Source organism: Sciurus vulgaris (assembly GCF_902686455.1).
Source record: "Sciurus vulgaris genome assembly, chromosome: 12".
Classification (NCBI taxonomy): domain Eukaryota; kingdom Metazoa; phylum Chordata; class Mammalia; order Rodentia; family Sciuridae; genus Sciurus; species Sciurus vulgaris.
In genome coordinates, this window is record NC_136473.1 from 3,782,115 (window position 1) to 3,926,293 (window position 144,179).

Genomic DNA, 144,179 nt, shown 5'->3' on the forward strand with positions numbered 1-144,179 from the left:
CAGCCCTGAATCCCGTTCAGGTTTGCCTTACTTCCATTTTCTCCCCGATTCAGGAAGCAGGAAGTTGGGGTCACTGATTTGTACGTGCTCAGTGGGTTATCTGGAGCTGCAGAGCTGCATGGAATGCACTTGTGCAAACTGCATCCCCACTGTGTGCAAGCCAGGCTGCTGCCCAGGATGAAGGATTGGCTTGCCTGGCTCACCAGGATGCAAAGTCACCCTGGGCCAGGTCGGCCTGTCTCCCTAGGCCACATCTACCCACGTCCATCCCCTGCCCTGGCAGGTCTTCATTTGGAGTCTGCTGAGCAAATCACACCCAACCTGGTCCTCAGCCTTACCCATCCCACGACTGTGCAGCTCAGGTCCACTTTACTAGGTGGTGAGTCTCTGGAGGTCAAGGGGCTCATACTGCCTTGGTTTCCTCCCAGGTTGCCTGGTGCTTTGCCACACAAGGTCCTGCCTCCCACCCACAGGTGTTCCAACTGCCTTGCTCTGTGCCCTGCACTGAGTAAATCTTCAACAGGCACCGTGCTTGCAAGCAGCTACCGCCTGCCTAGTTGGCTCCTTGCTGGCCAGGCCTTTGCCATAACATCTCTCAGAACCTGCCATCGTCACTGACATGAGTTGCATTTAAGCAGGCAGTGAGGTCCGTGTGGCTCGCAGCCTGCAGTGGCTGGACCCTCAGGTCCCATCCCAGACTGCTCATGGAGGTGGCAGCTGCAGCTTGGCACCTACCCCTTTACGACTTACTATTGCAGGGTGGGTGGGGGTTGGAAGGATCCAGACCAAGGTCTGCCCTGTGCACAGCTCAAGCTAGGATGCCAGCGCCAAGCGGTCAGCGGGAGCAGGTCTTACTGAAGCAGAGCTGGGCTGGCTGTCACTGCTCCAGGGCTCACCATCCTTCCTGGACTGACCAGAGTCCGGGGCCTGGTTGCACATTAAAGGACAGCAGGCAGTGGGGAGTTGTCATGGTAAAGTCATTGACTCCAGGGGCCACTGTATGGCTGAGTGACCAGCAGAATCAACATGGTCTTATCCCAGCCTGGGAGCTGGTGACCACCTCCTGGCTCCTTGGGCAATGCTACCCAGGCGCCCAGAGCTGACACAGGGTTTCCTAGGCCAGCTCCACCCTCCCTAGCTGTGTGGCCATGCAAAGGCCCCTAACCTCTCTGAGTTCCTTTTAATTATTCACGAGTCGGAGGGAACAGGGAGGAAAAAACACTGCATGAGAGAGTGTTTTAAATCTAACATCTTAAAAACGTTGTTTTGGTTTGTTGGCATGTTGGCTTCCTCTAGCGCATTCCCACCCAGGGAACACAGGTCTGGCCCTGCTCACTCCACGTGCTCGAATTGTGATCCCTGGGGCCACTCGCGGCCCTGCTTGCTCTCCATCTTCCTGAACCCTCTGCTGTCCCATTTTTGGCTCTTTTTCTTGTCACTCTCCCACTTCCTGCTGTCCTTTGCGCTCTCCCTAGTTCCACACCTCCTTCTCCGTGCCTTCGAGGCGATTACCCATCTGAGAACCACATGTAGTAGCATAGAGGAGCCAGAGAGGAGGAGCCCGGCAGACCACATCCACCCAGCACGCTGGCATCCACCTGTCCACTAACACGGGTGGCTCTGGGTCACTGTCACCACCCCTAAGCTGCCTACCTCGGTCAGCCCTCTCACACACAGCTGTGGTGTGAGGAGGGAATCCTTCTCTCCACCCCACAGTGCTTCCCAGGACAACCCCTGTTAGCAAGTGAAAAGCGAACCAGTCTGACAGGCACAGCTCTAGGCCCCCGGGACCACACAGAAAAGGAATGGGGAACCAAGAAAGGAGGGTGGGCGCCAGCTGGACACCTGGAGTGGCCCAGGAGAATTGAATGAGCAAGGGAAAGCTCTGCTGCGGAACCCAGCTGGGGCTCCTCCGTGGAGACCGCTCTGACTTAGTCGACCTGGTCTTCCTGGAAGGGTGACCTGCTCTGTCTGTGGGGTTCATCCCAGGTCTGCAGTTACTCAAGTAGCCCTACACCACAGAGGTGCGCCCAGAGGGCCTGCTCTGGTCTACGGTGGGCACCTGCGTTGCGGACATGGGCTGAGCACGTTGTCCAGGACTTCATTTCTTCCTCACGTTGGCTCTCTGAGGTCCACTGCCAAGTCTGGACAGGAAGCAGGGTGGTGACCAGCCAGGGTTACCCCATGCAGGGAAGCCAGCATGTCCCACCCCAATGCACACAGAGTCCTCGGTCGCTCAGCACTCTGCCTGCCTGGGGTCCCACCTGGTTCCAGAAACTTCTCCAGCTCAAACATCTACACAGCTCGCTGACAGGGGAAGGAGCTGGCTGCTCACTGACCCTGCTGGTGGACTCTCACTGGGCTGCTGAAGATGCCCCCTGGGGCTTGCTTGTGGAGGGCGTCAGGGCAGAAAGCTGGCTGTGCTCCAGCGACGGGCTGTGCTGAGCAGCACGTGCTGGTCAGGCCACCGCTGCTGCGGCCACAGTGTGGCTCTGTGCTCTCACCGTGGGCAGAGAGGCAGCTGCTCAGTGTCCACGACTCCCTGAGTCGCCTCTAGTACCACCAGGGAAGAGCCTGGCTCCCCTCCTGCCCTGCTAACTCCTTTTGGTCAGTGTCCCGTTATAAGAGGCCAGCAGCAATCCTCCTGTAACTGCTGTCCCAGGCTGCTTTCCTATCGTGGGAGCAGGACTAGCACACTCCATTCAGGATCTGCCTCTGCCTGCTCCTGCACCAGGTCTCCATCTGTTCTAGAAGGTCATCGTCTGTTCCCGGGGAATCTGTCCACGCAGTGGCCTCTGCTAGTCAAATCTTCCAGCCCAGAACCCCAGGAGCCCAGTGGCTGCCCCCCGAGCCCTGGGGCTGGGCTTCCTCACCTGTTTTCTCCCCACTTGCCTTGGTCCTCAGGCAGGGGCACAGGAGGGCTAGCCTGCCAAGGGTGCTCACTGGCCTCTGGAGCTCATTCCCCACTTCCCAAGCCCAAAGCGGTCCCTGGGCTCTGCAGGCAGAGGAAGATGCCAAGGTGCTCTGGGTGGGCGAGTCCCTGGTGCCCAGCGCTGGCCTGCATTCCTCCCCGGGGGGCCTCCTTTCTCTGTCAGTGGATCTAAAGGGGAGCTAACATAAAGTAACTCACAGCTGGCCAGAACATGAACATGGCAACACATCTGGTAATGTCATGAATCCAAAGACTATTTAAGATGAATCGCTGGGTTTGGGGGTGTAACTCAGTGGCAGAGCACTTGCCTCCCATGCATGAGGACCTGGGTTCTATCGCCAATATCACAAAAAAAAAAAAAAAAGCAAAAAAACAAATCAATCCCTGCACAAGACTGGAGATGCCCTGAAATCCATGGATCATAACTGAAAACTCATTGAAATTTCCCTGAACTTGAAAATAACTCCAGAAAGCCACATGACTAACATGTTACAAAACTGAAAGGACCACTACTGAACTTCAGTGAGAACAAGGAAATGGGATGGATCATGCTAGAGAGAATAATTCTATTTCCTCCACGGAAAACCATACCGCAGAATCGATCTTCCGTGAACACCAGCGTGAACCCACAGAACCCAGGGAGCGGCTATGTAGAGATGCCTCGGGTAGGTAAAAATAGCACCTTGCTCTTCCAGATCTCCTGACAGTTGGAATCAATCAGCTTCTTAGCATGTGTACTTTGTTGTCTTAAATGAATAATTACTCGAGTACCCGATTTGGGGTTTGTGATTTCGTTTCTTTTCTTCAAGAGAATCTCCAGTGTTGAATAAGCTTTGGGACTCACAAACCTGGGGCTGTGCAGACTCCTGAACAGCTTTTGCCTCTCACCTCTGTCCCCTGTGCCCTGCAGCTGCAGGCGATCCTCCTGCGCGGTTCACTGGAGCCTGGAGACCTCACACTGCAGGTGGCCAAGCGTGCCGTGTGCAGGAGGACCTGGGTGCAACCACCACAGCTAATTCCCCTGCAGAGTGCAGATTTCACACCCTGCACAGACGGCGCCGCCATCTCTGGAGAGCCGCAAAGAACCTTGACAGTGCCAGGCAGCCCACACCCCTCCCAAGTGCGCCTGGTGAGGACCCAGTCTTCTCTGCACCAAAACTCGAATCACTTTCAATGACATCCCTAGAGCAGAGCGTGACGCTGACGTGCTTCCTGGGATCCATTTGTAGTCCATTCTGTCTTCAGACGGACAGGAAACAGTTCACGCTCTTGACCTCTGTGGATCCCAGCTTACACTAAGCCACCTCCTTCTTCAAATCCGAGATCCACTTAATACGAAGTTTCAGTGGAAGTGATGAATCATTAAAGGAGCATTTCAGAGCAGCTTCAGGAGAGCTCTGACATCTGCCTTCTTGCCTGGATTCTGGTTAAGGAATGTCCAAGATGTGGAGTTTACTAGAAAAATTCTACTTGAATCCAGACCTAAACCACTTATTACCAAAGGAATGCCAAGGGTCTAACAGCTTCATGACAGCAGTTGCACTTTAAAAAAAAAAATCAATGAATTGTGTGGATTTTGACTCAATTAAGTATTTTTTTTAAATCTGATGTGCTTAATAGTCTTTCACTTGAGGAGTTGCAAGCATGAGATTAAAATAATCTGTATGAAATTCATGTATATTTCACAAAAAGTCTAACTTATCATGAAAATAGGAACTTTTAAAACAAAAATTCTGGCCTTTACATGAGAATAAAGTTAGCCTGTGAAACACTCTTGTCATTTACATCATTTCACCTACTTCTGAATCCCAGCATGCCTAAAACTCAGCACCCGAATTCTAAGATTGCAATTTAGACCAAAAAGTCCACAAAAAGTGGAGGCTTTGTTTGGAAGCAGTACAGCAAAGCTACAGTCAGCCCATCAGCTGCTCATTCAGCAAGAGCCCAATACCCACGTGCTCTGACGACTGGAACCAAAGATCCCCTTTTTCTTTCCCTAGGTTTGGTGAAACAGGACACATCAGAGCCCAGAGCAGGGCGAATCTCTTTCCTGGTGGCATCTGGAGACCAGGAGTCACATGATACTAGGGCTTGGGCTTTTACAAGGTACAAAAAGTAATTCTGTGGCTGCTGTAAGCATTGAAGGTATTCTCATCTGACAACTCACATCTCTGAATGCAAGTCAGCTCTGCTGGTTGATGGAATCCCCTACTGTTAGGTAAAGGTTTTCATTGTTGAGGTGACCTGCCTGCCTCGTGGACTGAAACTCCTTCTAGTTAGTGGGCTCCTTCTAGAAGACTCTTAATATTCTAGACTGAGCAAGCTGTGTTTGGTTATGGACTTCCTAACCATAATTCATTTCTATAGCCAGAATCAACAGTACTAGAAAGTACAAAGTGTTTTTTCCCAAGAGAATATTGGCATGAGTTTGTTTATTGGAATGAGCTACTTGCTGCCTTGAGATTCTAGTCCCCTGAAGTGAAGCACAGGTAGGTGCTACGTAGGGACATACAGGTGCTAAGTACTAGGTGTACTAGGTAGGAGAGTGGGGGAGTTGGCAAAGACTTGGGACCCATGTCCTATGGTCGGTAGTCTGGAGCAGCTTTGCACAGGGTTTCTAGACACCTGAGTGCTCATTCAGGGTACAAGGTTCAAAGCTGGGCAAACTACCTGGTGGAGCTGGGTCTCAGAGACAAGCTGAGGAGCTAACCAGACCCCTTATTTATCCTGCCTTCTTCTCGCCTCTCAACCATTTAAAAAGAAGCATAAACAAATTCTGGGGATAGATAATTTCATGCAAAGGGCATATTCGTTGTCCAAAGTGTTAATGTTTCACTTTAAACTGCACACGTGAAACAATCCGAGAAGATCTATAACAGTATGGCAAGATATCTGCCCGGCCTTCCAGCACGGGAGCTCCCCCCACCCCATTTGGGGAATTCCCTATTTTATGAAGTGGCAGCTCCCACCACAGGAGCTCCAGGCTCCAGATCGTCAGCTTCCCAGACATTCCTGGTGCCAAGAGGTGGCACCTGTCCAGGCTTTGCCTATCAGAGTCTCCTGCCCCAGAAGCTGGAGATTCAAAGATGCACAGACTGTGTGCCTGATCTATGCTGAGGACTACTCATCCAGCATCCTTCACCCTGCCCCAACTCCAGAGGTCAGCCAGGTCAAGCGAGTCTCTCTAGGCTTCCTCCATAGAGGGGCGCTGGGTGGGGCATGGGGTGCATTTCTGGCCAAAGAGAGGCAGGCAGAAATTCAACTTGGGATTTCAGGTGATCCCTTGCCCTCCTGATTCAGAAACCCCTGCTTTGGCCTTCTCCCCGCTTCTGCCTTGAATGTGAATATAATGGCAGGGCCTGCAAGTCCCCATGAAGGAACAACCTAAAAATTAAAGTCACTATGCAATGGTCAAGAAGAAAGAGCCAATCAGAATCCCTGGGGAATTTTTTGGACAGTTGATACAATGTCTAAGTAAGTCAGAAAAAAAAACATATATTGATATTCTCTTATTAGCCAGATTTTTTGCTACCTGCAGCTGTCTTCTTCCCTAAATGCTGTGGGCTGTTCCCAGAGTCCAGCATCTGTACTGTCTGAAGCACAAACTACCAGCCAAGAGCCAGTGTTGGCCTGCAGAACCCCCTCTGCAGTGATACTCAGGAGCGTCCCTCTCAGCCTCCAAGCTCCTCCAGCCCACGGATTTTGTGAGTTCCATAGTGTGCCTTAAAAGAATTCTTTTTCTACTTAAATTAGCCAAATCTTATTCCTGTTGCTTGCAATCTAGGACCCTGGGAAATACAAAAGAATGATACCTGGAGTGTTGGCAGCAATACACCCTCAGAGAGTAGGGGGAACTGGATAGATTTCTGGTCTGGTTGGGTCTGAAGTCAATTCAGTTCAAGACACAAATGATCACTGTGGTCACCTGCAGCGAAGGTCATCCAGTGCTATGAAGATCCCACTGGAATTCAAACTTTGAGGAACAGGAGTTGCTGCCAGATAGCTGCATGAACAGCACAAGAATTCCCGCAAAGAACTGTGGGGAGAAGTGGCCAGTGAGTTGAGAAGTGAATAGTAAGGTCTTAAATTCTAGTTTAAGGCACAGATCCAAAGCCAAGGACTTTCAGTGACGATCTAAAAGAATTCCTTACGTTTCGCAACCATAGCCAAATCCAAAGGGACAGCCCATGGGTTTCTGATACAACATCTGCTAAATGCACAGCTTCCTCTTGTCTTTTCCTTGACTGGGGGATCGGTGGACAAGAGTGAGATTGGGAGCTGGACATGGGCAGGTGTGCTGAGACCTCAGAGTAGGCAGAGCTTCCCTTGTCACCGGAAGCGTCCCTTCTACCTCCTTACTTTTCTATTTGTTGTCTTCAGACACAAACAGAGTGATGCCGATGGATCCCCTGTGATACAAAGACGAACACTGATGGAGACACAGTCAAGTAACTGCAAGATTCTGAACTTGACGTTGGAAAAGGGAATGGATTCTGAGGGTGCTAAACCAGGAAAGGAGGGAAAGGACACTGGTTTTAGCAAGTGAGGCTACTGCAGGGTGCTTCCTGGAGCAGAGGAGTGTTCCGCTTGCCTGGTTGGTTGGTTGCGTGAAACCTGTACTTCCCGGCAGCCCATGCCACCTGAGAGAGGCCAAGATGCCTGACATTCTCCAGCATAGGAACCCAAGGAAGCAGGAATGCTGGTGTGGATACACCCTGTGCGACCCACTCACCAAGCCCCCAGCTGCTCCCCTGAGACACACCTGGAGACCTTCCCTTGTCAGTGTGGAGAGAAATGTCCCTGCATCTCAAAAGCCAAGGCTATTGGATAGACACATGGCACTGTTGAGGGTTGCTGTGGTCAATGGGCTCCTTCTTATTGCCAGAATCTCAATGGCATGGTCAACAGTAAGGGAGAGGCTGCTGTGGCAGCAGGCAACATGGCCATGGCTAAAACTAACTGACCATCGTCTCCTAAGACCAAAATAGATGGGCGGCCTCCATGGTCCTGTTTAATCTATATGGCAGCCAAAGGAAAACTCTTGAAGAGACACGATGCGTCTCAACAGTGTTGTACTCACACCCTGCTCTTGGACTTGAACTTGAGTGCTACAGTCACTTCCGCATTTAACTTTTTGGTTGGCATGGAAAATGGAGGGGCCTTAGAGAAGGAAAGCAGGGCATCAGAAGGCTCCTACAGGCTAACCCAACAGCCCACACAGCCCCGCCCCTGGAGGAAAACACTTTTCTTCTCTTTTCCCATAAGTGGAGAACTTCCAGAGCTGCCTTATCTCATTTGATAACATTCCTTTTTTCATCTCGCCCACAACCTAGGTCACCTCTGGCTCCATGCCACTGTTGAGACTGCAGCAATCTTAATGACCACAATGTTCCTCTTCAGGACACCAAGGTGCCTAGCACACCAGTGACATCATGCCACAGGGACCTGCAGAGCAGGGAGCGCAGCTATTCTGGATGTGAAAGTCGTGCACGTGGCCGTGAGGGAGTGGGTATCCGGAATCCACAGGGGCCTGCAGCTCACTCCAGCTCCCAAGGGAAGAGGCCCAATGCTTGCAGGCCTCATTGTGGACGCAGCACTTGTCACAGAGGGCGTGCTTCTCTGGCCCACTTATGGGGTAACTCAAAAGGGTGCTCATGTCGAGAAGGGGCCCAGAGGTCGAGGAGACTCTCCACCTCGTTCAGCGGCAATGCATCTGTTCGGTCATCTATGACTCATAGTGTCACGCTCCCCAGCCACCAAGCCCTGCAGCCAGCCCACCAGTCTCTGCTGAGAAGCAGCAGGGGAGCGAGAGGTGGCAGAGGGGCAGCGCAGGCTGCTATGTGGAGCCTGCTGTGAAGGTGCGGTGCGTAAGCTGGCCCGCCACCCGCAGCAGCCTGGCCTGCATACTAGGCGGATGCCCCTGTAGACCTGCCAGATGACCCACTGAGCATGCGCAATTCAGCGACTTCGCCCTCCGGCTTCCTGCTTCCCAAGCAGGGAGAAAATGGAAGTAAGGCGAACTGAGTGGGACTAATGGACTAATAAGGCTAATGGCATTATTCCTTTGTCAAACCCTAATTAGCATAAGTCTGGACAAATAGCAGTGACCCAAGTGTGACTAGCACACCCAGGTGGGGAAATTCCGGTGTTTAGTTCCCTCTCAAACTAAGAGTTCTGTTCCTGTTTCTATTTCTGATAAATCCTACTCATACTCACTCATTCTGGTCTATGTATTTCTTTTTTTTGAAATTTGGTTTAAAATTTAAATTTAATTTAATTAATTTAAAATTTAATTTTGGTTATAGATGGACACAATATCTTTATTTTATTTTATTGTGGTGCTGAGAATTGAACCCAGTGCCTCACACATGCTAGGGAGTGTGCACCCCCTGAGCCACAACCCCAGCCCTGGTCTGTGTATTTCACTTTTTGAATTGGTAAGACAAGAACCTTGAAAGAAGAAAAAATTGATGGTGAGCTGGTAGGTCTACCATTAAGAGCAGTAACTTTTCTTCACTGCAGAGGCCTAAAGCTTGTGCAGACTCCACTTGCTGGCAAAGCAGGGAGTCAAGTTTTTCTGGTTTCAATGGGGCCTACTGTTGCTCAAAATGTCAGACCAAAAGGAGGAGGAGGATGGGGCTTATGGAGAGCCCTGTGAAGAGAAGCACAGTGCCAACTACGGAATTTGAAGAAAATACACACCTTCTTTCTCAATCAACTACTTTTGAGAAAAAGGTCTGTCTTGTTACTGGATTATAGAAGAGACTGGAAGTCTGATCAAGGAACTTGAATGGCCAGGTAGCTGAGCTGCCCATCCTGAGATGGATGCTATTGTAACCCATCAAACCTCCAAGTCAGGTTTGCCAAAACACTGGACATTTTTCAACATTCAGGAAAATAGTGCAACCTGCCCTATGATTTAAGTCATTTTCTATTCCTAGCTAGCCCACTGTTCATCGAATGGGCTTGCAGACACAGTGAGTGCACAGGCAGGGACCGACTTGATCCATGTTCTGGACAATCCACCTCCCCTCTCAAAGTTGGCCTGCTGCTCACCAGCATCATCCAACAGTTTTGAGTCTTCCAAAATGTGCTGAAGTTAAGCGCGGTCCTAGATGACTGCCTGGAAGGAGGTTAAATGAGCCTCTTTGACTCGTGGCTATCAGACTTGTCCGCTGTGGTACCGTGCTTTTGAACTTGCATCGACTTTCCTTACCCACCAGGGCCTACCCTGGCATCCTCAGATTTGCCCAGTGAATGAGCACCTTATTCATCACAGAACTGCTCTGCCCAACGACCTCGTTTTACACCAAAAGGAGAACGATGGTGAGCTAATTTCTGTCCCTCAGTAGCAACTGGCTTTGCAGAATGACAGGGTGACCAGCTCTAGCCTCAGCCACAGTGCCTGGTGGAAGATGCTGCCAGGAAATGGAGTGTCACCAACCTACGGCCCGGACTCTTCTGAGCTGGAAGCTGACACAGAACACATGCCTGTAGGAACCAAGCAAGAGTGCCTGTCACTAACACACCCAACCACCTACTTGCAGATTTTTTGTTTCTGTTGCTTCTCCTCTGGGTTCTGGAGGTGTTGGTAACAAGAAGGAATCCTTCCACTTTGGGGATTTGAGCACAATTTCCATTGAAATGAAAATTGAGAAGCTGGCTATTTCAGACTCCTCCTGACAGTGGGTGGATTTCAAGTGCTGACTGTGGTGACAGGGTGGCTATGATGGTGGGGGTAGCTGTGACTTCAAGGGGCAGTAGGGTTGTCCTTTTATGATGGGCCAAAAGAGGGGAATGGATAAACTCCAGCCATAGCTGTGAGTCTTGCTACCAGCATGTCCAGCAGCAAATAATAAACTCCGATCCCTCAGAAATGAGGGCTGCTCCTAGCTAGGTGAGATGTCTGATAAAGGGGAAGGGAGATTATGTGATGTGCTTTAGGAGCCATAAAGACCAATTAGTTGCCTTTTGACCAGTCACAAAACAAGACTAACTTCTACTTTTCTTCCCTGTGTATCATGCACGTCTACACAAAACAATCGTCCTTTGCTGTTTGGTCCTTTTCTGTTTTATATAGGACAAACCAGTGATGGATATATTATTAGTTGACCCATGAGATACAAAATGTTGAGATGGGAGGTGACAGGTGAGGAGTGACCATCACTCAGAGCTGCCGAGTTTGGAATTGGACACAGAAAAGAAAGAACAAATGTGTGTTTCAATTGTTAAGAGATAGTGCATTATATTAAATGGCTGTATCTTTAGAATTGTAAGGATGGCAAGAAATACATTGACACTTGGTAGTCAAAGAAGAATACTGACGTAGACATCTGGCATTCTTTTTGTTCGCTTTGAAGGTGCAATAAAGATTGCTCATTCCTCCCCCAAATCCATTCTCCCTTCATGAATAAGAGCAGTACCTGGCCGTTAGCTGTGCATGGTACGGAATGGATAGAAACATCTCCTGATCTCTCTTGTAGCTAGCCTACTAACGTGTTTAAGCTCCATCAGTGAGCTGAAAGCGGATGCATTGTGTGCTACCTCTGGGAAGTCTCCACAAACAGAAGTCTCCCTGTAGTCCTCCTCTGTTTTCCCTAATGCCCAGAAATTTGGACACAGTAGCTGGAGAACCTGTGATCATCTCGGATCATGAGGTAGTCTTGTGAACAGAACCCAGGTGCAGTGCAGGAGAAATTTTAGAGTTGGACTTCTGATGGCAAACTATATTCTTTCCATATAATAAAATGTGGACAGATGTTTCTCCAATGTCCCAGGGGAAACACTGGTAAAGAAGGTAAGTGTTTGGGAGAAGAAAGTTCCCCAAGGAGACTTGCAAACAAGTCAGGTGACTAACAATTAGGTAAGGGTGGTCTGGAAGCATGGATGGTGCATGTGGCTGGTGTGGTCTGTATAGACCTTCTGGAGGAAGTGACACCTTGCAGAGGGAGAACACTGGGAGGAGGGTGTGGAAGGGTGGTCTTGCCTAGGCAGTGTCAGCCACACCAACACTGCTTGTCCCTTTTCAGGAGGTGAGTCAGGGGTGCGCTGGGGGCGGGGTTTAGCATTTATCCTCAGAGGAGGAGGAGCAGGTGAGGGGTTTTAAGCATGGAGTCACACGGGTAGGTGTATTCTTTAGAAAGCTCATCCCAGGTGCTCTGCAGAAAGGAACGAAGGGAGCAAGTTCAGAAGACGGGACTAACTCCCTTCTTCTCTTTCAGTAGTGACAGGATAGGAGAACTAGACAAGGAGCTCCACTCCAAAGGAGCACCCGGCCTTGTTCACTGGGGAGTGGCGGGGTGGGGTGGGGGGAACAACAGGTGTTTCCGAGGAACACCCGATCCTGGCTCCACCAGTCCCTCAAGACAAAGAACACACCATTGGTCAGGAAGTTGAGTTTCATTTAAGATGAAAAAAGGAATCACAAGAGATCGCTGGAGCCCTAGAAATTCTGGACTCTTTCTTCTGTTTACTCAACTGCTTGCCTAGCAAGCTTCCACCCTGCAGCCTGGCTTCTCTGCTCCGCCCAGAACATTCTTCAACTCCCAGTACTCCCAGCGTAATAGTAGTGCGGCGCCTGGGGGAGTAAACTGAGTCAACTTCTCCGTCTGGGAGGAGTGGACAGGCCACGCCACCGGGTGGGCTGGACCGACCTGGCAGGCTGCGCTCCCCAGCGCCGACACCCGGGCGCCTCGGCCACCAGCGGGTTCTGAGCCGAGAAGAGCCCAGCCACCGCGGCGGGCACCGGCCCTTTCCTCATCCGGAGGTGCAAGCGACCCCAGACACCAGCCCTGTCTTGGCATTCCTGAATTTAGAAATGACCATCACTCCAGACGCTGTCCAGTTCATAGCCCCAGAGTCCTTTCATTTCTAAAGGGCGTGGGGAAAGAGCCTGCAAAGTGTCTGCTTTAAAACGAAAAGAACTCTTGCAAGACCAGTTGTCCTCAGCAGACTGTGCGAGGCTCAGAGCGCGGCCCCCACCCCTGGCGGGGGGCGGGGCGGCGGGTCCCCCGGACGTGCGGTGCTACAGGTGGGCGGCGGGCTGGACCCTGCGCGCCGTGCGGTGCCCGGGAGGGACCCGGGCGCGCGGTGCGGTGGCCGGGATGGGCGGGCCGGGCGCGCCGTGCCGTGCGCGGGCGCGCGGTCCTGGGGGCGCGGCGCTGCCAATCGCAGACAAAGGCCGCCCAGGGAATCATGTGGTGCCGCGGGAGGAAGTGCCGCTTGTTTTCTTTCCTCCGGCCTCGGGGCTGCGGCGGAGCGCGATGCGCCCAGACCCCCGCGGGGGCGGGGGCGGCGAGCCCCGATGAGACCCGAGCGCCCCCGGCCGCGCCGCAGCGCCCCCGGCCCGATGGAGGCACCGCCCTGGGACCCGGCGCGCAACGACTCGCTGCCGCCCACGCTGACCCCGGCCGTGCCCCCCTACGTGAAGCTCGGCCTCACGGTGGTCTACACCGTGTTCTACGCGCTGCTCTTCGTGTTCATCTACGCGCAGCTCTGGCTGGTGCTGCGCTACCGCCACAAGCGGCTCAGCTACCAGAGCGTCTTCCTCTTCCTCTGCCTTTTCTGGGCCTCGCTGCGGACCGTCCTCTTCTCCTTCTACTTCAAAGACTTCGTGGCGGCCAACTCGCTCAGCCCCTTCGTCTTCTGGCTGCTCTACTGCTTCCCCGTGTGCCTGCAGTTCTTCACCCTCACGCTGATGAACCTGTACTTCACGCAGGTGAGCCGCGGGGCGCAGCCCCGGCGCCAGGCGCCTGCAGGGCTCTCACCTGGCGGAGCAGCCTGCACCCGGGGGCGGTCTCCGCCGCGGCGCAGACGGGAAAGGCGCTGGTTCTGGGGCCCTCAGAGCCGGTTCCACCTGCCTCCCTCCCTCCTTCTGAGTAACCCGCTTCGTTCCCGAAAGTGGCGAGGAGACGGAAGAGGAGGGCTGGGGCCGCCAGTCCCTCGCCCCCTTAGCTCAGCACCACTTGGTGGGTACGTGAGCGCCTCTGCGCACCGTGCGAGGCTGCATCTTCTGCATGCATCAGATTCGGTACCGATGGAGGGTACACACCAAGGAGGCTCGACCTCTACAGTACCCGCCTCATCCCTGTCTGCCTGTCTGAAGGCACCTGAGCCCGACCTGAGAAGGTCATCTACATATCGGCCCCACTTTGAGGCCGGACACCACCTTTTTTGAGTAATGGCAGGGTGGACCCGGCCTGGTTTTGATGAGGTGTTTTGAACCTCAGGCTTAGGAGCCCTATTGAAGTGTGACTTACCAACTCATTCCACAGGATTGCCTAACAGCAGTCTGGGGTCACACCCAGCTCCCCAGCTGTGGCAGGAGGTCAGGCTTGCTGTCTGAGCTCATCTGAGAGGCCCCAAGAAAAAAACCATAAAGGTTAACTGGGGCTCTTTTACAGGCACAGGATTCATTTTATGAGGCATATTGTTAAAAAGCTAATAGGTTGCATGTGAATTCATTTGGCTGCTGATTTACCTGTTGGCTTAATGAAAGTGCAGTAATTAATGTAAGCACTTTGCAAGTACAATGCAGAGCCTTGCACAGAGGTTTAACAGCCCTGCCACCACCATCATCATTATCTCTATTCCTATGAGCGTTCTAAGTATGAAAATGTCCATTCTTGCTAGGATTCTGCCCAAGGGAAAGGCTCCAACTGTGTCACCTGGCAAGGGTAATGTGAGAGCTGTCTCCTGGGCAGAGGCCCCACGCATGCAGGCATTCCATACCTTTTAACAGCTTGTCTTTCTCAAAATAAAATGTCATTGAGTAAAAAAGAAAGAAAGAAAAGTAATTGCTCTGGTGTAGTGAGAGTCACCAACTGAAAATTTGGAGGAAATACTTTTGGCTTAAGATGGCAGATGTGATGTTTAGTTGATGTTAACGTTCAGTGGGTCTAGCTGAGAGCCTTCTCATGCGTCTGGTGTATCAGCATATTTTCCAGTCCAGGAGTAATGGTATAGTCTGTCCAAATATTACTTTTAAACTTGCAAATGATTCAGGCAGTGAGCTACATTGCAGACACTGGGCTTTGTAATTGGATCCAAATTGGGTGGTTCCTGCCAGATGCAAAAAGTAAGTTGGTGTTCCCTCAAGAACTGATGATAGCAATATCACACATTGACATCTTGACTCCTGACCCTTTTGGGAAGGAGGAAGAATGTGAGGAACTGCCATGGGTCTCTGGTAATCACATGCAAATCCTGAACTTAGAGCCGGATCAGGGACTGGGCTGCACAGTTTTTGCACCGTCTGCTGGTTGGTGAGTAAATGCTGAGCAAGGGAAAAAGTGACTGGGCAGACAGAGCCACTCAGGCCAGGAGGCCCAAAGTCATGGCCCTTGTCTTCTTTTTGTCTCCCAGGCAGGCAGGTGTCGTAGCAAAGGGCGTTTTCCTGAAGGTCTAGGGAGGCTGGCAAGAGAAGGTGGCACTTAGGGCTGCATCTCAGACCCTGGCAGGCAGAGCCGATCCTGGCTCCCAGACAAGAATGCTGGAACTTCCGGGGGTGGTGGGTGGCTTTAAGGGGCTGACCCTGTGATGCTAGCCCAGCAGTGCCACTGCTCTCCTGCTGTTCCCACACACTTACTGTCCTATACAGCATTCTTAGCCATTGGCAGCACCTAAAATGGGGAGCTGCATCTCAGACCAAGGCAATCTGATTCGGGAGGGGGAGGGTGGCGTGCACTGTGCGCTAGGCACCGTTCTGAGCAGAGTGTCTTCGTGCTTCACAACAACCCTCTGAACAAACCCTGATATTGTCCATTCTACAGACAGGTTAGTGATTCAGCCAGGACTTACACCCACATCTGTGACATTGAATGTAAGGCTTGTCTTTATGGTGCATCGGAAATCTCTCAGAATGGGAAATGTACCCAGACTAAATGCTAACACATTGTTCTCCAGGACCTTAAGATTTGGGGAGATACAAAATATATCTATTACAATTAAGTAGGGGTACAGTTGCATTTAGGGCCATAGAGACTACATTTGGTGTAGTTAAGTGGTGGTTTGGAGGCAGCTGGGGTAATAAAAAGTATACATATGGCATTAACTCATGATTTAAGGGATGGCAGGAGTAGATTTTGAAGCCCTGGGGGACTGGAGCAGGCCCTGAGTCTTCACAGAGGTGGGTTCTGAGGCGGGAGGCCGGCTGGGAAGGGAGGGAGCAGTGTGGCCGAGGTTTGGAATTGGGAGCTTCCTGGAAGCAGGGTCCAGGAGGTGGAGGAAGCTTTTATCTGTTGTCACATCCTTGGGGCGGTACACTTCCTCATCCTAACCCCTCCAGTAGCCCATAGGAGGGCGCCCTTACCCTCCCCCTGGGACTGAAAGATGAGGCTCTGCAGCCCCCTGTGAGGTGGAGCCGTCCTCTTCTGCCACCCCCGTGATGCCTCTGTGCCTCACATACACACTGCACAGCTGTGGGCACCCACACCACCTGCCCGTGGCCCACACTGTGCAGCAGGCTGATTGTGGAGCAGGCTCCCCTTGCTTTACTTTCCCCCACATTCCTGTTTTGAAACTCTTCCCCGTTAAACCTCTTCTTCAGCCCCACTGAACTCTCGGGCAGACCTCAGGTTCCAGTCACACTTGGTTATTAAATTATTCTGTCCAGTTTAAATCTCCTTTCCACCCTCATCCAGGGCAGGCCTGGCTTCATGTCCCCCTCCATCTTCTGGGGCAGTTGTCTATGGCTTAGCCTGTCCACCCCCAGACAGGTCTTGCCCCGACTGTGTCTCCACTGGGCTGCAGCTGCGTCCTGGCCCCTCCCTCTCTCCCGTCCAGCACAGCCCCTTTCCTTTCCGACTCTGCCTTTCCCATGAAGTTGGGGGGCTACATGGGCCTCTCCTCCACTCAGCTGCACAGGTGACTGGTATTCACCAGGTCTCCTCCTGGGGCCACCCTCCCGCCCCCTTCCTTCCCTGCCTGGGAACCTGCTGAAATCCCAGGTGGAAGCAGGCGCCACCCTCCAGGCTCTGGTGCCCAGGCTCTGCGAGGCCTCCCTCTCTCACCCTTTGCTCTGATGCCCACGCCCGCTAGGCCTGCAGGTTCCAGGTCGGCAGGTGCTTGTCCAGGCTCCCTCGGTGACCTGGCCTGAGGTGCTCCTGCCGACAGGCTGACGAGTACCCTTTCCTGTCTCCACTCAACCTTCTAATGATCCCGGGTGGTGGGGAGGCGGCCAGTGGCAGCACCGGTTCTGCTGACTCTCTGCAGGCCCTCTGTGTGCAGCATGGGTGTCGGGCACACAAATTTCGAGCTCTTTCGGGACGTGGAGCATTAAGGACCTGTTGTTTCCAGCAGTGTGCCCTGGTGCCAACTCTGGGCACAGCTGAACCCAGGCCATCCTTCCCCTGGGGAAGTGGCGGACCCAGAAGCCTGAGGCCTTGTGCCGTGCTGCGCTGTGCCAGGATGTCGGATGGCCTTTCCCGTGGGGCCATTGGAGTGGGACAGCACGTTCAAAACCAGGGCGTGTGCGGGGTCTCTGCCCACGGGGCCTCATGCCCTCCATCACCAGGTCTTGGGGAGGCTCTCAGAAGCACACGCTGCAGCTGCTGGGCAGGCAGATAGTGAGCGGGCAGGTCTGCTTGCACGGCGGGGGGCAGAGGGGCGTGGAGTGGCCATGGGCTTCCCAGCACCTCTGTGGCTACGTGTCAGTTGGATGGAATGGGCCCAGCCTCGTTCAGTCCAGCCCCCTGACAAATTCCTGCCCTTGCTGGCCAGTGGTTTGAGGCACACAGTGGAGAGGTGAGGCCTCTCAGTGGCAGAGGTGTGCTGTGACCCCCTCACGCCTGTGGTCACTGTGTGTGCTCCTGGGTGTGTGCCTGTGCATCTGAGTGTACGTGGCTAGTGGTAGGACTGGTTCTGCCAACTCTGAAGTCTGTGTGTGAATGTGCACACATGCGCATGTGTGTGCACCTGTGCCTGTGTGCGTGTGCACCTGTGCCTGTGCATGCCTATGTGTGTACCTGTACCCGGGTGTGCCTGTGTGTGTACCTGTGCATGCCTGTGTGCGTGTGCACCTGTGCCTGTGCATGCCTGTGTGTGTGCACCTGTGCCTGCCTCTGTGTGTGTGTACCTGTACCTGTGTGTGCCTGTGTGTGTGTGTACCTGTACCTGTGTGTGTACCTGTGCCTGTGCATGCCTGTGTGTGTGTACCTGTACCTGTGCATGCTTATGTGTATGCACATACCTGTCGCATGCCTGTGTGTGTGTGTGTGGAGAGAGGCTGCGTGTGGTCTGCTCGCCCTGCACCTGCTCTGTGGAAGGAGCTTTGCGATTGTGCAGCACGGGTCCCCAGGCCTCTCTTCTGCACAGCTTCTTATTCTCTGCTGGTTGTCCGCTCGGGTGTCTCGGGACCATCCCCTGCCAGCTGAGAGGGGCTACTTTTCTTTAGTACACTCAGCATTCTGGGAAGGAGTCGACTTTACAGCCCATCAGAAACCCAGCCCTCGACCTCTGCTCCCAGCGGAGGCAGGACTCTGTCACCCCGGGACTCCCTGCAGTTGGTTCCGTTCACCTTAGCTCTTGCAGCGTTGGCTGTTTTTTTTCTCCTTTACCTTTCTGTGGTCAGACAAGCAGAGGCAGGGACAGACCACTGTCCTAAGGCCAGTACCATTGCCCAGGTGTCTTTAGGAGCCCAGCTCAGGCCATGGCTGACCACAGATGCTGTCCCCAGGCTATTCTTCCCAGCAGCTGCTGGGCTCTGAGTGAGGGGGAATTGAGGGCAGGGGTGGGGCAGCAAGGGAGGACTGACCAGAGAGGACTGTCACTGCGAGGCTCTTGGGGTTTGGGAACAACCCAGTCATGGCCTCCAAGGGCTGCTTCCGTCGGCCAGCCCCTGTGACCTGTGTTTCCGTAGGAGAAGGAAGCCTTTCTCTGACCGAACGCCTGTTGGTTCTGACCTTCCGGCGGCCGATTCTTTCAGGACAGGAATAGCCATGCACGCAATTCCAGCAGTACCTGGACATGGGCGTCACAGAGGTCTGCAGGGGCTCCTAAGTGTCGCTTTTCACTTGTCCTGCTGCTGAAGTTCAGCATCTTAACCTGTGAGGACAGACGAAGCCTGAGCGGGTCACTCTGCCAGAAGGTTGATGCCCTCCAGCCATGGGCGTGGGGCGGGTCATGCTGCAGGACACTGGCCAGCTCTGGGCCTGTGAGCCACCTGTGGTCTCTGCCTGTGTTTTTTTCCTTCTTTTTAAAATAAACTTTGAATGCTATTCTTAGCTCACATTTTGAAGATGGAGTTGCCCTGGGGCTGTCGTTTCCTGGCCCCTGGGGACCACAGACCTGTGTGTTTTTCCAAGATCCCACCCGCCTTTCCTCTGTAATCTTGCTGGGCAAGTGCTCTAAGCAAGTCAGAGGCAGGCTCTGGCTCCTCCCTGGGCCGAGGGGGCACCCATGCAGGGGTGCCTGCCCCCCTCCCCTCCCCGCTGGGAGCCGCAGCGTGGCTGGACCTGTCCTGGAGACTTCCCGTGGAAGGAAGCACTCAGCTCCTCTGTGCCTGGCTTCTCTCACTTAGCACATTGTTTTGAGGCCGAACTTTCCAAGGCCTCTTCTTCTGTGGCCAATGGACAGTGGGGTGGTTCCATTGCTGCCTCTGTAGCCATGCTGTGCACAAGCTCCAGTGCAGTTCGCACCTCCGAGGAACTTGGCTTTGGCCCTGGAGGACAGACTGTGTAGCTGGTTTCTCCTCGTGCAGCTGGCTGGTGTCCCTCAGCAACGGCCTCTTCGGATGTTGGGGGCTTTATTCCTTCACCTCCATGATTCCCCCTCAAGGACGCTTGTTTAAAACAACAGTGGCTTTGATGTTATTTAAGTATAAGTCAAATCCATGTGCAGTAAGTCTTGTTAGGATTAAAAAAACTGCAGGAAAATGAAATAAAAATATTTCCAAAACCCAGATATCCACCAAGAGAGGCTGGGGGACAGAGCTTGGTCAGAGCTGCTGCCTGTAGCTCAGGCCATTGCGAGTTCACCCCATCACCCTGGCCTTCCTGCTAGTGGCCATTTCTTGGATGCTGCTGGCATCGGCGTGTCTTCTGACAGAGCTGGGTGACCAGGTCACCTGCCTGCTGGTCTTGGGTCGTGGTGGACAGTGTGAGGCTGTTTCCTCCTGCACCTGCTACAGGTGGGCTGGAGCCTCGGCCCTACCCACGTTGGTTCGGGGCAGCTCCTGGGGTCCAGACCAAGGCAAGGGTGAAGAGTGGCGGGGCGGATGTCTGCTTCTCCCCCAGGGCCGAGCGCAGCACAGGAGGGCCCTCCTCTGTGACAGCCTGTCACATCCTCCCAAGTCCTCCCCGCTTGGGATCAGCCATCCGTACTTCCTTTCCTTGTTCCTGACAGGGTGAGGACTTGTCCTTCACCCTCCTGACTGCTGTCCCTTAAAGCCCTGCCTGCAGTGAGTTAGGGGCAGCACTGGGAGGAGCCGTGCTCTGCTGCACCATGCCACTCCCCCCACCAACCCAGGTTCCCATGGCCCTTCTCCCAGTGGAAGGACACGGGGAGCATCGTCTAATACCATGGCACGTCCGGCAAGGGCACAGGTGCCCTGGAAAGTCTTTCTTGGAAACCTCTCTCACTTCTGAAGCAGAACGTCGCTTGTGGGAACAGGGGGATCAGACATTTTTCACTGCTAACTTCTTTGGTAGAGTTTGCATAGTTTGTCCTCAGGGATCAGGGAGGCTACCGTCTCTACTGAACTGGTAGGGCCAGCATGGCACTGTCCCCTTGGAAGCCAGGTGCAGGGACACCTGTGGGGCTCCCCAGGGCAGTGGACTCAGGTCCTGGAACAGGACCCCGAAGCTCTCAGGAGGCCAGAGAAGGCTGAGGATATCCCGGGGAGCTCTGGGGTTCGAGTGCAGAGGATGTCACGGGCCCGTGATCACACATGGAGGAAGCTCCCCCAGGGGCGGTTGTGTGTTCTGAGTCAGCACAGGACCAGGAAGTGAGCAGGACCCACCCCTTGGGCTCAGGGGTGGGAGCTGACCCACGAAGACCCAGGACCGGGGCGGCCCCAACAGAGACGCAGCGCACTGTGGCTTTGGGCTGCCCCGCCCGGCATGCTCCTTTTCCTTTAATGGGGTCCGTGCCTCTGGGAACCCTGGGTCGTCTCTGGGTCCGTTCATCTTTAGGACGCTCTTTGAGGAAATCCCAGGAGAGTGGCTTCACACCAACTCCTGTGGGCACACGGACGATTCCAGTTGACGCGGCTGGTGGGATCCCAGCCCCCCGCCCCCGCGTCCCCTGTGCACAGCGCCAGCCTGTGGGAGAGGCGCTGGACCAGTGGTTGCATCTGGCCACGCGTAACTGGGCCGCCCAGACATGGGGAGCAAAGAGGGCGTTCGTTTTTCACCCAGTAAGAACCGAGGGTCCGGGGCGGGAGCAGCGCCCCCTTCCCTCAGGGTGGTGGTCCTCCTGGTGTCTCAGCTCACTGCAGTAGGGAGGCACTCCATCCCCATCGCCCCACATTCCAGACGGGGAAGGTGAGGGGGAAAGCAGAAGGCACGTTTCTGGAAGGCAGTGTCCTCAGAAATCCCTCATGGACCCCTGCTTGTGTCTCGCTCTGCCGAGAGGCGCCAAGTTGCAGCTGCTCACAGTGGGGGCGTCCCGAGAAGGCAGCACTTAGCCGGGTGGCCGGAGGCCCTGAACGCGTGGGGTTCTGGAATGGTAGGAAGGAGAGAAGGGCGGGGCCTCAGGAGGTCAAGCCAGAGTGTCTGCCACATGGCCACTAAGTACTGCCCAGTGAGCAAGACCCCACCTCCTAGACCTGCATGGAGGACCTGCGTGGGACACCTGGCCATCTGCTGGTGACCAGCGTCCCCATCACCGGTTGCATTCGGAGAAGAAAACAGGAGATCCCACACAGCCCTTGACTCCTTTCTTCCTTTGCGGCAGCTTCCTGGAGCTCTGGCCGCCGGCCCATGGCCAGTGGCGTCTGACTTTACTGGGGGCTTGTGTGAGTTGGTTGGTGTGACCCCCAGGTGGGTGGAGGGGAGGGAATATGGCTGTCCTCCGCTCCCAGCGCCAACTGCCCTGTAAGCCCCAGCTGGCTTCTCCTGCGGAGCTGTGTGCACCACAGGCCTGGCGGGCCAGTCGCTCCAGTGCCTAGGACCCTGGAGTGTGCGTGGGTGGTTCGCTTGACCAGTCCTTAGTCCCAGGACCCGCAGACCATATCTGACATTTGGAAGGACAGAGGAATAACTGACAGCAAGGAGGCAGTCTTGCCCTTGGCCTCTAGGAGAGACCACCTCCAGGCAGAGCCCTAGAACCCTAGGACTCTTCAGGGAGTCCTGCAGAAAGGGGTCCTGCATCTGGACTTCAGGGACACTGGCTGTCCTGCCCCCCTGCGCTGCTGACTCATGACTGACACTGGGGAGACCAGGCCTTGGGGCTTGCCCAATTCCCCAGTGTCTCAGGAAGTGGGCAGCCAGAGGAACCAGAGCAGGTGCTGAATGCACGTCTGTGTTCCTCACCTTTTTGAGCGTTAGAGTTCCTTTTATGGTCAAGAAAACCTCAGGCAAGAAGTTGCAAATTGAGAATCATGGTTGGGAACATGTGAGGACAGACAGTCCCAGCAGCCACGGCATTGGGACAGCAGACAGAGTACTTGTCAGGGTTGGGTGTTTGTCTAAGTGCTCTTCATAGTTAATTCTCCTCAATGTCTCAAAAGCCCACAGAGTGGCTGCTGTTATTAGTCTCCTTTACAGGGGAGGTAGGTACTTGTGGCACAGAGAGGTGTGGTGACTGTCTCAAGGCCACACAGCTGATAATTGGTGGAGCCAGGATTTGAGCCCATGTAAGGCAGCTCTGTTGGAGGTGGATAAGTGGCAGCGGCCTGTTTAGATGGTGGGACCTTTGTGAACATGCGGGAGCCAGAGCCATGTGTTTCCACAGAGACCTGTTCTGGGAGAGCCGGCAAGTTGCAGAGGGCTGTGGGGCTACTGGCACCTCTGTGAGCAGAGTAAAGCCCTGTGAGACGTCCTGTAGGTTGTCTGAGTCACACACCTAACAAAAGACAAGCCTGCTGGGTATAAAAACACCAAGGCCAGGAGGGTGGCCACTGTGATCACCCGGGGCAGCGTAGAGCCCAGCAGGGCTAGACCAGGTGGCTGTGCCATTTCTGTTAAAAACAAAGCAGGGGCACAAAGTGCAAAGCTCTGGGGTTGGTGAGGCTGTGGTGGGCACACCGGCTTAGCAATTTCTTTCTGTACATGATACATCCTGTAACGTTCAAGGGGCTGGGGTGCAGCTCAGCGGCAGAGCGCCTGTCTAGGGTGTGCCAGGCCCTGGGCTCCCTTCCAGTACCAAGAAAAAAAAAGTCCTATCATCAGTCTGTGGCATTTTCAAAGGTGTTTGCATTTAAAAACCATGTGAGAGAGGCTGTTTCTTTGGCCTTGAGTTTGCCTGGCACACTCCATTTCAGACCCCCTTGTTCCTGGAGGGTCTCCCCTGGGGGCCTCAGCCTGCAGGCAGGACCACGAGCCCATGGGTCAGGGGGTGAGAGTTCAGTGTCCCCCTGTCTGTCCTTTTCTGGGGGCAGCGTTTTAGGAGGTGGGTCTCCGACAAGGGCCTCTGAGGAGGTCACTGTGGGGTTTACAAAGCAGAATGGCCACGCAGAGGGACTCTGAGCCCAGCCTGGAAGCACAGAGCTTCATTCAGTCGGGCTGCCTCGGGACAGCAGAGGTCTCTTGTGCTGAGCTTCGCTGGACGCTCGTACCCACAAAGAGCAGCGTGGGACGGTGCTGCCAGAAGCAGCCGATGTGACCTCAGCGAACATAATTGTAAGACGACAAATGCCAGCTTGGAGTCACAGAAAACATGGGCGGCTGGAGTTCAGAGGGTGGGGAGAGGTCGGCCGGGCAGGGGACTGTGATTTACGGGGTCAGGAGGAAAGTTCAGCGGCTCGCGGGCCTCTCCGCGTCCGTAGGAACATACGTCAGCGGCCGTGCTCGGGACCCTGTGCTCCGCAGGGCTGGGTACAGGGCTCAGGGCTGCTGCTGGGGCACCGAGCCACCCGTGGCGGGGCTGAGGAGGCCACTGCGTCACCACACAGGGTCCCCAGGCTCCCTCCGAGGCAGGCCGGGGCCTCTTCCAGCAGCCACAGCAGAAGCCCAGTCAGGCTGCCGTCAGGGCCCCCGAGGGCCTGCGGGGCTCTAGCTGGGACTTCAAGGAGCAGGGGCCGTGGTGCCAAGACCAGAGGAACTTGCTGCGCAGCGGGACCTGGATTTGCAGGGCCGCCTTGGGAGCTCCTGCCCCTCCCCTGTCCCCTGCCCCTGTTACACCACAGGGGAGCCCCTGGAAAGACCTGTGCAGACTTCCTGGGAGGGGAAGGGGGGGAGGAGGTAGGACTCTGTTCTCACCACCCATTTCTAAGCCCCTGGGGACCTGCAGCGTGACCTCACCATCCCCGGTCCGTCCTCCCTGCTGCCTCAGTTTCCTGGCCTGCTGGGCCCTTGCTTCCCTCCTCCCTCCCCGGGTGCCTCCCTGGGCCCTGCCTCCACCTGCACCACCCTCCTTGGGTCACCCAGACTTAGGAACAAGGTTCCCGCACCCTTCAGTGACCTCTTGCCTGCCAAGCACTCAGTTTTGAAGAGGAGCTGCGCCTAGAGTCCACTGGCCGCTGCCACTTCCGGCGCCGCAGCCCACTTCCGGCGCCGCAGCCCACTGGCTGTGAACTTCCCCCAGGGCCTCCCTGGCTGCCCAGAGAGAGGCAGAGTGTTATCCTGCCTCACCTCCTGCAGGTCACCTCCACCCAGCAGAGGGGCCACCTCCTGGACTTCCTCCCAGTTCTTTTAATTTTAGCAGCTTTATTGAGCTGGAAGTCCTACTGACAGCTGTACTATATTCTCAGAGATTGCGGCCATCTCCACGGTCAGTTTTAGACATTTTTTACGGATTAGCAGTCACTGTCCACCTCCCCTAGCCCTGGGCCCAGGCTGCCTCCAATCTACCATGCCTCTGATTTGCTTTCAACACACACCTTCTCTGTCGGTCATGGTGCTGGCCATTTGCTCTGGCCCCACCCGACTCCTCTCTTTCTGTCGTGGTGTTAAGTTTTCTACTGAGGATCTTTAGCATCTCTTGCCAAGGGTGCGCACGTTCCTGGCCTGGCCTCAGGCTGCCTCCAGGCACCATGAGCCCTCTTGTACCATGCATTTCTCTTGGAGATTGACAACATACTCGCTTTTCAAAGAGAATTCCTGGAGGGAAAGTAAGTGCATCCCTGCTGGTGTCTAAGTCTGTTTGTTCACATGACATTATTTCCAGTAACATTTATTATTAATTTCTAGCTGTTGGAAAAGCTTGAGAAACAGTAAATTCTTACAAGTGGAATTAGGGCAAAGCCTGTGAATGTCTTACAGACTCAGAGTGGACCAAATCCCTGATGACCATCCCAGGAAACCCTGTCTTTCACTGAGATCTAGAAAGGGAGAGAGCTTCAGGGGCCAGGGACTGCGGGAAGCAGAGAAACGCTTTCTTTATAAAGGAGTGGGGAAGGGCTGGTGGTGGCAGGGCGGGGTGGGTGGCCTACACTGCCCACGGGACTGGCCGCCTGTTTTGTAGCTCTTGGCTGGGGATACCATTCTGCAGGTCCTAGGCAAGAGACACGGCATTGTCCAAGCGGTGGGAAGGAGCAGAGACCGCATAGGAGCTATGGATGAACCCTAGTCCACCCAGGTCCCCTCCTTTGTCCTCCTGTGACCAAGAGCTACATCTGCAGCAGGTGCCAAGATCAGTAAAGAGCTGATGTGGCCAACCCAAGGTTGAGCCCATGACCTGCAAGTCCAGCTGAAGCTGGAGCCCTTCGGCAACTGCTGCTGTGGTTCTGGGTGTCTGGGTCCTGCCTCTCCAGGAACGCCACGGGCCCCCTGAAGTCACGGGGTGAGACTTGTCACATCCTCTTCCTCATTCCTGAGGACACTTGGCACAGAGCCAAGTCCCCAGGACATTGTTCCCTAGCTGTCCCCTGGCTGGGGCTGCCACTCCCTTGGAGACCCTGGGTGATGCCCTGGGGTGACACAGTTGCAGTGCAGAGGTGTCAGGTAGAGTGGACGAGTTGGAATGAGTCCCCTGACTCTAATGAGCCCCACCATTGTGCAATCTGGAAATAAAACCCTATATCTCTCTGACAAGGTGGAATGAGTTTTTAAAAAGGGATAGTGTAGTTTCTTCTCCTGGCTTTGATATTTTGAAGAAGCCTGTTACTGAAAACAAGATCCCCTGTCCTGTCCAACAGACAGTCACATGTGAATCTGTTCCCTGCTCCTTAGTGAGGCTGTAACTTTCCTCCTCACTGTGGGTGGCAGGGACATACCTCAGGTGATGCCGCTGGCCCTCATCCCACAGCAGGCCATCAGGACGCGGGCAGGGACACTGACTCTGCCACTGTGGTGCCACTACCAGAGCCCCTAAGACCTTAGTGGATTTCTGGGTGAACCCCTAGTTCCTACCTACTTCCAAAGGGACTTAGGATGGCCACAAAGCTCACGTCAGAAACCCCATCGCTCCTCCAGGTGGCTGGCTGGCTCACCTGCAGAGCCCCGGGGAGGTGGAGAAGTGGGAGGTGCTTGCCTGAAACCTGTGGGAATACCTGCGACCCACCCTCAGTGCGGGTTTGGAGTCCTCAGTGGGGGCACCTGAGTGTGGGTGGGGTGTCTTCCCTGGGCCCCCTTCTCCCGCACCTGGTGACACCACTGACTGATGGCAGCTCATTCTCTGGGCCGGCATTCCCCAGGAGCTGTGGCCTGGCATGGTCGGGATCACCTGGAGAACTTACTGAACTCGAGATCCCTGGGCCTCTCCCCCCGCCTCCGGCCTGGGATCTCCAAAAGGGTGGCTGGGACTTGGTTTTTCACAAGTTCCCCAGGGGATTCGTCTCCTGAAATTCCGAGAACTGCTGAGAAGGTCATCAGAAGAGTGTTTTCTAGAATGGCTGTTCCCCATGTGTCAGCCCACAGTCTCTCTGAATCCGCGGGCACCTGGGATCCACTAAGGATTTCCTGGGGTTCCCCTCAGATACCCATCCAGCAAACCAGTTCCTCCTGCTTCCTCCTCAGAGGAGGGACAGCTGTACCTAACTGTGCCCACTGTGGTTTCAAGGGCTGCCTGTGCCCCGCACACACCAGAGCCCAAGCTTCTGCTGGGCGCTCTTTTATTTTGGCCCCAGGCGATATGCATCTGTCCCTTAGAAAAATACTTGCAGGGACTGAGCAGATCCTCAGAGGAGGCCAAATGCAGAGTGCTGAGCGGAGGGAGGCCCGGTGACTGGGGGATTCCTGGGGGAGAGGGGCCAGGAGGGTGATGCAGGTTTGTGGCCGGGGCTCTGGGGAACAGGGAACCTTGTGGCCTAGGGAGGTCCAGAGGCCAAGGGCAGGTTTAGAAGGTCCATGTGGAAGTTTGCTTAGCAGCAGGGAATGAGTCCTTTTTGCCCAGCTTTATTGAGATGTAATTGACAAAAGTGTACTTCGGGGTGTGCAATGTGAAGTTTCCGTGTGTGTGTGTGTGTGTGTGTGTAGTGAAGAATTCCCACCACCAATGATGGGCACTCTGTCATTGTACATGGTTACTCTCGTCTTCTGTGCTGAGAACGCTTAAGATCTACCTCTTAGCAGAGTTCCAGTACGTAATGTGGTACAGTTGACCGTCGCCACCATGCTGGGCTAGGTCTCCAGGACTTGCTGACCTGGGGGTGGAGGACGTCCACTGAGCGGAACAAGCACCACTGTCACCGCTATGTGGGACCTTGGAGCCGGACTCACGGAAGCAGGAGGAGGGCTCTTGGGCCGGGGGTGTTGGTCAGAGGGCCCAGCCCGCTGGGAGGTGGGTCTCCTGAGCCTCCGGGGATCACCTCTGAAGAGAGGGCCTTGCCCCTCACTCTTTCACCCCCCTTTCCCTCCCTTAAGCCCGGGGGTTCAGGGAGAGCCAACACAGGGGCCCATGTGATATTGCTCTGCCGGGCTCCCCAGGGGCCTGGTGAGACTGGTCCATGCATCTCCTCACTGCGGGGCGGTGGCAGCCGTGCCGCCTGGAGTGGGAGCCGCGGTGGGTTCCTGCTCTCTGCCGCCTCTCCACCTTCTGGAAGGTTCTGCCAGGCGAAGGCCACACCCGTGGGCTTCTGACGCTCCCGAGGGTACTGAACCGTCAGTACTCCCGCACGTCTGAGCTGCTTTGTTATCTCGACCGCAGATGTGGAGGTCTGGGTAGGTGGACGCACTTGAGTGATGCTACTTTGGTGCCCGTGGGAAGGGTGGACTCTTGATCCCAACCACACACGTAAAAGAAGGGAGGCGCCTGGCAGGAGCTCAGAGCTGCCTCCACTTTGGTTTTTTTTAAACCATTTTTAAATACCTCTACTTTAAAACCACACGCACAGCTTGAAAAGTGGTGCACATAACAGGAGTTCTCATGGAAGGCGGCATCTGTGTCGGGCACGGGCGCAGGCCTGGGTGTGAGGGAAGGCGGGCACCGGGCGGTGGTGGCATGGTGTCAGTGTCAGCCCACTGAGCGTCCTTGTTTCCTGTCATTGCAGGTGATCTTCAAAGCCAAGTCAAAATACTCTCCAGAATTACTCAAATACCGGTGAGTGCCTGGGACATTCCCTCCACGGCAGAAGGTGCATGCGCTGGCGCCTGACCCCAGTTCCCAACTGGGAAGCACATGTCACCCCTCTGTGAGCCCCCGGGGTGGTGATATTTGCCTGCGAGACCATCTGTCTTGCTCGTGAGAGTCGACTTCTGAGTTGGGACTTACTGGGTCTCTCGCAGTGGGTGTACGTGTTCAGCAAGAGCTGTCTTGGCTGAGCAAGGAGGAAGTAGACGGGAACCAGTCAAGCCCTCTGTCCACACTCAGTGGGCACTTGAGAGGTACAGGGCCTCCGCAGAAGAAGCGGGTTTCCTGTGGGCCAGGTCCCCTCCCTCCCCACCTTCCCTGGTCAGGTGCCACCGTGGCAGCGCCCCTCCCCTACGGCCCCATTGCTAGCTGCTGAACCCCTCCTTCCCTTGCCCTGCCGCTGTAGCCTCCTGCCAGCCTCCTGCCGGGGTGCGTGCACATCCAGCAGAGATCGGCTTTGACCCCTCAGTACTCAGAGGCGGGAGCGTGGATGAAAAGCATATGCTCTGCTTGTAAAGATGTCCCGAGCAGCACAAAACCTCGTGGAGCAGGACAGCAGCACATGCAACTTGCCCGTGGCGTGGCCCATCTCTGCCCCGGGCTGCTGTGGACTTGGGAGGCTCAGACATTTTTGGAAGAGTGGCTTCGGCTGAGATGCCCAGGAGAGGGTTAGGGGTCCCCTCCAGTGACATGCCCATCTTATGGGAAGAGGTGGCACCACCTGCTTTCCTGTGGGGAGGGCCTGTAGCTTTCCCCAGACTTTCAAAGATCTGCAACTCCCCAAAGCCAAGAGCCAGTGGCTTAAAGAATGGTCAGGCTTGGCTAGAGGGCAGTGAGGGAAAAGGCCTCTGCGGGGAAGGCTGAGTTTGGGGGCCCTGCCCAGAAGCCTGGTTCTGGAAGACAAGTCACCTTCCCTGGTCAAGATGAAAGATTGTTTTGTTACTTTAAACATAAGCTAAAGTGTACATGTTGTTTACTTAAATACAGTTGGTCCTCCATATCCATGGGCTCCATGTCCATGGATTCCACCAACTGTGGATCAAAAACATTCAGGAAGCCAGGCGGGGTGGCGCATGCCTGTAATCCCAGCGGCTCAGGAGGCTGAGGCAGGAGGATCTCGAGTTCAAAGCCAGCCTCAGCAAAAGCGAGGCGCTAAGCAACTCAGTGAGACCCTGTCTCTAAATAAAATAAATAATAGGGCTGGGGATGTGGCTCAGTGATCAAGTATCCCTGAGTTCATTCCCTGGTACAAAATAAAACCCAGGAAAATGGTTGCATTTGATCTGAACACATACAGACGTTCCCCTTAAACAACACAGTCTAACAACTATTTGCATAGTTTTTGCCACGCAGTAGGTGTCAGAAGTCCTCCAGAGATGATTTAAACCACATGGCAGAGGTGCAGGTTCTGGGCAGGTACTGTGCACTTGAGCAGCCATGGACTTTGGTACCTCAAGGGTCCTGGAACAAGCTGCCTGTGGACATGGAGGGATATATGTGTAATCTGAATTATGTTCATCAACACTTTAAAATTTTGAGTTTGGTGTCGCCCCCTCAGACAACATGCAAGGCAGTGACTTGACTTTCTCTGAGGTGCAGCAAGTTGCGTGGGGCCAGCGGGCGAGTCCAGGGACTGCTGGAGCTGCCTCAGCTTGTGGTCTTCCCATCTTGCTAGCTCCCTGCACTGCGTTTGGAGAGTCAGTTTGCATTTCCAGCAGTTCCGCTGGAACTTCAGAGCTCACTAGGTTGGTCCTGAGGAGGCTGAGCATCCCTAACCCAAAACCCCAAATGCCCTCAAAACTGAAGCTTTTTGAGCACTGTGAGGCCTCAGGTGGAAAATGCCACACGTGACCTCAAGAGAGGGGTCACCGTGAGAATACAGCCATGCTAAAATGCTGTAGATCACCTTCAAGCTATGTGTATAGGTGATATGAAGCATGAGTGAATTTCTTGTTTGTTTAGACTTGGGTTCCATCCCTAAGATATCGCATTAGGTACATGTGAATATTTGAGAATAGAGAAGTGTCCAAAACCTAAGACACTTCTGTCCCTTGCATTTCGGACAAGGAATACTCAACGTAGTGAGTTCAAGTAGGTGGTTCTCCCACTTCTGGTGACAAACCAGCCAGCCTTTCCTCCACCCCCTCGACCAGAAGTACAGATCAGCCGGGGGCCTGGAGCAAGGAATGAGCGAAATCTGGAGTGGGTGCAAATATTCCACCTGGATCGTGGAGCCGATTCCATCCTGGAAATGACCGGTTGAGGCTGGGCAATTAAGTGTCTCCCGGAAGTGGGTTATGAAAAACCAGTAAGAGAGGAAATTGCTAAAAAGCTTTCGGCCTCGTGTATGGGGCTGGGGTTGGGGGGCAGAGTACCTGCCAGAGGTCAGCTGTGCAGACCCCGGGGACTGTTCTCACTGTGAGGGGGACTCGCAGAGATGGAGGGAGAGGTGGGTGGGGGAGTGTGGTGGGATCCAGATGTTGAAAGTGAATGTTTGGGTCAGAGAAGGTAGAAATTGTCTTGAAGCAGCAGTGAGAGGCTCCAGTGGGAGAAGCCTGTTAACTCAGACCTAATAATTTAGTCGCCAAGGTAATGCGGTCCCGGGAGTCATTCATGCTGAGGCGCAGTCTTTGTATCCTCTGTTGAACTCCCCATTTCTCTTAAACTAGATGCCACTACAGACGTTTCAAGCCACTGTTTGTCCCCAAGATGTTTGGTCTGTGGCTTCTCCACAGGCTGGCTTCCCTAGTCAGTAATGACTCATCTGAGATGAAACATAAGCCATTAGTCTGGAACTCGCTTAAGCTTCCCATCCCAAGCCTTTTCTGCAGCAGGTCTGTGTTGGAAGATAATTTATGTCAACCCAGCCGAGAACCATTTTATTTTTTGACGAAGGGCCCCCTTTCCTAACACACGAGCTGGCTCAGGGTTTTGCTGGGGCTGGTGCCAGCCTGATTCAGTTCTCCTCTTTCTCAGTCTGTCTTTTCATCTCTTTGGCTCAGGAACCGCAGTGCAGGGCAGGGGAGTGTTCAGGAGCACTTTGATTTTTAAGGGTTTCAAGTGTTTTCTCTCCGCCTCTGATTTTTAACAAGTTCAAAATGTAATGAGCCTGGTTTCGCATTTCCCTGTCTTAGGAAATTTGTGACGTTTGGAGAGGAATTCAAACATCTGTAGTCCATTGATTTTTTCCACCCCCTCCTGGTAGCGGCGATGTCTGGGCCGCGCCGTACATGCCCGCCTCTCCGAGGCCAGCGGGCAGTGTCCTGAGTGGTCCCACACACCCCTCTTCTGGCTCATCAGCCACGCTGACCCTTCTGGTCTCACAGAATGATCCCTCCGGACGCTGGCTCATCTGATTCTCTTCTTTCATCTTTTCTCTCATTCTGCCGGGGTGGGCTGTTTATCCTGACTGGTTTGTGCTGATGAGAAGTAGTTTCGGGCAATGTCACAACTCCGTCCTCGTGGAACATGCTTTTGGACGGCTCCTCTAGCCTCCTGCCCCACACACTCCTTGCCCCAGGCCCTCTGCCACAGTGCAGCCCACAGGGAAGCTGAGATGTCCCAGGTTTTGTGAAAGTCAGGCATGCTCGTTAGAGAGACACTATCAAACAGAAAGTCTGCACACAGGTTGAATATCTCTTCAAGGGCTCAGGATCAGAAGTGTTTCAGATTTTGGACTGTTTGCATAGACTTCCCTGGTTGAGCATCCCTAATCCCAAATCAGAAATTGGAAATGCTTGAAAATCTGAAACGTTCTGAGATGTCACATTGGTGCTCACAAAATTTCTGATTTCAGAGGTGGGTGCATGGCTCGGTGGCGGGGCACGTGCTAGCACTTGAGAAGCCCTGGGTTCAATCCCAGCACTGCAGAGAGGGGAAAAAAAAGTTTCTGATTTCTCAGAGCCTTTGGGATTTCAGGTTTTTGGGTTAGAGATGCTCCAGCAGCATAAACATACAAAAAGAAAGAAAACAAATCTACAGGGCCCCAAGGCGAGCCCCCCACCCCAAGGGGACACTGATGCAGCCATCGCAGGTGTTTATACACAGTTCCCCAGACAGAGCTGCTGCTGTTCACCTGGTACCTGCCGTTCTGCATTCTGACTTTTTAACTTACGTGAGATCATACATATCTTTTTCCAAATTGTTTCCAATCTCCCAACACAGCCTCTTTCTTTAAGATGATAACAGACTTTTGTTTAGCAGGCTACAAAGCCTCCGAGGCTCAGGGAATAGGATTTGATAGGAATCAAGGGGGCGCGGCTGGCAAGCAGAAGTGGGGCTGCCCAGCGGGTTGGAGCTTGTCCACAGACCACCTGCCTTTGGTGCCTGGGCTAGGGTTAGGGTTGCTTAGGGCTCAAGTGAGTTAGAAAAGGACATGAGTTCTGGCCAGAGCCAGGAGGCAGTGTGGCAGCCGTGAGGCTGGCAGAGGAGGCTCAGATTGGAGAAGTGGGTGAAGAATCTGTTGACCTGGACCGTGGCTTGTACAGGGGGGTGGGAATCAGAGGCGACCTTTATGGCTCCGTGAAAAATCATGGCACGTCTCACAAAGGAAGAAACTCAGGCATATTAGGAACGTCAGGAGCTGAGTCTTGGACACGCTGGCATGAGGCATGGGGCCTCCTAGTGCAGCCATTGGGGCCTGAGTTTGCTTAGGGCAGAGGCAGGGGCCCGAGATGTGTTTCGAATTTGGTCGCAGAACAGTTGTGATGGAAGATGGAGAGAGTGCGCTTCCTCAGGCAGAGCCCGGGGCAGGACGCTGCCTTAGGAGGGAGGACAGCGGAGAGCAGGGCTGCAGGGGAGGGAGGGATCCCCAGCAAGGCTGGCAGGCCTCTGAATCTAGTGACCAGATGGCAGAGCTATTTGCATGCTTTGTCACGAGTGCCGGGAGCAGTGATAGCAGGAGGAGGTGAAGACTACAAGTTGTCAATCAAGCAAGGCAGACCGGGCCCATTGTGGAGTCCCTGAGAGTCGAGCAGGGACAGAAAGCAGGGAAGGGAGGCTCTGGTCCTGCTGAGTCCCCCAGGAAGCAAATCATCTTCCCTGCAGAGAGGAGGAGGAGACCGCAGACCAGAGTGGCCCAGAGACCCATGTCATGTCGCAGCTTGAACTTGGGTGATGTCCTGTTCCCCCGCCTACCACACCACGTCTTCTCCTTGCGCACAGGTGGAGGGAAGGGAGAGGGAAGGACGGGGTGGAGTGGAGGCTTGGGCCTGGCGTGGAAACCCGGGTGGGAAAGGGAGCGCTGAAAGCAGCTATGCCAGCAGTGGCGCCTCCTGCAGTGGTGCCCAGTGATGCTGGGTGGGGCCGTGTCTGCCCTCTACCCCGGGAGGTGCTTTCCACGGGTGCTTGACTTTTTTGATAAAAAGGGAATAAGAATTCACATCTGCAGTTTAATCATTTGAAACCACAACTCTGCGGAGTTGCCTGGAAAGGTCCACGGCCACTCTGCTGCCCCAGGGGCTGTGGCTACCACAGACGCACTGTGCGCGACCCTCTTGCTGCACCAGGGGGTTCTCCACTTTAGCAGTGCGTTCGTCACAGAAGCTCAGCAGAGTACAGTGAAGCCTGGAAAATGGGTTTCCAGGAGCCAGAATGCAGATGGGTGACTCCCAAGTGGCCCTGACGTCCCCTCCCAGGAAACACAGAGGAGAACAGACAGAATCTGCAACAGCTTCCTCTGAGCCTTTCAGAGATGGCCTTGAGCGCCTGCCTTGCTCCAGAGAGGAGTCGGGGGCTGGCCTGAGGTTCCGCATGCATTTCCTGGTTTCCTGACTCTGACCCAGGGCACATCACAGGCTTCAGGAAGGACAGAGGCTCCTTGTGGCGGGAGGATCCTGGTAGAGATCCTGAATGGAAAGCAGAGCCCTCGTGGGCGGGAGCGGGCGGAGCCGGGAGCATTCTGTGCAGTGGCTCAGTTGTGGTGTTTGGGCTGGGGACCCGGGAGGGGTCTGCCAGTCTCACTGGGGAGATGCTGGAGTGCAGAGGGAACAGCAGGCTGTGGCAGAGGGGAGAGCAGGTGGATTCAAAGGTCCTGATCAGTGACCGTGACCTGGAGAGGAGCTTGTCCTTGGCAGATCACGCAGTTCCCTTCTCCAAGGACTTCTTCAGGTTTCTACTGGAACAGCCTCGAGTGCATTGTGACCCACAGTGGAGTCCCTGGGACGTCACGAGCCCCCCACGCACAGCTCCAGGGGAGGCCTGCTGGGGTCGCAGCTCTCACCACGCCTGGGTCCAGGTCCCCGGGTCCTGACAGTGCTGCCTTCCTTGGCCAGGGATCCAGAGTACCCCAGAGTGAGCTGCATCTCTGGGAGCCACCCAGGCGCTGAGCGGTGCCACGCGGTGGCTTCCTGGGTCTCAGGCCCGGTCACCTTGGTGCTCCTCCGCTCCTCAGCCCTGTGTGTCCCCGCAGCTCCTGCCCCACCCTGTGCTCTTGCATCCCCGACTGGCTGCCTGTGCCTCTCAGCCCACGGGCCGCCACCTCGTCCCTGCCCGCCGGGCACACTCGGTCTGTGCCACCGCGCCTTCCCCAGCACCCAGCACAAGCCCGATGTGGTGCCTACCGCCCTTCCTCTCCTCCTGGAAAGACCCTCCCCCAGCAAGGGACCGTCCGGGAGCTGTGACGGTGTTTCCAGGAGACAGGGCGGACTGCGTTCAGATGCCCGGCATAAGGTGCTTTGTGAGCCTTTCTCTCACTCTGGGAACGTGTGCAGGGAGCCCCATCCCTCCTGTGCACGTGGAGGCGAGAGCAGTCTGAGCCTGGGTCTCGCGGAACCTGTCACCTAGGTGGAGGCAGGTGTGGGCAGGTGGTGGTGCCCCCTATTGTTAGGAGCTGTGTGAGTCTGGGAAGCTCAAGTTCAGGGACCAGGGAAGCAGTCAGAAGTCGTGGGTGCGCAGGTGTAGGGGGAGTTGGCACAGCTCCAGGGTGACGCTGCCAGGCCGAGGGCTGCAGCTGTGGGAGTCAGGCAGGCCCAGCACTGGGTAGGACCCAGGGTCCCAGTCCTGGGAGAGATTTGCTGGTAGGTATAAAGCATTCATTTCCCCTTCAGCTCGGCTTGAGTGAGTGGGGTTATTTCACATGGCAGCTGCAAGCAGGAAGCCCATGGCTGGGCGTTGGCCTCAGCCATTCTCCCTCTGTCCCCCGAGCTGCCCCATCATCAGTGAAGGCTGAAGCTGGGACTAGAATCTGGGTTTCCAGCGTCCTGGTCCGTGGTGGCTTTTGAAGACAACATCATCCCTCTCTAGCTTCAGAAATCTTTTGGTTGAAGCTTTTTGTTTTCTGACTTGACTTACGGACATACTCAAACCAGTCCTTCTGCACTCGAGAGGCTGATCCTCATCTGCACGCCTCCTGGGTGGGGCCCACCTGCAGTGCGTGCATGTGGTGGGGGCAATAGGCCCAGGGAAGTCTGAGGCTGCTGGTTTTAGCATCAGCTGTCCTGAGTCATACTGCACACAGGTCTCAGGCAGGGGGTGCGTCCAAGAAACTCCAGTTTGAAAGTAGCCAATGAAATAGTCGGTTATATCTGTGTAGCTGTGGCACATTGGCAGTCACATTAATGGACACCATTAATGACTTTTGGACTCCATTAATGACTTTTTAGAGGACAAAGTGCATTGTTCAAATAACAGCATCGCATAAGTAGCCATTCTTTGATATCAGTGGGACTGCTTCTGGGACCTCTCTGATACCCAAATCCATGGGCACTTGTCTCTCTTCCCACTAGTTTAAATCATCTCTGGATTACTTAAGATACCCAAGACAATGTAAATGCTATGTAAGTTGTCACACTGTATGATGGAGAGAGAGATTCTGCATGTGCTTAGTAGAGACACAAAATACTTGGACCTTCGTGTGGTTGAGTCTGAGACGCACACCCAGTGGATAAAGAGGACTGACGTCCTCACAACCAACCTGAGGTAGGAATCACGTGGCCTTATTTTCAGGTGAAGAAACAAGGCTAAAAGAGGTTACGTTTTACCCAATTTGCCCACAATTGGTCTAACGCTGCAAAATGGCCAGTGCTCACATCAGATCCTTGTCTCTGTGCCCGAGCTCTTTACTCCCCTGTCCCCATCCTTGTGCACAGTGTTCTGGGGCCATTCACGTGAGCCAGCCAGCACCTGCGAGCTCTCTCCAATCCTCCCAACCTCCTGGAGATGGCGGACATCATGAAGGACCCTTGGGGGCAAAATTTGGGGTCCATTTGTCATTCGTATCTGGGAATGTCTACTGCCCAAAGCCAAGCTCGTCAGTGTTACCTTTGGTGCCTCTATTTAGCCATCAGCCAAAACAGCACGACTTCCCTCCGACGCGCACCCAGCATGCGGAACTGGCACCTTCAGTGTCACTCTTGTTCTCTCCAGGTTGCCCCTCTACCTGGCCTCACTCTTCATTAGTCTCGTTTTCCTGTTGGTGAATTTAACCTGCGCTGTGCTGGTGAAGACGGGCAACTGGGAAAGGAAGGTCATCGTCTCTGTGCGAGTGGCCATTAATGACACACTCTTCGTGCTGTGTGCTGTCTCTCTCTCCATCTGTCTCTACAAAATCTCTAAGATGTCCTTAGCCAACATCTACTTGGAGTCTAAGGTAGGGTGAGACTGCGCTCAAGATTCCTCCGTGAAATCTATTCCAAAAGTCGTTTCCTGGTTTACAAACAGGACCCAACAAATCTTTTTCACGCCTGTCCTCTGGCAAATGACTAACCATGCAGTGGTCACCAGAACACAGGAGTGGGAGTTCCGTGAACGCTGTATGCAGGAAGCACTCCACTCCAGGTGGCTCAGTGTGTGGGGTGCAAGTCTGGTTTGCAGATAGAGAATTTGAGCCAGCATTTTAAAGGGCGGTCGGATGGACTGGACCAACAGCACTAACAGCAACGGTCAAGTGTACAAGCTCTGTGGAGCAGGCAAACTCTAATCTCTACTTTATGGATAAGAAAACTGAAGCAAGGAGGATTTAAGTAGCTGGCTACAGGCCACGCAGCTAGCAGGTACGCGGCTGAGATCCACGCTGGCAGCTGGGGCCAGGGTCTGTGGTGCCAGGCTGTGTCGTACTGCTGTGGACTCAGATCCAGGTGGATGCTGACGACCTCCAGCAGCCTGTCCTTAGCAGTAGGAGTTGCTCCTGAAATTCAGAACATCCCTCTCCTGACGATTATTTAGAGACAGCCGGACATAAGCAGGAGCAGGACATGGCCTGTTCTTTTCTCCCATTGCTGAGCTTCACAGCCTAGACTCTCCTTTTTCTTCCCTCCTGTTCCCAACTAGAAAGAAGGGCAAATATGCTCTAGTACCACAGTGCTCCTGGTCAGCCGGGTCCCTCAGATCTCCCTCATTAGCACTCTCTGAACCTCAGCCCGGAGCTTGGTGAGCATGAGGCTGGGGGTAGTGCTGGGCCCTGGCCCTTCACCTTTCCACTCACCAGATGGTTGAGTGATGGCCGGCTGTGTCTCTGCTTCTGAGGTATAGTGCCCAGGCGTCCTATGGGGTACCTGTGACCACCTTTTCTTGGGGCTCATCTGCCAAGATATGTCTGGTCTAAGAGGGCAGCTTGTCTCCCACAATATCATGTCTTCAGAAGGGATCGGATTAAAACCTGTGCCTCTAATTTCAAAAATATGAAGCCCTCGTGAGCGTGCTGTAATATAGCTGATTTTGCAAATCTTACAAGTTAGCGTGAATTATTTATAAATTCTGATGAGTTTCAGACTTGATTTTACGTTTATGGTTTCACCTCCCATGTTGGGGCTATTTCAAGGCTTTTAAAAAACAAAACAAATTTTTAACAGTTGGTGTTAAGTTGTAGATTGTCAAAATGCCATTTAGCTCACTCATATGACACGCAAGCTAACAAAGAACTACTGGCAAAATAATAACTTGGGTTTCATTAATGACTGACAAATGCAAAACTTGAAAATCAATTTTAGTTTTTTTTTTTAACTGACTTTAGAAATTGATAGCATTCTCAGATGGGGAGAATGGGGTCACAGATTTGTGTGAAATTCCAGGGTCACACCAGGACTCATACTTGTAGCCTGGAGGGCTGTGGATTTTGAGGGAGAGCTCACATCTGGGGCATGGTGTGCAGTGCATTCTTTCCTAGCTGGTCCCCCCAAGACTGTTGTGCCTTCAGCCTGACCCAGCCTGGGCTCACCTGCCGTGCAGTGGCCCTTAGAGGTTGAAGAGGAGCTTTGTTGCTCTTCAAAGTCTCAACCTTGGGCAAAGGGCTAAACCTGCTAAAAGCTCTTCCAACCAAGGCCCAGGTCTTATCCGCAGGGGGCTGCCTGGAATGGAAGGGAGGAGGGTGAGCCCCGGGAGCCTGGGCTTGGGCTCTGACAGAGCGCTGAGGGTGCTGCTGCGGTGCCTCAGCAGGTGAGGGAGGGAAGGGGCCAGCATCCTGGACCTGGTGTGGCCCACCCCTGCTGGCTCTCTTCCAGGGCTCCTCTGTGTGCCAAGTGACTGCCATCGGTGTCACCGTCATCCTGCTGTACACCTCGCGGGCCTGCTACAACCTGTTCATCTTGTCCTTCTCTCAGATTGAGAATGTCCACTCCTTTGATTACGACTGGTACAACGTATCTGACCAGGTCAGTGGGGACACCACAAGGGTTTGCTTTGTGGCACTCCAGGTGGCAGAGGGTAAGCCCCTCGCTTATGCTGAACAGCTGGGTGACCTTAAGAAAACCTCTCGTGTGGCGTCTGCATCTTCATCTGTCAGATGGGAACACAGTGCCTGCCTTGCTCCTGCAACATGTCTGAGCAAGCTAAGTGAGCTCTGTGCGTGTGTGTGTGTGTGTGTGTGTGTGTGTGTGTGTGTGTGTACGTACATGCACACAGGCACACTCGTGAGTACACGGCATAGGTACACATACTCCATTCTCCTTTCCACCTCAGGGTTCTTGTCAAGAAGTACTTAAAATTTTAACATGCGCCCATATAAGATGGTGTTATTAAGGGATAAAATTTGCTAAGATAAATTATATTCAGGTTCAAGAAAACATCCAAAACTATGAAGTTTTGAGAGTTTTTTAATGGAGTGTGTACACAACAGTGACAAGGATATTATGGTTTAGTAAAAGCTCACTGCACCAGTGGCCTAATGATTCTCTCACATACATTTTGTATATTTATGTTAGAAACCATAAAGCAAACACACACACGCACGCAGGTAGTGACATGTCTGACATCCATGCTCATCATCGGCTCAGGAGAGTTGAGGAGATTGAACTGGCATTCACTCTTGACAGATCCTGGCTTTTGGTGTTAGACTTGTGCAGAGCGCCAGGACACAAACATGAACAGACTCCTCTGCCCTATATGAGTTCATGGTCCTCAGGCAGACACACACACACACACACACACACACACACACGCCATTCTGGTACAGAAATGTATGTCTCTACTAGAGAACTGTTGGGTTGATTATGCAAAGGCTCCTTAAGTTTCCCTGGAATAACAGTGCACACTTAACTACATGTAAATCCATTGCTGAAATCCCAGTAATGCTCAAAACTGGAGGTGAATTAAGACAGTGGGGGAAAGAATAAAATGACCATGAAGAGCCAGTCATGAGGACAAGGTGAAATGTTAACAAGAGGTCCATGCGAGGTGTCATCATTGGGCAGGACTGAACAGCAGCAATGACCCAGCATCCAGACTGAACCCAGGGCCACAAATGCAGGCTGGGAGAAAGCTGGGCCAGGCACTGGCAAGGTGTGTCTTGTTTTAACAATATACAGCATATAAAAACTTAAAGAGTGACCAATTAGAGATGTATTCCCAACGCACAGAGGATTTGCTTATTGTAGTGTGTGTTAAGCATCCTAACTCGTGTGCAGATGAGTGCACTCAGTGTTCACGGTGCTGTGTGGCCGTCACCATCCACCGCTAGAACTTCATCTTCCAAACTGAAGCTCCATTAAACGACTAAGATGTAGTCTTAACAAAACATTTGTTTTTCTTTTGGTCAAGAGCTTGTAATTACCATGGATTTAGAAGGGGATTGGTTTTAAAAATGTTTTTGTTCTTAAGAGAGGTTTTGTTAGGATGGTCTAGACTGGCGTGCTGCAGCCCAAATAACCCAGGAGCAATAGAACAAATGCCTAGTTGCACACGTTCTTGGTGCTGACTGGGAAAAGCTGGCTGAACAGGTGAAATGAAGGCTGCAGAGTGTGAGCAACATCCTCTGGAGAGCAGGACGAGCAGTTTTGGTTTCTTTGTCTTCGACATGATGCATTAGAGAAGGCCAAAGGAGGAAGTTAGGTGCCTGACCCTGTGGAGTTTGTTTCCAGTGCTTTCTCCTTGTTTGAAATGTTCTTTCTGGAGTTTCCCACACCCAGCTCTCCTTTTCTTATGGCTCTTCTGTCTGCTAAAGGGAGAATGCTGTGTCACTGAGCCCGCTGACCACCTCACTGGGCTGAATCCCAGTGCCTGGTGCTACAAGGACCGGACAGCCAAGCTAGCCTACAGTAAGCTTTAAAGGCTTATGTGAGGCTTAGAAAGTGACATGTTTATCCCAGGGATGAGACTTAAGGGGTAACAGTTACGTGCTGCTTTCAAGAACTTGGGAGGAGGCAACCTAACAGTCTACTCAGTTGTTGAAGAAAATCAGCTTAGATATGTGAGCAAATTAATTTGGACACACAAGTTTTGGGGGATGAAGTAATAAAACATCAGAGATCAGGAGTTTTGAGTATTTTGTAGAAGACAGTTATCCATTCCTGAAATGATTAAAATAAACCTGAATGGCCTGGACCATTACTTGATTTCACTAGGCACATTTTAGGGGAAAGGAATTCTACCCTATTAAGGTTGCGTTTAGGGCAGAACAAATTGAGTCAAATGTATTTCCTCTGCCCTCAGTCTGATGCCCTGCCTCCCCTGTCCACAGGCAGACCTGAAGAATCAGCTGGGGGACGCTGGCTACGTGGTGTTCGGAGTGGTGCTTTTCGTGTGGGAACTCTTGCCCACCTCCTTGGTGGTTTACTTCTTCCGAGTTAGAAATCCTGCCAAGGGCCTTGTGAGTATGCCATTTGATGTTAGCAGAAACGCCAGTCCTGCTCACGAAACGTGCAGTTAGAATCTTTTCCTAGCTTCTGCATAGAGGAGAGAGCCGCCTCCATCCCATGGTGACACAAGAAGTCCCTTGGCTATTTTGGGATTTTCTTTTCCCTAATGTGTTTATTTTATGAAAGAAATGTATCTTGTGGCCCGGGGAGCGTGATTATTTTTCTTTATGCAACAAAGCTTCACTAGTATTGGAGGCTGGATTTGCTGTGCACCAAATGTGTATGCTTTTTTGCAAAGCAAAGTGGTAATTCAGTTTTTTCACCCTACAGCATGTGGGAAGGGACTGGGGCTAAAGCCACTCCTCCAGTTTGGTCACATTTCTGCTCAACCACCTTTATATATATGTCTCTATGGGGGCAGGACAGAAAATGCAGAACTACATAGAGAAAGCTTCTGGGGCTTTGCATCAGATTCCAGCCACTCAAACTAGTGGTAAGATTTTACCTCCTGTAATCTGTAACCGCAGAAAGGTGATGAGTGGATTTTGGTCGCTGTGTGTACAGGGTGGGTGAAAGCATTGAATGAACCTGCAGATAAGCTGGTCCTTATTTCATACCCAGACAGCACTGACTTGTTTCACTCTTATTCATCTCTGGATAGTCACTGATGATCCAGGACACAGTGGGTGGGGGAAGAGGCATGCCCTGGTCGTCTAGACCCTTGTATAGAGAACTAGCAGGGGTGAAATTCAACAATGACCATTTCAGAGTTTTTGAGAAATGAACTCAATCTGGGGGCAAAACCGGAAATGAAATGACCGGAGATAGGATATAGAAATAGGTTAAGAACCTTCCCAGTATGATTGCATCATTGTTTTATCTTACTATGAATGCCCACAGGATTACATAGATTTATATCCAAATAGGACTATGAAATTTGGCTAATTTAGGCATTTTTAATGAGGGATTAAACAATGACGACTCACTGTTGAGAGCAAGCCTGATGGATTTTATCCATGCTAATGCACTGATCACCCCAGCCTAAAGGAACAGCCTCCATCCGGATGAGGGCAACTTTAGGCTCCTGTAAGGAAGCGATCTGACCATCCTAATCTCAGGTTGTGCACAGTATTTGGAAGGATGCTGAATGATTACCTGTCTTTCTAGACCAACCCTGGAATGGTCCCCAGCCATGGATTCAATCCCAGATCTTATTTCTTTGACAACCCTCGAAGATACGACAGTGATGATGACCTTGCCTGGAACATTGCACCTCAGGGACTTCCGGGCAGGTAATAGCCTGGTTCACACGTAGGGCTCAGGAGGGAGACGGCTGCACCACTGATATGGTTCCTTCACGGAAGCCATGCAGCTAGAGGAAGTGCGGGACTGGGTAACGAAGTATTTGACATGAGTGAAATATGAATGGAAAAGGACCAACACAAAACTTTAAACAATACTCCATGGATCAGCACGTCTGTCACAGCTGTGCTGTGCAGATGCAATCGATGGTTTGAAAGAAAATCAACTGCAGAATTTCCAGAGCCTACAATAGGCTAAGGTATACACACTCTTCAAGAGGGAAAGAGAACACTTGGCCATGAAAACATAGAATGGAACATGAGTTGGGAAGGCAGACTAATCAGATGTTCTAAAGTCAGTCGGAGACTAAAGTTAATGGTATTTTTTTATTAATCTAAATTATACACCATAAAGGTCACATTTTTAAAGGTTACATTTTAAAATTTGATGTTGATTCTCAATTGAAGATTTCATTTAAGGAAGAGAATCCGTATTGGTGTTAATTTAGGTGAATAAAACTAAAGTGTCATATATATGATAACTACTGTGTGCCGGACACTGTTAAAAGAGATTCACAAGCATCTTAGTCTGATGAACCAGAGGCATCTGGAGGTAGGATGACTTGTCCCAGGTCACACAGCTAGGAAGTGGTTAAGCTGGGCTTCCGGCATTCTCTTCGGATCTGTTCTGAGAGCTTCTCTACCATGTAAACAGTGTGTATGTACCTTGGTTTTCCATCTTAGTCTCACCTAAGTTGTGGTGTACCTCCATATGAGTTTTAACAGGAAGAGTGTCCTTTCTTGAAAAACCACTTGCAAATTTGACCCAGAATATTTCTTGAAAGGGCAGTTAAATATAATGAGTTCAAGCAGTCACATGTGGAGTAAGATAACAAATGACCTGCCATCTGCCTGTAATGATCTAATTTCTAGTGAGCTGAGAAGCCAAATAGAAGAGGAGGTGGAAGGGAAGGCCCAAGTACCTGCAATTCCCAGCTCTGCAGCGCGACAGTGGTGACGGCTTGGGTTCCCTCCGGCTTTCCTCAGCGTCTTGGTGTTTCAGCTATGCTCAAGGCCCAATGACCTGAATGTCTCGGGGGCTGAGAACCAAAAGGGCTAACCTAGTGCTTGCTGAGCCCCTCCTGTTCCTAGAAGGGAATGCTTACCCCATGCAATTCTTCACGAGTTTAAAGACTTGCCCTATTTCAATGTGAAGCTGATAAAGAGATATGTCCCCTCCCCACCAGGACTGGGGATGGAACCCAGGGCCTCAGATGATGCTAAGCAAGCCCTCTGCCACTGAGCTCGACTCCCAGCCTCAGGCTTGTTCTTTTACACTTTATGAACAATAGGAAAAGTCTTTAGAAACCCTTAAGAGCCCTCCGAAGAGGGCCCTTGCCTTAGGGACAGGAGAACTGAGAAAAAGCTAGAGAATACACTGAATCAGGGGGATCAGGTAGGAGAGAAATCCTGATCAGATGGAACAAAGACAGTGGCTGGGAACAAGGAGAAAGCAAGCCAAAGCACGAGGACTTCTTGAGCCTGGTTTTCCTGCAGGTCACTCAGACCAGAGCTCCCCATCTTCCCGCACACTCCCACCTGGTTCCCTCCCGTGTCTCCTGTTAGCTCACCTGCCCTGTAAGCTAGCTTGCTACTGCAAGGCCTTGGCCCCTCACCTGTGAAAAGTGGCCGAGAGCCGAGGGGTCCTTGCCAGCTCTATGGGGAAGGAAAGACCCCTTCCCCTTCCACTATGGAGAGGAAGATCAAGACAGCTTATTGCACTACACAAACCATATGCTGGGTACTGCCAAATATGTGTATAGGGGTCACTTCAGTCCCCACAATTAGCCCCATGAGGAAGGTGAGGCACAGTTATTTGTCCAGACACAGTGAGCTGTCGTCCACAGAGGATTCATTCATTGATGGAAATGTTATACACAGTGCCTGGTTCCAAGTTCCAGTGATGCTGGGCTCTGAATAATTCAATAGACCAGGTACAGGCTACCAACACGGTACAAAGGATTGTTTTAAATGGATTTGGTCTATACCAGTTCCATCTCCCTAACCAGACATGTCACACATACGGAATATGCTGCTTTAAGCCAGTGAATTTTTCTTTTCTTTTTTTAAAGTTTTGCTCCAGACTACTATGATTGGGGACAACAAACTAACAGCTTCCCAGCACAAGGAACTTCGCAAGACTCAACTATGGATCCCGACAAACCAAGCCATGGGTAGCATCAGTGACATTTTTACTGAAGATTCTGTTGAAAAGCTTCAGAAAGACAAACTTTTGATTTTAGGGCACTTTTCTCCAAGAAATAGGACTTGATTTTTATTTTAGGTTTTTTCCTAATGGCTCGATAGGATCAAGCAATAATTTAGATTCATAAACCCTTATTTTCAGTACTAATTAGCGAGCCTGGCTATTTCATTAGCTATAACTTAAAATCTGTACTTTTATAAAGTTGTATTTTATATAACTTAAATAATAACGCTAAAGTATACTAGGGTTTTTCCTTGAGAATGTTACTGCAATATACGTTGTAGTTTGCACATCCTCTATGCATAATTCACTTTAAAAGTATAGAATACATGGTCTAATAGTTGAAGGCTTTTGAACTGAAGTTCTTCTCAAATCCTTACCTCTGAAGGTCACACAGATTCCTCCACATTAGTAAACTCCTAAGTTACAATTCATGTCTAGAAAGCCAATTGTGACTGCAGTGTTAAATGAAATGGAATATCAGTTTTTAAGATAACTGGCTCTTTAGAGTTTTCTGAAGACCCAGGTGTTTGGTCTCAATCTTACATTTTGCCAAAAGTCTGGTACTTCCTTTCATCAGGACACCAATGTATGTACTTCAGTGATAACAAGCTGATTACATTAACAGTGTAGCTGACTGACACTATTAAATCACCTCTGCTATATTCATAGTGATTCTGCATAATTTTTACATTCCAATGAAATTAAACATCACTTCAGGACTATAGCCAGATCCCACCTTTCCCAACTCGGTGAACATCCACTTCTTAAGGAGAAACCACGAGGTTCCCAAACAGACGTTACATTGGGCTAAAATTCTCTGGAATCGGTAATTTTTCTGTAATCTCCAGCCATGTTTAAAATGCCTCTTGAACAGCTCCATAAGCAGCCAGCTAGAAGTTGCAGGTTTGAACCAGCAATGGGCTGCAATATGCTATTAGGGTGGGGGGCATTTTCCAAACAATTGCTGAAAGTTATCTTCATGAAACACATCTCGAACCAAAAGTGCCATCTTAAAACCTCCAGACCTCCACTGTTTCCTCCCGAGCTGTCCACAGGAGACTGAAGGGACCCATCTTCCACACGGTGAGCCTCAGGCTCTAGAGCAAGTATCCCTGCCACAGAGAAAGGACCATTCTGTTCCACCTCGCCTGCAAAGTCTCATCTTGGGACAGAGGGAAGGACAAGTGAGAAGGATCTGTGGCTCCTACTTCCCACTCTGGTCTTCAGGAATAACTGATCTCTGGACATTAACTTCACAGAGACAACTCTACTTTCCCTTATTCTGATGGTATTTAAAATCGAGATCTCAAGTTTCAAATGAGTCATGATTGGGTTTTTCAGAATATCTTTATTCTCGATAATCTCAACACTGTCTTTACATACATGGAATAATCGGGGTCACCTACCATTTAAAATAGTTACTTGCAGGGAAAATTTTACACTGAAGCAAAGCTTGCACCAATTATTCAGGTTGCCTTAAAACAGTATTATATATTATTGTTCTAAACAGCATTAAGAAGCCCCCATTGTGGCCAGTCTCATGTTTAGGGAGTTCATAGGATCAAGGTAAAGTGCACATGCACACACGACGGGGAACTCCAGGGTCCCAGGGCAACTCCTGCTTGCCTTTGGGCCACACTACCGCTATGCTGGGGGAATGCAGGCAGATGCACCATATCCTACAGCTAAGTCATTTCTTCAGAAAGTCCTGTGCTCTTTACTATTTGGTCAGCTAAACAAGTGTATCATAAAAGCACAAAATTATGGCACTTATCCAACAGTACCTCAACACTATTTAATTCTCTTGTAATTAGGAGGAAACCCTAAATCCCCAGCACCAAATAACAGAAGCCACAATCCATTTTTATGATAGGTTGATAGTATTTATGTGAACTATTTTTTGAAAAGGATGTTTTAAGTGCCTGTTCTGCCCCTCCTCCTTTTAAAAAAATAATGTGAAACTTTTAGGAATAATGTCAACCCACACTAGAATAGAAATGAAAACTTTCAGACTCTCATCCTCTCACAGGACCATGTATCTTGCAAGACGCCGCAGGGACAGTGTAGGAAGGAAAAGTGAGTGTCCCCTGAGCTTCTGGATTTACTTGCCCTGCTAGGTATGCTGGCAAAACTGTTCTTCATGTGACTATTGAATGCTAAGACAGGCAGAGGAATGATGACTTCTAGTTCTAAAATGCCCAGTGTCCCCTGGTTTTAAAGTAAAACGAAATTTAAGCCCTGATAACATGCAAATTAAAAGTACCTGGAGAAGAGGCAATACTACTGAAAATTCTGTCCACTGCAGTCCGATGCAGCATGCCGATGTCTCTGACTACTGAAGACACCTGCCTCTGCAGTGAACAGTTCTACCTGCTCTGTGGAGGTTCTCTTTCACTGGCTTGCTTTTCCATTTTATGATTAAGGAGTTCTGCTTAGCTGGTGGCACACCTCTGTAATTCCAGTGACCTGAGAGGTGAAGGCAAGAGGATTCCAAGTTTGAAGCCAGCCTAGTGACTCAGCAAGACCCTACCTCAAAATAAAATGGGCTGGAGATAGAACCCAGTGAAATGCCCGTGGGTTCAATCCCTATTACCACCTCACAAAGAAATTCTGATTACTACAATTCACACATCCATGACATTTAGTTATGCCAACTTGATCTTGCATGTTACCAGACAGTTTTTAACACCGTGCCAGTCCCATGGTCATCTGCTTAGATCAAGCAAACTCACTAGTCCCTCCCACATTCCACCTTTCACTCAAATTCATGACAGCTGGTCTTTGGGGTCCTTTGCTGTTGAGCCAACACTTGAATCCCTGTTAGAGCATATAAGCATTAACTCTAGAGCTTCAGAAGTGCTGTGAGAAAAATTTTCATTTATATCTACATACTGAACATTACTACAAAATTACTTTTTTTTTTTTTTTTTTTATTCTGGTACTGGGGATTGAACCCAGAGCCTCTAGTTAGCTAACAGAATGGCAAGTTACATGGTGGCAGGGACATCTGTCACTCATTTGCTGCTGTGCTAGGAAAGTGCTCTGCCACTGAACTATGTCCTGTGTCCCTGTTTTATTTTTTTAATAGGTAAACTTACATTAGAACTAAATAGGTCTTATTTATTTTTTAAAATATCCTTACACCTTAGACTGCTAGATAATATACATACACTGGTATGGAAAAATCTGATATACATTTCTACTTTTTATCCTATGTGAGAATTTTGTTAAAAACATTTCCAGTTGTGCATAAACTATTTACAACTTCTTACAGTTCCAGACGGAAAAGCTGTTCGAATGAATCAGGGTAAACAGTGTTCTTCTCCAAGACTCTATTAATAAACCACTTCAAGTAAGGAAACCTCTGTTAAAAGTGGCAGTGTGCACAAGGGAATGGATTCGATGTCTAATGAGTCATTTTTGTGCTACACTGGACTGAACTCAGGAGCAACCATATATTAACCCTACTCTTGGCCTTTAGCAGGGACATGTGGAAAGCCCTGTCCTGAGCCCTGTTCAACAAGCCTGATGTCTGCTAAGGATGTCCCTGTGCCCCAACACTCTGGGCCAGGGTATGGTACCATATCTATGCAGTGCAGAGTAAGGTTGGCTGCTCAGGTCAAGTTATAGGTTCGAAGTGCTCAAATCCAAATCCAGTGATTCAACAGCTCTTGGCATCTACCTGCTTCTTCCACGGCTGGATTCCCTACCTCTTCCTAGTCCTTGAGCCGTGGCTGAACCCTGCCCTGTATTCCCTGACACTAACACAGTGGTAAGTAATCCTTTCAGTTCCAAATCTGATCTGTCCTTTTGGGGTTGGTTGCATTACCACTCAAAACATTAACTTTAAAAATTTCAGAACAGACTTTCTGGTCCTGACTTTAGCCTAAGCAGACCTAGAGTTCAGAGGCCTACTTCCTTCAGCTGAACTGTGACCTCCATCTTTCCAGTTTTCATAAACTCAAAGTCCTCCCTTCCTCTATTGCTTCCTGTGGCCAGGACCTTTTGCTGATCAGTCTCACCTGCCCCACCCCCAGCAGTCCCTCCAGACCCTCTGCAGTCTCAAGGCCTAGTGTTCTTTGAAGACGTTAAAGTATAAAATGGTACTGGTCTGGATAAACACTGCTTTCTCAGGGCCATTTAGCCTAAGTGACTGAGTAACCACAGAGTGCTTCTCCCTGGTGCAATCACTAGCCCAGAATCTGGACTTCAGGTCTACACAGTTTAGACCTGCTAAGAGAGATGTGCTCTAAAGGCCCCAGGAAAAGGTACACACTTCTAGGATGTTGGCCTGTGCAACCAACTCTGCCCTGCAAAGTGGCATCAGGGGAGTGACTTTACCTGTGGAGCCTGATGGCAGTGTCAGGAAGCCACCATAGTTCATTCCACCCAGAGTGCCTTCTGATCTAGATGGGATTCTAGGTTGGCATATGTCTTCCTCAGCTGACATTTTGTCTTTGGGTGCATTCTCAGTATAAATAGAATAATCTAGTTAGCTAACAGAATGGTAAGTTACATGGTGGCAGGGACATCTGTCACTCATTTGCTGCTGTATTTCTAGCTCCTAAAGGTGAGTGAACACTCACACCCGTTCTTCTGGTAGATATTTTTTAAGGTACCTTCTGCACTTGCACTTATATCTATTGCTTATTGATTGTACAAGCTCAGTACTTATTTAAGAGCTCCTCTTTCTTGTCTTAATCTTTTATGGATATCCAACTTTTGGGCAAACCATTCGTAATGGGGTAAAAAGGCATGTTAACTTTTCATCCTATAACCAGATACCTGACAAAAGTAACTTAGAGAAGGAAAACAATTTAGAAGAAAGATGCTGAGCTCATAGCAGCAGGGAAGCAACCAGTGAGGAGGGGGAGGGAAAAGATAAACCCACCGAGGGCTTACTTCCTCCCACTGGGTCCCACCTCTCAGTGGTCCATTCAGCTCTCAGTGGATGGATTAATTCACTATGAGGCCAGAGCCCTCATGATGTAATCATTTCCTAAAAGCCCCACCTCTGAGCCTTGTTGCACTGGGGACCATGCTTTTAACACATGAGCTTCTGGGGACATGCAGGTCCAAATCTTAACAAAAGGTAATGAGAAGTTTATAAGGTAATCCTCAAATCATCCTTGGAGACTAATCTTAAAATAGGAACACCAAGATGAAATTCTGTCCACACAGGCACTGTCTTGTGCCTCTATTTTCCTTCACCTATTTGGCAAATATAATACTAAAATAATTAGCCCAGTAGTAAAATATTAATCTTTACCAGTAAGCAGTGACAAGTGCGACCCTTGAGAGAGAACACTGAGGCAGAGTTTTAGCATGTTTTCAGGATTTTTTTTAAGCTCACATGGAAAAGCAAATAAGAATAGCTAGAAACACTGGGGGAAATGGAGAAAGAGGGAAGAAATGAAAGACAATCAGTGCACAGATATTAAAAAACACAGCCTGTATATTTAGAACAGTGTGGTACTGCCACATTTACACACTGCTTAGTGAAACAGACAGAACCCAGGTAGAGCTAAAAGTGCATATGGGACTTGAGATATGACACATAGACTCTCAGCCAGGCATGATAGTACATGCATGTTGTCCCAGCTGCTTGGGAGGCTGAGTTGGGAGAAGTGTGTAAGCTCACGAGTTCAAGTCCAGCCCGGGCAAAAAAAGAACCCATCTCAAAAAATAAAATATAGCCTCTCAAACTAGTGAGGAAAAGATGACCTGTTCAGGTAAAGGTACTGGTGCAACTAGGTAATCATCTGTGGAAAAAATTGGGTTTACCAGGATACATTTCAAGGGATCAAAATTTGGATGTTAAAAAAAAATACCATAAATGTTCTAGAAGAAACTGGTGAATTATTCCACTGTTCTGGATTGAGGAAGGCATTCTAACTATAACTCAAAATCCAGAAACCACTAAAAAAATTTGTATCAGACTAGATAAAAATATAAAACCGCATGGCAGAACCATCATAAGCAACACTAAATGACAACCAACTGAAAAAAATGCAGCTCATTAAAATTGAAGTGTTGCTACTCTAATAATCTACTACTAGAAATTGGAAAGGAAAATAATCATGTGATAAAAAAGTATACAAAAGATTTGAACACAAAAGCAAACACAAGTGGTTCTTAGACATATTAGAAGGTGTTTAACCCTACTTATAGGAATATAAACACATTGATCAGTGTTTTCATCTATGAGAATGGTACAATCCAGCATTTTATAACATCTGAGATGGTTAGGTTGTGGGTAAGACGTGAGATGACCTACATGTAAGTTCCAAAAGCAACCCAAATGACCAACAGGGGACCAGTTAAATGATGGCACATCCATGTAATGGAATACCAAGCAGTCACTCAAAAATAACAAAGCCATCTGGTAACATGTGAAGGCCACCAAGAAACAGTAAGTGAAAACAGCAAGTGATGTGTTTATGATGTCAATGAGAAAAAATGAGAGAAAACAAGGCTTTATGTGTGTGTTTATATACGCCTGAAAATGTGTGGCTGGAAACACAAGCAACCAAGAACAGAGGTCATGTGCGGTGGTGTGGTGGGGTGTGGTGATGGGGGTGCCATGCTGGAAGGTGAGCCTCTGACAGGAGGGCATTTGCTGTATAACTTTTGTTATCTTTTGGCTTTTTAAACCATATGAATGTATTACCTATCCAAAAAATTAAATAAAATAAGCATATTTTAAAAGCCTTATGACTGAATCCAAATCAAAAGATGCTAAAAGTCACCATCTTTTAGTTTAAAGTAGGAGGCCACTTGTGCAATGATACAGACCACAATGAGAGCAGACAGAGGCTCTGGCGTCGGATGTTCCAGACTAAGCTAGTGAGCCTCTGGGGTCCTCAGATTTCTTATTGATTTGTAAAACAATCCTACCAGTGCTGCTGTGAAGATGAAACAATGCCTGCCAACACTTGCCATCACGACTAGAAGCAGCCACCTCAGATCACCTGCAAATATACTTTCTCCCCACTCCACAGTGACTAGCAAATCTTCATCTCCTAAAAGAAACACTTAAAATTTGGGGAAAAAACAAGACAGAAGATTGCAGAAACATGTACTTTAATTCACATTTTCTAGAATCTGGTGGGTACAACAGCAAATTATTTGTAATTCTTTTCAAAAATCAAAGCTGCACCTATAGGTGTTACTTAAAATAGAGTACATGTGGTCTTATGTGTTGGGTGTTGTATAAAAGAATTTCCACAATACCGTGCACCTAACCTGAGTCTGTTGGTGAATAGCTACAGTTTCTGCAGGTACTTCAGTCTGCAAACTGCTGAGAGGTTTACTGTGAACTTTCTCAAGTTTCCAGCTGAAGACAATGCTGATGGAGACCAAAAGAGCTGTCCTTTCTTACATACAATGGTACCTATGCAAAGTTGAAAACATGGCACAGTGTTTCATATACATCGTGAGATTACAAAACTGAGAAATGCACAATGTTCAAAGTCACAGCATTTCACTTGTCAAATCTGAAATCTATTACTCTTCTACCTCATCTTCCTCATAATCCAAGAATCAAAGCAGAAAGAACACAGTTCACCAAATTTAATATATAGTTTGTCTAACTTACAGAGAGATGCCTCTTAAAAAAAATGCATGTCATTGAAGGAAGGAATGGTTCCTTTTCTCCTTGTTCATTACATCATCAGCTGCTACAATCATTTCTGTCAGTTATATGGTCAAGTGCTGGATTTTTACTTTAGGTGATGAGACACAGACAAAATGCCAAAAGATGCTCACCAGCCAATCATTTCCACTATGCCAGCAGTGCTCAGTCACCACCTCACAGCACATCACAAGGACCATCAAACATTACCAGGCTCACAACACAGGTTCCTATGGTCTAAACAATCATTAGAAATACACATACAAACAAATGTAGGCTGCTCCCACAGTCTGATCTATGGTAAAACAAAGGTAATCAGATGAATTTCCGCTGCAGAATACTTCATTTTATTTTCTTAGAAGTGAAAAAATTCATCAAAACCAAAAATAATCTTGGCCTAACTAGATCTTTCCAGAGCACTCTAACATTTTCCTAAGTTTGAAACTAATTAAAAATGCAATAAATGGAAATGACCAAGGATTTTCTCTATAGTAAATAAGAGTTTAAACAGTAGCTGTTAGCTGTGGAAACAGTGAAGTAACACTAAAAAGATCTTAATATACAATAAAAATAAACAAAGTGCAAATTTTTCACATTTTCTGAAACTAAATGAACACTAAGTGAAAAATAATTCTTATTTTTACTAGCAAGATGACAAGATATTCATTTTTCCTTAAGGTTTCCCTCCTCACAACCCCCCCTCACCTCCCCCAATGGAGAAAGCTCCAACAAAACCAATCTTTTTATTCAACCTAACAAAAATTATCTCCAACTACAACAAAATCCCACATTTATAAAGATTAGAAATTGGGTAAAAAAATAAATAACTCTAGTTGGACCTTATTCCCCCAATCATACGCTTCCACAGGATGGCCAAAATACAATTTAAAATATGCCATGAAACTGTCAAAAGAACACACATCAGACTCTGGCAGCATAAGATACGGGTTTAAGAGCACTTATTATTTACTTCAGGGAACATGGAAGAGTCTATGGAGAAACTAGACTTCGTTTCTGTGATACTTCTACATAGATTCAACCTTTCAAGTTAATTCCATTATATCCACTGACACCTTTAAAAGAATCAAGACTTTAAACATTGTTTAACAACTAAATCCCAGGATTACAAAGTGACAGTCTAGGACCTGTGAGTCTGTTAGTCCACTAATACAAAATGAGTTAAAGATGGAAAGAGGAGAGAGGGGAGAGGAAGCCTAAAAGAGGCCTGACCTGATCTCCCTCTGATATATATCACCAGAGACAGACTGAGAGCTAGAGGGTTGCATAGATTGTATTCAAAATTAAATCCTTTAAAAATGTTTACTGTAAAATAGCAAATTTGTAAATACAATTAACTGGCATAAATTCATATAATCCCCTTCATATTTTATCAAGAAATAATCCACTAAATAAATACGCAGCATTTTTTTTTCTTTCCTTTCCTCAAAGTAACTGACAATATCTAAGATTAGGAGAGGAACAAAGACAGGCAAAGTCAGAAGGTGATCTATTAGTTCTAGGTAAAGAATGCTCCTGCGCTGCCCCGTGCACAGACTGGACCCTTGTGCAGTGAGCATGGGTAGAGCACTTACCTTCACCAACACAAGTCCTTTAGGCAAAAAACAAAACTGCAGTCTCTACAAGAATATCAAAAACCAATGGAACTGAAGCTGAAGTCCTGGGGATCTTAAGGAACCCGTGCCATTCACTGAAAGGGCCACTGACCACAAGGACAGCCACACACTACAGAAGGCAACACACAAAGTGCCAGGCAAGGCTAAAAATGTTAAATCACAGATACGTTTTTTGTGATACTAGCCCTAAGCAACACTGGTTCCCTGATTCTTTTCCACAAAAGACTGAACTGTGTTACTAGGATAGGGAAAGTCATTTAAAGTTTAACAACTGGAAATAAAGGATAATAGAATAAAAACAAAACCAACTCAAAACAAATGGAATAGAAGAATACTCAACAGAAACACATGAAATTAAACAGAATTAGTATAATTTACATGTTTTAAAAGTATATACTTCATTTATAAATATTTCTAAATGATAATCTATTAAGGGTCATAAATATTCAAGTGAACATTTGAATTTTCTCTTTTAAGAGTTCAGAATTCTTGAAGTCTTAGAAGATTAGTCTCTCTCTGCTGAAATGTCCAAGACTAAAAGGCTTCACCCAGCCACTGTATGTCTCTACTTGGACATAGAAAAGCCTTTATTACCTACTGTGTTGTAATAAGACTTTAAAATTCTGTAACTCTCTTATACTTGTAGAGAGCCTATAGGAGAAAAAGAAAAGCATATTAGTACATAAAGCTAGTATAATGTGTACTGGTTTCAAATTCCTGATATTGTTACAGGCCACAATTTGAAAGCAAAATCTAAAGTAAAAATAATAATAAGAATCAATACTGAACACTGAGGATTCCAATTTCTAAATCAATATGCTATAATCTCTTATAAAGAATGACAAAACACAAAACTACAGTTCTTTGGTTTTGGTTTAGAACAGGCAAAGGAAGCCAGTTACTTATTATCAACAGATCAATAGATTAATGATGGAAAGTAATATGAAAATAATTCACAATGATAATCTCAGATTATTTATGTTTTCCCTCATAAATTCATTATGTACACACCTCTCCAAATGACTATTCCTTTCTAGTTGCTCCCCCAAACACACTGATTTTCTTTATGTCATTGCCGGCTGAGGGTAAAGACTGCTTCCTGCTGAGTCCCTCCCTATTCCCTGTACCCATCTACATTTAGCGGTGTGCGATTACTGACATGCCAAACAAATGAAGCAGAGCTTCTCAGGCCAGGCCCAGGAGTATGAATCAGAGCTTCTCAGGCCAGGCCTAGGAGTAAAACTCTGGGATGGGAATCACAAAAAAAATAATTCTACAAGCTCAATTCTCTTTACTTACAATTCAGAGCTGATATAAGAAACAGCCAATGTTTCTCCTTCCCTATAGCTTAGGGTGATGTAATACATAGTATATTAAGCTCCTTTCTTTACTCAAGTACTTCAAAAGTTACCATTTAGTGAGAGCTTAGGGCATATCAGGCAATGTTCTGAGCCCATACATGTAAGATTTCAATAAACATTAAAAATGCTACAAGGTAGATATAATTACATTTTACATTTTAAGAAAGCCAAGGCTCAAATAAAAATTTTCTCAGGGTCACCAGCCAGTAGGTAGGTACTAAATTAAGATTGTTTTGTCCTCCTCATTTTACAATTTAGAAAGGAAACTTGCTAGCAGAGCAGCGATTTTACTGGCCCAACACTGCTAATAAATGACAGCTAGGATCCCTGGACTTGAAGACCTGATTCCAAGTCTACAACTCTCTAGCAAACAATAAAGATCAGGGTCTCTATATAAAGAAGTAAGGCTGCAAGTGTGAGACCCAGGGATATTTTGATAAAATTCTCAGTTTTTTCTTCTTCCTAATTTTACTTGGGCTTATAATACATTTAAATTATTTAAAATCCTTTTCATTTCAATTTCATTTTAAATTAATTTAAATTTCATTCAGTTTCTCCTATGTTATCTTTCTGCAGGCCTCTTTAGTGGGAAGACTGAATTTTTCATGAAATGCAAATTAACAATGGAGATTCTATTCATCTTATGTTTCAAATCTTAACGTACATCATTTTTAAATATAGGAAAGCAACAAGTAAAAATCATTGCTATTTCTATTTTTAAATTAACTGCCTCTCTAACTTAAAATGCATACTAAGAAAACATAAGCAATAATCTTTGTATCATCTGGTCCCTTTTTTTTTTTGTTCTTATATCTTCTTGAATTTTTGCCCTATCTTCCCAAAACAGCATAGCATTATTTTCTGTGCCTTTTTAAAAAATATTTTCTTTAGTTGAGTTGTCAATGGACCATTATTTTATTTGTATGCAGTGCAGAGAATCGAACCAGTGCCTTACACATGCTAGGCAAGCGCTCTACTACTGAGCTACAACCCCAGCCCTCTGTGACTCTTTTCATTCTATTGTTTTGTATTCCCCAATTAGTTGGCACTGCATGTATCTCTGTAGGTAAATACAAATTATTTTTGATACCACTATGGTATAAACAAACAAGACTATATATCTGTAAACAAATAAATGGGTTGTAAGTGAAAGAAAGAAAAGTACTTGATAGCTTAAGAACTAAAGAGCAGACAAAGGCCGAATTTTTTTTCTTTGATAACTTTCATGACCACTTTTTTTTCTACTATGGTACCTGAACAAATCATAGCCCCTTAAATACAAGATCATTAGGAGACTATCATCCCCACAAAATTAAGGAGCAAACAGAAAACCTAGCAACTGGAAACTATTAACTTCTCCTATGACCTATCAAGAAACTGACCTGTCTGCCTGGAAGCTGCTCTAAGCCAGCTGAGTCCAGGTATAACACAACAATAGGACCTTTCTATCAACAAACCAAAACAAACTGTACTTCAGGGGACAAGATGATCTTTGCAGTTTGCCGAATGAAACCTGCAGGGGAATCAAGTATCTGCAGTGAAAATGGCTCTTACCTTCCGAAAGCATTTAAAAGAGCAACTATTTCCTGCCGAGTTAGCTGGAAGCCTTTGGATGGACTGTTCTCTGGAAGCTTTTGGATTTCTTTTTCAGAAAATAGTATCTTCAAGGCAGTTCCTAAACCCTGAGTCTAAAGAAAACACTAATGAACTGACAATTAACTTTATATAGTAAGAAGTACTATGAAGATTTCAAGAAACTCACATGAACTGATCTTTTCACCAAAATATTAAACTACACACAGTTACTCCTGGCAGGTTATGAATGAGATAAACTTAGATAACTTAAGGAAACCTGACTAACACTGTTGGGTCTGGAGTATCACAGATTACTAAAATGCCTGTTTTACAACCTTAAAACATCACATCAGGACTACAGTGTCTGACTTTAACCTTGAAAGATTTATTTTCGAGCAGTGCTGGGAGTAGAACCCAGGGCCTCACGCATGGGAGGCAAGCACTCTACCATAAAGTGTGGCCTCCAGTCCCACTGAAAGCTTTTTTTTTTTTTTTTTTAACAGCCCCAGGCAATTCAAATCTTAGAGATTATTAGTGATAAGTCTACTTATTAATTTCTCAATTATTGCACTAGAGCAAAAGATAATTTTTATTTCAGTACAGCCTCCATTAAAATAATTGTCTCTTCATTTTTTTGTAACTACTTATCCTCTTTGAAAGAAAATATCAAACAATTCTTTTTCATTATTCAGAATAACAGATCTACCTAGTAGAGCTTTCACATTTGTGATTAAAACAAATTCAATGACCAAAATTAGATAGTTAAATTTTATAACTGTATTTTACCTTTTATGTAAACATATACAATTTTCTTTTCACAACCACCAACTTCAGAAATAAGCTGAGATTGTATCAATAGACACAGATACAATAAAATTACAATCATTAACACAGACTACAAAAAACACCTTTATACATGTGCATGTAACACATAGTCTAATGGTATTTTATCATCGATGGAACAAATGGGCTGGATTGTGGCTCAGTGGTAGAGCGCGCATGTAGTAGCACATGTGAGATGTGAGGTACTGGGTTTGATATTTTTTATTAAAAATATTTAATATTTTTTATTAAAAAGATAAAGTTATTTTAAAAAGTAACAAAAACTGCACTTTGGAACTATTTCTAAACTCTAAATGAACAATGAAGACATTCTAATAAAAATTTTGAACTCGGTGGAAAAATTAAAGATCAAAAGGAAAGATATCACACATACCTGTAATTTCCCCCACAATCTGCATTTGTCACATCCAACACAGTCCATGATACGGGAAATATTCTTGAAATGTAACCGGAATTCCTCCTATCATGCAAAAAATATTTTCAGTCTAATTAAACTTTTAAAATTAAGACAACTGGGGATTTAAAGGGTCTAGATGAGCAAGATTAAAAGACAACAGCAAATAGCTCCTCACCATCTCCCCCATTGAATATATATATATATTTTTTTTACCTTTAATGACTTGGCCCCCTTTTTGTTGCCTGCAAACATGGATTTCTCATCAAAGTGCATGGGAAAGGACCTGATGAAATGACAATATTATACTAAGTTACAGATGAAAAACGAGCACTCTGTATTAAGAGTTTTGGTAGACTTTTCTTCCCTATAAATATTTAAAAGTCATTATTTACTTATAACAAAGGAAGGTGACAAAGAGTTCACATATACACTGTTTAATAGAAGACTAAAGCAAGCTTTGAAATTTTTAAGATTAACATTTTAAAGAAATTACATGACAAAATAATCTAAAAGAAAATTATGAAAAATACACAATACTCATTTTTTAAAAATGTAATACCTAAGTACTTTTTAACTTCTCCATGCTCACGCATTAACAACCAGTACACTTACGTTTTAGACTAAGCACAATAGCATGATACCACCCAAATTTAAATAGTGATGAACACAAAGTTGGTAGAAAGAACATTAAAGTAGCATTAAATTTTGATACTACATAAAACCTCAAGTCATATTTTAAAATATAACCTCTCAATAAAGCTTTATAGATGCTTGTATTTAGCATTTTTAGAAATATTTTCTGTTGATCATTTATTTGCCTTCTCTTTTTTTTTTTTTTTTTTGGGTACTGGGGATTGAACCTGGGTGCACCCAACCACTGAGTTGCATCCCCAGCCCTTTTTTTTATTTTATTAAGACAGGGCCTCACTGTTACTGAGGCTGGCTTTGAACTCTCGATCCTCCTGCCTCAGCCTCCCAAGCCACTGGGATTACAGGTGTGCGCCACCGTGCCCGGCTCTTTCCCTAACTTTTAGTAGTCAGTTTTTATTGCCCTTCAAGAACCACCTCATCTGAACAGAGTTCAGGCTTCTTACTTGGTATCTTGAAATATACTCAGTAGAAGGGTCTTGGTGTCGGCATCATCTTCTGTATTTCCAGTGTAAAGATCAACGATCGAGCGCTCAAAATAGGGGGCCACCTTTGATAAAGCTCGAAGCTCAATCAAGTATAAAAAGTACAGATTCTTCAGTCTCCTTGGACCTTCTCCCTTTGTTTCCACAGGGTCAAAGCGGCGTTTAAATTCTTTGATATTAGGTCCCCAGCTAGGTGTACCCCAGGTTTCTAAAAAGAAAGAGAAATGCATTACTTTCTTTTAGTAAAGAGGACGTTCTGTTCTAAAGAATTATTTTCCCCAATAACCTTTACACTAATAGAAGGCAAAACCTCCACTTAAAAATCTAATTACCTTCCAAAAGATAATTTGCACATAGATGTAAATTGATACTGGCATGAAGTCCTGATATAAGTTTATAGAAGACTCTCTTCTCCAGACACAAACCTATTCAGAAAAATATCGAAAAATAAATCATGCCCATTTAGATAACAGAAATATTTGAATCAATGAGATTCAGTACACGGACTTTTAAAAACATCTGTTCTTTTCAGTTATACGTAACAGTAGAATGTATTCTGACATATCATACATAGATGGAGTATAACTTCCCATTCTTGTGGTTGTACGTGGTATGGAGTTTCACTGGTCGCGTATTCATATATGAACATAGGAAAGTAATGCCTGATTCATTCTACTGTCTTTACTATTCCCATTCGCCCTCCCTTCCACTTTATGTAATCCAATGAACTTCTACTCTCCCCACCCTCTTACTGTGTGTTAGCATCCACATATCAGAGAGAACATTTGGCCTTTGGTTTTTTGGGATTGGCTCATTTCACTTACCATGATATTCTCCAGTTCCATCCATTTCTTGGCAAATGCCATAATTTCATTCTTCTTTATGACTAATATTCTACTGTGTATATATTCCACATTTTCCTTATCCACTCATCTGTTGATGAGCTAGGTTGGTTTCATAGCTTAGCTATTGTGAATTGAGCTGCTTTAAGCATTGATGTGGCTGCATCACTGTAGTATGCTGATTTTAAGTCCTCTGGGTATTATGTCGAAGAAGGGGATAACAGGGTCAAATGGTGGTTCCATTTACATGGAATTTTTTTTAAAGTTAAGATTCGATGACATTAAAAATAAATCAAGAAGTAATTTATAAACAATTAGATTGAGGTTCTCTTACTGGAAGATAACATAAGATTTGGCTTTAGAATAGAGTTAACTGAATATGATAAGAACTTAATGCAGAGTAAGAGAAAAGGTCTGGGCTCCTGTAGCTGCAAACTCTAAGGATGCGGCTGGCAAGCTCCCAGAAGGCAAGAGCACAGGTTTCTATGACTAAGGCTAAGAATTTACTGAGCCAACAGCATGATGAAGTCACTGCTTTAACTTAACAATAACAGTTTTCCCATGTCCCTTCCCTCCTCATGTTTTTTCTTTGAACTTACTTGGTAGTGGAGAAGAGGGTCTTATCAACCCTTTGCCCTAAAACTCTCCAGCTGATTAAATATTCCACTTATAACACTTGAACTCAGAAAACAGACATCCAGAAATTTCAACTAATTAAAAAAAATGTATGTTGACTATCTGATATATAAGCAGAGTCCTATCAGATGGAGTTCAGCAATGTAATGGAAGATTTTTTTTTACTGACCCACCCAGGCTTTTGCTCAAAATTTATTGAGATCAAGATAATCCCACCATCCTATCCTACATTTTAAGACTTTTCTCTTACAATGAGAGTAACATATATTGTGAGTACACTTAATGCCACTGAACAGTGAACTTTAAAATGGTTAAGATGGACTGGGGATGTAGCTCAGTAGCAGAGAATGTGCTTTGCCTGCCTAAGGCCCTGGGTTTGATCCCCAGCAACAAAAATAAAGTAAGAAAGGTTAAGATAGTAAATTTCATGTTGTATCGTACCACAATAAAAGAAGAAAAAATTTAGGAGAATATTTCTTTATAAGTTTTTTTTTTATTATATGAAAATGTTTTAAGAATCCAGTGGATGCAGAGCAACTAGCCTTTTCCCCTTTTCACCACCCAACAGGGTTTGTTGCTTTGTTTTATTTTGTTAATACCCTTTTCTCCAGGGGGAGATGAGCTTCAACACTGGAAAGGAAGGTATAGTCTCATTTACAGACTGGGCAAATTTTCTCAATTTAACAATCTCTATGTAGGTTACTTTGTATCTTGTCAAGATCTTTCAGATCATCAATTTTTTGTGCCCTACCATAGAGGACTCTGAAGCAAAGAGCCTCAAACAGGAAAAAAATTCTTTTCAGATCACATTCTCTAATTCAGAATTCTTGCTAGAATACTTAAATTGTCCTGGATGGAAACCAAAAGGTAGAAATTAAGTTCTGCTATGCAGCTTCCTCCTAAAAATATAAGGTTAGTTTTGAATGTTATAATAGCAAGGGATACAAACTACAAATAGATTTAACGACATACAATATGAATAGATTTAATATAGCATGAAAATGAAAATTTTCATCAAATCTGTTATTGAGTAGCAAAATGATCAAATTTTAAGTTCACTTCACAAGGACAGGCTGCTGTCTCTTCCTCTTGGGAGAGCCTGCTCCTCCCTTGAGTGTGTATTCCTTGCTTTACCCCAAAGGCATCTCTCTTTTGAGACTGCCACCACCTTCTCCTCCTCCCCCCTTGAATATATACCTACTTACCTGAATAAACCTCTGCCTATGCTTTTGGGGGAGGGAAGGACATTTCAGCTTTCTATTGTAACATTTTATATTTCATTACAGAAAATAAAGGAATACCAAGCATCTAATGCACTGGGATCTATAATGCTTCATCTTTAAATTAGACAAATTTGGACTATATTAACATGGGTGAACATGTTCAGAACTTTCTTAATTCAATATATCTCCCCTCATTTTACAAATTCCAAGGTGAATGTCTCTACTTTAAAAACAGATTTGCTTACTGATTACTAGAAAAATAGTTCAGATGAGCACTACATACAGAATGAATAAGACTAGGGAACAGTTATGGAAACCTAATGACAGTATCTGGCCTGTGTATTCACCCACTGGTTTTTGGCTGACCAATATCCTCAAGCTTTTCATATAATTTTATCCCCAAATATAACCTAAAAACATAAGCTAATTTCTTTTTAACACTGTCAAAATTTGTTGTCTAGGTAATAAAATCTTAAAACTTAAAGAAACAAAAAGTCAGTAAACTTAAAAAACAGACATTAAGTTTACCTTCTAGCCATGTATAGAATGATTCTCCTAGACAGAGAGAGAGAGAATTGGGTTAAAATATTTTAAAAGTTCATTTATAAACTAGAATGAATTAGGTCTATAAAATACTTATGAGAGATTAAACAGTTATCTCTAATGTCTACTGATTTGGGTGAAATGAAAAAATAGGCATATGGTTCTAGAAAATAAAGCCCATAAGTAATTTAAGTAACTCTGGAAAAATGTTCTTTTTTAAAAATTATTTTTAGTTGTAGATGAATATGATACCTTTTACTTATTTTCATGTGGTGCTGAGCATCGAACTCAGTGACTCACATAAGCACTCTACCACTGAGCTACAACCCTAGCCCCTAGAGAATGTTCTTATAAATGATATTCTGATTATTAAAATGTCTGAGAAAACATTTCAGTCTCAATATTAAGTAAATCTTAATTCATCCAAAGTTTAAATATCCACAAGCATAGGGGATAAAACAATTAAAAATCTTAAGTTTGTTCTTAATGAAAACAATCACAGCACATTTTTTAAATTCCAGAAAAAAATGAATTGGATACAAAAATCAAGTTACTAATTACTTCATTTTTCCTATGCCAATAAACCTAGATATATTTCCTTAATTATCTAAGATGAAGTTTCAAGGAATAATTTTAAAAACCCTTAATTTTCAATATAATTCTTCAGAAAAGCAAGTGTACAGACTAGAAAGGAACTTGACTAACCTGTGTATTAACGTCATAGTATCTGTTTCTGGGGTTGAGAATAGCAAAGCACACAAAAATTCAGAGAGTAGGAATAAGTGCAAGAGATCTACTGTACAACATGGTGACTACAGTTAATATCAATGTATCATATTCTTAAAATCTGCTGAGAGGATTTTAAGTGTTGCCACTTAAAAATAATTGAGGAAATATGTGTAGTACTTAGACTATTTTAGCCATTCTACAATGTATACACACTTCAAAACACCATGCTGGATATAATAAATGTATATAATTTTGTCAATTAAAAAAATTATTCCTGGCCCAATATTGTTCTGGGTAAGAAAACAAACAAACATGGCAGTCAAGAAAAAGAAAATTGTTACTGTACTTCCTAAATTTCTAATCCTTTTTTTTTTTTTTTTTTTTTTTCAATTGACGTAAGAGTGACAGAAAACCCAACATACAGAGGAGGTGGGTACGGGGTCTAGGAGATAAATTCCATGATGTGACTTCCTTTGCCTCCTGAGTTTTAAAACCTTACAGACATCTCTCTACAGAGTGATTCATTTAACTGTTGTTGTTTATTCAAAAAAACCTCAATTCTACAAGATAAATCTCTGCCTTCAATAATTTGGCCTCAATCCAGCACTTTAAAGGACCAATAACATAGTTTTTCCCACTGCTAACAGGGTGGTCTTCTTGTCTCCCAACAGGCTTTTTGACTCTTTCATGCTCTCCTCGTAGGTTCATGCTACTTCCTCCAAGCTTGTACTGTCCAATACTACTAGCCCAAATCTGTTCCTTTATTTAAAATTCATATCAAAGCCACCACCATCAGTAAGTGTTTCCATTTCATTCCAGCAGCATGCAATGTGTTTCACCTGAGGAGCTGCACCACCTTCTGCTTACAGCAGGTACCACGCGCTTCTTCCCTTGGTTTCATTATTAAGCAGAGTGCATATTATTCTTCCTGTGCATGTCAGCTCCCAAGGGAAGGCCCAGTGTTCTGCCCATCTCCTATCCTGCCCAGTGCCTACTGCAGTGCCTTTGATCACAGATAAGGAAATTTTCAACTCACTACCTCAGCTGTTTGGGGTACCTTATAATGGATGTTCATTCAGTCACCTGAAGTAAGCAAATGTTGCCAAGTGTTACATTCAGAACTCACGTTATAAAGTTCAAAGTCAGGAAGAAAATAGAGAGGTACTATATTATCAGTAAAACTATGTTAACTTTACTTCATTTCCTCAGAATATATTCAAATAGATTTTAATAACCAGAAAATGGGAAATTCTGAAAGTGAAGCCACTTTCTGTATCATACACTTAGATAACATGGTCTTTATATATATATATATATATTTTTTTTTTTTAACAGAATAACTTTATTAAGAAATAATCTTGTTTTCAGTCACTGGTAACTATTTTCTGAGGGGGGAAAAAAGGATCTACATTTTCTTTTGAATTAAAAGAGGAAAAAATCCAATTTTGACAATTGAAAACATTTCTTCTATTCTTGGAGTCAATATAAAACACAGGAGTTTCAACTCACCATCATCTTCACCTAAAAAAGAAAATGAAAATTTCAGAAAATGTCTTCAATAGTTCAGATTCCAGAATGAATCCTATTTATTTTAATATAAGATTAAAACTTCTTATTTGTTAAACCATTCCTTATATCTTAAACCTTGGTCAGTGCTAAGTCATTCTGAAACATGGCTTTTTTTTTTTTTTTTTTTTTTTTTTTTGGAAATCACATAATGGAGTTTATTAAGCAAACAGAGTGTCTCCCTGCAGGGTAAGAGAGAAAATGAGAGGAAAAGAAGGGAAAGAGAAAGGGCGTGCACTAAAGAGAGTGGAAAAGCGAGGAGGAGAGAGAAAGTAAGTGAGTAGGAGACAGAAAACAAGAGAAAAGCTCTTTTTTTTTTTTTTAAATATTTTAGTTGTCAATGGACCTTTATTTTACTTATTATTTATTTATTTGCAGTGCTGAGTATCAAACTTCGTGCCTCACACATGCTAAGGTGAGCACTCTACCACTGAGTCACAACCCCAGCGAAACTTGGCTTCTTAATAAGAGTACAAGTTAAAGATTTCCATGTTTTATGCAAAAAAATAAGACATTAGAAAGCAACAACCATAAAGAACACTAGTTTCAGTAATAACAAGGATATACAATCCTTCAACCACGTGCACACAACTTCTCTGAATATGTGTTTCCAAGCTGCTATGCTTCTCTCTGACTACTGCTCTCTAGCACAGCCCTGCATGTAAGCATCAGGGGAGGGCTGCCCCAGGGTGCTGAGAGGCAGGAAAGGACCAGGAGGCTGAGAACTCAGCGCCACAGATCATCTGTGCCAGCTTCATCTAAGGGTCCCTGAAGGAACACTTCATTTTTGGGGGAAAAATGTTCTTGTGCTCAAAATTTTTTAGAAAAACAGTTGTAGAAGCCTAGCTGTTACAACTCAGGAATGGTGCAGAAAAATAGAGCTGAGAAGGCTGAAGAGCTCTCCGGTAGCATTCCAGTGGAGACAGCTTTCTCCCAGGACCCATGAGCCGTGGAGCTGTTTCATAAAAGCTGTGGCAGCTGGAGCCTTGCCTCTCCTCTGGCCTAGCTTTCTTCTTTTATACTTTTTCCTTCTTTTCTCCTCCTCTGTCTAATGTATCCTTCCTCTCTTCTTTTCCAGCAGTTTCATGTCTGATTTACCATAACATGAAATGAGTTTCTTAGTACTTGGTGGTTTTAAGTGAATTATTTTATTTTTGGCTTTAAAAGTAGAAAAGATAACCATGGAGAAGGTTGGAAGAATTCCTCCCAAACTCTACTGTGGAACAGAAAATAGGGGAGGAGGCTTTCCATTTCACTCAACATAACTTCTATGTTGTTTCAATTTTTATAAAATTTTATATAATTAAAACCTTTAGGTTGAAAGAGAAAAGTTCCAAGGCAAAAGCAGTACAGAGTAAGAAGCCATGCCTTTTTCAAGGTCCAATTTCCTTCTCCAGGCAGTTCAGAATAAATGTGGAGAACATTCCCCAAATTTTGACAGCATCTACCAGCAGCCAATGCACTCAATTCTTCCAAATCTATCTGGCCCTCAGAAAGGCTAAAAGATACAAATCTAGACTAGAAAATTCAATTTCTTAATCCTGGTCTAAAGAAAATATCAGACTGGCAGGTTAGTAACAGGCTTGCTCCTAGGGTTTGGTTCCTGAGGACAGAATGAGCACATCCCAGCCGACTTTGATGATGCTGTCAAAGCATCACACCTCAAGCTTTTCCAACAGTCACATTTTTCAAAATGAAAAGTGAACCTGGCACTGCACTGACGTTACCTGCTGAAACCATCTACCAAGAAGCTGTGTTAGTGGCAACAATATCTTACACCATCTCAGTTTTTATATTTGAATGAATTGAAAGTAAACAAAATTTACAATTTAGTTTCACACTGGCCACATTTCATGTGGTCCATGTGGCAACAGGCTACTTTATAGGACGAAGGCCTAGAGCACTGCTGAACGCAGTCTGAGTGCCTTGACTCTTCCTCTTCCTGTTCAAAGTGTGTTGGGGGGTCAGTATCCCAGGCAGTGCATGGGAGTTCCTCAGGACCCTGCACCCCACCACAGGCTTACAGCAGCAGAGTCTGCTCATAAACCAGGCTCCCAGGGAATCTGCACACACACGGAGGCTTGAGAAGCACTGTGATGGGCCACTGGTTCTGAAACTGAGCTGCACCCTGGAACCATCTGGAGAGTTTATAAAACATAGACACCTAGATCCTAGTCCCAAGGCTTCTAAACTTCACTACTACAGAGCATTTGAATTTTTAAAAGTTTCCCAGGAAAGCTCTGGCATATGTGGATCATTCACATATTCTAATTTATTCTATATAAAGTTTCTATTTTAGGATTGACCCATAGCAGGCACTCAAAAAATGACAGTAATTATAGAAGACATGTATAGGAATCTTAAAACTTACCTACAAAATAATCTCACACTTTTGTTAATCATTCAAGTTAACAAAAATATAAAACAGTTGAAAATCTTTACTTATATAGTTATGAAGACACTTTATAAACAATCTTTAAAAGCATGAAAATGTATAAAAACCCACCTCGACTTGGGGCCAGAGGATTTAAAGGCCGATAAACAGATCTAGGCCTAAAAAAACACAAAACCCAAATCATAAAATGGTTTGACTTTGATACATAATCTTTTCCAACAGAAATAATTATTTCCTCTTCCCCCCTCCCTGTTACTTGAAACAGTTCTCTTCATAGATGCTGTTCCACACTCTCCACGCCGAGGAACCCTTATAGCCAGTGTAACGCTCTGGGTTCAGCAACAGATCCACATACTGGGCAGCAGGAGATCTCTCATCTGAACGAGAAACGATTCATAAAAGTCATCCATATCTCAGCACTTGCCTAGAATTCAGCATTATAAAGCAAACAGAACTACGCAAGAGCTGGGAAAATGCTATGCTTTTCAAGTAATTCCCAACCTACATGGTAGAGTGGTTTGCACACATGTAACTGTACTTGACCCAGCATTTGTAAAACTTGGACAAATTACCTGAAAGGAAAAAGCAATTTCTTCCTTTCCTTTGGATACTCAGTGCTCTTAAGAAAAGTAACATCCTTTACCTTATTAGTTTTAGCCACCTAGGAATGAAAAGATCTAACAGAACCATAACCGGTTTTATTATTTATGTCTTCTTCTCTAAGTATATACCCAACTAACATGGACTTGGAAACATTGATTTAAGACATTTTATATTAAAAATACAGATTTCCCTGAGTGCAATGGCACATGCCTATAATCCTGGCTCTTCAGAAGGCTGAGGCAGAAGGATCATAAATTTAAGGCCAGCATTGGCAACTTAGTGAAACCCTGTCTCAAAAACAGAAAATTAATAAAGGCTGAAGATGGAGCTCAATGGTAGAGCATCCCTGGGTTTCAATTTCTGATGCTATTCAAACAAAAAACAAAAACCTTCCTGCTACTCTAGAGTCTACATGGGACTTATAAAGCAATTGGCTCAATAACTTTGTGATTCAAATCTGATTACTCATAGAGCAATACTCTAGTTTTTTTTTTAACTAGTAAAACACTACTAAAATGTAAAATCATGCCATTTAGACAATTTATGAACCTATTACTTCATTCAACAAATATTTATTAAGCACCTACCAGTCCAGGCACTGTTCTTGGCACTAGCAGTGAACCAGCAAGATGAAGCCCTAGAGCAACTTACAATCTAGTTGGAAAGGACCATGAACCCACAGGACATATACCATCAGGTGTTTGTCAGTGGTGGGGATGGATGGATGGAAACCATAAGTGCAGAGAGTCAGAGTGATCATGGTTACTATTCTGTCAGACATGAGAGAAGTCTTCTTTGACATTTGAGCAGAAACACTAACCAAAGAAGAGTCAAGCCATGAATAAAGACAATAGCAAAAATAGAGTAGGAGAGGAAGAGCAGTTTACCTTAGTGGATATTAAACTGCCAAATTATTTAAAAACTATTTGATCTTTAGAGATCATCTTCCATTCAAATGGAGACAACAACAACAAAACAGTAAAGAACACAAACATGGATATTTTTCCTAATAAAATAGGGTAAATTTTCTTCATAGTTTAATTTTAATACACTGAATTTAGATAACAGGAATAACTAAACAATAATTCTCAAGTTTCACTGACTGTAATAAAAATTATCAGTATAAATCAGTGGGAAACAGATGAACATTACTATTCCAAAGAGTAGTAGCAACCCAATTAGTAAATAGCATGGTTTTATATGTATATGAATTACATAAAATATAAAAATTCCTATTTTAAATATATAATCCTAAAAATCTTAAAGTGGTTTTATATAAGTTCTAAGACATCGCTTCCATTTTAACAATTAAAAAACTAATATTTAAAAAAATAGTTAACATTTATATTACTGATGGGAAATCTAGCACAAACTTATTTATGCAAATAATCCTTGCAACTAAGTAGTATTTTTGTTTTAATTTTAATTTTTTTTTTTTTAGTTGTTGATGGACCTTTATTTATTTTTAGGTGGTGCTGAGAATCGAACCCAGTGCTTCACACATGTGAGGCAAGTGCTCCACCCCTGAGCCACAACCCCAGTCCCAACTAAGCAGCATTTTTATGAAATAACCCAATTTAGGGTCTGGGTCTGTAGATCAATGGTTAAGCGCTTGCCTGGCATGTGTGAGATACTGGGTTTGATCCTCAGCACCATATAAAAAAAACAAAATACAGTTACGGTGTCCATCTACAGCTAAAAAACATTTTAAAAATCCAATTTACTATAAAAATAATATATATATTCACGAAAATGATTAGTCAGAAAACCTATTGAATAATCATGATTAAATTATTTTAATCAAAGAGGTAAAATGATAAATTGGAAAGAAGTGATTATAGTATTAAACACTCAAATATAATTAGAGCAACAACAAAAGAGTAAATAAAATAAGCAGTGATATGAGTACTTAATATAGACATAATGTCTTGCTCTATAAGTATCATAATGGAGATTATTTCCTAATTGCTCATTTGTATGTATACACTGGTATACAGAGAAATCTCTCAGATATTTCTTTTAAATTTCTCTGCTGAGATGATATAAACCATAACATTCCACCTCCCATTATTCTTCTCGATTCACCATCCTATAGTAGAAGCCACTGAAACACACTTCATTGTAATGTAGACCCATAGCACAGTTCTACCTGTGAACCCTTTTTAAACATTTAGAAAGTGGCATGATTACTTTAGATCTTTGAAGAATTCAGAAAAACTTCTATCCATTTCCAACTGTGCATGCTTGAACCCAATTCTTGCCTGCCACCAAAAATTTCACAATACCAAGGTAAAAGGTGAAAAGAGGCCAAATGAATGATTTCAGTCTACAAAGCACAGTTCTATGGAAATATCCTATGGATCAAAAGTTCTGAATCACTGCAGTTACCTTCGAAGTGGTAGTTACCCTGTGGGACAGCATCCTGTCTATGTATTTTCCAGCAGACTCTTGGAAAGAGACCTACTGTGGGGAAATTCAATTATCACCCTCCCAATATTGGAGGGCATCTTTATATGAGTTTGTTGAAACCTCCAGCAAAAGGCAGTGTAAACATTTTTATAATATGTTCTCAGACCTATATAATCAAGTGTCTTCAAATGAAGATCCATGGGACATGGTGTGTTGTAATGGAGAGAACACAGATTTTGAATTCAGAGGACTGAATTCTGCCTCAGCCTCTTGCTGGTATGATTTGGGGCAAGTTATTTAGTCCTTTTTAAAATTTTTTTTAGTTGTAGATGGACATGACTTTATTTTTTTAATGTGGTGCTGAGGATCAAACCTAGTACCTCACATGTGCTAGACAAGCACTCTACACTGAGCCACAACCTCAGCCCGTTTACTCTTTTCAAGACTCAGTTTTCTCAGATACAAAATAATTTATACCCATTAAGCTAGCTATAAAGACAAAAGTATTTAAGGCACTTAATACCAGGAACATAGGTTCTCCATGTATGCTGTTATAAATAAGTTCTATATAGCAAACTTCAGTGTTTAAGCTGTAACTCAGATTATATTTTTATTTAAATGTCTTACTAAAAAGGTTAAAGTTAATTACAAATTTTTTTATTACCATCAAGTTCACAAAAGTGATCCTGTGAATCATCATATCTTGCCCAGTCAATGAAAGCTTCTTTGCTTTGATTACTATGGGAAAGAGGAATAAAAAGAAAAACGATTCAATTTGGGATTAAAAGTTCTAACGATGTATTCCAGTGTAATTAAAATAATCATCTAAGGTACTTTTTTATTAGATGAATTTCAAATTTCATTATTAGTGGTCACACAAATAATGAAAACAAGTTATATAAAAAACAGATACAGTAATTTCACAAGTGATTTATATTTCTTAACTACACTAAAACAATTATTATCCCTAGCTCAAAAATAATTTTGAGGCAGGCACAGTGGTGCATGCATGTCTGTAACCCAAGCAACTCAGGAGGATGCAAATCAAAGGCAGCCTGGGCAACTTAGCAAGACCCTGTCTTAAAATTTAAAAAAAGGGCTGGGGATATAGCTCAGTGGTACAGCACCCTGAGTTCAATCTCTCATACCATTAAAATAATAATTTTGACTAAAACTTAATTTATAAATACATAAAACTTATAAATGCAAACAAGCTGCCTTTTTCAAATGACTTAGAAATTATAGTAATGTTTATGTTTTTTCTTAAGTAGGAATCACATTTACTTTCTGAATTTTTAAAATTGAAATTGAATTGCTTCTATACTGATAGAATCCAAAATACTATTTCTACAACTCTCCATCTAATGTAGTATCTCACTAGTTACACCAAAGTCACCTTCTTCATGGAGTTATCACTCATTTTACATCCTACCTCTCATTTAGAAAATCCACGGTAAAGATTTCTAACTTGAGGAACTGAACACGAACAACTTCATTAATTCTAACTAACTTTGACCTACATTCATTTTTATCTATATTCAGGTCTCTGTCTTGAACACATGATGGCAACATCTATCAAAGAAGCATTATGTTGCTGCCCTTCTTTATTCACTACACAAAGGGAAAAAAAAGGTAAAAAATATGTATAAAGTATAAATCAGATAATGTTTAATGTGTAATGTTATCACAGCCAAGAACTGATTTTGCACTTGAGAAACTGCTACATAACCGCTACAATGAAGAGTTTAAGGTTGGTTGCACTATGTAATTTTTCAATTCAATTTACCATAGGATATTTTTTCAATGGGAATCATTAACAAATTAATGGAAACATTTGTATCATAGCTGATTCAGTTGAAATATGACACCACAAACAAGAATGCCTAAGATCTAAAATGACAACTATCGTTGTTTAGTAAGATAAATCTTATATTGAAAATAAGAAGTCAATTCCTTTTTTTCTGGTTAACAATATCAGGGACTCGGAAGAACTTTTTTCTTTAGGCACTGTTATTTGATAAGGCTTTCCTAAGTATTTCAATCTAATACTTGCCTAAGACATTTTAGTGGAAAAGAACTGAATATTCATCTAAAGTTAACAGAGCTTTCCCAGTGTGGTTTATACATGATCTAGAAAGGACCAGAGGTCACCTACTACAGCTTTTCAAAAAGACAGTTTGGGGATGGATGCAAAGCTATTTACATAAGACTTTCTTGGGCTTAACCCAATGCTTCAATAAAGATGTTGCTCTGAGTTACAGTCACAGTTTTCAATTGGGAAACAAGTAGTTAGAGAAGGAAAGGGATAAAAATTAAAAAGCAGCATGAGAAACCAGGAAGTGGGAAGACAGGGGAATAGATATGATAAGGCAGTCTTAACTGTGATGATGTTTTCTGAGTATACACCCATCAAATCAAACGGTGTGCTTTCCATAGTGCAGTGCATTATATGACAATTATACCTCAAAATAAAGCTATTTAAAAATTATACTACCAACTGTTGGAGAAGATGTGGAACTAACAACTTTTATACACTGCTAGTAGCAACATAACTTGCTACAGCAATTTTGGAAAGTCACTTGGCAATAATTTCACTACTAGGGATATTCCCCTAGAAATGTACACGTGCACTAAAATGTTTGTGAAATGTTCCCTTAGCAGAAAACACCAAGGTATCAACAGTAGGATGGAAATACTACAGAATACAATATATCAACAAAAAATTAAATTTTCTATGCTCAAGAACATGAATCTCTGTGCTGTGGTTGTGGCTCAGTGGTAGAGCACATGCCTAGTATGTGTCAGGCACTGGGTTTGATTCTCAGCACCACATATAAACAAGTAAATAAAATAAAGGTCCATCAACAACTAATATTAAAAAAACATGACTCTCACAGACATGTTAAATTTAACAAGGTGAACACAAAAGAGTATGTTCCATATTATTCCATTTATATCAACAGGCTAAACCAATTTCTAACGATGTAACTCAAAATCATGGTTAATTTTGGAAGGTGATAACAGCTAGGAAGGTACCCATGAAAATCTTCTGGGTAGTAAGTATATTGTTCTGGATGATAGCTACAGAGGTGGGTTTACTTTGTGAGATAAAACTGAACTTTACACTTATATTTTATTGTGTATTATAAATTTTTAAAAAACCAGTAACTCCAGCAAAAACCTATAAGCAAAATTAAAAGATAACAAAGGATTATTTCTACATTATATGTCCACAAATAAGTATTAAGTTAAAGATCCAACTCCCTCAATTGACAAACAATGATGAAGAATACAAACAGCAAATTCTCCTCAAAATATTGCAAGGAACTTAGACCTTAGGTCATCTCTTCACACTCACTCCTTAAGATCTTGTTCAGGTTTACAGCTATTAAATACCACAAATTCACTGGCTGACTCCCAGACCCCTCCCCTAATTCAGACTTGTATATCCAACTGCTCCAACTGGATGTCTTACAGGGAGCTCAAACCTACCGAGTCAAGGTTCCGTCAGCCTCGTTCCTCCTGCAGGTGTCAGCTGCAAATCTCAGTCATCCCTATAGCTCCTTTTTCATACTCCATACCTGATCCTTCAGCAAAGACTGTCAGCTCTATCTTCAAATGTGTCAGAATCTGACGCTTTCCGTGACTTCCACTGCCGTCACCTGTCTAACCACCACAGATCTTATTTGGATTGCTACAATATCTCACAACCAGGCCTGGGGCTCCCTGAACACACACCCTAATTCCAGTGCTTAAGATGCTTCGGTCACCTTTGTTTCCACTTCTACAAAAGCAGTATTCCTTACAAGTGCCCTCTAGGCTCTACAAGATCTCCACCCCTCTCTCTCTCTGCCTCCATCTCTTGAATTTTTTTTAATCCTTTTTTTTTTTGGTATTTATTTATTTATTTTTAATTAACTTTTTAAAATTTTTACAGACTGTATTTCGATTCATTGTACACAAATGGGGTACAACTTTTCATTTCTATGGTTGTACACAATGTAGATTCACACCATTCATGTAATCATAAATATACATAGGGTAATATTGTTTCATTCTACTAACTTTCCATCCCCCACCCCCTCCCATTTTCCTCTATACCATCCAAAGTTCCTTCATTCTTCTCTTCCCTCCCCACCCCCACTCGTTATATATCATCATCCACTTATCAGAGAAAACATTTGGCTTTGGTTTTTTGGGTTTGGCCTTATTTCACTTAACATGATATTTTCCAACTTCATCCATTTACCAGCAAATGCCATAATTTTATTCTTCTTTACGGCTGAGTAATATTACATTGTGTATATATACCATGGTTTCTTTATCCATTCATCTATCAAAGGGCATCAAGGTTAGTTCCACCATCTGGCTATTGTGAATTGAGCAGCTATGAACATTGATGTGGCTGTATCTCTGTAGTATCTGATTTTAAGTCCTTTGGGTATAAACCAAGGAGTGGGATAGCTGGGTCAAATGGTGGGTCCATTCCAAGTTTTCTGAGTAATCTCCACACTGCTTTCCACAGTGGCTGCACCAATTTGCAACTCCACCAGCAGCGTATGAGTGTGCATCTTTTCCCACATCCACCCCAACACTTATTATTACTTTTGTTCTTGATAATAGTCATTCTAACTGGAGTTAGATGAAATCTTAGGGTGGTTTTAATTTGCATTTTTCTAATTACTAGGGATGATGAGCACTTTTTCATGTATTTACTGATCACCTCTGAATCTTCTGTGAAGTGTCTGCCCAGTTCCTTAGCCCATTTATTGATCGGGTTCTTTGTATTTTTGGTGTAAGGTTTTTAAGTTCTTTATAAACTTTGGAGATTAGTGCTCTGAGGTGTGTGTGGAAAAGACTTTTTCCCACTCTGTAGGCTCTCTTTTCACATTATTGATTGTTTCCTTTGCTGAGCAAAAGCTTTTTAGTTTGAATCTATCCCATTTATTGATTCTGGCTTTTATTTCTTGTGCTATGGGGATCCTGTTAAGGAAGTCTGGTCAACGTGAGTTTTGTACAGGGTGACCAATAGGGGTTTAATTTCATTTTAATGCATATGGACTTTCAGTTCTGCCAGCACCATTTGTTGAAGAGTCTATCTTTTCTCCATTGTATGTTTTTGGCACCTTTGTCTAGTAAGAGATAACTATACTTATGTGGGTATGTCTCCATGTCTTCTATCCTGTACCACTAGTCTATCTATCTATTTTGGTGCCAATACCATGCCTTTTTTGTTACAACTGCTCTACCGTAGAGTTTAAGGTCTGGTATTGTGGTACCTCCTGCATCACTCTCCCTGCCCAGGACTGCTTTGGCTCTTCTGGATCTTTTGTTCTTCCAGATGAATTTCATGATTGCTTTCTCTATTTATATGAGAAATGTCATTGAAACTTTAATAGGAATTGTGTTAAATCTGCATAGCACCTTTGGAAGTATGGCCATTTTGATAATATTAATTCTGCCTATCCAAGAACATGGGAGATCTTTCCATCTTCTAAGATTTTCTTCACTTTCTTTCTTTAATGCTCTATAGTTGTCATTATAGAGATCTTTCACCTCTTTAGTTAGATTGATTCCCAAGTATTTTATTTTTTTGAGGCTATTGTGAATGGAGTTGTTTTCCTCATTTCCCTTTCAGATGTTTCATCGCTTATGAATAAAAATGCTTTAGATTTATGTGTGTTGATATTATATCCTGCTCTTTTGCATTCTTTTATGAGGTCTATTGGTTTTCTGATGGAGTTTTTTGGATCCTCTAAATATAGAATCATGTCATCAGCAAATAGTGACAGTTTGAGTTCTTCTTTTCCTATTCGTATCCCTTTAATTTCTTTTGTCTGTCTAATTGCTCTGGCTAACATTTCAAGGATGATGTTGAATAGAAGTGGTGAAAGAGGGCATCCCTGTCTTGTTCCACTTTTTAAAGGGAATGCTTTCAGTTTTTCTCCATTAAGAATGATGTTGGGGGCTGGGGATATAGCTCAGTTGGTAGAGTGCTTGCAAGCACTAGGTCCTGGGTTCAATCCCCAGCACCGAAAAAAAAAAAAAAAAAAAAAAAAAGAATGATGTTGGCTGTGAGCTTAGCATAAATAGCCTTTACAATGTTGAGGTATGTTCCTACTATCCCTATTTTTTCTAGTGTTTTGAGCATCAAGGGGTATTGTATTTTGTTGAACACTTTCTCTGTGTCAAATGAAATAATCATGAGTCTTAACCTTAAGTCTACTGATGTGATGAATTACATTTATTGATTTCCAGATGTTGAATCAACCTTGCATCCTGGGGATGAACCCCACTCGATCATGGTACACATCTTCTTAGTATGTTTTTGTATGTGGTTTGCCAGGATTTTAAGTATTTTTGCATCTATATTCATCAGAGATATCAGTCTAAAATTTTCTTTCCTTGATGTGTCTTTGTCTGGTTTGGGTATGAGGGCGATACTAGCTTCACAGAATGAGTTTAGAAGGGTTCCCTCCTTTTCTATTTCCTTGAACACTTTAAGAAGTATTGGAATGAGTTCTTCTTTGAAGGTCTCATAGAACTCGGCTGAGAATCCGTCTGGTCCTCGGCTTTTCTTGGTTGATAGGCTTTTGATGACTTCTTCTATTTAATTTTTTGAAATTGATCTGTTTAAATTGTGTATGTCCTCCTGGTTCGGTTTGGGAGGATCATGTGTCTCTAGAAATTTGTTAATGTCTTTGATATTTTCTATTTTGTTGGAGTACAGATTTCTAAAGTAGCTTCTCGTTATGTTATGTATTTCATTGGTGTCTGTCATGATATTTCCTTTTTCATCACGAATTTTAGTAATTTGAGTTTTCACTCTCCTCTTTGTTAGTGTGGCTAAGGCTTATCTACTTTGTTTACTTTTTCAAAGAACAAACTTTGTTTTGTCAATTTTTTGAATTGTTTCTTTTGTTTCAATTTCATTGATTTCAGCTCTGATTTTAATTATTTCCTGTTTCTACTACTTTTGGTGTTCTTCCATTCTTTTTCTAGGACTTTGAGCTATAATGTTAGGTCATTTAGTTGCTGACATTTTATTCTTTTCTTGAATGTGCTCCATGCAATGAATTTTCCTATTAGTACTGCTTTCATAGTGTCCCAGAGATCCTGATATATTGTACTGTCATTCTCATTTACCTCTAAGAATTTTTTTAATCTCCTCCCTGATGTTTTCCGTTATCCATGCTTCATTTAATAGCATATTACTTAGTCTCCAGGTGTTGGAGTAATTTGTTATTTTGACATTGATTTCGAATTTCATTCTATTATGATCTGATGAGCACAAGGTAGTACCTCTATTTTTTTGCATTTACTAAGGGCTGCTTTGTGGCATGACACATGTTCTATTTTAGAGAAAGATCCATGTGCTGCTGAGAAAAAAGTGAATCTGCTCGTTGATGGAATATTCTACATATGTCTGTTAAATCTAAATTATTGATTGTGTTACTGAGTTCTATGGTTTCTTTGTTTAGTTTTTGTTTGCAAGATCTATCCAGTGGTGACAGCAATGTGTTAAAGTCACCCAGAATCATTGTGTTTTAGTCTATTTGATTCCTGGAATTGAGAAGGATTTGTTTGATGTACATGGATGCACCGTTGTTTGGGGCATAAATATTTATGATTGTTATGTCTTCCTGATTTATGGTTCCCTTAAGCAGTATGAAATGTCCTTCTTTATCCCTTCTAATTTTGGCTTGAAATCCATTTTATCTGAAATAAGGATGGAAACCCACGCTTTTTTACTGAGTCCATGTGCATGGTAGGTTTTTTCCCATCCTTTCACCTTTAGTCTGTATATGTCCTTATCTATGAGATGAATCTCTCGAAGGCAGCATATTGTTGGGTCTTTCTTTTTAATCCAATCTGCCAGTCTATGTCTTTTGACTTATAAATTTAGGCCATTAACATTCAGGGTTACGACTGAGATATGATTTGTATTCCTAGTCATTTGGGCTTATTTTTGGTTTTTAACTTGACTTGGTTTCTCTTTTGATTGGTTTTTCCTTTAAGGTAGTTCCTCCCTTTGCTGACCTACATTGTGGTTTTTCATTCCTCCTCATGAAGTCTTTTGCTGAGAATATTCTGTAGCACAGGCTTTCTATCTGTAAATTCTTTTAACTTTTGTTTATCATGGAAAGATTGTATTTCGTCTTCAAATCTGAAGGTTAGTTTTGCTGGGTATAGGATTCTGGGTTGGCAACCATGTTCTTTCAGAGCTTGAAATATGTTGTTCCAGGCCCTTCTAGCTTTTAGGGTCTGGGCTGAGAAATCTGCTGATCTCCATATTGGTTTCCCCCTATATGTAATCTAAAGCTTTTCTCTTGCAGCCTTCAAAATCCTATCTTTATTTTGTATGTTAGGCATTTTCATTATAATGTGCCTTGGTGTGGATCTGTTTGATTTTGTGAATTTGATGTTCTGTAAGCCTCTTGTATTTGAATTTCCATTTCATTCTTCAGGTTTGGGAAATTTTCTGCTATTATTTCATTGAATAGGTTGTTCATTCCTTTGGTTTGTATCTCCGTGCCTTCCTCAATCCCAATAATTCTTAAATTTGGTCTTTTCATGATGTCCCACAGTTCTTGAAGGCTTTGTTCATGATTTCTTACCATCTTCCCTGTTGGGTCAACTTTATTTTCAAGATTAAATATTTTGTGTTCATTGTCTGAGATCCTGTCTTCCAAGTGATCTAGTCTGTTGGTGATGCTTTCCATTGAGTTTTTATTTGGTTTATTGTTTCCTTCAAGGATTTGTTTGTTTGTTTGTTTTTAGAATCTCTATCTCTTTGTTGAAATGATCTTTTGCTTCCTGAAGTTCCTCTTCCAACTGCTTAATGGTATTATCATTCATTGCCTGCATTTGCTCTCTTATCTCATCCTTTGCTTCACAAATCATTTTAATTATGTATAATCTGAAGTCCTTTTCTGACATTTCTTCTACCATACTGTCACTGGATTCTATTAATATAGAATCTAGGTTTGTTTGGATCATTTTCTTCCCCTGTTTTTTCATGTTGTTCATGTATCTTCCCCTCTAGCAGTGCAGATGTGGGGTATTGCAGTTTCTCCCCTATAGGCTTATAGTGGCCCTGTAGGTTTCCAAAACCTCTTTTAGGGGGAGATCAATATTAGCAGTGCCCAGTACAGACAATATGCAGCCCTATACCAAATAGCCCCTATGAAGACATTGACAGTATTGTCATAATAAACAGAATGAGTTCAATTATTATCTATAGCATAACAAATAGATTTGCAATAAGATCTGTAGTATCTAATGGAGAACAAAGAGGATGGGGAGGGGCGTAGGATATAACTCTTAGTGGGATAGAAAAAGAGTATATAGAAGTTCTAGATTGTATAAAAAGTGAAAGTGTAATCAAAAGAAGTTCATTATTAGCATGAGAAAAGAGGGAAAGAGACTCAGGAAACAGGTAAACAAAAGGAAAACAGAACAAGAAAAGTAAAGAAATAAAAACTTAAAATTTTTCAAAAAGGAGAAAAAAATAAATCTACACTATAACAGTCATATAGTACTGAAACCTCCCAGTCTTCAGTAGCCTGATGCATGAGAGGTACCTGACAATGAGCTTCCAGTCCCCAGTAGGTGTCTCAGGATGGGATTTGCCCCACCTAAAGATGGGAGCTACTGCTTCCAGGATAATCCAAGATAGCCACTCTGGCTCCCAAATGTGTTGGCAAATGGGGAGCTGCTGCTGGAGTATGAGCATGGTCAGCCGGGGTTCCTGGAGGTGGGGTGCGGTTGGTCGGGCAGGGGTCCTGGAGGCAGGTGTGGCCAGTCGGACTGAGGGGTCCTGGAGATGGGGCTCAGTCAGTTCGGCCAGGGGTCCTACAGGTCCTGACTGTTATCTCAAAATGGCAGCAGCCATGTGTAACCAAACCTGCAGGTACTGTGACAGTGGACTTCCAGGCAACAGCAGGCAGCTGGCGATCCATGGTGGTCTGCAGTCAGTCTGCTGGCTACTTGTGGATGATCGGCGGGTGGACCATGGGCAATGGGTGATGGATAGGTGAAAGGCAGGCGATGGGCAGGCAAGAGGCAGGCAAATGGTGGATGATAGGCGCCAGTCAGTGAGCAATCTGCACTCGAAACGTAGTCGATATGCTTGCAGACTGCAGGTGATCACAGTGGACAAATGGGATAAACGGCAGGGGATCCATAAGTAGCAAAGACTGCCTCGCAGAGAATCAGATATCCTTTGCTTGAAACCCAAGTTACGGAGCAACAAGGAACACAGCCTCCCTCTAGTCCACCATCTTGGATCTCCCTCTTGAATTTTTTGACCTACTTTGCCCTTGATCCCTCACTCACCCCACCCTTCTGTCTCTCTCTCCATCTCTTGAATTTTTTTACCTTGTATTCTACTTTGCCCTTGATCCCTGTATGCCAGCCACACCAGCGTTCTCGTGGTTCCTCACAATCTAGGCACGACCCTGCCACCAGCCTCCTCAATAACACTTCATGTACTACCTGGGATGCACACCCCCAGGCAGCCATATAGTAACTTCAGCCTCCACCTTCTTCAGCACTGCACTCGAATGTCCTGTTATCACTCTGGTCTTCCCTGACCACCCAATTTCATACAGTATCACCCCCTCTACTCTGAGCCCTCTCCATTCTTCTTCCCTGCCTCACTTTTCTCCCTAGCACTCACCATCACTTTACTTACTTCTCAATATTGTATTTAATGTATTATCTTCCCCAAAAAAGATTAAGTTACATGAGGGCATAAATTTGGTTTATTGTATATGCTACTACTTTCCTAATACCCCAGAACAATGCCTGGTACCTTGTGGGCATTCACTTGTTGAAAAAGAAACAAATATCCAATAAACATATGAAAAAGAAAAAGCTCAAACTAACCAGCAATCATAAACTATACATTTTTTAAAATGAGGTACAATTTCAGTCAACAAAAATTACCAACTTTTAGTAAGAATGTGAAGGACAAAAACAATCTCTCTGCTCTGGAGGTAGTACACATGCACACAAGTACCTGGAATGTCATCAGGCAATCTCAAGAATAGCTGCAAAAGGACAATTCTAAGATTAAGCACTTTCGCTACCAGGGTACAACAAAAACATTTAGGAATGCTTAAGGTAGCAGGGTTTGTACAAAGAAAAAAATCTAAACAGTCTAAATGTTCATCAGTAGAACAGATAAGCAATATGTAGTATGTTTATATGATGAAAACCATCAGTTTAAAAGAATGAGAGAAATCTGTTTCAACAGGCATAGAACTAGAAAGCAAACTGACAATGAAAAGTTGCAGAATGTTATAAGTAATACTCTATCATTTATGAAAGAAAAATAAGGCCATTTGCATAATATTATGTTATGTATAAATATAAATCTAGATGATAAAAACATGCACTGGATATATAACAAATTCTTGAGATTAGTTATTTCTAAGAAAAAAGGGAAGAAATAGGGAACAGAACACAAATGATTTTAAATTTATATATAATGTTTATTATTTCTTAAGGAAACTGATGAAATTATATTGCTATACTGTGTACATGTACAAATAAATAATAATGAATTCCACTATTAGGTATGATTATAAAGCAACAATTAAAAAAGGATAAAAAAATAAAACATGGCAGAAAATGCCAAGGTGTATTCATTTGTAGTAAGGGTTATAAAGGCACTTATTATATCATCCCTTTTACTTTTCTATATTAAGATTTTTAATAGTAAATAAACTACTAAATTTATTATGAGTCTGAATCAATTGTAAAACAAATACAAATCTAAACAAATGGAAGTTAAAAAGAATTTCTGCAATAATCCATTCCTAATTATAGATTATATTCAATTATTTTACTGCATAAACTATTTATAAATTATATTGGCCTCAAAAACAAATGTCTGCTTAAAGCAAATAACAAAAGTTAGCAGAAAAAAAAAAAAATCAATGAAACTTATTATGTTAATAACTTATCATTCAAAATGTAACATCAAATAGAATATGTAAACTGAACTATTATTTATAAAAGACTTATAGTTTCAAGACCCATAATCCCTGCTAGCTGAGTAATCTAAATTTCTACTTTTTAACATATTTGCTATTTATGATATATCACAGAAATTTAAGAACAAATAAGCCAAGAAAGAGGCAAAACTATTATGGAATTAAAGGAGAAATTTTTTCTTCCTTAAAAATATATTAGCAAAAAATTTAATGTTTTTAGCAAAAATGATTTTCCAAAATCTTAAGAGATAATTGATATTAAACTAAATAAGAGAATATCTTTTTAATACTAATAAGTTAAACTTGCCTTAATGTGTTGTTAATTGCTCCCAGTTTATTAGCTTGCTCACAATCTTGTAATTCTTTGGTATTGTTTGCCACTTTCAAGTACTGCAAGGAAGTTAACAATAAGTTTAAGAACAATTATATCTTTCTCCTTTTAGCTTCTACTGGCAGAATTATCTGTCAATATAGGTACACTAAATATAGACACAACCTATTGTCAAAATACTTGACATATATAAGAAATACTAATAAAATGAGGCACCAATTTTTACGTATTAAATAAGCAAAGAGTAACATTTTAACAATTGGCATTAGTGTGTTGGTGATGACAGAGGAAAACTCATTTGGGAAAGAAAGTTAATAATAAATATCTAGAGTTACAAAAATGCATAAACTCTTAAAATTAGCAGTCATTAATGAGACCATATCCAAGGAAACAAACAAAAGGCAGCACCACTTCAGAGAGTTATTTGTCATTGTCTTATAATGTTGAGATAGGCATGCCCTGTGGTCCAGCAATTCTACTTGATTGAAGTTCCAGAACTAGAGGAACATTACCTATGTGCACAATGGGACAAAGTACTAGGGCATCATTTTTTTGTAGCAGTAGAAAATGGAAACAATTGAAATGTTCATGTATAGAGGACTTTTACTCTGTATAAAAATTATACAACTGACTACTACAGTTATTAAAATGAATGAACAAAATTCACATATATCTAGAGAAAAAAATTCAAAACCCTAAGACTAAATAAAGGCTGGCACTGTGGTGCATACCTATGATACCAGCTACCTGGGAGGCTGAGGCAGGAGGATCAAAAGTGCAAAGCCAGCCTGGGCAACTTAGTGGGATCCTGTCTACAAAGGGCTGGGAACACAAGAGTTTAGTGGTAGAGGTGCCCAGATTTGCTACCAAAAAGGAAAGAGAGAGAGAGAAAGAGTGAAGGAGGAAAGACTGAGTTAACAATACAAACTATATAAAGAATAAAATGTTTTTGACATGAAGAAACAAAATATTTAAATTTTTTAAAAAATTTACACAAAATAATCTATATATTACTTGTGGATACAAGTGTAATTAGAATATTAAACCACAGAACACTTCAGAAAAATGGTCAGCCCTGGGGAGGGAGGAAACAGAATGGAATTGGGAAGGTGGTGTGGCTTTCAACTGCCTTTACATGGTTTTGTTAAAGATTTGAAACAAAACTATGAGAAAGTGAGCACAGACAATACATGGGCAAAAAATCAAGAAGAAAATGGAGAGGATGCACAAGAAGAATGCGGAAAGAGGGGATGATGATCTTCATCACACATGTCCAATAGTGAAAAACTAAAAGTAAACCATTACCCAGAAATATGAATGGGGAAAAAAAATCATGGCATACTCCTAAGAACAAAAAGGTAGTCTTTAAAAAGGGGCAGCTTAACAACATCTACGAGTGTACTCTGCTTTAAATATCCTAATTATTTTCTTGATCCAATAGAATCCTGAATCTAACAGGTAGACTAGTTGAAAGAAAAGACTAAAAACACCCATGTGACAAAACACTTGTTGAATAGGTGATGTAACACTAAATTATAGTTCAGAATTCTTCTAAAGGTTCCACAAACAGACCTGAAATAACTTCAAAAGAAGCTAGGAATGTAGGACCTCTCTGCTTGCTGCAAGGATTGGGGAACTGGAATTCAAAGGCAAAACACCTCCATGCCCAACTAACCGTGTTATGGTTTTCTGCTGCAACAACTGTCAAGTATTATAAATGATAAGTGTCACTATGTAAAGCAGAAATTTTCAAGGAAGAAGTGACTCACCTTATTAGAATGCCCGGCTTTAATTCCAACTGGAATTTTACTCTTAAAAGAACAATAACAATTTAGAAAGTGATTCAGAGTGTTTTCTTCTATTGGGAGCAAATACACATTCATTCAAATTCTGTTTTCATATTACCTCTTGAGATAAAAGCAAAGAGTTACCCCAATTTACAGGCTTGTATTTCAAAGTACAGAGTCAAACATCAGCTCTAATAATTTCTTATGCTATTCCTTCTTTATAATTCATATCATTTTTAGGGTAAGAAAACTGACACTTTTCCATAAACTTTCTAACTACAGAAAGGGAAGCTTTTAAAAAATTCAAAAATATTTGATATATTTTGTTCAACTTTAATTTCTGCTCTGAGATAACATTTAAAGTTTAGGCAATTCTGGATTACAAGGAAATAAGAGTCAGTTTTCTGACACAAAGGCAGGAAACACTAGGGTTTATCAATCTACATAATCTAGGATTTACCAATGGAAAAACTGTTAGGTCCAACGTTTTTTTCCCCACAAAGCTAATAATTCATGTTAGGCTTTGATAAATCAATCTATGAAGTATTTCCAAATAGAACTTAAAACAAAAATCATACCCAAAAGAAAACAATCCCAGATTGATCCTTTGATCAACTCAGGACTGAAGTCTAAACTTGGCTACTTAAGGGCTAGCAAATAACTGCAAATTACCTATTAAAAATTGTTCCTATTTCATAGATAAATTTTAACAAAATATTCAGAATAAATATTTCCTCTTAGGCTGAAGAATACAATGGTCATGATAAATTATTCCCTAATCAATAAGACTATGTAGATAAAAATGTTACTTGCTGCCAATATTTTATCATTTAAGCATTTTTTTCTAATACATCTAATAGGGGGTAGGAGAGAAAATTATGAAACTCAAGTCAAATCTAGATAGTCACAGTTATGGAATTCTGAATTTACATTCTGGAATAAACATTAACCAAAAGTGTCCTCTGACTACTGTATGTACTCCAGCCAATACAGTATATGCCAAAAGTTAAAAGCTTTTTAAAAGATTTGCTGTAGAACATAATGACTTTATCAAATCTTAAATACAAGTCATGCAGAAATTGCCATGAATAACATAAAACATCCAAAAAAGAATTATTAAAAGCAATGGTAAATTAAAAAAAAAAAAAAAACACTAAAATCAATCATAGAACTTGGACTTGGTAACTGCCACTAACTCAAATAATATGAAGTAGTCTGTAAACTACAAAGTGACCTTCACAATCAAATTAGATCTCAAATTCTAGAAAGCAAACTGCATCACAAGTTTGGGTACAATATGAAATACCTAATAAATTTTCCCCCCAAGAGAAACAAATACAAATATCACCTTACATGAATCATCAATAAGATGTGTATCTCGGGGGAAAAGGAAAAGGAATGGAGGAACCGGAATCTTTAAATGTATATGTGTTTTATTTCCTATGTTGGGGGTTCTTACACAATTCAACACTTCAGTTTCTGTTATGGTTTAGATATGTGGTGTCCCCTAAAAGCTCATGTGAAAGACAATGAAAGAAAGTTTAAAGGTGAAATGAATGGGTTATGAGTGTTCCAACATCATCAGTGCCATTACTCCCCTAATACGGATTAACTGGGCCATAACTATAGGCAGGTATAGAGTGTGGCTGGAGGAGGTGGGTCAACAGGGGCATGACTTTGGCGTTGATTTTTTCTCCTTGGTTAGTGGAACACTCTACTTCCTGATCGCCATGTCTGAGCTGCATTCCTCCTCCAAAAACATTCTGCCATGGTGTTCTGCCTCACCTCAGGCCCAGAGCAACAGAGTACCTCCAAAACCATTAGCAACAAACTGGAGTCACTGAGACCTCTAAAACGATGAGCATCAAACTTTTCCTTCTCTAAAACTGTTCTTGAGGTCTTCTGGTCACAGCAGCAAAAAAGCTGACACAACGGTTTGCTATTATTAGAAACTTAACAAAGGAGGATAATCCATGGTAGACAAGAGGGTTAACCTGAAAAGCAAACAATTTAGCAATATATAATCTGTATCAAAGCCAAATAATGAACTCTCAAATTGAGCTGTAAGAAAACAACTCCATTTAAAAATGGGCAAAGCAGGGCTGGGTGTGCAGCTCAGTGACAGAGCACTTGCCCAGGGTGTACAAATCCTGGCGAGATCCCCAGGACCATGGAAGAAAAAGAAACAAGAAATACCAAGGTCCTGTTCCAAAAGGAGAGTTTAAAGAGACACAACCGCCAAATGTAATACACAATTCTGACTGAATTCTAAACAAAAATGTAAGAAAAAATTTTTTTTTTTACTTTTTTTGCTATAAAGTACAAGCATATTCAGTCAGTTGGCAATATTTAATTCAGGTTTATAGATTAGACATCAGTATTGTATTAATGTTAATTTTCTGATTTGTTAATTTTGTGGTAAAGTTTCCTTTTTACCAGTGCCTTACTATTATGCATAATAGTGGGATTCATTGTTACATATTCATACATACAACACAACATAACAGTATAATTTGGTCAATTTCATTCCCTAGCACCTCCCAGTGACTTGGAAGGGTAACTCAGAAGGAATGCAAGCTAAAGGCAGGTCTTGGCAATTTAGCAAAACATTGTCTCAAAATAAAAGTAAATCAACTTTTTTAAAAAAAATTTGCCAGGAGAGGTAGTGCACACCTGTACCCAGCGACTCTGGGGGCTACAGCAGGAGGATTGCAAGTTCAGAGTCAGTTTCAGAAACTTAGTGAGTTCCTGTCTCAAAATAAAAAGGGCTAAAGATGTAGCTCAGTGGTAAAGCACCATTGGATTAAATTCCTAGTACAAAAAAAATAAATTTTCCTTTTAGAATGGACATTGATCCCAAAGCTTTTTTTTTTTTTTCCTTTTACTATTTTTAAGGGCAAAAAAATTGAACTCATTAAAAAAAGTAAAAGGTGAAATAAAAACATAGCTTATAACTAATTACTATTGAAGGAGAAGAATACAACTAATTATTCTAGATATCAAAATCTAAGGACTAGTGAGGGAGCTCAGTGGTAGGCCCTGGGTTCCATCTCTAGTACTGAAAAGGGAAAAAAAAAAAAAAAAAAAAAAAAAAAAATGAAGTCTAAAATGTTGCATTCTGTTGGTAAAAGGTATACCATTTATAAACAAGGCATTTTTGAACAAGACCAGAAGAAAACACAATTCCAAGCCTGAAATTTCCCTACTTTTCCCACTGAAATTTCCATCCTAAATCTGAAGTACAGGATGCAGTACTTTTTTTCTTTTGGTCTATGAAGCAAGATACAGATTCAATAGAGCATGAAATAAAAGTCAATAGTATATCCAATCTTCTATCCAGGCTTCTTATTTTCCTTTCTTCCACTTTAGAATCAGAGTACACATAATTCTGATCCACAAGTACCACTAACCCCATTTTAGTGACAAGTATAGAATAAATGTTCAATAATCTGGTTATAAAGCAGAGCTGAAAGCATGTGAATTTTTTAAGTACAAATCCATTGACATTAGTCTAAAATAAAGAGGTTTATCTAAAGTCTAAGAAAAATCAAGTTTTTCACTATTGTTTTATTTTTATTTACTTATTATACCTCTGGACAGGGTTCCACATGACAGTCTTTTATTGAACAGTGGCCATCTTCTGCCCAGAAAGGACATGGTCGCTTCAGATTAACCTGAGAGAAAGAATAAATTAATTTTGGTGAATGTGTATTGTAATTACAGAATGTTTGCCAAATGTCACTGACTACCAGTGACAAGGTGGTGAGAAGGCAGAAAAAGCTTCCTTTCCTGTGGCACCTATATAGCTCAGATTTTAAATTAGTAAGTTTTTTTAGACACTGAAATGCATTATCAATTTTTGAAATATATGGCTATTTAGTCCTGTGACACTTGAAAAGGGAACAACTTTCAAGTTCACTCTCTTCTGAAGAACACCTGACAGCAATTTAGGACTATTTTCAGGGTTCTCTTGTGCATCCAGTCCCTAAAGGAATGTGTACTGAGACCTGCTAAGTGTCAATCACTGGGCTAGGATCCAGGAAAACAAAGAAGCAGGAAAAGAACTTTCCTCCTGGAACTTAAAATATACTGAAGGAAACAAATTGAATTAGTGTACATTTATTTAATCGCAAGTTTAGCTAAGTGCTACTAAAGAAAACCCAGAGTTATGTAACAGTGAGGCTGGTGGATGGTGGCCTCTGAGGACTCACGTAACATTTCAGGAGAGATGGAAGCTGGAGAAGCATGCATCTGGATAAGGCAATAAAAAGCGTGGATAGTTTTGGGAACTGAGAACCATGAGCTGGGCTCATGTTTAGTGGGGAACAGGAATAAGGACAGAGGGAGGCTGGCAGGTCATGCAGGACAATTTAACCATGATAAATTTTCATATTCTACACATAACCGGAACCTGGTAATTCAATAGGACTTCAACAGGACAGAAGAACTGCCTATGCCAAAAATCTAGGGCTTACTCATTTTATTCCTTTATATAATTCATTATCTACTTTTCACCATCTCCACTACTGCCACTTATCTCCTAAGTTACTCTAACAATCTCCCTGCTCCTTCCACCATCTATTCCACACACCACTTATTCCACAGTTAGCTCACAAAGCAAATCATATCATATCAATCCCAGCCAAAAATCTTTCTCTGACTTCCCATAACCCTTAGACCAAATTCAGTCAGCACCAAGCTCCACAGGGTCCTTGCCTAACCTGGTCTCTCACCCACCTGTCTGGCATACATACACCTATAATCCCAGATACTCCAGAGGCTGAGGCAGGACAATGGCAAATTCAAGGTCAATCCAGGTAACTTAGAATTGATCTCAAATATAAATTTAAGAAAGGGGTAGGGATACAGTTCAGTGGCAGATTCAACCCCCAGTACCAAGTAAATAGTGGGGGCAGAGTTGATGTGAGTAATCAAACTCAAATTGTTATCAACTTAAAATAACCTGCTCTTGAATTTTGTGTAAGCCCCATGGTAACCACAAAGCAAAACCCTTCACAGATACACAAAAGATTAAAAAGTAAGTATTCAGGGCATACCACTACAAAAAAACATCAAACCACAAAGGCAGGCAATAAGAGAGGAAAAGAACAACAAAGGATCTAAAAAAATTACCAGGAAACAATTAATAAAATGGCAACAGCAAGTCTTTACCTACCAATGATAATCTTGAGTTTAAATGGATTTTCTCCAATCAAAAGACTGAGTGGCTGAATAAATTTTTTAAAAAGATCTAACTGCATGCCTACCTACACGAGACTTATGTCTGCCCTAAGAACACAAACACACTGAAAATGAAGAGGTGGAAGAACACACTCCATACACATGGCAACTATTAGAGAACAAGAGTCACCACTGTACTTCCATCCGGCAAAACACACTGAGTCAAAACTAAAAAAGAGGCAAAGAAAGATCATGATAAAGGGGTCAATTTATCAAAGAGTTATAAGTATAAATATATATGCACCGACATTAGAACACCTAAATATGTAAAGCAAATATCAATAAATCTAAAGGAGTGACAGACTATAATACAGTAATAAGAGACTTTTTCTAAGGCAAGTTAAAAAAAGCAAACACCTAGTTCAGCAATTACCACTTCCATTGTTACCACAGTGATGCAAGCCATCGTCTCCTCTCTCCTGGATTACTTCCATTGCCTTTCACTACTTCCCCTTCTTACTCCCCGTTTCTTTACAATTCATTTTCAATGTTTCAGAGTGCTCTTTTTAAAAGTGCTTAAATCTACCATCTCACCTCACAATGACTGATAATGCTTTACATGATCTGGTGGCCCTGCGCTCCTCCCCTTATTCACTCACCTTGGTGTTCCTCAAATACAGGCACATTGTAATCTCAGGGCTTCTGCTGCTGCCTCTGCCTAGGAGGTTTTTTCTCCAGATATCCACCTAGTATGCTTTCGCATACTTAGTCCTTTTGATTTTCCTCAAATGACACCTTCTCAGTTTGCAGTTTTAAGCTACTAAATTTTAGGCTCATTTGTTATGCAATAAAAGTTAACTACTACACAGTGCCAAGATGCGAACTGTGTTAGACACTAAAACACTACTCAGACCTCTTTCCAGGATGAAGGGCTTATAATTACCCCAGCTTCTGGAAGTGTTGCAGGCAGATAACCTCAGCTGAAGACATCCACCTTGGCAAGGCTGTATTCCCCTTTCCTACATATTCAGGTAGACTGTTGTTTCTATCTTTATTTCCTGGCTTGCTGAATCATACGTATGTTTGCATTTAAAACTAACCTTTTCTCTTAGCTTTCTTTATTGCCACTATTGCATGCAGAGTATACTAGGACTGGTTAAATTTCCTTTGTATTAATTTCATGGGTAGGCAGAATTACGAGAGGAGTAGCTATCACACACATACTCTAGATTTGGAGCTAAGTGCAGTAAACTAGAATAGGGCATTACTCTCTTTTGGGTGAAAATATGAGTGTGTTTTGTCTATATATGGAACAATTTCACTGCAATGGCAGGAACATTTTTTTAAATGTGTAAGAGAAAAGATATTATATATTATTACATATTGCTATTATATATTATATATTGCTATTTTAGCCTATCCAACTTCCATTTTTCCTTCTTCTTTAATAGTCCCTTAATTTACCTTTGAGAAACAATGACTTCTCTTATGTTCGTGCAAAAGGGATTATCAACTAAGGTGTTCTTTCTTCTTTGGGCAAAGGGTTCACATGACCCTACTGGGAACAATCAAGGTTCTCTCCTCCAGAAATTTTGTTGCAAAAATATAGGAAAATGGTTCATCTAATACAAATTTTGGTGGTGCCATTAGAATGATCGTTAGTGCCTGCTATAGTTTTATCTTTTCTGAAGTACATTTCCTTAGCTTCTCTCTCATTTCTGTAAACTACTCCATATCTTTTCTTAATCAAACTGTTTTGCTAGCCAACAAAAGTACCCTATCTGGGATACCTAAACCATTATTTCTTTATTTGAAAAATATGAATAATGTTAACGTTTGAGTGTGATGATTAAATGAGATATCCACTCTTCCAAATTTCTAAGTGCATCTACTAACCAGGCCTTATAGGGATAAAGAAACAAAGATGCAATCCCAAAACAGAAGGGGTGAAAGAGTAGTGATCATGAAAGGTTAGGTGGAGATGTGTCCTAGATTTCCTGTGAAAACATGGTCTTTGACAGAAGAAATGCTTCCTCCATTGTATTAGACTTAACCACATGACACCATTTTTCAACATTTAGGCAACAATTTCATACAATTCAATCTAACAGCAGGAAGGAAGCATGAGAAAGTACCTCCAAAAACAGATTCATAGATTGAGTCAAAGAAGCACTTTCTCCTTTGTATGTAAAACACCTAGATTAAAAGACATTCTATAATTGCCTAAGTACAGATTACACTTTAGAATAAATTCATAGACTCTGCATTCCTAAGGAATTTTGAATGAAGCAGAAATATTCACCTTTTTTCAAACAGTCGTTGTCCTGACTAAAAAAGCTGATGGGGATTCCCAAATCTTTACTTTTCTAATTTGTCTTCCTGTACAACCTAAAACTGCCACGAGATAGTGTTTCTTTACCCTCAAAAATATTTAAAGAATTTAGTTTATCTTGAATCAGGATAAGAAGATAATCATCAGGCTCAATTTTTAGAATAAACTAAAAATGAAAATCAAATAAATTATAAACCAATTAAATGAATCCTGAGTGCGAGAACAAATGAAAAGACCCAAAACAGCTTTTAAAATAGTGTTCTAAAATTCAAAATAATTGTTCTTAGGAATATTGACCATTGCCATAAAGCCTGCGGCTACCTTAAAGTATCACTGGTATTTTGTGAAGATCTAGAGTAGAACCACTACTAGATTAAGAACCAGTTCTGCACTATGGGTGATGTTGGACTTGTGGCCTCAGCCTGGCATGCCACCTCTCCCAGAGACCTATTCAATCCACATCTTCTGCTGCCCTACTTTGCACTGCTAACACTACTAAGCAAACAACTTTGAGGCCATCAGCATAATCCAAAGTCTAGTAGTATGTCCAGATGACAGGACCTATTTTAAAGGAAGGTGGACAAAGTAAGTCCCAGGCATTTTTAGCTTCTGTAAAGGGAGGAATGGTCTGCCCCAAAACCAAAACTAAAAGCTCAGGAATTTCCCTAACGGAAAAAGAAGGTTCAGATTCTTTTACATTTTTTTTAATATCTTTAATATTTTTTAAATTGGTGGTGGACCTTTATTTTATTCATTTGCTTATATGTGGTTCTAAGAATTAAACCCAGTGTCTCACACATGTGAGTCAAGCGCTCTACCCACTGTGCCACAACCCCAGCCCCAAAGCTCAGATTCTTCATGTTTAATAAAACCAACAGGTTTCCACTACATTTCAATGCATTCAAATGATAAAAGACACACAGGGTGCCAAGAGGAAAGAAAATGGATTTTTCAAAGCATCATAAAATTTACATCTACAGAAAGTATTATAGAAATCTTTGTAATCAAAAGAATAAAAAATTACAAACTTACCTTGTAATAACGGAAATAGTCTCGCTCCTGCAATTGTTTTATTTTGGGGAAGATTTTGTAGGTGTTGAAATTGTCAATGCTGGTAATATCACATAAGCAATCATCCAGAACTCCAGCCACCTAAAATTCACATATATACATAATATTTAAATATTTAAATTACTGATATTTCAACCTTAACAGTTCTGCTATATTATATAAAAGGATATTTTTTATTATTATTCAAGTTAGCCTGTACTTGTTGATCAAGATTCTTAATATTAAAGCACTTACTTTTTACTGTAGTCACTGAAATTAAAAAAAAAAAAAAAAGAAAGAAAAAGAAAAAAGAAAGGGGCTGGGGCTATAGCTCAGAGGCAAAGCACTTGCCTAGCATGTGTGAGGTACTGGGTTTAATCCTTAGCACTGCACAGAAATAAATAAGAAAAAGAAAGATTAGATATACCCATTCTGAAAAACTGACCTTCTTGATTAATGGTCAAAATGAAAAATAAGAATGTTCCTTCCTCTGTCTACACACACATAAAATCTAAGTAGCCACTAAAATCTAAAGGACTCTCTTCCCACACTGGTCCAGAAATCACAGACTGTAATAACACTGCTGCATCTTTGGGTCCTTTTTAATTTTAAGACAGGTTCTCACTAAGTTGCTAAGGGTCTCACTAACTTGTTAAGGCTGGTCTCCAACAAGAGATCCTCCTGCCTCCGGCTACATTCACTTGATTACAGGCATGGACTATCTCCCTGGGTTCACAGTGTTCTTTAATATGCCTCTTCATTTGCTTTTAAAAGTACCCTATAAGGAAGGCACTATTAGCCTCATTTTACATATAAGGAAATTAAGATTTGACAAGCCTAAAACAATTTTTCCGAAGTAAAAATGAAACTTATTTCCAAATCCATCTGACTTTAAAATTCATGCTCCTATCCACTACTGAAAGCATCCATTAAGCTAAGAAGAGAATTTGGTATTTACAAAGTGAATTCAGACTTCAACTATTCCATAAAACACTCTTCAGCTAAGTTAAAAATGAGACTAAGTGACCGATATGCAACCTAGATGAAATCTTCCAGGAATTATCGTGAGTAAAAGTCAATCCCCAAAGGTTACAAACAGTATGACTCCATTTATATAATATTATTGAAATGAAAATTTTTAGAAATGGAGGAAAGGTTTTGGTAGCCAGGCTTTAAAGACTAGAGTAGAGGACAGAAGTGGGAATAGGGAGTCAGGTGGGGAATGAGGCAGTGTGGCTACAAAAAAAAAAAAAAAAAAAAAAAAAAAAAAAAAAGTGGTAAGGAAACCCTTTCGTCCCTTTCGACTCTTCATTGTGGTGATAGATATACAAAGCTATAGGTGATAAAGTTGTATAGAACTAACATACAAAAATGAAGCAAGAGAAACTGGAGGAGTCTATTAAAGTCTGCAGATTGTTTACTGGAATGTCCTCCTTATAATACCGAATATGTTCATAAGCTGTTACCAGTAGGATAACTGGATAAAGAGCACGTGGCATTTCTCTGCATTATCTTAAAAAACTGCATATAAACTTACAACTATGTCAATTCAAATTTTCAATTGAAAACAAGAATGGGCCCCAGGCTGCTACAGGCTATTCAGTGATCAGGAAGTAGAAACCAGCCCTTGCTAGTTACTTCTCCCCAGGAGTATAAATGTGTCCCCAAACTCTCTACAACATAAAGTTAGAGTTATAGATCTTCAGACAAAAAACAAAGGATCATTATTAAAAATTTGGTTCTGGAGTTCTATATGCTTTATCATCCCATTTCCTAGTTGTCATAACTCCTGAGTTTCATTCCATTATTCTCACTTCTTATAAGACTTCAAATCCTAGCCTAATAACAATGGAGTAAAGGAATCAAAATGCAAACCAAAATACTTTCTATATTTTAAAATATTTTATCTAGTAATCACTATTTTTTATGCCTTTTTCTTGATTTGTTCACTCTGTTCAGTTTAGGAGGCTGAGGCAAGAGGATAGCTCAGTCTAGGAGTTAAGTGACAGCAGGGGCAACCTAGTCACACATCATCTTTTCAAAAAAAATTTTTTTTGCTTTTACTTTTCCCTGTAACACATCTTTAAACAGAGTTGCCCCCCGATTTTTCAACTTTAATATTAAAGAAGTATGTGAATTCTTCTCTAATGTACATTTTATTTTGATGTCTCTCCATGATTCATTTTACTGTAGTGCATTCATCCTTCCTTTATTATATGAAAACAATCAATTTATTCATTCTATTGTTGATTCATATAGTAGGCAGAATGGCTCTCCCAAAGATGTCTGTGCCCTAATTTCTGCAACCTTGCAATGTTATTTCACATTATAAAACAGATGTTAATAATATAATTAAGGATCTTGAGATGGGAAGACGATACTAGGTTATTCAGTACAATCGTTTAAAAGTCCCTTCTAAAGGAAGAGTCAGAGAAGATGCTGCATTGCTTGCTTTGAAGATGGAGAAAGAAGTCACAAGCCAAAGATTACAGAAGCTTCTAGAAGCTGGGATCCCCTCAACCAGAGCTTCCAGAAGGAACATGACCTTGCTGATATCTGAATTTTTAACCCTGTAAAACCCATTTTCAGATTTCTAACCCTCCAAAGTAGAGGATAGTAAATTTATGTTGTTTTAAGTCACTAAGTTTGTGGTGATTTGTGGCAACAATAAGAAAATAATATAATCCATACTTAGGATCTACAAATGCTACACAAATATTTTTGTACATGTATCTTGGTGTATACATGCAGGAGTTTCTCCACGTTGTAATGCTTAGGAGTGGAATGCTATAAGTACAATTCTACTTTACTAGGGAATAACAGGCTGAATTCCAATAGTTCTACCAATTTACTATCTCACCAACAATGGATGGGGGCTAAAGGTGAGCAATATCCTAATTTTTGATGTTAATCTATTATTTAATTTTTGTCAATCTAATAAGCATGGAAGGGTATTTGGCTTACATGTTTGTTTGCACTAATGAGGTACATATTCATGTTTTAGAAGACATTTGTATTGAGTGCAATGTCTATCTTAGTTCACTTGTCTGTTCGATTATCTTTTTCATATTGATGTGCAGGAATCAATAATTTTTCCCTATTCTATTAGACCATCTTTCTCTATTCTACATGTCTCTGGAGTTCTCTTTAATATTTATTATCATGTTGTCTCTTGAAATTCCTTGTGAATAGTTTATCTGCATTTACCTTCCACTTATTTATTTACTTTTTCAATGAATTTACTGAGGACTAACAAACTCTGTATCATTCTACATGCTGGGAATATGAATTTAAAAAAAACTAAAAATCTCCACCCTCCCGGAGCTTACATTCTCATACAAGAAAGGGGGAAAATAAAGTATAAAGTCTGTCAGGCAGTAAAAGAGTAACACGGAACAAAATGGAATGAAAACAGGGATTGGGGACTTGAAGCTACTATGATTTTAAACAACCATGTGAAGGAATTTTGGTAAACCCTGAAGGAGGGAAAGGAACAAGGATGTAAATATCTGACAGAAGCATTACAATGAGTTACTGGGAATGTTAAGTGCAAAGGCCCTGAGACAGAAAACTGACCCAAAGCTTTTGAGGAACAAGGAGTACCACACAATTGACCAAAAAGAAAACTAGGAGACCTTGTAAGGCTTCAGTTTTTACTGAGTCTAGGGTGCTTCTTCACACCAAACAAGTCTCTAGCACTCAGAGGCTGACTGGGTATCTAACAACTCAATTCTGATCCCAACTATCCAGAATCAGTGTAGACTCTTTAACTAAGGGGCAAGTCCCAAAAGACTGCCCCAACTTCAGACCAATCACAAACCCTGGGTCACTTGTTTTTCTGACTGACTACAAATCAGGGTCCCAGGACCTCCATTTTTCAGGTCCAATAATTTGTTAGAATGACTCATAGAACTCAGAAAGGCACTTCAATTACCTTTTATGATTTATTAGAAAGGAAACTCAGAAACAACCAAATGAGAGAGAAGCATAGAGCAAAGTATTGGTGGAAAACGCTTTAAGCTTCCACACCCTCTCCCCATGCTACCCTCCCAGTAGATCAATGTGTTCATCTCTCACAAGTCCACCAGCTCAAATGGCTCCAGAGATGAATCACTTGGTCTTTCTGGTGATCATTCTCATCTTGAGGCTAAACAGGGGCTTCACCATAAGTCACCCCATTAGCATAAACTCAGGTGTGATTGAAAGGGACTCCCTGTGAACAATAAATTATCACTTAATACTATCATCACTTAGAAAATTCTAAGCATTTTAGGAGCTCTGTGCCAGGAATCAGACAAAAACCAAATATATGTTCACAATATACCACACTGAGCAAGGGAGGAAGCCACTAGAGAGTTTTAAGCAACGGTAAAAGTAATATAGAGTATCACCTGAGTACAGAGGGTTTTTCTTGTATATATATTAAGATCAGAGATGGGGACATTTTAGATAAGGGGACATGTCAGATAAAGTGACACTTTAACAGAAACTAAGATATGAACAGAAGGGTGAACCATACGAACACACAAGTGTGTTAGGTGGAACAGTATAAAGATCATGAGGTGAGAACACACTTGCGTATTGGTCAAATTATACTATTATACTGTACACATAAATAATAAAAAAAAAGAACACACTTGCAATGTTTGAAGAACAAACAGGCCAGTGTTGCTGGAACACGTGTAAGGGGAAGGTCTTGGAAAGAGCAAATTTGGGGGGAAAGATCAGGAATTTGTTTCCTGATAATCAAGTCTGGGATACACCCAATTGGAGATGGTAAAAGGAAAGTTGGATATACACATGTAGATCTGAGAATACTAATCTGGAGACTTAAATCTGAGTCAGCAATACTGATGGTATTTAAAGGCAAGAGACCAGATGAGATGAAAAAGATAAAGAAATAGTGTAAGATGTGGACTCTGAAGTTCAAATGATTGGTAGTCAAGGGCAGAGGAGGAACAAGTAAAGGATACTAAGAAAGACTGGCCTATCACACAGGAAGGACACAAGAAAAGTATGGTAAACGCCACTGCACTTGGACCAGCCACCAGCAAAGTATCGTACGTATCCTGGAGGTAGTACTCCAAGAAAAGTGAATGATGAGCTATGAAAAATGCTGCCAAAAGGTAAAGTTGAGGTTTGAAGAGCAACAAGAACACTGGTAACCTCAATGAGAGCAGGTTCAGAGGTGTGTAAGGGGCAAAAGTCTGACCAGAATGGAAAAAACACTAGGAGGAATAAAGAGAATGCTTCTGAGTTTTTCTAAAGAACAAGGAAAATGGGGCAGAAAAGATGAGTGGGTCAAGAAAGAAGATGAAAACAGAATGTTTTTGTTTTTGGGTGCTGGGGATCAAACCCAGGGTCTCCCATATGCTAGGGAAGTGTTCTACTAATAAGCTACACCCCTATCCACCCCTATCCAAACAGCACATTTTATGATGACAATAGCAGTCCATCAGAGAACCACAAACCAATGATTCAAAAGAGAAAGGAAACACTGCTGAAACCATGTCCTTGAAGAAGACAGAAATGGGTCCTAATATATGTGGAGGAACTGGCCTTTGACCAGAATACGAATACTTCATCTATGGTAACCAACAGGAAATCAAACCTGTAAGTAAAGAGACTAGTAAGTGGATAGATGTGAACTACTCGGTGGAAGTTCTCTTCTGATTGCTCCAATTCTGTTAAGTTAGGCATGAATAAAGAATGATAAAATTATGGCATTTGCAGGCAAATGGATGAAATTGGAGAATATCATGCTAAGTGAGATAAGCCAATCTCAAAAAACCAAAAGACGAATAATATCGCTAGTAAGTGCATGATGACACATAATGGGGGGAGGGAGGGGTTAGTGTTAGGGTTAGAGTTAGGGTTAGGGAGGGGGGCAAGAATGGAGGAAGGAAGGACTGTATAGAGGGAAAAGAGGGGTGGGAGGGGTGGGGGGAAGGGAAAAAATAACAGAATGAATCAAACAACATTACCCTATGTAAATTTATGATTACACAAATGGTATGTGCCTTTACGCCATGTACAAACAGAGAAACAACATGTATCCCATTTGTTTACAATAAAAATTTTTTTAAAAAAGTTAGGCATGAAGTTGAGAGTAAGGATAGAAGAGGTGGTGATGGAGGATTTTTTTTTTTTTTTTAACAAAGATAGGAAATGGCTAATTCAATAATTATTTCTTCAAGCCAGATACAGTGGTGAACACCTGTGATCCTAGCTACTCAGGAGACTGAGGCAGAAGAACTACAGTCAGAGCAACCTAGGAAGACCCAGTCTCAAAATTTAAAAGAAAAAAAAAAAAAAAAAAGAGCTTGGCATGCAGCTCAGTGGTAGAGTATCACTGGGTTCGATCCTCAGTACTTGGAAAAAAAAATCGTTTCTTCAGTTCTATTATTTTTTAATCTTTTTGGTCATTTCTTTAAATTTCTTATTCCATATCCATACTTTCAATCTTTTTTTTTTTATTTAAACACAGTAAGCAAAGATATTCTACCTGATAATTTCAGATCTAAGGTCATTATGTTTCTGTCTGTTTCTAATACAGATGCTCCCCAACTTACAACATGACTACATCCTGTAAATTAAAACTATAAAGTTGAAATGCCTTTGCAACACCTAATCTGCAGACATCAGAGCATAGAAACTGTACACTGTAGAATACCAGGTGGTTTTTACTCTCATGCTTACAAGGGAGCTATAGCCCACTGCCATTGCTTAGCATTGAGAAAATTACAGCTAGCCCAGGAAAAGATGAAAACTGGAAGTACAGTTTGTGCTGAAAGAGTATTGCTTTCACACTACCATAAAATGATTACAGGGACCCACTGGATTTTAGCAACTGTCTGCACCTGATTCATGGGGCCCTGTTTTCATGTTCTTTGTGATTTTTTTTTTTTTTTTTTACTATTATGTCTATTCTTCCTGACACTTTATCTTCAAGAATTCTTTATGACGAGTTGAAAATAATTTCTCCAGAAGGAATGGATATTTGCTTTTCCTGGTAACTTGGGGGATACAAACTTGGGACTGCTATAAATCAAATTTTCTACTTGGAGCTTTTCCTAGCCCAAGTGATATGAAGTAAGCCTGCAAACCTGTATAAGGGCTGGCTTATGCTTACAAATTCTCAAGGGAGTTCCCCACTCCCCTCCTCTAGCAAGTTTCTTTACTTTCCTCTTTACTCATAGTGAGATTCATTACTCATCTCTTACATTGAGGATGTAGCTCTTTGGAGTACTGGTTTATGGCAGGGTCTCTCATCACTTTCCTCTCTTTGGGCAGACATAGGTATTATTTCATGCCCAGTCCACCCCATAAAGCTGTTACAGCAGAAGCTCAAACCTTCCAGGATTTGGGAGGAGTCCCCAGAGTAATGGACTGGTACAGCATGATCTGAGCCCCAAGCGGCTGGCTTTCAATTTGCCAGGGAGCTTTGAGAGTTCCTTGATTTCATGCCTCCTCAGAAAAGCCTTTAGGATTTCTAATATACCCAGATGAAATTACTTTTTCTAGGAAGACTATCCTATCACTTATTTGTACTTATATATTTAGCTCATCATACTACTAAGTATAAACAAGGCATGTTTACATTTATAAGAAAATGGGGCATGAGATACACAAATATTTTGTGTGTTCATAATTTTTCCTTGCTTTCAGACTGGGGCTGTAGCTCAGTGACAGAGTACTTGCTTAGCATGTGTGAGGCACTGGGTTCAATCCTCAGTACTACGTAAAAAAAATAAGACATGCTGGCCAACTACAACTACAAAAGAATTTAAATAGATTTTTTTCCTTGCTTTCATTATATTCAAAATACATATCTCCTTAAATGACTTTATGTCCTTGTGAACAGAGATATTTTTCAAAAATTCTAATTTTTTCCTTCATCTTTACTATTTTTCTGCCAATTTAGTATGCATGCAAGAAGTGAAAGAACTTAGCTCTACTTAGTTCTCTCTCCCCCTCTCTGCTTTTCTATACTACAGAGAAACAAATATACTGAAAAACTGTATAGAGCAGAAAGAAGCCTGTATTAGGGCTCCAGTTTAACATCACTCAAGTCATTGAGCACTCTGAACTTCAGTTACCACTATGGCCCAGGTTCTGAGAGATGTACCCCATACAATAGGATAATATATAACTAAGCATGTTATAGGTTAAAATACTATCTAAAATATAATCAGACACTATATTAAAAAGTACTGCTGGAAATAAAAAATATATTCACTTGAAGTCTGTTTGGCAAGATCCTACTTTGAACATGCACAAACCTCTAACCATTGAACTTATATATATTCACTTGGATATAAGAAAATTAGAAGTACAGGTGAAATTATAAAACACTAATTACACATAATTAGTGATAGATGAAGAAACCAAAAACAGTTTCTAGTGGTAAAGTATATAATTAATATATGCTATGTAAAAAGAGAAAAGAAATCCCACTTTAGGGCTGGGGTTGTGGCTTAGTGGTAGAGCACTTGCCTATCATGTGTGAGGCCCTGGGTCGGATCCTCAGCACCACATTAAAAAAATAATATAAAGGTATTGTGTCCATCCACAACAAAAATATTTTTAAAAAAGATTCTCACTTGAGAAAAAAATCTAAATGTAAATTCCACTCAATTAGTAAGTAGAAAATAATTTTGTCAAAGACAATTTGGAAATTTTACTTTTCTTAAGTCTAGTAGTTAAGTCCAGAAATCCACAATTTCATTGTTTGCCACTGAAAGCCCGGTCCAAGAGATAGTCAAAAGAGTAACTGCACTACAGTTATTTGCAAGGCTTACTTACAATGCTGATTTCCGGGTCGTGCTCCAGATTCACTCAATCAGTACTTCTGGAAGCAGGACCAGAGAATCTGCATTTTAACATGCTCTTTACTCTTACCAAGAGTTTGCCCCTTTTATCAAATCATTCTTTTACAAATTATTCAAACATGGACACAAATGTAAGGCATTCCGGGATTTAGTGCTGGACACCATAAAGCCAAGAAAAAGTGCCTAAATAAAGAAAAACATGTTTACATAGTTACACTCATAGCTACCGTCAAATTTTCTTAGCAACCAGCATTAATTGCTTCACAGGGCATCTCCCCCTCATTATCAAGCCACTTGAGACTTTTTTTCCCCCTCGTAACAATGTTGCCACTTGGCAGCAGGTGCAGAGAAGACTGCAACACCTGACAGTCTGCTCAAATTATACAGAATAAAAGACTCTCGGGTCAGGTAACCCTCCGGCTCCCAGCACACCGAGAACACCCCCATGCTCTAGGACTCTGCAGAGCGCGGGCTCCACGCACAGCGGCAGGGCACCGACCCCCGTTCGCGTACTTGGGCGCACCTCGAGCACTTGGCAGACGCAGGACAGGTGGGTGCAAACAGCCGCTCCGGGCACCTGCAAAGCCGAAGGCTCTCCGGTGCCCGCGTTCCAGGAAGTCGGGTCGCGCTGCCCGCCCACCACACTCCTCCAGGCGAGCGCGGGGTCCGTTGGGCGGGCCGCTGCCTCGGCCCGGGTGCCTCCGGGGGCAAAGGGGGCGTCACACTTCCGTGCGCCCTCCTGCAAACGGCCGCGGTTCCCTCGCGTCCCATCTCCGCCGAAACCATCGCCAGACGCCGGCGGGAGCGGCTCGGAGGCGTCATCCCCTTCCGCTCTCGACGGCCGCCGCCGAGGGCCGCCCCGCCGGGGTTCGCGGCCGTTCCCCACACCTGTCGGCGCGCCCCCGCCCCGCTCTCCGCTCGCACCTGCGTCCCGGCTCCCGCTCGCAGCGGGCCGAGGGCTCCGGCCGGCCCCTGGCCCCGCTCACCTGGACCTCGACGACGCGCGGCAGGAAGCTCAGGGAGACCAGCAGCTGCACCGCGGCCGCCGCCCCCTGCCCGGCGCCGGCCCGGCGGGCCCCCCGGCTCATGCTGCCCTCCCCCGCCGCGGCCGGCCGGGCCCGTCGAGGCCGGCGGCCGGGCGACGACCCCAGGGGACGGTGCCGGGCGGCGGAGCCCCTCCAGGGACGGAGGTCTGCACGCCGGTCGGAGGGGTGGGGGACGATCTCCGGCGCCCAGCAGCCGCGACTGAGGTAGAAGTGCTGCGCGCCCCCGCTTCATGCCCCGGCGGCCCCGCCCCCCGCGTCCTCGGCCGCAGCCCCGCCCCCGGCGCGCGGCCTTCTGGGAGTTGTGGTCCCGGCGGCCCCCGCGGCACGGCCAACTAGTGGGCGGAGGCTGCTCCGCCTCCCGGGGCGGGATGCGCGGCGGCCAATGAAGCGGGACCACGCCGACTCCAAAACACCCGCGAGCGGGCGGGGAGTGGGGAGTCTCCGGCCGGCCCACCGCGCCCCTCCCCGGCGTGCGGGGGAAACGCGGCTGGAGGCCGCCGCGCGCGGGACTCGCCTGGACGCACTCAAGTCCGCCCGAAGCTTTGACCCGCGGCCGGAACCGCATCCTCTCCTTCACTTTCCTGTGGCCTGGTGTCTCCTTCGGCTGCCTGGACCACAGCAGCGTCTTCTCCAGGTGGATTCGGCATCCAGCACCTCCTCTTTCAGACTCCCCGTTGAATGTCATCTCTGCCCGGTCCCACCCCCACCGCTGTGGTGACACATGCACATATAACGCACGTTAAAGCACGAGGACAAGACAAGGTTTACTGGGAAATATGGGAGCGGGATAAAAGCACAGAAAGACTTGGAGTGATTAAGACTGAACTTGGATCCCAAATCTAACGCATTCTAGTTAGTTATGTGACTTTAATTCCCACCTCAAAGTTTGTTCTAGGATTACATAAAAATATATGCATAAAGAGCTTAGTACAGGGCTGGGGTTGTAGCGCAGTGGTTGAGTGCTTGCCTAGCATGTGTGAGGCACTGGGTTCAATTCTCAGCACCACATAAAAATGAAGAAAATGAAGGTCCATCAACAATTAAATTATATATATATATATGTTATATATATTTATATATATTATATATATAATTTAAAAACAGTAGTGTCTAGTACATAGGAAGTGCTCAATAAGTGGTAACTGCTATTAGCTTACCAATATCTTTGATTTCTACAAAATTAGCAACACGTCACTTCATGTAGTGTGTATTAGTTTCTCATCACTGCTATAACAAACTACCACAAATTTAATGACTAAAAACAAATTTATTATCCTGCATTCTGGAGGTCAGGAGTCCAAAATGGATCTGCATAGCTGTGTTCTCTTTGGAAGCTCTAGGAGGTGATGTTTCCTTGTCTTTTCCAGCTTCTAGAGGCCACTGCATTCCTTGACTCATGACCTCATATAACAGTCACATCCCCCTTCACTCTGCTTCCATCCTTACATGACTTCTTTTTCCATCCTAACTCTACTGCCTCCTTTATATAAGAATTCTTGTGATTGCATTGGACCCACTCAGATAATCCAGGATAAGCTCCCTATCTCAAGATCCTTAATTTAATCCCATCTGCAAAGTCTCTTTTGCATATAGAGTAACATTCACAGGTTCTAGAGATGAGAACATGGGCATTTATTGGAGGTGGGGCATTAATAAATCTAGCAAATACCTTCCAGAGCACTTTCACATCTATCAATCCTCAGGACCTGCTACAGAACCTGAGGTACCTAGTGCAAAATGAAAATATAAGGCCCTTTTTCAAAAACTGAAGAATATCATGACCAGGAAAGCAGTGTTAAACCAAATGCAGGGCTCTAGTGATTGCACAAGTCACCTGCTCATGAAGTCAGCTCTGTCAATGTTTTTCTCTTCATTACCTCTTTCTCTTCTGCCTCTATTGTGTCCACATCTTCCCTAACTTAAAAAAAAATTTGTTGCTTAATTCTTCCAGCTACTTTTCCATGTGTCCTCTTCATTTCTTGCCAAGCCTGTACTTCCTACCTATCCATACCCTTCTTTCCTGCATATAAATGCACTTATTCTAAATTATATGCACTTTAGAATAAGTGCATTTATTTTATCAATTTAAACAGACAAGATTTCTTATATGCACTGCATTTAGCATTGATAACACATTTCATGGGATTTTGCTATACAAAAAATTTTTAAATGGAGGGTTATAAACTTAGCTATTTTAAAATCTCAGGTCTTTAATGGCTGTCTATAGCACGGACAAACTTGATGACCTGTAGTTCAGAGTCCTTCCAGATTCATCACTGAAGAACAACTGGAGTGGTCAGTTCATGGTAACAGGAAAGCAGACAAGGGACTCTTAAGGCAGAGATCAGGTAACTTTTGTCCTGAAGGTGATGACAACAACAATCCTTATTTGTTTTCAGTTCAGAAGTCTGCCACAAAACTTCTGGGGACAAATCAATTTTCTTCTTGGTGAATGAAATTGGAAATAGGTGTTTGTTGTGAGAAGCAAGTGTATCAAAATTCATTCATAGTGATGTCTACCATAATCTTGTTTTAGTGTTCGTTGTCATGAGTGGTGTGAGTGATCGTTCCTTTGTAAACAGACTGCCTACTCTTTGGTCTTTCTCTCCATTGACGTCTGTTTTCCCTGAAATCATCTACAGTGAAACCACTGTTGGGAAAGACATCAGAGATGTGCTGTCCCATGCTTCCTGCCAACAAGGTTCAGTTTGACTCTTCCCATCCCTGACACTATGGTTGGAAGTTGAAGCAGGAAAGAGATATTAATTTTTTTATTGTAAGCCACAAAAATCAGATCTAGCTAAATTTAAAAATAAGACTAGCAAATGAAAAAGTGGGGATTCAATTGTACTGAAGATTTTACCACTCACCTGTGGAAAGGTAAATGTATCAGGACATAGGACTCTAAAGTGGAAAATCTAGTGGAAAGTCTCTTCCAGAGTATTGCCCCTCTACTAATCGTTTTCAAATTTCTCCTAGAGTTTAGTTTGGGTAGAGGGAGCAAGAACCTTGATTGACAACACACAAGACTACAAGGAATGGCAAGAAGTAGTTGCCCAAATGAATAAGCTAGCTGCTACATTCTGTCATTGATAGAGGAGAAGGGATGCTGGTCGGACAAAATCGGTAGACCTCTCCTTCAGGAATTCATACTCTTACTGAGTACTTCATTCAAATTCATTTTTGTTACCTCAGCTTGTATTCTCACATTTGTTAAATTGTCATAGGTGTCCTGGCCATGGTACATCAGCGAGAGCACACATCAGGACACTAGCCCACCAGAAATAATAAGACTATGCTCTTGTAGAAAATTTAATTTATGATTTTCTAATACCACCTAGGTTAGATAAGCCTAACTACCTGGAACCTAGGTATAAAAAAAATTTTTTTTTTTTTTTTTTTTTTTTTTTTTGGTACTGGGGATTGAACCCAGGGCACTCAACCAGGGAGCCACATCCCCAACCTTTTCTATTTTTTTTATTTTGAGACAGGGTCTCACTAAGTTGGTGAGAATGGTTTTGAATTTGCAATTCTCCTGCCTCAGTCTCCAAAGCTGCTGGGTTAACAAGTGTGCACCACCACATTCAGCTGATTACATTACTGAATGGAATTATTTCTGAGTCTCCCACATTTATTAATCTGAGAAGGGTCAGAGCCAGCTGTATTGATCAGTACAAGTCCCTCACTGCAAACAATGTTAACTTAGCATCAATTTGGTTGGGATAGATTGTGGGAGAGAACTAACCTACAGCAATAATCTGAATATAGATGGCAATTCCACTAGGGCCAGTTATGACTCTACTTCCTGTGATTCTTTTTTTTAAAAAACATATTTTTAGTTGTTGATAGAGATGATACCTTTATTTTACTTATTTGTTTTTATGTGGTGCTGAGAACCGAACCCAGTTCCTCACACATGCAAGGCAAGCGCTCCACCACTGAGCTCCAGCCCCAACCCCTTCCTGTGATTCTAAGTGGAGTCAAACAGAAGAAGCATGGATGATCTGTGCATACTTCCCTTTTGGAATGGGTAGTGTCCAATGTACTTAAGACTGATCTCATTCGTACTGGAAATGGAATCACACAGACCCTGTGCATAAAAACAGATTTACAGGTATTGTAGATTTACTCTGTATTGCTCTGAAATACAAATGATTCTTCCCATCCCTGTTATCGCTTTATTCTTCTCCCCTCCATCCTATTCTGTGCTCCCCTGTCTTCTCCCAGAGGATGGCCTGATCGTGTCATGCCTGTAGTCCCTCTTACTGACGACACTCAGCTCTAACAATCAACAACTGCGTTTTCCTGCATCTGTAGGTAGTAGCGCCCTTCTCGAGTGTGAAGTTTTAGAAGACCCTCTTCTTCTACATTCTCTTTACAGCTATCTCGATTCCTATGAGTAGTTGTCAATAAATATGTGTTGATTAACTGATTAATATCTATAATCTCAATTTATCTTAGATGTTATCTATCTCAGAACCAATCCTGAATGTAGGGCCCCTGGACGTTCCCTGTGGAGGGCTGGGAAGTGCCTTTTTAGGAGAGAATATTCTGGAACAACCAAGGAAAATGAAACTAGCAGTCTTTCATTAAAGCAAGGGGTTATTGTTCCTTAAATAGAAGTGGATTTGTGGGACCATTAAAAAGAGTCAAAGATTTGTCACGCTGGAGGAGGCCAATTGCTATAGACGATTACTTCAAAAGTTTTCCTCACACGCTACTTGGTATGTCTGTAGCTGATGGTCTTTGATGCAAAGGCTTAAAAACTACCTTGAATAGATGGGCTGAGATGGTCAAGAAATTTTGTGAATTAACAAAATCACATTAAGCATTTACATTTCCAAGATATCATCATGTATGTTGTGTTTCTTTGATGACTTTCTGGCTCAACTTGTTAACTTGTGGTTCTAAGGAAGAAGGAAATTATTGATGAATGGCTGTAAATAAAAGTCAAGGTAATGGGGTGGAAATTTAATAACACCAGTCATTTTCTCTCTGATAGCAAGCTGAATTGTGATTAATGGACTGGCAGAGTGAGGGCAATTTATTGTGTTTGAACAACTGTGTTTGTAGATAGTCCTATGTGTCAACAACTGACCACAGCAATATTTTAAAAACTGGATTTCCATCTGAGAGTTAGAAGGGAGTTTTTGCTTGGTGATCACATTTCTGAATTTTATTGAGGGGATTTCTTCCCCTTTCCTTTTAACAAGTAATAGGGATTAAAAATAATTCAAATCAAAGAACTTGGCCGGCTTATGGCTTCTAAAAGTCATTCTACCTAAAGTTTTCCTTGTTTTTCTTTAATATTTACTCAGCTGTGATACTCTCAAGTATTTTCACTGAATGGCATTAAAGCTGATAAACTTGAATTGGTTAAAAGTATTGCCATTTCTGAAGGTGTTGACAAGGTGACATATGCAGCTTGGATAAAACCTTCTTTTATATAACAAACATATCATGGAAAATCCAAATTGAGAAAACTAGAATCATAATTCTGCCGATTTCTAATCCCCACCTAACATCTCTAATGCAAAAGCCTTCGTTAGTCACAAAGTTGAATGTACCACTGCCCACTGGGACAACGTGACTTCTACACACTCCTCTCTCCCCAGCATTCCACACGCAGGGCCCAGGGCTGACCACAGTGAAGGCCAAAACCATGAATTTCTACAATGTGAAAATGAGCATCACAGGAAACAGGATCAAGGCCACGGAGGTGGGGACTGCAGACAGGGACAGGCAGAGGAGGCCAGGGTATTGTAGGCGGCTGGGGGAGGGGGTAGTTCAGTGTGGGTATCGCCTGGGTTCTTTCCTTCTGCAATCTGTACCCTGAGCCATTGGGAACCGGAAGGAGTTTCCGAATTCAGCTGTTTTTCCAGGAGTTTAACAGGTGTGTGTGTGTGGAGTCCAGTCAGCTGCCACGCCCTTGCTTTATGCTGCTTCTCTGGGGAACACACTCATACCACCTGCCCCCAGTGCCTTGGGGTCCCCTCCGCAAGCCCTTAGGCCCTGCCAATGTTACTTGCAGCCCCTCTCATTCTCGCTCACTAGCCAGCGTCTTGACTTGGATCTGGATTCCACTTGACCCTAACAGAGTCACCTATGCGTCGGTTTCCATTTAACATGATTTCCATGTTTCTATTTATGGACTTCTGACGCCTCTCAGAGTCTCATTCTGCAAGGATCTTTTCCTACTTGAAAAGGACAACCATCCTGCATTTAGAATGTCTCATCAAAAACCCTGTGCTTTTTTTTTTTTTTTTTTTTTTTTTCCTGGAAAAAAGATACAAGCTTAGTAATACTCTGCAAGGCACTTAGAAGGGTCTCTTACCTGATACCTCTTACAAATGGGATCTCAGTGGAATTCTCCTTGTTTGTGACCATCCACAGTCACCCTCAGGAGTGGAAGGAGCCACCATAGTAAAGCCACATTCTAGGGAATCATCTCATTCTCCAAGAATGAAAAGGACCAATTAACCTCTCCTCTTCCCCCATGAGTGCAGGGATTCTTTCTGTTCTTTCCCATAAAATCATCAGGCTATTTCTTTTCTTTTTTTCAGTGGGAGGGACTGAACCCAGGGCCTTGCACATTTCAGGCAATGCTCTGTCACTGAAATACACTCCCTCATCGGCCTATTTTTCTGAAAATTCTACTCTTTTTACCAGTTTGCAGTTATACAAGGTCATAAAACAATCAGAAAACTCAAAGAAAATATCCAATTATTTCAGAGAATTCTTTGTAACTGCTTAAGAGAATCTACACCCCAATTTTCAGGATCTTTTTTAAAATCTGAAATTCCTAGTCTATGGTGCTTAAAGTATCCCTGGGTTTATCAATGAGTTTGATGTTTTGTTTTATCATAGAGACTAACAAAACAAAACATCAAATTCATTAGCATGACTTCACCATATAAAATAATTTGCTATAGAGATCCTCTTATCAATTTCCTTCTTTGTGCTTCTAATAAATTTACTAATTTATTTTAAAAATGGCTCTAAGATTTTTAAGAACAAAAAGAACATTTTGAAAATCAAGAAGGTCTGCTTGTTCACAAACATGTTTACATCAGAAAGCTTTGTGAAATCATTTCTATTTTAGACTTAATCTTTTAAAGCAGTTTTAGGTTCATAGGGAAATTAAGTGGAAAGTACAGAGAGTTCCCACGTGCCCCTCCTACACACACACACAAGCCTCCCTACTGTCAACACTACTCCCAGAGAGGTACGTTTGTTACAGTCAGCTAGTCAACATTGGCAAACCATTATCAACCAGCTTTATATTAGGGTTCATTCCTATGTTGTTCGTTCTAGGATTTGGACAGATGTCTGATGGTGTGTTGGTGTCCACCATTATAGAATCATTCAGTACAATTTCACTGCCCTAAAAACCCCTTGTGGTCCATCTATTCATTCTTCTGTCCCTAAAGGAAATCATTTTTAATGTCAACTTTTCTATCCTTAAGTTTATGTCACCAATGGAAAACTCTGTACAGCTGGAATTAATTCTAACCATATAGATTAAAACAGAACAAAACATCCAATCCACTACCCTGGAGTGGTATCTCTTTATTGGACCTGCACCATATCCTTTCAAGAGAAAAGTTCAAGAGTAGTTGTGTCCAGTTACCTTACTACATATTAATGATTAACAATTCAGGCTTCTGACCAAAATGATGAGCCAGGAGGGTGGGGATTTGAAACCTTGCAGCAACTCAGTTTCCCTGAGCTAAGTCAGAGATAAGAAAACTGTCTTCAGCACTGTAGAGTAGTGGAAGAAAATCGAGACACAGTGACTACTGTATTTTGAATGCTGTGCCACCCGCCCCCCCCAATTATTCACCCTAATGTGATGGTATTCAGAGGTGGGGCCATCGGGAGACAATTGGGTCATGTAGGGAAAACCCTCCAGGACAGGATTCATGCCATGTGAAAGGTACTCCAGACAGTTCCTTCATCCTTGTTCGAGGACACAGGAATTAAAAAGTCACTTCCATCTGTTTTTGCTCATGTCTGTTGAACGACTGAGCTGAAGGTGCACTGCACTGGCATTTGGTCTCAGCAAGAGCTGACACTGCTATGCTCACTGTGTGCCAGGCTTTGTGGCAAATGCCTTCCATGGGTCAGAACAAGCACATGCTGGGGCAAGTGTCTCTCTTCTTCTATTTCAGAAAGGTGGAAATGGAAGCACAGAAAGAGTTTATAATTCCCCAAAGTCATAGGGGAAGCAAGAGGCAATGTGGAATTTGACACCAGAAGATCTGGTTCCAGGGTCACAGGTCTATCCACTGACATGTGGACCTGAGTTTAGTTATTTCTACCAACTCACTGAGTGACCTTGTTCAAGTCTTTTGTCTCCCGGCCCTAGTTTCTTTACCTGTAAATGATCATCAAGCTGCCTTTAAGTGGAGATTTATGACTATTATTTGAGCACCTGCTACTTAGCAGGCCTTTACTGATAGAATAATGTCTAAATAATGTAAAGGAGGCTTTCGTTTTTGGTACCAGGGATTGAATCCAGGGGCGCTTAAACACTGAGCCACATCTCCAGTCCTTTTTATGTTTTATCTTGATACAGGATCTCACTAAGCTGCTTAGCGCCTCACTAAATTGCTGAAGCTAGCTTTGAATTCACAATCCTCCTGCCTCGACCTTCCGAGTTGCTGAGATAATAGGCATGCACCGCCATGCCCGGCATGTTTTTGAGTGAACTTGTTAGCATTTGTGAATTTTGCGAGGCCATATAGTTCAGGAGGACTCTTGATTCCTAGGCTTTGCTGTCTGATCTCCTATTCTACCACATCAATTGTAAAGCTTTCAGTTTTCACCATTAAAAGAACAATCCTTTTTCTTTGAGGGTCCACTGTTTCTGGAGAGACACCCCTCCCCTATCCTCTGGGTTATAGGACCTATATCAGCTTTGCCTTGAACCCGCTTTCCATTCAGTTTTAATAACTTAGAAGGTTATTTGCCTAGAATTATCCCCATTGATTATCCTAATATACTCAGTTCAAATACAACCAGGATTTGCTGCAAAACCTGGTCATATATAAATCACTTGTATTAAATAATCAAATAAACCCAACATCATTATGAGAAATTTTGAGAATAAGGTAAAAAGACCAGAATACTAATAATACTGTCTTTGGGATTAGACAAACTGATATTCAAATCTCAGCACTACTTACATTTTTTTTTAAGTACGTGACTTTGGACAAGCCCAGTAGCTTCTCTGAACCTCACTTTCCTCAACTTTCCAAAATAATATTTCCCCATAATAGCTAACAACCAATGCTGCCTCACAACCTACTCCCTAGGTAGGTATTTCTTTTTTTTTTTTATTGTTTGTTCAATTCAGTTATACATGACAGCAGATGCATTTTGATTCATTGTACACGAATGGAATGCAACTTTTCATTTCTATGGTTATACACGAAGTAGAGTCACACCATTCATGTAATCATACATGTGCATAGGGTAATGATGTTTGTCTCATTTCACCATCTTTCCTTCCCCCATCCCCTTCCCTCATTTCCCTCTACACGATCCAACCATCCTCCATTCTTCCCTTACCGCTCCAACCCTAACCCACTCCGGTATGTATCAGTATCCACTTGTCAGAGAAAACATTTGGCCTTTGGTTTCTTGGAATTGGCTTATCTCACTTAGCATATTCTGCAACTCCATCTAGGTAGGTATTCTTTGAACTGTTTTACAGTGCAACTTGCCTATGCTCAGACAGTTTCGAAGTAAGTGGGAGAGTCAAAATTTGACCAGAACTCATGTTCTTAATCACTACAGAACGGTAATGGACTTAGTAGTGGATCCAGCCCCCGCTCCTGCCCCTGCCCCGGTGGTCATACTCCATGTTCCCAGGGATTTGTCAGTGAAGAAGCCAAATGCTAATCAATATGTAGAGGAAACAAGAGCTGATTTTAAAGCTATGGCAGAAATAATGGCAGCAACCCCATGGTGTTATTCACCTTGGGAGATTAACTTGTGACTTGGGGCATGGAGAGGGACTCTGCTTATTCTAAAAATGTTAGAAGAATTGAATATTGGCTTTGAACCCCATTTTCAGGGAGGAAGCTGGCCTAGTTCATAGAAAGCTTTGTGCAAAGCTTCATTGTGGACATCCACGAAGAGCAGAGGTGAGAATTCCTTACACCGTTGGCTATGGGTTTGGCTGAGAAGAGGGCAACTTTTGTCCTCAAGATTCTTCAACTTCCTGTGGGAAACGTTCTGTCTTATGATTTGAAACTGATGGTCTGAGACCTCATGTGACTCACAGAAGTATCTTGTTTGACTTGTAAAGTGTCGAACCACAGATTTTTTAAAAGTTGAATTAGTTACTGACATTTAGCAGTAAAGACAGTTCAGATTTATATCCAAAGCACTAGCCCAGCAGATGCTGCTGCCTTAGAATGGGCATGTGTTCCACTTCCCTACAGCCCTGCCCACCCACCCCCAGCAGCCCATTTCACTAATATCCTGACCTCCCCATTACTCATAGCAACCGAAGTGGCCATCGCTATTCCAGCCTCTCTGGCTCCTTCCTGGCGTCAGCCCTTGGCACCAGATGCCTAGCTGCTCTCTGCATGAGGCTGTTCACTGCATGCGCTCACTTAGAGACTATGTCCAGCTGTAAAGGGAAACAACTTCACCTTGCTGAAATGCAGACATCTCCCTGGAGGCCATTAAGGGAATAGTACTGATAGTGAGGTTTCGGGTACCCAGAAGAAGGGCAAGTGGCCTTTTGGACGGACTTGCTTGATAATAAATCATCTTCACAGCAGAAAATACATACATTTTAAGGTTTTAGTTTTTTTTTTTTTTTTTTAAGTTTTCATTTCACAAATGACCCTTTTGTGAAATGAGTAAGTCAAGATACCAGAATTAAATAGATAATATGTCCCACATCTGATGCCTACAGAAAGCTATAATGTTGATCAGCTTTTGCTCTTAAAGGGTCCATTTCTTGAAAACTCCTGAAATAGTATGCATGTAAGTGAATAAGACAGAAACCATACAAAGATTTTTTTTTTTTTTTTTTTTGAGATGGAGTCTTGCTCTATTGCCTGGATGGCCTTGAACTCCTGGGCTGAAGGGATCCTCCTGCCTCAGCCTCCCAAATAGCTGGGGAGAGAAAGGCACAACACCATGTCTGGCAGAGAACATTCTTCACTAGAAAATTTTCAAATTCCAAACTGGGATAAGTGGTCTTAGATATTTCCTTGATTTGATACTTTCTAAGAGAAATCTTACTCTGAAGAACTTTGAGTTATACTTCACAACTCATTATTTCTGATAACAGTTAAACCACATTCAATCAAGATATCTGGAAAATCTATAGCCATAGTCCCATATATAGTGAAAGTCCATTCATATTTAAGTGGTTATGAACCAAGATAGCAGCAGCATCAAAACCGTAATTAAGGATATTGCTTCTCCCATAAGTAATCAATAATCATCAGTTTATGTTATATTTAGCATCTCTTAGAGCTTGTACTGTACAGCATAGAAAGCAACATGACTTATCATTTCCCAACCAGGAATGAGGAAATGTTACTGAAAAACCGGGGTGCCAACCCAAAGGAATAAGTGCACATTGTAGTTTGAAGTCTCGTTTTTGCAATCCTGGTCGTTGGAGAACTATATTATGATGCAAAATACTTTTTCTCCTAAATAAGACAACCCATGGTCTTTGTTTACCTCTGTTTTTCACAAAATACATTAACCACAGTACATCAGAAGGCAAGAAAGGAAGAAAGGGAAGAAGTGAAGGAAGGAAGCAAAGAAGAGGAGAGCGGCAGGTGAGCCATCTGCTGACTGCATCTTAGAGGATACCCAGAGCTCTCTGCCACTCGACATCAGGAGGCTTTGTCAGCCTCTGAAATTGTAACTGTCGGTAGCACAACAAAATCTGCACCCTCTTTTACGCTGACATCACCTCAATTCATAGCCCCAGATGTCCAGAAGTCCACCTGGGGTCCTTTCTTAGTCACTTCTATTTTTTACTTTTTTCTTTTTTAACCCTGTCTCCAATAAGCAATGAAAATCTATAGCTTTTTTATTTCATATTCCTCCATCAATTAGTCCGTGACTATTGCTAACATTTCAACACCAGTAGTCTCCAAACATTTTTTGAATAGTTTTATTGAGATAAAATTTATATACCATACAATTCACCCACTTAAAATGTGCAGTTCACTGGCTTCAGGTATATTTCCAGAGTTGTAAAACGATCACCACCACCAGTTTTAGAACATTGCCATCAGTCCCTCGTTTACATTTCCTGGGACTCCCTCAGCCTCAAACACCAATCTACTTCTGCCTCTGTAACTTTACCTGTCCTTGACATTCCATTAAATGGATTCATACAATATATGGCCTTTGGGGCCAACTTCTTTCTTTTAGCTAATATTTTCAAGATTCATTCATGTTGTAGCATGTAGCAGCACTTAACTCGTTTTTACTGCCAAATAATATTCCATTGCGAGATATACCACATTTTTTGTGTGTGTGTGGTGCTGGGGATTGAACCCAGGACCTTGTGCATGTGAGGCAAGCACTCTACCAACTGAGCTATATCCCCAGCCTGATATGCCACAATTAATAAGCTAATGATACCAAGTATTTCAGTGACACAGAGCTAAGAGAAATCTGTTTTTCTGACAGGGAAATTCTAACAACCATTCTGGCAACACCTTAGTTTGAGTGTTAATACCTTAGGGCACTGCAAACATACTCTTAGGCATGGAAACTCTTCCATAGGTGCACAAATGTTCAGAAGGAGGTTTGTAATTGCAAAAAAGTAGAGCCCTTTTTACTACTCATGAAGAAGAGAACGGATAAATCATGGTACATTCACTCAGTGAAATACTTCATAATGAACCACAGGCATGGATGAAACCTTGAACATAATGCTTAACATAAAAATTAGCTTTCCAGAAGAATATCTACAATGTAACATCTTATATGTAAATTTTAAAATCTAACAATACTGGACATCGTTTGTCATTATGTACTTGTGGAACAGAAGAAGAAAGTGACACCCAGGGAAAGCAATCCCAAGTGTGAAGCTTTGGCTGGGAGAGAACTCTAAGTGGAGAGTGGGTCCAGAGTGATTTCTTGTTTGCTTATCACATCACAGGTCTTCAGTATATTGTTCTTTGCCATCAAATATTTTGTAATAATTTAACATTTTTATGCTTTTTATAAATTTTCAAAGATATAATGAAAAACATCTAATGTAGAAGTGATTGTCTCCTACCATCTAACTGCCTTAAGTAACATCTGTTAATACTTTGGTATATTTTACCAGATAAAATTCAAGTCTTTTGTTACCATCAAATGTTCAGAGTAGTGCTGCATTTGATTTAGTCGATTCGTTATTATAATGTCTTAAGCTTATTCAAGGAGTACAGCCTCCTTTTCCCCCACCACCACTTGGATTCTTGGAAATTCACATGCAATAGAAAATAACTCTAAAATATTTTAAAACAAAGAGGTGTGCTGGAATTGGAACTATACCGAAAAATTCACATATTCAAAGGGCTGAACCATGAAGTCTCAAAATGGAGTCCAGGCAGTTGGGACATTCCCTAGAGACCGTGCCACTGTGGGACGCTGCTTCTGACACCTCAAGTCCTCTGCGAGTCTCCTGGGGAAGATGAAATCCCTGAGTACAGGCCCAACTTGGTCTCATTCCCCAGTGTGGGAGGGGGGCCAGGATGCTCCCTCCTGGATGCTCCCTCCTATAACTGACCTGTAGCCAATGGGAATAAACCTCTCAAATCCCCAACTGCAGGGGTCCTAAGTGGCGAGAGCCTGAGGCTGCTCTGAAATCCATTCTGGGAAGGCACTGATCTTAGGATCCCTACAGGCAGCTCCCCGTCACAACTACCCCCAAGGGGCATCAGACAAGCCCCTTCTCCGGAGCGGCAGATTTCAGGAGAAAGACTCCCCAGAATAGACTTCAGAGCTGTGCTTTATTCGAAGACTCTTACACCCCACGTTCCTTCCTGTTTCCCCTCTTCCCTCACCAGACTTGTCTCTGAGTCTGAAGCTCTCCCAGTCTCTCCTGGCTCCCTCCCCGTTTTCCCTGACAGGCTTGTCCCCACATCAGTTTCTTTACACAAACAATCCCATCTTGCCATCTGCTTCTTGAAGGACCTGGGCTGAGAACAATATGGAGCAGGGGAAGACTCTTCTCCAAACCACAGGAGCTGGGCAGAAAAGGACACACTGTATTCCAGCACCACCCTAGTCACGTTTGCTCCACAAATCCTTCTGCGGCTTTCCAACAACATTCCTGTCCGAGGGCATAAAAATTTCCACATATCATTGTAAACACTCTCATCCCGTCATCAATGAAAGGTGACCCAAAGTCATGCCATCTTTTGCATCTGAAAGTAAAAACTTAGCTGAGGGTGTAACTCAGTGATAGAGCGCTTGCCTAGTGTGCCTGAGGCCTTGGGTTCAATCCCCAGCACAGCACAGGAAGAAAGAAAAAGACTTCAGCGTTTTCTGAGTTCACAGTCTCTCGGTAAATTCCATTCTGCCTCTTATTCCATCCCAATGCCGTCTTAGCATTTTAAAGTCCATCATGAATTTTATCATTGCCCAAACACCTGCTAATGGGGGTCTGTCAGTAGAAAGAAGTGAAATTTCAAAAAAGAAGAAATGAAGGCCAGAGAAATGAAGGAAACAGAAACTGAGATGAAGATTGGTGGAAAGATCACAGCTGGTCCTCCTGTTTTCCTTCTGCTATAGTCCCATCCGATCAGCAGTTCCACTGGGATCTGAGCCCTGTAAGTGGCTGAACCCCTCATTCCCAAGGGCTCTGCATCTGAGCCTCCTTCTGGTGTGGGGCGAGTGGTCTTCATGCACCTTGGCCGACAGGAATAGTGTGGAAGGAAGAAACCCTGGGCCTTCTCAGATTCTCCTGCTCTCTATGTCCCCCACCTGCCCCCATTACAGTGTATCTATTTGGATGCTTTGGGCAAACAAAAACAAACAAGTAACAGAAACCCCATTTGAAACTGAATAAAAAATCATGAACTTTATTTTCTCAAGAACAGGAAATCATGGGCTGGGATTGTGGCTCAGTGGTAGAGCACTTGCCTAGCATTTGTGAAGCACTGGGTTCGATTCTTGGTACCACATATAAACAAATAAAAGTGGAGGTCCATCAACAACTAAAAAGATAAGAACAGGAAATCAGAAGGAAGACTGGATTCCAGGCTCATTTGGGTCAGAGGCCCTGTGTGATTTCTCTTGGTCCTGCCTCTGTGGGTCAGCTTCAGCTTCGCTGCCAGGAGTCACACAGATACAATGCATGCTTTGGAGTAGTTTGAACACATGGGTTTATTTTGAACGTGGCAGAATGCACAAATAGAGGCTCCCAAAAGTAAAGTTGGGAGACGAACAGACTTGGGACCACTTGCTTCCTTTCCCCAGGACTCCCGGCTCTACAGGACGGAAGGCTTCACTGAACCCTTCCCAGCCCCACTCCAAGACGCACAAGGTTCCTCACCGAAACAGAGCTGGCAGTGCCACCTGCTTGTGTCTGGCATTTTGTACAAACAGGAAAACAGACAAGAAGGGAGTTCAGGTCCTGGGGTTGGAGCTGTACCTGAGCATGAGCCTCTGCAAGGGCAAGAGGAGCTTGCTCCCTGCAGAGGCTCTTCCCTCAGCATCCATCTTCTCCCTTGGCACCGGAACCCGAACTTCCCATCAGTCTTCATTCCCCTCACAACTCACGTGACACAAGAGACAACAGTCCCATTCCCAGCCACGGGGTGGGTCCTGATTAGTCTCAGCCAAATGTGGGATTCCCTCAGCCTTACAACAGTAGAGTCGGAAACCTCAGTTCAAGCCAATTGACACATGACAACCCCTAGCAACTATTGGTTCAGGCCAGGAAAAGTGACCCGCTTGGGACCAGGAGGCCTATGGGAGGGGCTGTCATTCTGTGACTGGGGCAGAGGGAAGTGAAGAAGCATGGTGTCCTGCAAGCTACTAGCCGTCATCTTGTGATCATGAGGGAGGGTTGTGTGCAGTTTTTTCTGCAGCATTGCTTTAATATTTAATCAGGGCGATCAGATCCTTACCCCTAGATGTCTAATTTATTTTAAAAGCACATTGCTAAAAGCACAATTCTACTTTGCCAAATAACTAAACGGAAAGAAATTTCTTTGTTACATGACATTTCAACCGTTGAAATACACCACATGAAATACAACAGATCTCTTGCAATTTCCTCATACTTCTCGTCCTGTAAGCAGTCAGGTTTCAGCCATCCTGAAACAACTTTTACCCAATTTAGGATCTTTAAAGGTCTTTTGATCGTTCCTTCTAATGTGGAAGTTACACTCTGTTTTATGGCCCCGAATGACATCCCCTTGCTTCATTGATCATCTCCTGTTGCAAAAGAGAATCCACAGACAATGATGCTGGCAGACAGGACAGATGGAGAAGGCAAATCCAAATGCAGAATGGGCCTGTCCTTGTGAAGGAAAGATTGTTTCCCTTTCCCAGAAGAAAGGAGTCCAAAGTCCCTGGCATACCACCAGATGGCTGGTCATCTCAAGATCGGGGGATCAGTGTGAGTCATGGTGGCCAGAAAGTCAGGAAAATTATGCACTCAGCAGTGGCAGCTTTGGTGATGGGAAGTCCATATTTCTGAGCTTTCATATCACTTGAAGCTCTGCCACTCAGAATAATGTATCCACAAGCATGGGGTTGGCAAGGGGAAAAGGAGACTAATACCTAGCCCTTGGATTGTCTTGCCTCCTTAATTAAAAACCTCCTCTGCAATGAGATATAAATAACCTTGGCCTTGTTGGCGACATAGTGAGGGCATGGATGATAGGGTCACACATGGCATCAAGCCAGAATCTCCATCATTCTGTCTTGGTATTCCTTCCTCTTCATCGGGGTTTCTAAGCCTTGACACTGCTTGTGGTTTGCACATGAGGTGGACCCCCAAAGCTCCTGTTAATGCAGGCATATTCAAAGGCGAAATAAGAGCTGTGACCTAATCAGTCCATCCTAGTTCAAAGGGACCCACTGGGTGGTAGCCGTAGGCAGGTGGGGCATGACTGGAGGAGGTGGGTCACGGGGGCATGCATCTTCCCTGAGGTTCCTTTCCCCTTCTCTCTTTCTCTCTGTTTCCTGACCCCACCATGAGCTAAGCAGCTTTTCTCCACTGGGCCCTTCCACCATGATGTGCTGCCTCACTTTGGGCCCAGAGCAAAGTCCAGAGCCATCTATGGACTAAGACCTCTGAAATGGTGAGCCCCAAATAAACTTGCCCTCCTCTAAGTTGTTCTTCTTGGGTATTTTGGTCACAGTCACGCAAAAAACTGATTAAAACAGTCCATAGTCAGTCTGGCCAGGGACTTCTTTTGTTGGGAGTTGGGGATGTCTTGCTCCTTGTGATATATTTAACAGCACCTCTACCCACTAGAAGTTTGTAGCACCCTCCAAATCGTTACAGTCAAAAATGTCTATAGACACTACCCAATTGCCTGAGAACCTTTGTCAGAGGGTTCTTATCTATTTATATAATGCAACATGAGTACCATTAGGTCCAAGCTTGTAATAGCTAACCCACAAAATTGTTAGAAATGTAACCGACCACCAAGGCTAGCATATTGTGCTGATTATACTGATAGCAGTACATGTATTTAGCCATATTCAAAATTATGATCCTCTTGGTCAAACACCTTCAAAAAGCAAGTCCCACAAACATTCCCCCAATATTTGAGAAATAAAGCAGTGAATTCTTGTGGTTCTTCTTTCCTACTCCTGTTGTGCAACCTTGCAAACCCTCCCTGTGCCAATGCTGTACTGCAATTCAAACTGGATTGCATGGCAGCACTTACTGCTATTGCTGCTACAAGCTTCTCAGTGTGCAAGTGCTGATTTAACTCTCCCAGGATCCCCAGGAGTTCATGCCAAGATACCAAGAGGATAAGCAAAAGCCTAACACACCTTTAAAGACTTCTAAACTTATGGTTTTAAGAACTTCATTTATAATTCATAATAAAAGTTATGATTTTAAAAACTTTAGTTACTTTAGTTTACAACCTAATTTAAGAAAAAGTCAACAAACGACAAGCAACTGCGTCTTTACTGACTGGAGGAAGGGGAGGAGTTGCCCCAAACCACACAGCAAGTTAGTGTCGAGGCATGAGTCAGGGACCGTTTCCTTTCACTATAAGGAAGGCAGAGATTTGGTTAGTTCTTTGACTAACAGGAGGGCTGAAGCATCCTAACCTACATTGAAGGAAGTGCTGGATATGAGAGAAGAGATCAGTTAGAAAGTCTGTGGCATAAGATGACTGAAGGTGGAAGAGTCCTGGTGCAGGAGATGGCACTGCGGCCGGGGTGACCGCCCAGCCCCACTGGATAGGGCCGAGGGAGTCAGCTGCTGTCTCACTCTTGCAAGGGATGCTGGAAGGTAAGCACAGGTTGATATATCAGAGGACTAATCCAACACAACCCACTGCAGCCCTTTACTCCTGGGAGATCCCTGTCCTCCTTCCATGTCGGCTGTTCCCTGCCTCCCATTCTGATCCTTCTACTCCTCTGGTCCCTCAAGGCCAGCTCAAGTGCATCTTTACCATGAAGCCAGCCTCGGGGACACAGGCCAGGGAGTCTCACCTTGGTAGTCCAGTGCAAACCTGGTGGATTGAATTCACCTACCACTCGCTCTCAGCCGCTCTGTGCAGGTGTCTCCTGTGTCTATTTTATCAGCGCCTATCCTGCAGAGAGCATCCTTTCCCCATGTGATGGGGTAGAGAATCACAAGATCAAGGGCAGCCTGAGAACTTAGGGAGACCCTGTCTCAAAAACAAAACAAACAAACAAAAACAAAACTGGGGATGTGGCTCAGCAGCCCCTGGGTTTAATCCCCATATCAAATAAAAAAAAAAAAAAAAAAAAAAAAAAAAAACTGCAACACTGAACTTGTCATCACCCACAGAGAGAGAAAAGGAAGTTGCCAAAAAATATTTACTTCTGTGTCACCATGACAACACAAAGAGAAAAGGGCACTTGCCAAATGGGTAAACTTCAGAACACAGTCTAATTCTTAGCATCACTGAGTTGAGTTTTTGTTTTTATAAAAGGTAAAAGATGGTCTTTTAAGAATCTGTATTTGAGTGCCAAAATGTTTTGTCCTCTCCTATAGAATTTAACCCTTAACTGGACCTAAGGTTACAGGTTTGTTTTAGGAGACTGTTTTATTCAGCTTTTTCACTGCTGTGATCAAAAGTCACGACAAGAACAATTTTAGAGAAGTTTATCGGGGGCTCACAGTTTCAGAGGTCTCAGTCCCTAGCTAGCCAGCTCCATTCTTGGGGCCAGAGGTGAAGATGAACATCATGGTGTAAGAGTGTGGTGGAGGAAAGCAGCTCAGAACATTGTACCAGGAAGCAGAGAGAGAGCTCTTCTCATCACATCAAAATATAAACCCCAAAGACACACCCCAATGACCCAGCTCCTCCAGCCACCCCTGCCTGCCTCAGTTACATCCAGTTAATCCCTATCAGGGGATCAATGCACGGGTCAAGTTGAGGCTCCATAACACAATCATTTCATCTTTAAGTTTTCTTGCATTTTCTTACACCTGAGCTTCTGGGGGACACCTCACATTAAACCATAACAGATACTGTATTGATTATAGGGCGATACAATTTTAAATTTGTTTGTTGTTAGAAATTTGACTTAGTTACTTAAGCTCTAATACCTATACCACCCCTGTTATGATCGGCTCACTATCGATGACTTTATAGCCTGCTCTGTAACTTCACCAGTGTTTATACTGCAAAAACTTACTTTGCTAGCAGAAAGCACCAGGGTACCTTGTCTTCACAATCTTTCTCCTGCCTGTTTCAGAAGATCACTTTTATGATTTTAAAAGACTTATTGTTAAGTAAAATGAGAATCCTGTTTCCACCACATTCTGAAGATTTCTTTTAGATGGTTTAACGTGGCACTTCTGGAAAAGGAAACAGGAGGGAAAGTGGGCTTTCATTAACAAAGTATGTCACAGCTTCCTCCAAAAAGGTCACCAGAATAACACTGTGGTGGACTCTGCAGTGCAAGAAGCTATGAGGTGGTAATTCCATTTGCTTTGGGTATCTGTCCAGGAGAAGAATTGCTGCGTCTGGTGGCAGATGAATGGACTTGGTAGTGGAACACCATCCAGCACTGAATGTGTGAGTCTGGAGCACAATCACATGGTGCTATGTGAAATAAGCCAAGCAGAAAGAAACGCTCTGCATGAGCTCACACGTGGAATGCGGAAAGGAAGGGAAGATGGAAAGGAGGGGGGGGGAAGGGAGAGAAAGAGAGAGAGGAGAGAAAGAAGAGCATTCAAATATACACAGAGAAAAAGAAGTTACAGGAGGAGGATGGGGTAAGAACTGGACAGATGTGGGCCACAGGAGACAAAGCATAACAGATGTGCAGGATGAGCCTATTCAGAGAGCTCATGCACAACACAAGGACTGTAGGTAAGCAAAGTCAGTGCATTTGGGACTAATGCTAAATAAGTAGATTTTAGCTGCTCTTGCCACAGAAACAATAACAAAAAATAATAACAATGTGACATGTGGATAATTACCAGGTAGATAAGTTAATTTTCCTCACTTCAGTAACCTTCTCAGTGACTATATGTACCCCATAACCTTGCATACCTAAAATATATACAACAAAATTATTTTAAAGAAAAGGTCATCAGAGTCAGAATACCTTGATAATTCTCCTGGTTGGTATCAATGGGACCAATACATGACATCCTGCCAGCTGGAGGTTTTCACAGAAGCCAAACCAAGGTTTCCGAGTTGCTTGTGGATTGCTACAGTGCTTGAGAGAGCATGTGAGTTAGATGGCCAGGAGTGTCGGTGGTTTTGCAGAGGCTAACAAAGATATTGCCATTCTACTGTGACCATGTTTTGGTTGGCTTGTCACTTCAATGAAGGAGGAAATCGTTGATGAACAGTTCTATCTCAACATAAAGGTGTTAGAGGGGGAAAAGGTAAGAACATAATTTGCATTTTTAATAGCAAGATGCTTTGTATTAGTGAACTGCAGGAGGTGGGTGCTTACCTGCACTGTCTTATAAAGGGGAGGCTAGTGATTTGTACCTATGACATAAATGAATGAATTTTTGCTTGACATCAAGTTTTCTGACCTTTCCTGAGGACACCTCTCCTCTTTTGGAAAAGTCATAGGAATAAAAAGTTACTAAGTGAAAGAGACCCTTTTCTCCCTGAAGTATTCATTGAGTGTAACACTGTCTTCTCACTGATGCACATAATATAAAAAGGGAAGCAATTCAGAACTGTTAAAACGCCGAGTGAGTGTACGGAACGAGAGAGGTCACGTGGAGAAGGGCTCTGCCAACTGATCTGGACCAACGGCCAGGCAGGAGGGAATGGGCTCAGCACATGCTGGAGCCCCTAATATTCAAAAGCTGAGAAAACTTACGCCCTTATTCTGCTCTCTCTCTTCACAGTAAGTCCTGTCCTGCAAACAGTAGTAGCATTGAAAGGAAACTGAGGAACGGAACAGGGCCTGCCTGCACATCAGTGTGTCACCGACCCTCCCTGAACTCCCACCAACTTACCTAGGCTGGTCGACTCTGCCCGGGTCCAGGAGAACCACAGTGAGGACCACTGATGTTTGGACAGCCTGAAATGAATACCAAGGGGAGGGATGGGGACCAGTCGAGCAGCCGGGAGAGGCTGAGGCGGGCACCGCAGGTGGTTCTGTACTGGCACTGAGGTCTCCCCTCCTTCAATCTGTTCCCAAGTCACTGAGAATCTCATGACACTGGGTTTTTGCACCAGCCTGGAGCGCGATGCTCAACACCTTTTCCCTTTCCCCCGCTCCTTGAGAATCACGTTTACTGGGGTTCGGTGGTTGAATGCTTGCCTAGATTACACGGGGCGGGGTTCCATCTGCAACACCACGGAAAGTACATTAACTTACACGATAATGGTCACTCCCTTTCTCTTTGTGTTGTTTCTTCTCCCAGGGTCAGAGCTTTGGAGGAACTGACCTGGAGGAGTGAATGTAGGATCTTCTTATCCAAGGGTCAGACGCGGTAAGGACTGCCCCACTGACAGGGCCAGTGCCCCTCTCTGGGGAGGTGCTGTTCCTGCCCATGCCTGTGTCAGTTCCCACTCATGCCGAGTCCCTCCTGCCTTTGCAGAACCCTTGGTCACTAGCTCCCACCTTCCAGTTCCCTTCAAGGACTTCCTTGAGAAGATGGTAGCTTGTATCCAAAGTGCAGACGTGAGTCCTGTGTCCTGTCTGGAGAACGAAAAGCAGACTACACATTCTTCAGCTCTTGTAAATAGTCCTTACTTCCTCCTCTTCCTCCTCCTCCTTCTGTGGGATCTTTGTTGTTGTTTTGAGATGGGTCTCACTCACTCTGCTGCCCAGGCTGGCCTGGAACTCATGGCCCTGGAGATCCTTCTGCCTCAGTCTCCCAGGCAGCGGAGACCATAGGTGTGCACCACAGCATCTGGCTTCCAGTTGATTCTTAATAAAGGCTTCTCATTTCTTAGTCCCACCAATGAGAGGACGACCAGCGTGAGCCACGCTGCTAGGATGTGCCTGTCCCCGGGGATGGGAGCAGCTATTCCTGCACCCACTTCCTTCCAAACACCAGCTACCCAGCAATCACTGGATAACTTCTAATCTTAGCTCACTTTTCTTTTTAAAACCAGGGATTGAGCCCAGGTCCTAGTACGTGCTATGCATGTGCTCTACCACTGAGCCGCATCCTAAACCCCCCTTTTATTTTTTATTTCATTTTGAGGCAGAGGCTTACTAAGTTGCCCCAGTTGGCCTCAAACTTATGATCCTCTTGCCTCAGCCTCCCAAGTAGCTAGGATTATAGGCATGTACCACACCATACCTGGTATTATCCAATTTAAATATATATATATATATATATATATATATATATATATATATATATATATATACTTAAAATATTTTAAAACAATTTTTAGTCCTTTTGTAAAAATTGTGTGGAGACTGAAGTATCACAATTAAATACAGATTATGTCCATTAAATATGAAGGTTCTACAGTGCTTGGTGGTTAAAATAGCCTCCTGAAATATAAGGGAGGGCCAGAGAGCTGATTTCAAGGTATGCCCAACACTGCTGGTTCTGGTCCAAGGAGAGATCCCCGGGATTCTGGTTGATGAGACTGCTCCACCTGGTACACACAGTCCCTCTGACTCCAGGCACCGCGAGAACAGGGACCCGCTTGGCCAATAGTAGCTGTCATTCAGTCAGCATTTTGTGTGCCAGATACTGTTGTCAGTGAATCAATCGTTCTAGCAACCCTCAAGGTTCTCCTCCTTGGAGAAGTTGGATCTCCTGCCCCAGGTCGCACATCTAGAAAGTGTAAACCTGGGATTTATACCAGCGAGTCTGGCTCCAGGTGCTGTTCTATGCTTACCAATTATTATACCTTGTACTAGTTATTATATTTCTTCTAAGACACTAGTGAAGAAGGAACAGAAAGGACTTGGTTCCAAAGTATTAATGTCTCATTGATATATGAGCATTGATTTGGAACAAATGCTTCTACTTTCTGTTTTCTCTTCAGGTCGTGGCAAACAGGAAAGAGTTTTCTTTGAAATACATCAGTCTTATGTCTTTATTGTTTCTGTTGGCTTATTCAAACAGGAGTAAGAGGACGTCTAATTTCAGAAACAAATCAAAAACGCTGCCAGGATTGGCTCTTTCTCTGACCTCCAGTCCTCTCCACTCATCTGCCCACTCCCATCTCTCATGGCGACAGACTTTCCTGCGTCCCGACTACATGGCAGACAGGGACATCCTCAGCTCCCAGGCTTCTTCCATCTCCTAAGTCACCTCATCTGTGAGGGGACTGTGCTGGCGACTTTGACGGGGCATGGGTCGGATGTTAACTCTGGGACAAGGACCTGGGGGTGGGGGAAGGCCACAAATGTGGCAGCTCCTTCAGCAAACCTGCAGGTGTGAGCAGGCAACTTTCTGAAAGGGGGCAGCGGTCGGGCAGTGGGTAAGAATGGACAGACAGCCCAGTGAGGATCTACCACGTTAGATTCCACTGAAACTCAAATGAGAAATAATTTTTGGATCCCTTCTCTTCCTGAACCCATTAACTTATTCTTAGCTTTGTGAGTTCATGGAATAAAGAACGGTTATTTTTATAGCAGGATCAGCAGCTATTTGTAAGCCCGAGGGCACTCAATGGCATTATTAATGCCCATAAAAACGCAAAAAAAGTACAGTCAGAGACAGGAGTAAGCTTTATTAGCTTTCCTTAACTGGAAGATGTGAGTCTTGTCCTACTGGATCCACAGCTCCCAGGGCCTTTGCTGGCACAGGGTAAATGTTAGCTGCTGTTCTAACTTTTTAGAAGGCACGGTAGTAATGGTATCACATGTTGTTGATGGAGGAGTTAGGACACAGATGACAGTCCCCTCTGGGGCTAGGGTCTCAATCTCAGCACTCTTCTTACCATTTTATCAGGGTTAAAAAAATAAAAACCAGAAGGCACATTTTTCAAAGGCCAAGATTATATAAACCACGTCATCTATTAATTTTAGACCTGTAGCGGCCTCTCAAGTGTTTCCTTCTAATAATTTGACATCTCTTTTGATTATTCAGCATAAGTCTTTCCAATATCTTCCAATATGTATACATGAATTTCATAAAGTAATAAACACTTGATCCAGAAGCATTAATGTCACAAATAATAATCATCTAAAATCAAGAAGTAAGTATTATTTTAAAATAGCATGTGTTTTTTTGTATGTTAGCTCACATTTCCCAAGAAGTTCCATTTTGTGTCAGGAGGATTCTGTTCTTCAGGCCTGTTGCTCTCACACCCGACCCCATCCATCCCTAGGCTGATGACAGAATCCAGTTGGTTATCAGACAGAACCAATGGTGCCGCCTTCTTCCCATGCCAGGTGCGGATAATGCATCCATCATTCCTGGAATGAGGACACACCCCCTCCCACTGCAGGTGCTCCTCCTCAGCAGCCAACTTTGCTGAGGGAAAGGCTGTGCAGCCCTTGTCTTCTATAGATGGAGGAAGTCACATCAACAGACAGGTGAGGACTCAAGGGGCGTGGGTACTGGATACGACTTCCATAAACCAATGCCCCAAGTCATACAGTTACAGAGTCAAGAACAGACAGGCCATGGTTGCACAACTGGTCGGAGAGTGAGACAGGGCTCTAATTTCACATCCCAGCTGGAGCTTTCCGGAAGCAACTGAGCCAACAGTCTCTTAAGCCCCACATCCTGACGTCTTTTTGACACCCAGCTTTCTGGTAGCCCTTTGCCTGAGAATCACCACACAGCGCCAACCCTGACGGGCTTCTCATAGTACAGGACTCTCAAATTTCTCTATCCCGTTCACAGCCTTCCCAGCTATCCTTGCCTACATTAAAAATTTCAAAACCGAGTAACAGTCAGATAGTTTCATATGAGTTTCCCTAAATGAGGGAAAGGCAGCATAGCTCAGATCACAGGCTGGACAAAGGATGGCAGGCAGCATTGCCTGGGAACACTGTGGGGGAGCTGTGGGCCTTCAACATCTGGGCAGGCCCCTGTGGGTACAGAAACACAACAGAATAGCCAAGACCTGAGAAGAGCTGGGCTCAGACTGGAAAATCAGGGCATGTCCCAGCAGCGGCGTGTTGTGTGGGGGGTGGGAGTTAAAAGAGAACACACAGGCCCAGGCAGGAAACGTGCCCCTGAAGCCCTAAGAAGGCCTGGGCTGATCTCAAGTCTCAGTACTTGCTGTGCTAATAATTAGTAAAGGTCCTTTCCAGCACAGACCAGGCTGCAAAGACTCTTTTTTTTTTTTTTTTAAATGCCAGATTTTCAACAAAAAAATCACAAGATGCATACAAAGAAACACAAAACCATGGCCTATTCAAAAAGCCGTAAAATAAATCTCCAAAACCCATCACTGAAGAAGCACAGACATCAGAATTACTAGACAAAGTCTTTAAACCAGTTGTCTTAAATGTGCTCAAAGAGCTAAAGAAAAACATGTACAATGACTAAAGGAAACTAGGAAAACATATAAATAAAATGAGAATATGAACACAGCAAAATGATTTTTCTAAAAGAACCAAACATAAATTTTGGAGCTGAATAACACAATAATTTGTAAAGTGAGGGGGTTCAACAGCAGACTTGAAAATGTAGACATGAACACAGGTTATTTTAAATTATCAAGTCAGAGAAACAAACAAAAAAAAATTATAAAGACAAAGTGAACAGAGCTTAAATTCTGGGACAGCATTCAGCAGACCAGTGTAGTCATTTTGGAAATCTAAGAAGGAGAATAGAGAAAGGAACAAAGTTTCTATGAACAAATAATAGCTGAAAACGCCTCAAATCTGATGAGAGATATAAATCTGTAAATCCAAGAAGCCTAGTGAACTCCGAGAAGGAAAGAGATCCACACTGAGACACATCATAATCAAATTGTCATCTGAGAATTATATTGCCAGCAAAACTTTTCAAAAAATGAAAATTAAGGAATTAAGACATTTCCAGATTTTAAAATTGGATTTTGCCACTAGACTTGCCCTACAATAAGTTTTAAAGGGAGTCCTCCAGTTTGAAATAAAAATATTCTAGACAGTAACTTGAAGATCTCTAGTAAAGGTAAACACGTAGTCAGATATAAAAACCAGGATTATAGTCAGATATAAAAACCAGGATTACTATAATTTGGGTTGTAGTTCTGTTTTTTCAATTTCTAAAGCATTTTAAAGATAAATGCAGGACTGGGGTTATAACTCAGTGGCCTAGCACAAGCAAGGCCCCAAGTTTGACCCCCAGCGCAGAAGAGCAGAAAAGAAAGAAAATTGTAAAATGGGAAAAGGAGGAGGAGGAGGAGGAGGAGGAGATGCTGTTGACCTATCAGACCAGTCTTCTCTGTTCCCTGAATTCAAGACACTGCACAGCCTCCCACGAGGGCTAAATTTACCCCTGCACCTGGCGAGTGGAGGTTACACGGCCCTCAATGCCATAGGAGGTGCCAGGCTGGCCTAAGACTGCATTTGTCCAGGGCTCACAGTCCCGCCAAAGAGCATGCCCTCAAGTGCACACAGTCCTGGGTCCTCCCTCCAAAGTCCAGGCCTCCAGCCAACCTTTGCTCCTGGAAGAGCCCAAGAAGGAGACTTCTGGAGGGCCTCTCTGTGTGGAGTCTCCAAAGTTCACTACCTCAACTTAGAGTCCTGGGAACCTGCACAGCCCTAGCACTTGGCTCAGAGTTTCCAAAATAGAAAGCAGAAACACTCCTCTCTTTCTGCCTAGCCACACACCAACTGGCAGGTCTTAGAAGTTTCATTAGCAACTTCTGGGTGTAGCTTCTGCAGTGTTTCCACCAAAAGCCAATTAAGGGCTTTTATTTCACCACCATTTTAACACTCATAAGCAATTCAAAAAATTTCCCACCAGTACTGGGGATTGAACCCAGGGGCACTCTACCCTGAGCTACATCTCCAGACCTTTTTTATTTTATTTTGCAGCAGGATCTTGCTAAGTTGCTGAGGCCAGCCTTGAATTTACAATCCTCCCGCCTCAGCCTTTGGAGGAGCTGGGATTACATATGTGTACCACCATGCCTGGCCTGAGCAGTTAAATCTTAAGAGTAAACAACAAGTCACCCAAGACGTGAACAAGGCGGGAGCTCCCCCACCTGTGACCCACGAAAGACTCTGGACCCTTGGCACTTTCCACGGTTGCGCACAGAAATGTGTCAAATTCCGATGGACCACATCCTGAAAGAGTAAATCTGTCAACACTGAAAACACAGACATCATTAGGAACCGGAAAGTTAAAAAGCCATTCTCCTACAGTTGTGCTGGAAATGCCAGGAGGACCTCTCTGGGCAGCTGCTGCGCTCACTCATGATGCAGGTGGGCCTGCTTTTTTGTTCCCATCTGTTCCTGGGGGTACCTGCCTGGCAACACCTACCCCCTACTAGTACAAACCCTGCACCAGACACAGCAGCCAACCCAGATCTGACCTCTGCTTCCCCGAGGCCGGCTGCCAACTCAGCAGGAGCCCCGCAGGGGCAAGTCACTGTTCTCCCTGCATCAAGCAGTGGCCTGGGGTCCCCAGGGAATGTCCCTGTCCCAGCACAAAGTCACTAAGCCAATTTTGGTTTTGCTTTTGTTTTTTGCAGCACTGTAGATTGAACCCAGGTGCAGACGCAGAGGCACAGCTGAGAAGGGGCCTCACAGGGGCTGGGTTTATGCTGTGTGCACCCTGTGGCTCAGGTTCTCACAGGACAGCTCTGCTTTAATGGACTCTTGACATAAGAGCTGATCAGTAGAAGGCACACCGTGCACTGATAAATAAGCTAGTTATCTTTTTCTTTTGATACTGGAGGTTGAACCCAGGGACTCTTGGCCACTGAGTTACATCTTCAATTCTCTTTATTTTTATTTTGAGACAGGGTCTCACTAAGTTGCTGAATTTGAATTTGAATTTGTGATCCTCCTGCTTCAGCCTCCTGAGTCAGTGGGATTACAGGCATGTGCCACCATGTCCGGCTCTAGGAAGTTATCTTAATGTTAGGGAGCATTTTTTTTTAATGCCACACATTTGTGTGTGTGTGTGTGTGTATGTGTGTGTGTGTGTACAAAGAATTGTGATAAAGATTAAAAATTGAGAATTGTGACAAGATTTTAAACTCAGAATAACTCTTTGGGGCATTACTATTATTATCCCCAATTTTTAAATTATCAAACAGGGTTATAAAACAAGAAGCAGTAAAGAGAAGAACCAAGAGCAAGCCCAGGGCAGCCTGACTTTACCCCAGGCTTAGTCAATAAGCATACGGACTTGGTTCTCTTTCACCTTTGCCACAAACTTGCCAGAACCTCAGATAAGCAGCTTAGCCATTAGCATATAGACTTGGTTCTAGTTTCTGCTCTGCTGTGACCTTGCCATGACCTTGGATAAGCTGCTCCTGTCCAAGGTTCACATTCTTCGTCTGCAAACTAGGGATGTTCCCACCACACTCCTGTGAACTCCACTTCTGCAAATTAACTCCTGCCTGACCTGTTATCCAGGACCATGAAGGAGCTAAAACTTGACCCTCCCTGAGCTAGGCAGCTGACTTGCTACAGCTTCCTGGATGCTGGCAGAAAGCACAAGGTGTTGAGGTCGGGATCAAAGAGTCTTGCTACCATAGCACAGCAGGTGGCATAAGCTTCATGTCCTTGTTGTCCCCTCACTCCCCAAGTGACACAGAAGAACCCAAGTGCAGTAAGTTTGCATGGCAGCTGAGGAACCCTGAGCACAGGGAATCCATGCCTTTTATAAGGGAGTCCTTTTTTTTTTTTTAAATGCATAGACCTGCTTATACACTCTTTTTAAAAAATATTTCTAGTTAGTTTTTGATGGATACATTTATTTTATTTATCATTTATTTTTATGTGGTACTGAGGCTCAAACACAGTGCCTCACACATGCTAGGCAAGCGCTCCACCACTGAGCCACAGCCTGGCCCTATAAAGGAGCCTTTATGATGGAGCCTGTCTAATCCTTCCCCAGAGGGAGATATGATCTTTATTATTGTGGGCAGTAAACAAACCTGCCTTCTGCTCTGGAAAGAGACACTCCCTCTCCTATAGTTTGGATCTCAAAACAGCCCCCATAGCCTGTGAGCTAAAGCTTGGCCCAGCTGGGTGCTATTGGGAATGGTCAAACTTGGAGAGGTGAGGTCTGGTGGAGGTCGTTAAGATATGGGGGTTGCCCTCAAAGAGATCTGTGGAACCCCGGCTCCTCCTCTTTCTCTTCTTCACTTCCCAGCCATGGAGCGAGAGGTTTGGCTCCACCACATGCTCCTATCATCACACAATGCTTTGCCACAGGCCCAAAAGCAATGGGGTCAAATCGTGGACTGGAACTTCCAAAACTTTAAATGAAATAAACCTGCTTTTTCTTTTTCTTTTTTACTGGGGATTGAAAATCAGGGGTGCTTTATCACTGAACTACATTCCCAGTCTTTCTGTTTGATTTTATTTATTTATTTTTTATTTTGAGATAGGGTCTTGGGTAAGTACCCAAGGATGGTCTTGGACTTGCCATCCTCTTGCCTCAGCCTCCCAACTAGCTGAGATGCCACCTTGCCCTGCAACCTTTTCTCTTTATAAATTGATTACATCAGGCACTTTGTCACAATGCTGGGAAGCTAACTAACACTCCTATATGTTTCAAGGATATTCACTATACAAACATCACTGGGAAGATAGCCTGAAACAAAGGTTTTCAGTGCCTCTGCAAGATCTGTAGACATGGAGAGACTCGTAGAGAAGTGTCTCCAAACAATATCCACTCCTTGTTTTGTGCTCTTTTGGCTCCTGGTGAATTTCTCACATGTGAGCCGCACTGCTAGTCACCAATTACTCTGATCAGTGGAGGCTGAGAATAACATCTTGACTTTGGAATAAACTGCAATTTGTGGTTGGTGATAAGATTTCTGATATTTACTTTCTCCTTTCTTTGGCAAGTTCACAACATAAAAAGTAAATACCATGAGTTCAGTGTTTTCCTTAAATATTTGTGGAGCTATAAAATTCAAGTTGACTTTACTGGACGGACAGTGAAGATAAATTAGAGAAATTTGGGATAGAGTTAAAATGATTTTCATTTCTAAAAGAGAATACAAAATAAGCCAAGATGGGCATGGTAGTGCACCTGGAATCTCAGCTGCTTGGGAGGCTGAGGCAGGAGGATCACAAGTTTGAGGCCAGTCTCAGCAAATCAGCAAGTCAGTTTCAAGTAAAGATGAAGGAAAAAATGAGAAAAGGGCTGTAGCTCAGGGGCTGAGTGCTTGCCCTGTGTTCAATTCCCAGTACTGCAAAATGAAGGAATGAATGGATGGATGGATAAATAAATAAATGAAGAGGATACAAAACAAGAATTGTGGATTTGAAGAAAGCTCGCTTTTCTAACATGTCGTCTCGGCTAGAGAGGAGATCATGCTGTGTGTTCGGGATGGAAAGGCAGGAAGTTCAACGGCTGGTAAAGCTCGTTGCGTCCCTCTGCCCTTTGGCTCTCCAGACACGTTCAACTCCGGCCCGCACAGGAAGCCGGTTAGCAGAGCAGGGTTGTTCCCGTCGCTTCTTCTTCCCAAACCACTCCATGCAGCACCCATCATCCCTCAGTAACTAGCCACATTCCGGGGATCTGCTTGTCCCCCAAGAGTGAGAGGGACCACCTGGGGCTTGCTCTTCTTCCACAGTCCTCCAATCCTCTTACAAATGACTCCTTGGCCCTGGGAGATTATCACACCCACCTCCAGCCACCGGAGACCCGCACCAGAGTCCAAAAGAGCTAGTGAATGGAAGGAGCCCAGGTGCGCCGCCTCTTCTTCCACCGTGCAAGGAGGCCCGGCCTCAGGAGCCGGTGGAGGACACTCGCCATTTTCCAGATTCAGGCACTTTCAGCCCTGTGGGCACATGGGGGCGTGGCACAGTGCCTTGAGAAGACAGAGCGGGATGGAACTTGTAATGAGACAAGGAGATATTAGGAATTGCTGTAGCTGTGTGTTATGTGGTAATAATAAGCTGTGTTTGGTATTTGCCTGGACTTGTAAAACTAAACTCATAAAGGCGCCTGGTGACAAGCTTGCTGTGTGGCAGGATGACCCTCCTGAACAATGCCGACATGAACCTTGATCTATGATTTGAGTGGTGGCTCCTAGTCTAGTCACATGCTGGTCTTTATCAATGAAGACCAGAGCATGACTGGGCTGAAGATCACCACTTAAACCCCTGGACTTTTGGAGCAAACTGTCAGCAGCTCTGTGATCAGAGGACTCCACGTCGCTGTCTCGACTGCCCTGGCTGCTGTCCACTCTATCGCTGATTGCTGTTCGACTGTTGTCAACGAGGCCAGATGACTGACCACCTCTTCCGTGGCGATGACTGCCACCTACCCTCCAGCTTATGGGGCACCTGAGGACATCGGAAGACATCCGAGGAGCTGAGAGAGGCTCGGGCTGAGAAGAATCCCCTCGATCTTGCTGACTGACTTCTTGGCTACGAGACGTTGCATTGAGTAAGTCCATGGGGATGGACTCTAGGTGAACAAGGGGGTGAATCTTCAATGTATTTGTGACTTGCTATCATTAGGGATGTTAGGTTGAGTGTGCACTGCATTAATAAAATCCACTTGTTGGAACCAAACTTGATTCCTCTCTTACTCACTGCTCACGACAGGGCTGTGAAAGGGACCCACGGTGTCACGGCGCGGTGCTGGGAACAGAGTTGAGTACGCGCGGAGCCAATAACCGTGCCACACCGTGCTGCTTCCCTGGGGGCTCTGGAAGTATGCGGGAGGTTGCCGCAGGGGGAAGCAAGAGGACCCAAGGGAGGACGACCCTCCACCAAGGCCCAGGGCACGGCAAGGCGCTGGCCTGAGTGCAGTGAGACTCACTCTGGGGGGCGACAGGAGCGTGGTTAGCAGGCCAGCGTCCCTCCAGCTGTGCCGGTAGCAGCACCTGGGCTCTGCTTCCCTCTCCCAGGAGGCCAGCTCCTTGGATCTCCACTCCGACTCTCTGAACCAACGTCAGGAGGCCAGCACCAGCAGTCCATTTACAATCATACTGAACTTCTTAAAAATCACAGGAAAAAAATCTCATCAGAAAAAAGGTAAATACTGTCTGTTTCCTTTCTTGGAAAATCGAGTGCGTTCTCTTTCTGTCTCACTCACAAAATCAAAAACTGTAACAAAACACTTCCCGCCCTCTTTGCTCCTCAGGGTCGTTCTCTGGGCCCACTGCTGCTCCCTCCTCTACCCACAGTCCCTGCTGCGAGGGGAGCAGAACCCGTGGAGGCACCTGCCCCCACTGCCAGCACCCGCCACCCCCGCCTGCAGATACAGGCATCTGCACGATCCCCTCCTGGGAGGCTTCTCCACCCTTCCTGGGAGGAGGTGAAAAGCACTCGCTCCTCTCCTCACCACCGGGTGTCCTGCACCTCCTGTGTTGTGATGGTCAGCCCGGCGAGCAGAATGGAAGCCAAAGGACGTGGGCCTGGTTACGCATGAAACAACTGTGGGGCTTGGAACACATGCCACCATTGCTAGGTGGCAGTTTAGATGGCCCAGGAATTGCCCAAGACCTCACATCTGGTTAGCAGCAGAGAAAAGAAGAGACCTCAGATCTCCCAACACCCAGGACAGCTCAGTACTTGACATCGCAGCACCAGACATCTCTGGCTGGCTTTGGGAGCTGACCCTGCCCAACCCCACGTTCTCGATTCTACGCAGTACTTAAGGCCCTGATAGATCCGCATTTCAGAAGCACCACTGCCTGGAAGTAACGATGTGGAGGTGGCTGTAGCTATGCAGTTAGAGCTGAAGACTCCCAAACATCTTCCCTTTCGGGTAGTGCCATCCTCAAACTTGAAGCTGAGAAGATGTAGGATCTCCCTTTCTCCAGCACTGACATCAGACGAGGACTTTTTATACCCACTCATCTTACCCTCCCAACATCACAACATGGCAACTCAAGAGTCCACCCCTCGGTTTTTCTCCCACACAGAGTATTAGGACTGTACTGCATCCCCCAAACTCATGTTGAAGCACTATCCCCCAGTGTGACTATATTTGGAATTAGGGTCTATTGGGAGGTAATACAGGGTAAATGAAGTCACAAGGATGGGGCCCTAATCCACGAGGACTATGGTCCTTATAAGAGGAACAGATGCCAGAGGGCACTCTCATGCACTCTCTCTCTCTCTCTCTCTCTCTCTTCCACTCAATGCATTCACAGAGAAGAGCCCATGTAAGGACAGGGCAAGAAAGCGGACTTCTACAAGACTGCAAGAGAAGTCTCACAAGAAACCATCCAAGCGAGCACCTTGATCTAGACTTTCAGCCCTGGAACCATGGTGCAATGGACTCCTGTTGTTGAGGCCACTGGGTCCATGGTATTTTGTTACAGCAGCTCGAGTAAACTAATACCCTGCTAAAGCCTTCCGGCAAACTCCCTGGAACCTCCTACTGTTTCTAGTCGCTGTACTCTCTGCTTCTGGGATCTAACCTTAATAGGAGTCACAGATACAAGAATGTTGGGCTTGGGCAATAGGTCAGTAAGCATCCCACTGGGGAGCCTCGGCTATGAGGAACTCATAAGAAATTGGTCCCAAGAGACAGAGACACCCACATCCACATGCCCAGCTGCAAGCATGACTCTTCAGCTGGGTTAAGCGGTGTTTTCTTAATCCCAAACCCAAGTGCCAGCTCCCTCTTGGAGTTGCACTTGGCGCCTCCCCGCAGGCCACCTCGACTGTCAGGCCCCCGACAACACCCGCGATTCCATCCCTGCCTCCCGCGCTTTATCCATCATGTCCTAACTCGGAATCCGTGCTCATCTTCTTTCAAAAAGAAAGAAAGAAAAGAAAACCAGCACTTCCCGGGGACCTTCCAGAAATGTCTCGTCCCATCAGCCACCCATGGGGATTTGTCTCCCCAGGATGCTGCACAGCATCCGCTCCCTGGGTTTAGGGACAGGGTTCCCTTCTTTCAAGGGCCTCTGAAGTCCGCCACCGGCAACGGCCTGCAGGTAGCTGGAGCTGGGTTCAACCAGCCCGTTGAGCAAAGGTCTGTGCACACGTCCAGGGTCTCTCGACATGGTTCCCTCCCAGCAGCCACCCCGTCCCGAGGGAGAGGATGCCACCCAAACCAGAGCGCAGCCTCGGACAGCCTCGCGGGCTTGCGTGGCTGCGGTAGGCCCTGGTCTTGCCCTGCCCAGGGAGGAAGCCTCCTGCTTCAGACACCAGCCGCTTCCTCTCCAGGGCCAAGCTAATCGATGCAGGCAAATGAGTAACGAGGCACCCACAAGTCCACGTTTCGAAGTTTCACCAAAGTTTTGGCTGGTGTCCAACAGCCAGGCCCAGAAGTTTCTCCTGCGGCAGCCCAGGAAATGCTTGATTTTCATCCACTTACAAGAGTGGGCAGGTCCTGCGGAAGGAGGGCACTAAGAAAGGGGTCACAGTGATGGCAGTGAGGCGGTGAATCTGTGGAGGCCTGTCACAGTGCTCTTCACAGTGCTCCTATGATATTCTGGCCTTCGTAACTTGGTTGCTAAATGTTAACATCAGGCCTTACCACCTGGCATGGTGACCACACCTGTAATCCCAGAAACTCGGGAGGCTGAGGGAGGAGGATGGCAAGTTTGAGGCCAGCCTCAGCAATTTAGTGAGACCCCTTCTCAATAAATAATAATAATAATGGCAACAACAAGAATAATGCTGGGGATGTGGCTCAGTGGTAAAAAGCACTCCTGAGTTCAATCCCCAGAAAAAAAAAAAAAAAAAAAAAAAAAAGGCTTGAGCAGAGGCAGTCCTGGGTTAACTGCCCCCCGCCCTCAGTCCTGGCCCTGTCTCAGCTTCGTGGAGCTGCACATGTCCTTGGGCAAGCTCCTCCCCTCCTGCCTCCCTTATCTCATCTAAATCTGCACAGCCGGCCGGGTGGGAGTAAGAACCATTCTAGTTCTGAGCTTGTGGCACGACGGAGCCCTCTCTGGGCACAGGGACACTTGCTGACACAAAGCCGTGTTAGATCAATGCTGGATAAGGCTGTTTACAGAGGACCCTATTTACCATGGTGAGGTATTTAAGTGCTTGTTAAAAGAGGTGGCATCTTGTCATCCCTCGACTCCTCTGCCTGTTACCTGAAGCAGACACCAAATGATCAGCTTTCGGTCTTGCCTAGCAAAACCACAGGCTCATTAAGTGCTCCTGCGGCTGGGGACATTTTTTCTTTTGTGCTGTCTGGGTTGCCAGGTTTAGAGATTCTAAAATACTAAGTTTTGCCTTTGTAATCCTGTTTTATAAGGCTGTTACTTTCTCCTTTGAAGACAAACTTGCAGTCATTTGGACACTTCAAAGCCTAAACCCGGCACAATCTATTCAGAAAGTGCTGACCTCAAATGCCAAGTGGGTATGGCAGCACCTACCCAGGAAACAAATCCTGGATTGGGCACGCACATTAAAGGACCAGGACAAACTCAGGGGTTTTAAGAGAAAAATATCAGAATGAGGGAAAAGACTAGAATATAGACGGTCAGAAACACTCGAGTTCAAATCCAGGCACACTCACTTTGGGCCTGTATGACCTTTGCCAAATTAATTAACCTCTCTGAGCTTCAGTTTCTCCTTCTGTAAGATTATAATAATACTTTATAGAGTTGTTTTAAGAACTAAGTGAAAAATAATATGATGTACATTTAGTGTATCTGAATTCAGCGAAACAGATGACACATAATGACTGCTAGTAGATGTTACTGAACTTGGTTAAGGCCAGGGCACACTTGGATATAAATGTCTTAAATAACAAAGCACTTAAGTTGTTTTCCAGGAAGAGCTTCCGGAACCCACTCAAGGGCAGTTTGAAACTGGCTTTCCTTGTCTGGGCAATGGCTCCAAATCCCCCAAGCAGATCCCAACTCCCCAAAAGAAACCTGTCACCACGAGGGGCACCGGGACTCTGTGCTTGTGTACGAGAACTCCCAGCTCCCCTTCTCGCCCCCAATCCCCTTCCTGCAAATCCCCTGCTGCCTGTTGCCTGGGTGCAGATCTGAGCCCAACTCGAACATTCCCGACTCCGGGCCTCTCGCTTGGCTGTGTGATGAAGCTCCTTCTTTCTGCGGAATCTTGTGCGTGGTGCTGGCTTCCTCGGGTACCGCAAGCTGTGTGTGTCCAAAGCACTGCGGCTCATCTCATCGCTTCTTTTCCTTCCTCCCGCTCTCTCACTCAGACTGGCTCCTGCACGCACGTCCTCGTGCCTGTGTTAGAGGCAGGCCTCTCCAGTCTCTCTGCAGTGTCTCCGCACCTGCTTTACACGCCCATTCACTCAGCCTCTGGCCCTCCTATGGCTCCGCCTTCCTCACAGATTCTAAGGCTCCCTGACGTCTTACAAACAGGGGTTTGTTTTATGCTGATTAAAAACTCATCCGTGAGCGGATGATGACACTTAATGGGGGGCGGAAGGGGGACAAGAATGGAGGAAGGAAGGACTGTATAGAGGGAAAAGAGGGGTGGGAGGGGTGGGGAGAAGGAAAAAATAACAGAATGAATCAAACAACATTGCCCTATGTAAGTGTATGAATATGCAAATGGTATGCTGTTACTCCATGTACAAACAACGTGTATCCCATTTGTTTACAATAAAACTAAATTTAAAAATAAAGAAAGAAAGAAAGAAAGCAGAACTAAAAAAAATAATAAAGGTTAGAGCAGAAATAAATAGGGAATTTAAAAAACAGAAAACTAATGAGATTAAAAGTTCGGTTTTTTAAACTGATCAGCAAAATTGCTAGACTGATGGAACAAAAAAAAAAAAGAAATATTCAAATTACTACATTTACCTTATTTCATTAAACCATGTTTTGGGGTCCAGGGATGAGAGGGAATGAAGAGTGAATGAAATGATGCCTGAGCTTTTGTGGGGATGGACATGTTCTATATATTGAGTTTGGTGGTCATTGCTCAGATGTACTTATTTATCACAATTTATCATACTATATACTTTATATTGGTGCATCTTATTGTATGTCAATTAATTCAAAATGTTTATTCTAAAAATTAAATGTGTCCATGTGTAACAAAGATCATTAAAATTATTTTAATTATTGGAAAAAAAAGAGGAAAAAAAAAAAAAAAAACCTCATCCATGGGCTGTGGTTGTGGCTCAGTGGTAGAGTGCTCACCTAGCATGCACGAGGCCCTGGGTTTGATCTTCAGCACCACATAAAAATGAAATAAAGTTGTTGTGTCCACCTACAACTAAAAAAGAAAACAAACAAACAAAACAATCAACAAACTCATCTGTGTCAGGCAAGGTGGTGCACACCTGTAATCTCAATTGCTCAGGAGGCTGAGGCAGGAGGACCACAAGTTCAAGGCCAGTCTCAGCAATTCAGCAAGGCCCTAAGCAACTGCGTGAGACCCAGTCTCTAAATAAAAAATCAAACAGGCTGGGGATGTGGCTCAGTGGTTAAGCGCCCCTGGTTTCAATCCCCAGTACCAAAACAATAAACAAACAAACAAAAAAAACCCCACATACAAAAAAAACCTCATTCTCTGCAATTTGAGATCACTTGACGGCCCAGAAAGAGGGGAGGCAGAGAGGTCAGACCAGGCCGTTGTCTCGTGGCTATGGGGCTTGGCTACGTTCCTCTTGCCCTACTCTTTTCACTCAGAGCTCTGGCATGTGAATTCTGGATGAAGATGGGCACGGGGTCGGGGGGATATTTCAGTAATTCTGGAAATAGTAGAGGTTCCCCAGGCGACCAAAGGCTCCTCCAGAGAGGATGTGCTGGCCCAAGAGCAGGTCAGTCATTTGCACTGCTGCCTGGTTCTGAAACCCACCCTCTCGGTGTGCTCTGTGGACCCCTGGGGTGGGGCCTATGTATCTCTATGATATACCAAGACACTATCCAAGACACATTTGTCCCTTTAACTGTGTTGACATTTGCACTATGGTGCCAAAGCAAGAACAGCGGGTGAAGGAATTTCTCCTTTGCTCTCCTGAAGGTCTGCTGCTTTCCAAAGACAGGAGACAGATTAACATCGGAAAAAGAGGGCTCGAAGTATTAAGGCACACAGCAGCGTGGGGCAGCTCAAGGGGCAGGTGGTTCAAACTTGGATGCCCTTCTTCTGGGAGGGAGTGAAAAGTGGAGGCTGGAGCGGTTTTAGAGGAGCAGTAAATACTTCTTAGTTTCTACTAGTGCAGGACACTCGGGCTCCAGAGGGTGTGAGCTGAGGGGAAGCACCATTTTCCATCTTCAATAACCATATGTGCCTCTCTATTACTCAGGAAAAAAACACATTATACAAACTTTTAAAAACCACAAAGGTGAATTCAAAGTCAGCTTGTCAATATCCACAAAAAAAGTGGCTGGGCGTCTTTTTTTGTTGTTGTTATTTGGTCTTTCGGATGTTCTACATAGACAGTCATGTTTGAATAAATGTTATCTTGACAATATTGAGTCTTCCTGCCCATGAGCACAGAACACTTCTCTATTTATTCGGTTATTTGATCCTTCTCCTCTTTCATAGTTCCTGCACATATTTTGTTAGTATGCACCTAAGTATTTCATTTTAGGGTGCTTGGGTAAATGACCTTGTGCTTTCAATTCATTGCTGGTGCACGGGAGGGACGTAGATTTCATATGTTCACATTATATCCTGCAAGCTTGCCATCATCATTTTATTAGCTCCATGAGGTTTTTGGCTTTTGTTTTGTTTTTTTGTTATTTGGTCTTTCAGATTTTCTACATAGACAATCATATTATCTGCAAAGACGGTTTTATTATTTCTTTCCAATGAATACACTTTCATTTCCATTGGTCTTATTGCTTTGCTAGGACTTGCCGTATGAAGTTGGAAAGGACGGGTGAGAGAGGCCACCCTTGACCTCCCGAGGATCTTACCAGGAAAGCTTCAGATTTCTCACTATTAATCATGTTAGCCCAAAGTTGTTTGGGAGATGTTCTTTATCAAGTTGGGGAACGTTCTCCTTTATTCCGGCTTTGCTGGGAGTTTTTGTCACGCTTTCTTGGGGAGCTGACCACTTTTTCACTGTGCAACGCTCACCTTTCGCTCTGATCACTCCCCTGCTCTCCCAGAAGTCAGTGTAGCTTTCCTCACTTTCTTTCCATCAGTGCTATAGCACTGTATGTATCTCTCCATCCCTTCACGCTTAATGGGTATGTCTTTTTATTTCATGTGGGTTTCCTGTAGATGACATGTACTTGAATTTTGTCTTATGATCTACTCAATGTCTGTCTTTTAAAAACAGGGCCAGAAGGGCTGGGGATGTAGCTCAGTTGGTAGAGCACTTGCCTTGCAAGCACAAGGCCCTGGGCTCAGTCCCCGGCACTGCAAAAGAAAAAAAAAAAAAAAAAAAAAAAAAAAAAATATATATATATATATATAGGGGCAGTTATTCTTGTAAGAGCTTTCTAGAGTAATCTCTATCTTTTCATTGGTACATTCAGACCAATGATGTTTAAAGTGATCATTGATAAGCTGGATATCCTCTATCATATTCGTTACTGTTTTCTGGTCAGTGCCTGTACTGTTCCTATTTTTGTCTTACACTATTTTTATGCCTTTCGTGGCTCCTTTATTATATGATTCCACCTGCTCTCCTTTCCTAGAAAATCAACTATGTTACTTTTTAAACCTCTCAAAACTGTTTTGAGTGATTTAGAATTTGCAATACACATTTATAACTGATAGGAGTTCAGTTTCTAAAAGCACTATACCACTCCATGGGTAGTGCTGGTACTTTTATTAACACATGATAGAATTTCTTCCTCTTATTCCTTCACTTAAAACGGATGATTTTGCAGGCTATAAAATTCTAGGTTAGTAGGGGTTTCTCCCCACACACACACTTAAAAAAATCTCACTGCTCTCTTTTCTTGCTTGCATGGATTCTAGAGAGAAGCTGGATATGATTCGCCCTCTCTAGGTAAGGTGTTTTCCTCTCTGGCTACTTTCGAGGTTTTTCCTTTATCTTTTGTGTCCTGCAATTGGAGTATGATATGCTCAGGTGTAACTTTTTGTTATCTGCTCTGCTTGATGCTCTCTGAGGTTCTCGGACCTGTGGTTTGGAGTCTGACATTACTTTGGAGAAACCCTCAGTCATTATTCCTTCGACTAGATCTTCTGTTCCTTTCTTTCTTTTCCCCTGTCTTCCTTCTTTCTTCTTCTGTTTTATACATGTTAAACTTTTCATAGTTGTCCCATAGTTTTTGGAATTCATTCCAGGGGTTTTGATACCGCCGTTTACCGGTGACGAGTTCTGCTCCTTCTAATGTTGAAGACTGAACACTAGAGAAGCACACCAAGGCAAGCATATGAAGCAGGTTTTATTTAAAGGTAATAATACAGACT

The 144,179-nt window shown here is 44.0% G+C and overlaps 2 protein-coding genes across 5 annotated transcripts; one reads left to right on the forward strand and one right to left on the reverse strand.

The window, feature by feature from the left end:
* The first annotated feature begins 12,954 nt into the window (after nt 1-12,954).
* Nucleotides 12,955-45,780, forward strand: GPR137B (G protein-coupled receptor 137B). The gene is made up of 7 exons (XM_079106892.1): nt 12,955-13,649; nt 28,458-28,507; nt 36,902-37,124; nt 38,974-39,123; nt 41,427-41,555; nt 42,712-42,836; nt 44,978-45,780. The coding sequence occupies exons 1-7, from the start codon at nt 13,236-13,238 to the stop codon at nt 45,081-45,083; spliced, it is 1,197 nt and encodes a 398-aa protein (XP_078963018.1). The 5' UTR covers nt 12,955-13,235; the 3' UTR covers nt 45,084-45,780.
* ERO1B (endoplasmic reticulum oxidoreductase 1 beta) lies at nt 39,137-103,896 on the reverse strand. Of its 4 annotated transcripts, none has more exons than XM_079106886.1 (17): nt 103,075-103,896; nt 93,302-93,421; nt 88,347-88,430; nt 84,739-84,780; nt 82,946-83,028; nt 71,301-71,374; nt 67,881-68,001; nt 67,736-67,782; nt 65,173-65,184; nt 62,920-62,946; nt 60,023-60,115; nt 59,652-59,898; nt 58,771-58,840; nt 58,534-58,620; nt 57,297-57,430; nt 54,976-55,032; nt 39,137-40,904 (listed from the first exon to the last, which is right to left on the reverse strand). In XM_079106886.1, exons 1-17 carry the CDS (start codon nt 103,879-103,881, stop codon nt 40,772-40,774), a joined length of 2,238 nt encoding a protein of 745 aa, XP_078963012.1. In that variant the 5' UTR covers nt 103,882-103,896; the 3' UTR covers nt 39,137-40,771. The 4 variants fall into 4 exon arrangements, with proteins under 4 accessions (XP_078963012.1, XP_078963014.1, XP_078963013.1 ...); XM_079106888.1 differs by having other exon boundaries at nt 39,142-40,904; nt 103,137-103,376; XM_079106887.1 differs by lacking the exon at nt 39,137-40,904 and adding an exon at nt 47,023-52,507.
* Nucleotides 103,897-144,179: the final 40,283 nt, after the last annotated feature.

Excerpts from the sequence above, each read along its gene's own strand:
- GPR137B (XM_079106892.1), top strand. The coding sequence starts at position 13,236 with ATGAGACCCGAGCGCCCCCGGCCGCGCCGCAGCGCCCCCGGCCCGATG. Across the intron at positions 37,125-38,973 it reads ACATCTACTTGGAGTCTAAG|GGCTCCTCTGTGTGCCAAGT; the intron begins GTAGGGTGAGAC and ends GCTCTCTTCCAG. Across the intron at positions 42,837-44,977 it reads CCTCAGGGACTTCCGGGCAG|TTTTGCTCCAGACTACTATG; the intron begins GTAATAGCCTGG and ends CTTTTTTTAAAG.
- ERO1B (XM_079106886.1), bottom strand. The coding sequence starts at position 103,881 with ATGACATTCAACGGGGAGTCTGAAAGAGGAGGTGCTGGATGCCGAATC. Across the intron at positions 58,841-59,651 it reads AGTATATTTCAAGATACCAA|GTCCTTTCCCATGCACTTTG; the intron begins GTAAGAAGCCTG and ends TCATTTCATCAG. Across the intron at positions 58,621-58,770 it reads AGGGGGCCAAGTCATTAAAG|GAGGAATTCCGGTTACATTT; the intron begins GTAAAAAAAATA and ends TTTGCATGATAG.